At 39.7% G+C, this 144,179-nt stretch overlaps 1 protein-coding gene across 2 annotated transcripts; it reads right to left on the bottom strand.

Moving 5' to 3' along the window:
• Nucleotides 1-3,094: 3,094 nt before the first annotated feature.
• Nucleotides 3,095-100,913, bottom strand: slc38a10 (solute carrier family 38 member 10). Of its 2 annotated transcripts, XM_078401264.1 has the most exons (17): nucleotides 99,825-100,913; nucleotides 89,250-89,367; nucleotides 85,894-85,939; nucleotides 81,245-81,338; nucleotides 80,315-80,458; nucleotides 77,288-77,412; nucleotides 75,427-75,529; nucleotides 73,319-73,504; nucleotides 72,219-72,330; nucleotides 60,099-60,205; nucleotides 49,794-49,947; nucleotides 17,287-17,442; nucleotides 15,718-15,792; nucleotides 15,325-15,573; nucleotides 12,892-13,020; nucleotides 9,040-9,207; nucleotides 3,095-7,182 (listed from the first exon to the last, which is right to left on the bottom strand). In XM_078401264.1, exons 1-17 carry the CDS (start codon nucleotides 99,912-99,914, stop codon nucleotides 6,005-6,007), a joined length of 3,234 nt encoding a protein of 1,077 aa, XP_078257390.1. In that variant the 5' UTR covers nucleotides 99,915-100,913; the 3' UTR covers nucleotides 3,095-6,004. The 2 variants fall into 2 exon arrangements, with proteins under 2 accessions (XP_078257390.1, XP_078257389.1); XM_078401263.1 differs by having other exon boundaries at nucleotides 15,325-15,792.
• Between the last annotated feature and the right edge of the window lie 43,266 nt (nucleotides 100,914-144,179).

Here is a 144,179-nt window from a genome sequence, read left to right on the forward strand (position 1 = left end):
GATGAGAGGGGATCTTATTGAAACATATAAGATTATTAAGGGGTTGGACATGTTAGAGGCAGGAAACATGTTCCCAATGTTGGGGGAGTCCAGAACCAGGGGCCACAGTTTAAGAGTAAGGGGTAGGCCATTTAGAACAGAGATGAGGAAAAACGTTTTCAGTCAGAGAGTTGTAAATCTGTGGAATTCTCTGCCTCAGAAAGCAGTGGAGGCCAGTTCTCTGAATACTTTCAAGAGAGAGCTAGATAGAGCTCTTAAGGATAGCGGAGTCAGGGGATATGGGGAGAAGGCAGGAAGGGGGTACTGATTGAGAATGATCAGCCATGATCACATTGAATGGTGGTGCTGGCTTGAAGGGCCTACTCCTGCACCTATTGTCTAATAAATATTACTTTTGTTTTCAATTTGTACATTTGCCCAAGGAGGTTAAAACAATTTGCACTGGTTTTGGATATACATTTGCCAATTCCGTCATCTAGACATCACAGCTGAAAGACACTCCTGTGACACTGCACTCACGTTTCTGTACCAGGTTATCCACTTTGGCGGCAAGAACAGGAAAGCAGAGTATTACCTGAATGGTGACCGATTGGGAGAAGGGGAGATGCAACGTGACCTGGGTGTCATGGTGCACCAGTCATTGAAAGCAAGCATGCAGGTGCAGCAGGCAGTGAAGAAAGCGAATGGTATGTTGGCATTCATAGCAAGAGGATTTGAGTTTAGGAGCAGGGAGGTTCTGCTGCAGTTGTACAGGGCCTTGGTGAGACCGCACCTGGAGTATTGTGTGCAGTTTTGGTCTCCTAATCTGAGGAAAGACGTACTTGCCTTAGAGGGAGTACAGAGAAGGTTCACCAGATTAATCCCTGGGATGGCGGGACTTGCATATGAGGAAAGACTGGATAGACTGGGCTTGTACTCGCTGGAATTTAGAAGACTGAGGGGGGATCTTATAGAAACATATAAAATTCTTAAGGGGTTGGAGAGGCTAGATGCGGGAAGATTGTTCCCGATGTTGGGGGAGTCCAGAACCAGGGGTCACAGCTTAAGGATAAGGGGGAAGTCTTTTAGGACCGAGATGAGAAAACATTTCTTCACACAGAGAGTGGTGAGTCTGTGGAATTCTCTGCCACAGAAGGTAGTTGAGGCCAGTTCATTGGCTATATTTAAGAGGGAGTTAGATGTGGCCCTTTTTGCTAAAGGGATCAGGGGGTATGGAGAGAAGGCAGGTACAGGCTACTGAGCTGGATGATCAGCCATGATCATATTGAAATGCGGTGCAGGCTCGAAGGGCCGAATGGCCTACTCCTCCACCTATTTTCTATGTTTCTATGTCTATGTAGGCAGATTCTGTCTGATTGACCTTTGATCTGTGTGAAGATGGGATTAGCTTTTCCATTTTTTGGTCATATTTGCATCTCATGTAGAGATTTGATAAATTGTTGGAATTAGATGGAAATAGTGATGTAGAGTTGTTGCCTTACAGCGCCAGAGACCGGGTTTAATCCATACTTTGGGGGAGACTGGGGGGGTTGCGCGTGCACGTGTGCCGCCAGAGGATCAGGGGACCAGGCAAATTCCAGAGTATAGCTGACAACGTGCATTGGTCTATCTGACCCCACAAGTGTGCATATGTCTGACAGGACTAGCGTAAGTGCTCACTAATACATGAGCATTCAGTCAAGTCTCATTTTCCGTTGCCATTGCATGAAGACCCACATCTGCAAATCCCATCTGGCCGCGGATATACAATGGCTCCCCCATACTTGAAGAAGCTGGTTGAAGGCCATTTCAACTCCACAATGCGGTTTCGGATCTAGTGGATAATCCAACATTTTGGTCCCTACCTGCCCATCAATGGAAAGTCTGTAATTTTAGATTCATTTCAGTAGCCAAAACTGAATTGGGATCAAATCATCCTCAATCCTGAGGAACTAATGAAGGCTTTTATATTGCCTTATCCTGCCTGTGGTTCTGGAGGTGCCGTCAGAATGGTACAGGCAGGTAACTTTAATGTATATATGAAAACCAACCAAACTTGCCTTTTTTTTCTCTTAACCTTCATGTTGGGAATCCCCTCACAAATGGAGATTCAGACCCTATGCTTAGCCTCAGTGGCATTGCATCACAATGACAGATTTTCCCATACAGAGGAACCCCATCATATGTAGAAACTGCAGATGCTGGTTTAACCTGATAGACAAAATGTTGGAGCAACTCAGCGGGACAGGCAGCATCTCTGGAGAGAAGGAATGGGTGATGTTTTGGGTCGAGAGCCTTCTAGGGAACCCCATCATGATTGGGCTGGTGATTATATTGAAAGATTAAGCTTTGGCATATGTCACTCACTCATCACAGGCTCAGTTGGGACCACTGAAATATTAAGCATTGTTGCCCTGAGTGGCTGAATGCTAGTTCTCTTCACAATCACTCGCCACTGCTAACTCAACCTGGCCCACACATTCTCTACCCGAGATGTGAATGTTGTCATTTTAATCTGTGCAGGTCAAAGAAGGTAAAACTACATGATACAATATTACAATTCTATGTGTAGGTTCACAGAAATTGTCACAATTTTCTGAACTTTACAATTAAAACTTAGACCCATGGAACAAATTTGGAATGAAAACAACCAAAATTTATATTTATAACATTTTCCTATCTGTTGATATTGTTCTCCAAGATTTGTTTATAATAATTCACCAGCAAATTGCCAAACTTTACAATCTAATTGAAAAACAGTTAATTTAATTTACAATTTAATTGAAAGACAATTTAATACAGCGCGGGAACAGGCCCTTCGGCCCACTGAGTCCGTGCTGACCAACGATCACCCCGTACACCAGCACTATCCTACACACCAGGGACAATTTTATTATTTTTTAAAACTTTTTAAAAAAAAATCAATTAAGTTGTAAAGTTTGGCAATTTGCGAGATAATTGCTAGAAACGAATATTGGAGAATAATATCAGCACAGATAGGAAAATGTGATTGTTATAAATATATGTTGACCGCGAAATGAACTTTTACTAACTGTACATTTAGTTGCAACGTTTGCAGGAACTACAGTAAATACAACTCAATACCATGGTTTGTTAATCGCACTTTATTGATAAGCCAACCATTTTACATTATAACAATGCATCTGCATGTTCCATTTCCTTCTCCATCTGTAGTTAATATTCATTTGGAATGTTATCTTGGACTCGTATCAGTGACGTTTTCTAACGTTAAATTGACAATGATTTAGTTCAACCACTTTCAGCCAGTCTCATTTTGTTGGTTTCTGTACTTAAACGTAATCCATCCCTTATTTCAAATGTGAAGGCTAACTTCCAAAGGATAATCCTGAATTTACTGATCAACAGCACTTCAAACATTAGCAAAAATGATTATCGGATTTCACATAAGATTTGACCACAAGTATTGGGGAAATATTTAAATACAGCACATAAGTTACTCAATATACAAAACCTGGATTGGATGAAAATGTCAAAATAAAAGATCACATTTAAGTAACTTCCAAGAGGAATGTGAAACCTTCACTTTCATCTCAACTTTACAAAATGCAGATGCAGTAATACACAGGAAAATTGATCCAACGTTTTAAAGCTTTTCTACCTGATCAGTGTTTGCCATCATTTTGTTTTACTACAGGCAGCATTTAGATGACAACAGATCTATTAAAGTAGAAAGTATGATAAATAGCAAGATTTTAAAAATTGTTACATTTGGAAATCAGATTCAAATATATCCAGCAAGAAAAATGTGCTTATTAAAAGCTACAAGAAGCCATATGGTTTGCACTCCCTATGTGATGGTTCATAGATTAACAACACCTCGAGAGAAGGCACCAAGTGGAATGCAGGCACTTATCTACAAGAAATAATGAACTCGGATGGCGACAATAAACTTTTCCGCTCGTTTTCCAACAGGGAGCTTCAGAACCAGTAAGCCAAGGTCGGTTACAGACTATCTATCCTCTTTGCTGAGACGTTGCACAATGTATATATTTTTTACACGTAAACTAACTGGTAAACATACTATTTGTATGAAGGTAACACAAGTTCTAGTTTGTAACATTGATAAAGAAATGCATGCATCAATTTAAATCACATCAAAAAAGAAAAATCGCCATAGTTGTCGGGACATTGATGATTTCAACCTTTGATTCCTTGTAGCATTGGTAATGAACAGATCTCAATGAAAATAAATGAATGAGTAATAAATATTTTCCAAGAAATATTTATGCAATTATATTTGTAATTTAGTGACTGACTGGAAAGTTGACATTGGAAGATTTTTGTGGCTTAAAAAATAATTTCAAAAATCATCACTATATTTAGGCCACATTACTTCAGACAATTATAAATAGCCTGTTTCTCTGCCCTGATCGGTTTCCATAAATAAAACTGATATTCTAAAATGATTTGGAAATTAAAAATTCCCTATTTTGAACTGCCTAGAATCTATTTTACCATATGCTTTATTTAGAAGTGTGCCGAGTTTATTCAACTTTGAACATAGGATATTTCTGATTTACTTTAGAGATTGTGAAAAGTCTCTAAGAAGGGAACAAGTTTGTGTTAGTGCCAGCATGGTATTTTTTGAAGTCCACCTAATTAAACACAAACAATTTCAAGGAGTTGTATTCCTGTGGATTACATCTGAAAATTATTTGTATTTGTACTTTTAATAAATTTATCTCCCAGCTCTATAAGAATAAAGAAACGGAATCAGCTATCTTTAAGGCATTTCTATACACACTATGTTCCAAAAGTGACTAACTCGTGAAATGATACCTGTTGCAATTGGGAATGAAGATACAAGTGAAATCATGTGGACAGACTGAATTGAGAAACTAATGGTTAAACTCTTAATTAGTTTGGCAACCAGACAACAATTCCATAATGATTGAATTTTAAAAAGTTAATTCTTCATGAAAAGTGTTTTTTATATAAATAATGCATTATTTGGGAATCTATTCTGGATTATTCATCTGAAATATACATTTCAATTTTCTGGGCATAAGTGCTGACCGAAACTTTTTTAAAAAAAAAGGTATGTCGTGCAAGAATGAATTAAATGGCCACAATTAAATATTGCACCTTCTGCCGAACAAATTACACAATTCAAAGCACTCTGGTAGAAAGAACTCTTAAAATAATATAATCTTTTTAGAATGCAAATATTATAAGGTAGCCATTCAATGCACATTGGATTAATGTAGAATTGAACACATTTAAGGAATAAAATGTGATCCGATTTAGTTTAGCAGGAAAAGGACAGGTGTCAAATCAAACACTGATATTTCAGCCACAATAAAGTTCGTATCGTAGAGTTTGGACGGCAATTTTCTCGTGGACACATGTAAAAAAAATAGGCGTTAATTGCAAAAATCTTTGTATTATTAAAATATACAATCAACTGCCCTAATGAATACCCATTTAGAAATATCCCATAAGAAAAGCTAGCTGTTTTCATTGATGCATGTTGTCCCTGAGAGGAAATTGAAGATACCTAGTTGATGGGTAGTCGCATTTCTGGGGTTTGAAAGTGCCCTCCGTACGATCAATGGTACATTTAGTTGTCACAAACCCAACAGGTTGCAGAGTTTATTTTTATTCATTCTTGGTAGCTTCTAGTAATAGATGCACAACAGGACTGAATTCTTCTACAATTCAGATGCTTCTTTCAGAATTTCTTGATATTTTCCATGTATAAGCTGATAGTGGACGATCAAGTGATCCAGAGACAGTCATTTAGTAACCTCCTTGGTGCACAGTTGATTCATCAGGTAACTAAATTCCAATAACTTTTTCTGGATTACTTTAAAAATCTTTTCAAAGTCCTACCGATTTGTTGCAAGTGGTCCTCATTCACACAATGCAATGCAGACGAGACACTGCAAAAGCTGCACATGGCACACAAAGGAATCCTAGTACCAACCGAGAAATATTTTATTTTTAACCTCAAAAAACCTCTGGAAAATGGACACGATCGGAGTCATGTATCGGCTTCAGTACTGGTCACTTGCTTCATCTTTCGGCTTTGAACTATCTGGAATGATCCTCCTGCCACCTGTTTTAGCTGGTTCTCCAGTGCACTTCGGAGGTCGTTGGTTTTGAAGTTTGGCACCGGATCAAGGTTGATGATCACTTTATCTCCATCGTCCTGAAGGCTTTCATCCACTTGTGACCTTAGGTCTCTCTTTCTTCTACGCAGATCCCCACCTCCGTCAACTTTCAGGTCTTTGTATGGTTCACCATTTTTCTGGTCTGGATTCTTCTCCTTGTGTTGTGGCACAATGTTTGGGTCTGGCCCCAGATGGTCATCCAAAACTTTTTTACGACTTTTCAATGAATCGTCTTCAACGTTTCTGTTGTCAATTTCCTGTGCTCTGCTGTTGAGATTAGCCTCTGGATTTCTTTGAATTTTTGGATTCACTGGCCCTTTGATTTTATCCATCCCTTCCTCCCTTCTCTCAAATACCTCCTTAGCTACAACCTTCACTTTTTCAATGTTATCACCCTCGGGTTTTTCTATTAAAGGATTGCGTTCGATTTTCAATTCAAAATCATGAATTTCATTTTTTAGCTTTGCTTCAACATTGAGACCGTCAAACAACTTTGGATCATTGGCTCCGATATCTGGCAACTTCGGATTGCCAATCCAAGCTTCAGCCTCTTTTCTTTGAACTCTCACCCCATTATCCAAGGGAACGTTTGGATGTTTAAGTCCACGTTCATGGCCAGGTCCTGCTTCAGGTATACCAATTTGTTGAGATATCTTTGGAACTTCAGCATCATTCTGTAGCATCATCTTTCCACCATCTTTGCTTTTCAAGTGATGTTCTGGAGCCCCAATGTTTTGGTCAAGTTCTTTAAATCCATCTTTCAGCTGAGGGGCCATCTTGTTAGCTTCGACATCTCGTTTGGAATCATGAACTTGATCCTGATTTTCGAGGGCACTTTGCTGAGCTTTGTGCAAAATATTTTTATGTTCCGCATTATCCTTTTTGTGATCAGCTGCAGGCAGACCTTGAGCGAAGTTAAAAGAATCACCCTGCAAATTAGCATTAATTACATGAGGAATCTCTGCCTTCTGCCCATTCACAGCCTCAACATTTTTTATTTGATCTTCATTTCCTTGATCTATTTTTTCTTTCACAGGATACTCATTGTCTACAGAAATACAAAAAAGATAAAAAGAGATACAACACTATTAGAACAGTACAATAAGCAAAGGCATGAAAAATGGTCACACTTTTTATGCTCATACTTGGATATTCCTGTTTTGTCCCCCACAGCTTTGCACTTAAGCAAGGATCTGCTAAGCTCATTCAACAAATTGAGTATTCAGGGCGATCATTTACAACATAAATTAATTTACATTTTGGTCACTCAACTGCAAATCTCCTCCCTAGTTTCTTACAAACAACTTCGTAATACCCATTTCATTTATCATCTTCACCTTCAAATCTACTTCTTTCAATAATAAACTGAAACAAAACATCTCTGTGCTGCATGACTATCTCCAGAAGTCTTTCTCCAGCAGAACAATTTTTATTATGAATTGCTCTTTAATTATCTTGTGGATTTTTCAATGCCAACAGAGCAAAAATTAACTGCAATTTAGCAACTTCTGACAATTTTAGTTTTCACAGAAGCAGGTCACTGTGTTACAGGTACAATATACAACTCTGAAAAAAATAAAATCCTCATTCATTAATACACTGGAGATTCTAAAAGACAAGCCTCTTCCATAAATATTTTATAACTTTACCCAACTATTTAAATGGAAAATATATTGCAAACAAAAAACGTTCACATAAAAAGATTAATGTAACAGATTCAACTCGTAGAAAAATATGCAATTTTGATCTCAATTTCCAATCCAGAGGTCAGCACCATGTTCAGAACCACTTTGCAGCATTAAATTCCTTTGCCAGTTGCATCATGCCAAAAAGAAACTATTGACTGTTTTCAATTAATCTAGTCTCTCATGTTAAATACATCAGTGGTGCAGTCAGGCAGCACAGTCGTGCAGCTGGTAGAGCTGCTGCCTCACAGCGCCATGGAGCCAGTTTTTGATCTTGACCTCTGATGCAGCCTGTGTGGAGTTTGAATGTTCTCCCTATGAGCGCCTGGGTTTTCCCTGGGGGCTACGGTTTCTTCCCGCATCCCAAAGACATACGGATTTATGGGTTAGAGTCAGAGTGATACAGTGTGGAAACTGGCCCTTCGGCCCAGCTTGCCCACACCGGCCATCATGTCCCAGCTACACCAGTCCCACCTGCATGCATTTGGTCCATATCCCTCCAAACCTGTCCTATCCATGTACCTGTCTAACTGTTTCTTAAATGTTGGGATTGTCCCTGCCTCAACAACCTCCTCATGCAGCTTGTTCCATACACCCACCACCCTTTGTGTGAAAAAGGTATCCTTTAGATTCCTGTTAAATCATTTCGCCTTCACCTTAAACCTAATTAGCCTCTGTAAATTATCGCCAGCGTGTAGGGAGTATTTGCAAAAATAACATAGATCTCGTGTGAATGAGAGAGCAATGGTCAGCGTGGACTTGGTGGGCTTATGGGCCTGTTTCCATGCTGCATCTCTTAACTCTAAATATTAGTAAAAATTACCTAAACTGAAGAATGCTGGAAGAATTTACCTCTCAAAGTGTTTCGTTTAGTTCAGAGATACAGTGCGGAAACAGGCCCTTCGGCCCACCGAGTTCATGGCGATCAGCGATCCCAGCACACGAACACTATCCTGCACACACTATTTATAATTTCACCAAGCCAATTAGCCTATGAACCTGTATGTCTTTGGAGTGTGGGAGGAAATTCGAACACCCAGAGAAAATGCACGCAGGTCACGGGCAGAACGTACAAACTCCATGCAGACAGCACCTGTGGTCAGGATTGAACCCGGGTCTCTGGCGCTGTCAGGCAGCAACCCAACCACTGCGCCATCGTGCTGCCCCAGTGTTAGTAAAGCACTGCCTAACTTTATTCTGTTCTTTGCAATGATTCTTACCCAGCTGTCCTTTGTCCTCATCGTCAGCCTTTTGCTGGTGAATCTCCTTGTGTTGTTCCTGAATGACGGCCAAAAGTTTCTCCTGCTGGTCCAATAGACGCTTCTGCTGTTCCTGCTGCTCTTTGATCACATTCAGTAAAACTGCATGGTCCAGAAGTTTTTCTTCACCTGCATCAGAAAGAAAAAAAATTAAATCAAATATTTCTCAGCAAAATCACCCTGCTCTAAATGTTTGACCCACACAACTCCAATCTTTGGATTAATTTTAAGAACAAGAGTATCCCTTTCAGTCATTCAGAGCATGACTGGTCAGCAGCTAAACTTCACTTTGTCCTCTTATGATACCTTTACTAAACAAAAGCTATCTAACAGCTTGAAACTTCCATTGTTCTGTCTTTTGTAGTTTTTCCTGGGGAGATGTTCTAGATTTTCAACAGGCGCAGAGAAATTCATCCATTCCTTTTCACGTTTTGAACACCTTCATCCGTTCGTATAAGAAAATAACTGAAGATGCTGGTACAAATCGAAGGTATTTATTCACAAAATGCTGGAGTAACTCAGCAGTTCAGGCAGCACCTCGGGAGAGAAGGAATGGGCGACGTTTCAGGTCGAGACCCTTCTTCATCAGTTCAGTCTTCAATGGGCGGCACGGTAGCGCAGCGGTAGAGTTGCTGCTTTACAGCGAATGCAGCGCCGGAGACTCAGGTTCGATCCTGACTACGGGTGCTGCACTGTAAGGAGTTTGTACGTTCTCCCCGTGACCTGCGTGGGTTTTCTCCGAGATCTTCGGTTTCCTCCCACACTCCAAAGACGTACAGGTATGTAGGTTAATTGGCTGGGTAAATGTAAAAATTGTCCCTAGTGGGTGTAGGATAGTGTTAATGTACGGGGATCACTGGGCGGCACGGACTTGGAGGGCCGAAAAGGCCTGTTTCCGGCTGTATATATATGATATGATATGATATGATCTAAACTCAAGGGACTGTGAGACAAGTTTAAGTAACTTATACTCTTAATTTAGTATTCTAAACCCCAATATTATTCTCGTCTTCCTGGAATTCTCAACAATAGACCTTTCCTGAGACAAGACACTTAAACTGGGGCTTGACCAAAATTCCATACGAAGTGCAAAATCCTCTCTTTTATTTAATTTACAGATTACCACAATGGCACTTTTGTTAAGCAATATTTTTGAGAATTGCACAGTAGTTGGGGGTTCAATAGTGGAGAAAAAAACAGTACGTTGATACAAGGGCAGAGTTTTAATTCAAGGTCCATAAAAATAATAAGGATCCAATCAAAATTTCAGTTTCCAAAGTGTGGTAAAAGGTGTGGTTGTGTTTATGATTCTCCATTTGCACATGAGCGAACTAACTACTGATGTTTGTCCACGAGCTCGAAAGAAATGTCATCCAACTGCTTATAGTTTTCAATATTTTACAAGCATGAAGTGGGGATCGAAAACTAAAATAATTTAAAATATGAATTAAATATTCAAATTCTGTCGAGTACAACTTTCAGACTACAAACTTTGTTTTATTTCTTAATCTGCTCTGTTGAGTTATGAATCATGAAAGGAGACAGTTAGGTGCTACATAAATCACCTTTGGGCATTCCGTTTACTGGGCAGGTAAAAATCAATAAACGGCAGCATTTAAAATAAAAAGTCACTCAATTTTTTTTGCAGCCCCGAACAAGCAATTTATGATTTTACGAGAGGTTTTAGCAGAAGAGGAACAAAGCTCCATATTAATTCTATAGAAAGTTAAAATGAAATAGGTAAATAGGGAAAGGAGGTAGTGATAGGGATAAAGATGATGGAGGATATGCAGAGGATAAATGGGGAAAAAAATATTGTATTTCTATAATAGAACATTTCAAAAACCTTAAAACAATGGTTGTGTAGACATGAATTTTAATTATGTTGAGGACATTCCCTAATGAAATGCTTAGAAATACTTAAAATAGCATCTGTTTTGAAACCAAGAACTTTCCAACAGCTTTATAGCTCAGATATAAAGTCAATATAATGGAAAATCCCAAGAGATTCCACAGGTATATTAAGGTACATTAAGAACAAATGGGTAAGGGAAAGAATAGGCCTCTTTTAGATCTTCTGTATGTCGAGCCACAGGCGATGGGCCAGGTGTTAAATGAATACTCTCATCTGTATTTTCTGAGGAATTGTGATATGTTGGACCATATCTCAAATTCAAAAGAAGTGCCTGTGGTACTGAAGAGTATCAATGTGGATAAATCCACAGTTTAGTATATCTTAGGAAATTTGGGGAAGTTATAGAAGAAACTGCTGGGACATTTTCACACGGAGGGCCTATGACCAAGTGCAAGGTGAAGTACTTTGATAAATCAAACCAGGGCAGGCCTTGCACAGTAAATAGTAGGGTCGTGGTGAGTGTTATAGAGCAGAGCGCCCAAGGAGTATGGGTGCATAGTTCCCTGAAAGTGGCGACACTGGAGACGAAGATAGATTTTGGCACGTTTGCACTCATCGATGTGTATCAAGTACTGGAATATCATTTTATTGCTGAACAAGATTTTGGCGAGACCACATTTGGATAACGCAGGCAGTTCTTGTCACCCTGCTAAAGGAATTATGTCATTAGGCAGGGTGCATTAAAGATTTACTAGGATGTTACTAGGACTCGACTTAAGCTGTAAGCAACAGCTGAGAGTTATTTCCCTGGAGGTCGAGGGGTGTTCTTATAAAAGTATCCAAAATCATGAGAGGCAAAGATAAGGTGAAGTGTCATAGACTTTTTCCCCCAGGGTAAAGGAGCCTTGAACCAGAGGGCATAGGTTTAAGATGAGAAGGGAAAGATTTTGAAGTGACCCAAGGGGCAATGGTTTTGCAGAGGGTGGTGGGTATACGGAACAAGCCAGAGAGGCGCAGCTAATAGAACTGCTGCCTTACAGCGCCAAAGAGCTGGGTTTGATCCTGACCTCAGGTGCTGTCTGTGTGGAATATGCACGTTCTCCCTGTGACTGCATGGGTTTCTTCCGGGTGCTCCGGTTTTCTCCAAAGACGTGTAGGTTTCTGGTTCAATTGGCCTCTAAATTGTGCCTTATGTGCAGGGAGTGGATGGGGAAAGTGGGAATAACATAGATCTAGTACGAACAGGTGATCGATGGTCAGCGTGGGCCCTGTGGTCCGAAGTTCAATCTACAGATGGGTACAATGGCAATACTTAAATGATATTTAGACAGGTACATGGAGAGGAAGTGTTTAGAGTGGGTAGATACAAAATGCTGGAGTAACTCAGTGGGACAGGCAGCATCTCTGGAGAGAAGGAATGGGTAATGTTTCAGGTCGAGACACTTCTTCAGACTGATGTCAGGGGAGTGGGCGGGACAGAGATAGAATGTAGTCGGAGACAGTAAGACTGGTGGGAGAACTGGGAAGCGATGGGGATGGAGAGAGAGGGAAAGCAAGGGCTATTTGAAGTTAGAGAAGTCAATGTTCATACCGCTGGGGTGTAAGCTACCCAAGCAAAATATGAGGTGCTGTTCCTCTAATTTGAGCTGGGCCTCACTCTGACAATGGAGGAGGCCCAAGGCACAAAGGTCAGATTAGGTGGGGGGGAGAGTTAAAGTGTTGAGCAACCAGGAGATCAGGTAGGTTAAGGCGGACTGAGCGGAGGTGTTCAGCGAAATGATCGCCGAACCTGCGCTTGGTCTCGCCGATGTACAGGAGTGTTTAGAGTGATTTGTTTCAAATGCAAGCAGATCAGACTTGCTCGATTATATAACCAGGTTAACCAGACGAGCTGGGCAAAATGACCTGTTTCTGTGGTATACAACTCTATAACGAGTATACTTCTTGTCACGACTCACCTTCTACTGCTTCTCCATCTTGCTTGCCTTCCACAATTGCATTTTGACTGTCTCTCTCATCTCGGATGTGTAGCTGGGACTCTCCAGCAGCATCAATCTTTTCCAAAGATGGCAAGTCCTTCTTATTGCCTTTACAGGAAAGTTGGTGTAAGTGTGGGAAGAGAAAAAAAAAATCTTTATAACTAAATTACATGTAAATGTCAACCAATTTAGTTTAAAAAGCACATAGAATTGCCTACTGGCAAGAATTTCCTTTACCACCTAGCTATTCATAGTAGATGTTGAACAGCATGGCATCATAGGTACCAAGTTAGACACAGTACTGGAGTAACTAAATAGTCAGGCAGCAATAATGCTTGGTGACACTAGAGGGCAGAAATGCCCTTTATAAATTCAATGCCACTCAATGGAAATGAAACTTAACCCAATCTGCATGTTTTAATAGTGCATCACATTGAGCCTGTAGTTTTTAGTTTGTTGTCAGTAGACAGCCTTCCAATAAATATTAGTGACTGTCCCGCAATGTTTTCACAAGAGCTAGGTATGGCACCGAGCCTTTTTACAAAAAGCTGAAATACACTTAAAATTTCAGTGGAAAATAAATGGAAATGTAGAAATGTCTTTGGGATATTTGACCAGTAAATTAATAAAAGTAATAAATGAACAACAAACTCAACAGATGACATGATGCAGCTCTACAGAACCTTGGTTAGCCTGCATTTGGAGTATTACGTGCAGTTCTGGTGGCCCCATTATGGGAAAGATGTGAAGGCTTCAGAGATTATGCAGAGATAGTTTACCAGAATGTTGCCTGGCTTAGAGGCTTTCAGCTACAGAGGAAGGTTGGATAGACAAGAAGAGTTTTCTCTGGAATGGAGGTTGAGGGGAGACATGGTGAAAGTGTATAAAATTGTGAGGCATAGATAGGGTAGAGAGCCAGAACCTTTCTTTCCCCATGGTGGAAATATCCAATACTAGAGGGCATAGCTATAAGGTGAGAGGAGGAAGGTTTAATGGAGGTGTGTGGGGCAAGTTTTTACAGGCACGAACACCCGCATGCATGCACAGGAATGCATTGTGAGGGGCGGTGGTGGAGGCAGATACGATAGTGGCGTTTAAGAAGCTAACAGGTACATGGAAGTGCAGGGTATAGAGGGATATGGATCAAGTACAGGCAATGAGATCAGTTTAACTCGGCATCATGTTCGGCACAAGCATTGAGGGCCGAAGAGTCTGTTCCTGTGCTGTATTGTTCTATTTTCTATGACAGGCTCAAAATATTTAAGTAATGCAAAAGAATATTTCAGAAGCAACAAGACTGTCGTGCATCATTAAAATGGCAGCAATATTGCTGTCACATCTGTTAACAGATTATTAGCACAGGAGCTGGCTAAATCGGATATCTATATCCTCAACTTTATTTCAGGTTCTGCCCTGACCAATTGGGCCTTAATGGGTGCAGCTTTGCTGATGATAGCCGTGTAGAAACAAAAATGAAGTCAGCAAATTAAAATGCAAAACCATTTTTGTTAACATGCCAAATGATACGAAAAACACTTTTGGCCAAAATAAGCGTCAGCAGTCATTGAGGAAATGTCCAATTTCTGCAGGAAACAATTAGATGAATGGATTAATTCAATTGAACCGTCCAAACAGGAAAACTGAAGCTCAACAAATAGACTGCTGCAATTTTTTTTTTACATTGCTCAATCTCTCCCAGTTTTTCAAAAATTGGTGTTAATATCATATCCAAAATTCAGATCATGCAGAATTATTTGCTAGGCAAATAAATAGAGCATGGCAGTGAAGAGAAAGGCGTTGGAAACAGCACAACCATAGCTAAATCCCTACAACTTAAACTGGAAACACAAGGAACTGCATATGCTTGAATCTTGTGCGAAACACAAAGTGCCGGAGGAACTCAGCGGGTCAGGCAGCATCTGGAAAGGGAATGGACAGGGGGTCGTGACCCAAAATATTGCCTGTCTATTCCCTCTCCAGTTGCTGCCTCACTCAAAGCATTTTGTGTTTTAAATTAATTCTGGAATTGGGTAGGCAGGATGAGAGGAGAGAAAGGTCACGAGTAATCAGAAGTCAACTGAACTGGACAAACCAAATGGATCTTCATGCTAAAGAAACAGTGCAGATGTTACACTCTTTTGGATAAGAAGCTCACCACTCAACCATTCCAACTCTATGCAACAGGTTTGCCTGCAAATCTGCATGACTTAGAAATGCTCAGTACTTCACTGGCGGGTTGGTTGTAAACATTGCCAGGAACACCTCAAAGTAGATCGCTTTATCAACCCCTCTGCAAATTAACTTGTAATGTACTCTACCACTTCCCTTTACTAGTCACAATTTACATCATCTGTAGGAAATAATACAGCAACCTGCCACGGTTTGAGATGGATCTGACCAGATGCAACTTACCATTTTTAAGATCTCTGTTGTTTATGTTTTCCACAATTCCTTCTTGATTATGAATCACTGAGTCATCTTTTCCAGGAATGTTGCCATGTTTATCCATCATTTGTAGTTCTACACCTGCTTGAGGCTCTGCACCTCTTGCATTCATTTCCTCTTCCACATCGGATCGCTGTTCCTTTTGTTCTGGTTTAACTTCTGGAGCATTTCCAGGATTGTTGATTTCATTTCCAATTCTTCCATCCTCTTCTTTTACTGCAAAATTAATTTTGGCTTCATTGTTTGATTCTTTTACCTCTTTTTCCTTAATATTTATTTTAGCTTCCTGATTTACACCATCTGCCTGCACAGTTTTCATTCTCAGTAGTTTCTTTTCATTTGAGTCATCACCATCCATACCTTCATCTACAATAACTTCATCGTGTGGGTTTGGTGGTTCATGTCGATGAGCCTCTCCGACGGGATGAGCAACTCCTGCAAAGGAAAAAAAGAAAAAAGCTGGATGCAAGCCGAACAAATTTTTCAGAAATCCACACTATCACCTGGGAATTTGTTTTTAACATAGATCTCGGTTGTCACTTCAAAAAAAATCATTTTGGATGTTTTGGATTTATTTTCAAGTTTCTAAACTTCATTTAGTTTAGTTTAGTTAAGAGATGTAGCGTGGAAACAGGCCCTTCGGCCCACCAAGTCCACACCGATGAGCGATAATCCATGCACACCTTCTATCAAACACACTAGAGACAATTTACAGAAGCCAAAAAACCCCCATGCGGTCATAAGGAAAATGCACAAATTCCATACAGATAGCACCCGTAGTTAGGATTGAATCCAGGTATCTGGTGCTGTAAGGCAGCAACTCTACCGCTGCGCCACTGTGCCGCCCTAAATGTTTCTCATCTAATTACAAATTATGTGTTACAAGAAAGCAGATCAAGGTCTATTTAAGTATTCACATTATGTTTCTGCTTCCTATCATTATTGCCAATGTGGGCTGAAGAACTGCAGTCTAGTTAATTTTCTGTATCGTTTTTATGATGGCATGCACCATTATCGCTTACTGATATCTCTAAAATGTTAAACGTCATATCATTTTCCGGCCATGTGATACACATGTTTATTAATCTTGTGTCTCGGCACCTTTCTCCCTCTACAAAAAAAAGCACTGCTTTTATACAACAATATTTATCTTGCAGCTCAGAATAAATCTTGCCGGCATGGTTTTCTATCTTACGCTGATATTTGAAACTAACCGATCCCAAAATGTTGCTCAGTAAATTAGAGGTAAAATAGCAGATGGGCTAAACTTTTATCTCCTAAAGTTTTTGGTTGCTCTCTACATTCAAATAGAAATATTTTGTGGTTAAAAAACATGCAGAAATCACTTCAGGACTTGTGTCTGTGCTTGTTTGTTTCAATGACATCAAACTCCAGTTGCTGTTACTTTTAATGAGGTACTTTTTAATACGAGTAAAAAGGTTTTTCTCCTGAAAAGGTTAGTTTCTGAATTGTGTAGTAAATATTAGTCAAAAAGCTTTGGGATAAGCAAGACATTCTCTTGCATAAGGTTATAAACTTTCTTCTCAAGCAGTACCCTAAAGTTGGTCTAATTTTATATCATGAGTGCAATATTGCAATCGCTCCAGAGCCTGCAAAATTTGTCATTTCCCTATATTGAGGAGGAAAGCTGGTGGGGAGTTAAGCTATGTTTTGCAAATTTCCATAGGTTAACCTATGCAACAGAGAAAAACAAATATAAAAATTGCCTTGCAAAAAAAAAGCATAGAAATTATTTCCCCTCCGATTTTCCTCTTTGATATGGGAAAATAAGGTTTTAGCACAACAGTGAGAACAAAAATCACACCAAACAAAAATTTGTTTGTCAGAGGTCAGATCCAAATTACCAGTCGATAAATAAAATCAATTCCCATTCTAAGTCAATTTGCACAGAGCAACCTCTTGCAGTACCTTGGTCAGGACGATCCAGCTGGACCTCTTCGCCCTTGTCATCTCTATCTTCCTGTGGTTCTATTGGGACCTTTATCTGTGGTTGCTCTACAACATCTTTCTCTAATTTTGGACGGTCTCTATCATCATTCGCTTCGTTGATCACACCGTTTTCAGCTAAAAATACAGAAATCCAAAAATAAGCCATTATTCAACTTTGACAAATTATCACTGATTTGAACAATTATTGTGAAATATTTCGGCAATGCTTTGGCATCATCTTGATTCAACCTCCTTTATGTCCCCAGTAGCACAACTACATTCAATGTAATTGAGCTTTTAACTTGTTCGGACTGTCCACGATGACAAAGCCCCTGCCCCGCTTCTTTAAAATTTCACGACCGAACTGCTTGTTCTAAACCTATTAGTTTTCGACAGTTTGGCTAAATCTGTTTGTAAACCTAACCCCCCCCCCACCCCCTCCCGTGTAAGGATATCAAGAACCATGGGTTTAAGGTTAGGTGGGAACGATTGAATTTGAACCTAAAGGGCAAGATTTTCCACACATGGGGTGGTGGAAATGAGCTGCCAGAGGAGGTAGTTGAGGTATGTACTATAACAACATCTAAAAGACATTTGGACAGGTAAATGGATAGGAAAGGTTTATAGAGGTATGAGCCAAATGTTGGCGGACGTATAGATGGGACATCGTGGTCAGAATGGCAAGTTCAACTGAAGGGGCTGCTTCCTTGCTGTTTGACTATGACTCTATAAATTAATATTAACATATGTGAATTTCTTTCAGCTTTCTTTACAAAATTTTGGTTCAATTATAAAATACTATTAGTGCTCCATGTGTCACCAGTTTTCAGGAAAGTTATTCAAGTCAAGTTTGAAATCATTATTGAGCTGAGCAACAAAGTCCTAACATGGTGTCATAACGTTAAGACACTGGGTCTGAAATTGTTCACATGAATATTTTTGGAAAAAAATGCTTACAAACGATAGCATACATGATTGCACAATGAAAATTTTATTTTTGAACAATCAAAATATTTAATTAACACATGAGTAACTAGAAAATTTAATTCAGCCTCTCAGCTAAATTTACTTTATGAAAGAACAGTCCCTAAAATGAACTCTAGGTGGTATTGTTCGCTACTACAAGAGTGGGAATGCAATAGAAGTCCCTGACATTTAACATCTGATTCAGGTTCAGATTAGTTTGTCATGAACACCAGGCTGCAATGAAATTCTTTGCTCACGTGAAGCTCAGAGTAAACAGCAAACTTACAATAATGAGAGATACAACCATAAATACAGGCACAAAACAGCAGAATGGTGCACAAATGAATTGCAAAATTGGAGTGGTGCCAAAAGAATATTAAAGGAAAATACAATACTAACTCTGTCGTACTTCATTGGAATATTAAACACTTTGTGCAGTTCAAAATGCGCTCAAGATTGTTTCATGAATTTCTACGCCTAAACATTTAAAAGAGTTAAGTGTTCAAATCTAATAAATTTATTCTAAATTTGTACATCTTTGTGTACCTTTCGTGGGACGGATGATGGTTTTTTTCCCCCAAACCTTTTTTGTGTTGGCTTGATTTTTGAAACACATATTCCAATATGACTTTGTTTGGTTGGCAATCATAAATTGGAAGGCAAACGGACTTCTATTTTCTGATGGCTTCCCACATTAGCATTACAGACCACACGTGTAGAAACAGGCTAATGGACCATAGCACAAGCTGTCACTCGGGAATTCATTCCACTTCTGACAGTTTCAGAGACAAGTTCAGTTTTTTGTTATAAGTTTGCTTTTGCACATGCAGCCAAGATTTTGTGGGTCCAAGGTTGGAAATGATCAAGACCTTATCTACCGTGACCATCCTACGACCTGTTGACGTTAGCACACTGAGGAAATAAACAAGTTTCAGTTTATTCTCAAAATACTGCGCTGCTGCTGATTTCTAATGTCGTACATTGTTCTGCTCTGCAAGAAAATCACTTGTTATCAGGATAATGTTATCCTTTAACCAGCTGCCAGGAAGGACTTTCCTGTAGCTCCCTCTTGCTGACAAGCTGATTTAATCACAGGAAGGCCACTTTTGAAGAATCATGGCACAGACCTGCATCATAGCTTGTGATCTGGCCAGTTATAACTTTGCTATCCAAATCCACTTTCCAAGTTCTAGAAAATTACTTCTCTAGGAAGATTTATACAAGAACAAAATACAACATTAGATAAAGCACTTAAAAAAAAAAAAGATTTACAACAAACTTAAACACTAAAATTTCAGCCCATTTCCCAACATGCCAGTCTTGTCTAACGGTATGTGCAAAGGCACTGGTTTATTGCAAAATAACGTTTTTTGGACAATTAATCATCCATTCTTTTACAAGACACAAACCCACCATTTCAGAAATACTGATACAAGCTCTTTATAGTAATGGGCAAACTAAAATGTAAACAATTGCAAGTCCTGCCCTATACAACAATTAATTTCATAAAAGTATCACATGGATCCTTAAGAATCAACATATCACTCACTATGCGCTTGGAACAATTTAAATTCATATTTTTTTACATGCATGATATCCAGGAATTTCTAACCTGGAACAAACAACCTTGTGGTTAAAGCAGTCAGTGATTATTCTTGTGCTTTCAATAGTCCTTCAGTTAATTCTAATGCAGAACGTGCATTAAAATATATTATTCAATCTTGCTGGTTCGAGAACAACATTCTAAACTCACTGAAAGTTTAAACATTCCCATTGCTGCTGGCCTGGCCAAATTAATATCATGAGTGAATTAATCCAAGGAGTTTAATGCAGAAAATGTATTAAAGCCAAAATTACATAGAGAAAATAAAAGATGTTCCAAAAAATCTTTCTAAAATCTTTTCTTATTTTACTATATTTTTATTAGACTGGTACTTTATAATTTAACGACCAGCACATTAAAAAAAATGTATTGCTGAAAGATTCAGTATTTGCTAAATTTGTGGAAGAACATCACACCTACTTCAAGACTGGCAATTTCAATGTTTGCATCAAAGTAGTGTGGGGACAGTTGAAACTGTTATCAACTTCCGTGAACACCAGAACAAAGTAGAACATGGTGATTCATATATCATGAGTTTACTTCATTTCAGTCACTTTGGACCTTGACATCCAATCACCATAACACAAATTAATGATGACAGGGTCTCCACATCTCGGCATGAATGTTAAATTTATAGCATGAATATGCTGTTACTTGCCACAGAATAACAGAGCGTGCTTGCGTAATAAATCAATATAATTGTAACTTTTTAAAGGTAAATGTTATAAGACACATGAAAGGAAAGGTGATATGGGACGTTTGGGATAAGACATTTGGACAGGCTGATGGCTAGGAAACGTTTAGAGGCAGATGGGACTAGCTACAATGGGGCATTTTGGTCAGCATGGACACATTGGGCCAAAAACCCTCTTTCTATGCTGCATGACTAAAAGAATTTCATTGTTTCGTTCTTGGTGCATATGATAATTAAACACTCCCTATTCTTGAAGTAAAGTTGTCACATAAAGCATTTGTAATTGAGAAGGGGCCATGAAACAAGAGGTGTTGCAAACCCCCCACCGCTGCTAACCAGTTATCAACATTTTCCATGGAATAAGTAACCTGCTAATTTACCAAATTATTGGCATGGAATCCAAATTCCAGAGAGGACCACCACCAATTTTCACATTTGGTTAATCATGACTGAGATCCCAATCTACACTAATCCCACTTCCCTTCATTTGGCCAATATCCCTCTTCTTTTCGTGTTCATGTAACTGAACAAATGCTTTTTCAATACTGTGCCTCCGGCAGGTTGTCCACATGCCCTCCACCCTCTGTGGGGTAAAACCTGTCCCTTAGATCTCATTTAAACTTTCCCCCTCACCTTAGACCTATATCCTATAATTTTAGATTCCCTGAACCTTGAAAAAAGTCCAGTTATCTACTCTGTCTATGCCCCTCAATTTTATAAACACTAGAAATTCGAAGGGATTTACAGAAAGCACTGCCTAAGAAAGCAGCTAATATCAAAGGCACTCACCACCCTCATCTCACTGCTACAATTGGGAAGATGATGCAGGAGCCCGAGGATCATTGGCTCCTAGTTCAAGAACAGCTTCTCCTCACCAACAGCTTTTAAACTACCCTGAACAACTGTATGGAGACACAAGACGCTGGAGGAACTCAGCGGGACAGGCAGCATCTCTGGAGAAAAGGGACCCATTCCTTCTCTCCAGAGATGCTGCCTGTCCTGCTGAGTTCCTCCAGCATCTTGTCTATTTTCGGTTTAAACCAGCATCTGCAGTTCCTTCCTATGCATTTCACCTGAACAACTGTACTACAGCTCTACATCATCACTGAACCACTGCACACTTTGCACAACAATGATTTCTCTACGTAGTTTGGTTTAGAATAACTGATAATTTATTATCTATTCACTTTGTTATTGTTGTGTTTAATGTGCCTATAAAGCTGAAGTAAAACCTGAATTGTTCTAGTTTGTACCCTGTGTATTCAACAAATACACTTTTGAGTGCAAGGTCGATCATCTTATGTGTCAGTGAATAAAGCAATGATTGTCGGTGAATTTTCATGTGGATTTCATTTATGTAGGTACACTGGACATTATCTTCATTGTGTTTCAAGCAAAATACAGAGAAAATCACCATGGTTTTGTTCAAATTCACTAGCCTTCAACTTCAACAATTGCAAGTTTCATCATCATTTTATGTTTGCATTATAACAGGGCTACAACTGAGACAACCCTGAGAAAGCCTATATTAAAAAAAAATACATCTGAGAATTGACACTTCTTATTTTTTTATTTCAGCAATGTTGCATCTCATGTCTAATAAACACCCCTTGGAAGTGCAGTTGGTTTTCAGAACTAACGGGAAACAGTTCAACCTACGGCTATTGCACTCCAGAACACTGATTATTGCAACATCAGTAGTGAATCTGTCGAATGCCTTCTACTGAGCTGAGCTCCAAGCCTACACACATGTATTCATTTCAGTTACCAATACAAGCATAGAACATAGGACAGCACCCAGGAACAGGCCCTTCGGCCCACATGTCTGTGCCGAACATAATGACAAGATCAACCTTTATCTGCTTGCACATAATCTAAATCTCTCCAATTCCCTGAATATCCATCTGCTTATCCAAAAGTCTTTGAAATGCCACAATTGTATCTGCCTCCACCACTACCCCTGGCAACATGTACCAGGCATTCACCACCGTCTGTGTAAAGAAATTGCCATGCACAAGTTCTTTAAACTTTACTCCTGTCATCTTAAAGCTATGCCCTTTAGTATTTGATTTCTCCATTCTGGGAAATGGGTTCTGACTGTTTACCCTATCTATGCTACTCATAATTTGATATACTTCTATCAGGCCTCCCCACAACATCCAGCAATCCAGAGAAAACAATTCCAATCTGTCCTACCTCCTTGTAGTTAAAAACCCCAATCCAGACATCCCTCAATTTAACACAACCATTTATAACCTTTATGTTAAGAGTGGAGTGGATGATGAGCCTTATTTAGTCTGAGGAAATCCAAAATGACATGAAGTTTAATTTGCACAGTTTTGCAAAACGAAGGAGCTGGTCATCGACTTCATTAAGTTGGGTGGAGCACAAAGCCCAGTCTTTAGCAATAGAATTGAAGCGGAGATGGTTGACAGCTGCAATTTCCTAGTATAAATATCTTAGTTTAAAGCACATTGACACCATGGCTAAGAAAGCACACCAATGCCTCCATTTCCGCAGAAGACTCTGGAAATCCAGCATGTTTCCAAAGACTCCTACCAATTCGTACAGATGCACCATAGAAAGCATCCTATCCTGATACATGACAGCTTGGTAGGGAAAGAGTTATGAATAAACTCCCGTCAATCACACATTCCAGATTCCCTGCCATTGACTCCATCTACACTGCATGCTGTCTCAGGAAAGCAGTCAATATAATCAAGGACCACACACACCGCTCTTCTCTCCTTTCCCATCCGGCAGAAAATACCAAAGCTTGAAAGCACATACCACCAGACTCAGGAACAGCTTCTTCCCTGCTGTTGTCACTCTGGAACAGACCTCGTGTGCTAGGGATGAATTTCCCAATCCTCCAATCTACCTCTTCACGGTCCTTGCACTTTTCTATCTGCAATTTCTCTGCAGCTGTAAGACTACATTCTGTACTCTGTTTTTCGTTACCTGATGTACGTCACGATTTGCCCGGATAACAGTTAAACAGGTAAGTTTTTCACTAACTCATACACATGACAAGAATAAGCCAATCCCAATGCTCTTTAGAGGGCTGCAAAATTTTACTATGTGTAACTATGAGGATTAATTTGTTAGCAACTTGATCTTTTAAAAAAACTTATTTCAAGCCAGCCAGCTGCCCAGATTACTGCAATGTAATAAAAATACTTACTTTCTTAAAAATCAATTCCTTATTTTTGTGGAGACAGTTAACACCCATGTCTTATTGTAACAATGAAGCTTTGATGTGGCACGGTAATGGATAACAATTTTTTTATAAAACAGCATTTTTCCAAGGGAATTTCAATTGCACTCCAAAAATTTACTACGTTCATTTTCCTGTATAATTTTCCAATCATCATTTTTTTTCCCCCCTTGCAAACATTGCAGGCATTGAGGGCCGCAGGGCCTGTTCCTGTACTGTACTGTCCTATGTTCCACGAATCACTGGGAACTGAAATGAATATTTGTGTGTAAAAAAATGTGTTCTTTCTGTTGCCAAACTCTTCTGAGAATTCAGTAACTTAAAACTTTAACGATGGCACCATTGTCATTTTTTTTTCTTTTTACAAAGATGTTTGCTTCCGGTACCAGGGATTATATGTGCATTTCATTACCAAATGCAATAATGCAAAACCGCTTGGAGTACATAAAATGCACACCAACAAATTAAAAAAGGCCAAAGTGTGGCAGATGGACCAGCGCATGTTCTTTGTCCCTCACAACCCTGTTAGAGATCTGGAAACAGGAGACTCAGAATGCAACAATACAAAAGGCCAGCAATTTGCTCATGGTATCCTGTTAATTCTAGAACCAGGCTCTGAATCAGGCTCATTTCCCATTGCTTTGCAGTTGTTTGCACTCATGTTAAACATACAATTTTTTTAAAGTATGAGAAAAGTGGGTTCAGTTTAATGCTTCATTTAAAATGCAGGATCTCCAAAAATGCAGCATTGCATCAGTTCTGCAAATGAACAGTCACCCAAGATAAAGCACTCAAATTAGAGGAGCAGCACAGATTGCTGCATCAAGATAAGAATAAACTAATTTAAATATAATAGACTGAAGTACTGGACTTCCAAAAATTCAATTTAATTGATTCAACGATATATGATATATAGATATATATATATATATTGGGATAGAGGAGAGGACTAAATAAAATAACACATCCACTGTGGTTTCTATTGATGTATACCCCTCCAAAAATGCCCATATCAACCTTAGACCTTTCAAGATGGTCCCATGGAAAAATTGAAGTACTAAAAAGTTGTTACCATGTGGACTTTTCATTGTGAAAGGTAATCAGGATTATACTATCAGTGCTGTCACTGTTTCTTAGCAAGTTTGTTGGTGAAGTAATAGGAAAGGATATGCTATTTTAGTACGCTTTCCAGAAAAATGTTAAGAACATATAGTGCACAAAGGGTTAAATGTTAACAGAAAATGAATTAAAATGCTAAGTCTTCAAATGAATTGACGTAGACAGATTTCAGGGAACTTCAATATGCGCAAAGCTTTAAACAGTATGAACCATACACTGTTCTAAATCTTAGCCACACACAAAGAGGAACTTCCTGACCAGTCAACCTTTGACCTTTTCATCAGTGACATACATTCAGAATGACATATAGGGCTTTCATGCACATTCTAACAAGGCCCCCACACTGAAAAAGGGCAGGAATCTACACAAAACCAGAACCCTTTATGCATTACAAAACAGAAAGGCTTATTAGAACCGGGAAAATCCTTCACTGTGGTGCATGGCTCAAGGGGTGCAGCCTCAACGCACATCTATGCACAAAAGATTTCCAAGAACAGATAAGCTGCTCTTATGTGACATGAAAGTTAGATTTTAATAATCTTGAAGAAAACACAATATGGGGCTGCCCTCAACTCACATATTCCAATACTCCCATTATAATTTTTCTATATTTCCAATGCAAATACATTTTCCAAAATGTAGTATTGGCAAGCTGCTTTTATCACATTCTTCCAACAATGCTTTCCCCAGAAGGAAGTAGGTCCATTGACAAGGCCTCCCAAAGTAATTTTTACTCAATTTTGTTTTACCCTTCCTAAACCACAGTTGTGTGATTGCAGTAATTATTTTTTTCAGAATTGATGCAGGCATATGCTGATTTTATCCTGTACTACTGAAAACTATTAGTTGGTTTACGTCAGCCAGTTCAGATTTATCCTTCCCAGAATCTTGGATCTCCTGTCTGTGCCCTTTCAAGGCATTTAGGCATCAACATTAACCCCAAGTCAGATTTTGTTAGCTTCAAACTTGGTCACAGGCTGCACATAGATAGATTCTGTCCCCCAAATTAAGCTTCGGATCAGTTGAATCTAAATCCCATATTCAGCCAAAGACTTTATGTGCACCAGTTATTTAAAAGCAGCAAGTTTTTGCGATCTGTTAACAATTTAGGAAATATATCGAATATGAATAGTCCTCAAAATATTGAAGAGCTGTTAAATCTGCAAGTTTTGTAAAAGGGTTTCACTCCTTAAAGCCAACATATTTTAAATTAAAGTATTAAGAGTTACTTGATAGGTCAGGTGGTTTTGTATTTGACATCCAACTGGCAATGAAAAGCTCGAGTTCAAAGAGAAACATTACCCAAACTCAGATAATCTGATATAAGCAAGCACCACACTGCAGGTAAGCTTTCCACTGTAAGTACAGCTCAAGCTGTGGATTCCTGCATCCTTCTGAGACAGAAGAACCAAAAGCTGAGAACTTATCAACCCAATTGGAATGGCATACCAGCTGCCGAAGTCCCTGCATGCTGCAGTTTTTTTTAGTTTTGGTGCAACTCAGAGCCGAGAACTGTAATGCCAAGCAAATATGGTTTCTTACCAAACGTTGCAAATAATTTGAAATAAACTATTTTGCTTACTATTTGTACTTTAAGAGGCACAAGTGCATAACACACATGCAAGTCAATGTTTATTCCCTCTCACAAGCTGTCCATAACTTTTTATGATCAGTTGTGATACTGAAGTTATAAATAGCCCGCAGATTAGATCTATTTAAGGTGAATTCAGGAATATTGTCCGTTCAAATCACGACATATTTTTGGTAATGAAAGGGTAAGCAAGGTCCTATTGTAATAACTTTGTTAGAATAATGAAGCGTAGGAGGCAATTTGTTTTCTAAATGGTTACTAAATCTAGGTGATTCTGCAGAATTCTATTTGACATTGTTCAGATTCAATTATCTATATCTGACTCATGCATCTTAGATCAAACAAAAACACAGACTACTTTAGATGAAATTCCACTGATGGTGTAAATTAGAAAAACAAGACTAAGTATTTGGGCGATATCTTTACATACCACAAAATATGCTGGCAGCACTCAAGCAGAATCCGATTCAAAATGAAATTATTGATAGCCTCATCAACATAAGATTAACTGTCAAGTCTATTGCTGGGCGTCAAATTTGAAGGATGCTGATAAGTGTATTTTTTTTAAACTAACAGGCAAAGCAAGATATGCACCCAGTGAAGGTGAACTGAAGAGTAATAAATTATATTCAAATCAAGTTGGGCATAACCAAACAGCTGAAACGCTCTCTTTTCCCCTCTTATTTTCTGTCCCAACCCTTTATTTTCATTGAAAGCAAAATAATATGCATTTCTCACCTTGTACATCATGGAAACTTGCAACCTCATATATTCTTACCATGCAATAAGTACACACATATAACCTTGTAAGTGTTCTCAAAAATACAAGAAAATCTATAAGAGTGGGAATAATCAAAGAAATGGTCATAAAGATGCAAAGAACTTCACGGGTGATAACATTTCCTCTGTTTAAAAAGGTTAGCAGAGCTGCTGCAATGACTTCCTGTTTAAGAGGCTTTGGCCACTCAGTAAATTTTAAAGAGCTGCATTAGCATAAATGAGCTTCTATGTATTACCACAGTATGTATTCAGGGGTGATTTGACTGAAGTCTCAATTAATGAAAGAATGAGACAGGTTGGGTAGGATCAGAAGCACAGTATACAAGGGATGTAACATCTTAGACAATAGTTTAGGTTACCAAGGTAGAGTGAAAAGCTTTTGTTGCATGCTAACCAGTCAGCAGAAAGACAATACATGATTACAATCAAGCAATCCACAGTGTACAGAAACAGGGTAAAGGGAATTATATTTAGTGCAAGATAAAGTCCACTAAAGTTCGATTAAAGATTGTCCGAGGGTCTCCAATGAGGTAGATAGCAGCTCAGAGAGAGACACAAAAAGCTGGAGTAACTCATCGGGACAGGCAGCATCTCTGGAGAGAAAGAATGGGCGATGTTTCAGGTCAAGCCTCTTCTTCAGACTCAGTAGCACAGGTTTGCTCTCTAGTTGTGGGTAAGATGGTTCAGTTGCCTGATAGCAAAGGGGAAAAACTGTCCCTTCACACTTCCATACCCCTTGCCTGATGGGAGAAGCGACACTCAGCAAGGCAACCATAAACCTGTGGCACAGATTGACACTTGTGCAGTATGTACTAGTTCATCTTCGACAGGTACTCCTGCTCTTAGAAAGTCACAATGCTATACAGCATGGATACAGGCCCTTCGGCCTACCTTGTTCCTGCCGATCAAGTTGGCACACCCGGTGATATCCCACGTCTACAATTGGCCAATGGACTTCTACATCCATCCTACTCATATCTGTTCAAATAACTCATAATTCAAAATAATATCCACTTCAATAGCTTCCTCCTTATTTGATACAATCTTCAACCAACCAAGCAGTCATGGTAAATGTTGGTGTTATTAACTTCAATCTAAAAGGGATTTTCTAGTTTTTGTCCTGTTAATTGACCAACACACAGTGCTAAGGAACTCCTGAGGCACATGTTCTTCACTGACAATTATTTTCTCCTTGTTTAAAGTAGGATTCCAGTTATTTGATGTGCACTGACTTTAGATTTACCAGGGCCTCTGTCAAATGTTACTTTGGTGACAAAGAATCACTCTCATGTCACCCCTGGAATTCTGCTCTTTGGTCTGTGCATGAATGTTTGAAATCAAGTGATGTACAAGGCATCAGTGGGGTAGTTAGTGAAATCTGTAACCCATCACAAGAAACCAGACAAATCCTTCGTTCCAAATACTGTAAAACAATATTGTGGAAAAATCCAGTAATGTTTAATAACTTACATTTTAGATTGCAGTAGATTTTTATTTCAAAGAAAATTCCGAAAGGCACTTCAAAGCTATTGTTATGCAAGGCTATTAACCACGACTTTAAAATATTTTACAAACGGGTAAACTACATTGTGACCACACATGATTCTCCCAAGCTAGCCATTTCCATAGCAATATATATAATTAAAGAGAGTAAGAAGATGGAAGTTAACATGTTCTTAGAGTTAAATGATCATCAAGGAGCTATATTCATCTCATAAGAAACAATCCAAGTTAGAATACACAATTATCACAATAATCTAAAAATCACCCTGGAGGTTGTTTTGTATAATGCTGGCAAAACAGCGCGGCACTTAAGACTTTATGAGTGTGTCTGCTTTTACAAGCTGCGTGAGTTGGACTATAAAACCTGCTTTCTCCTGGAATTACAATCAACAAATTCTTACAGGCTAAGCAAAATCCTGGAGCAGTGTCGTACACAACTAGAAGGCTGCTCCATTATTGCTCATCTTATCTGATGATCTCAAAAATTAATAACATTTACCAACATTAAAAAAATCAGGGAAGCATTCTTTTGAACAAAATGCTTTATATTCATCAGAAGGCTATCTTCATGAAATCTGACAATATCCAACAGTAAATATTAACATTACCTTTGAAAATGTGAAACTTGCATATTTAGAAAGCTATAAAGTGATTAGGTCTCGAAAGTAACTCCCTTTTGAATAATCTTGAGGTAGTAAGGTTCTTATTGGAATAAGCACAACACAGTAATAAAAACGGAATTAGAAGTGGAACAGCTACCTCTGGTGGAGCTGCAGCAAAGCTGGAGCAGAACAATATCATATTATCCATCCAAAGCCAAACTTCAATTTTGTTTTAAATCTGTTTACATAAGATAACACTGGCAATAGGATTATGAACATGCTGCAAACATAGATTTAAAGTCAGGTATTTGTCAAAATCTAAAGCTGATTTTGAAAATTCAAAGCAGTTAAGGGTAAAACAGTAATTTGAAGAGATTATTTTTTCAATTACGTTTTTTTTATTGTAAATTGTTTTTAAACTGTAGATAAATTAAAAGATTTTTGACCTTTATATTTGTAAAAAGACTCCTTTTTCTAGTTCAGATATAAAGCGTGGAAACAGGTCCTTCAGCCCATTGTGTCCATGCTGACCATTAATCACCCGTACACTAGTTCTATGTTCTAAGTGCTCAGGGCAATTTGCAGAAACCAATTAACCGACAAACTCTGCACAGATAGCACCTGTAGTCAGGATCGAACCCGGTTGCTGGCGCTGTGAGCAAGAGTTTTACTCGTATATGCATTAACAAAGCTCAAACATGAATAATAGGTAATACTGCTTTTTTCTGTTTATGTAATTAAAACCCTTTGTTTTTGCCTTGTGCAGATATAGATTATCCTTAAATTTTTTTGAAGCATGACCTGCATCACTAACTGTAGCTGCACAGGTCTGTGCTCGCATCGAGCAGGGGCGAACACAAGGCTACATTCCAATTGATAGCGCCTTTTCCAGATATTTGTAATAACTTCCATTTAATGCATTTTGGCCAAGTGCTTTCCAATGCAGTTCAGCTGAGTATCATTTTACTCCTTGTGATGGAAGACTGCCAAACTTTACCACCAATTTCCTCTAACTACTAAATAGTATTTAACCTAATCCTCTTATTTCATTCATGTAGATTTAAAACTTGCTCCTCCGAACTCCTTGTGAAAATATACTGTGTAAGGGTGTTTCCGTAAATAAGGGTACAAACCCTGTGACATGGGTGGCCAAATTTGAAAGTTATTAAATCATAATGAAATACCATAGCATTAAAAATGGGCATACCTATGATTCTTTTGAGCTAATTTGTGATCAAAATCAACCAAAATTGAATACTTTCAAAATTTGGGGGGAAAAGGGCTTTAAAAAAAAAAAGAAGACATATGGGACACTTACTGATTTCTAAGCTCCTTAGCAAAATGTCGGCACCTAACCCACCAAGAGGCCCGTAGTTCACGCCAGGGTCATTATAATCACATTATTTGATTTTTTTTTTTTAAATTGCGATGAGTGCAAAAAAAACACCCCCATTATAGCATTGACAACATTACTCAACGGGAGGGACTACAGAATGAGACATCGCTAAAATAGGTGAGCAAACTAGATTTTTATTTCATGATTTTAAGTTCTACTCATTATTAAGTATTTCAGTGGAAGCTTAAACACAAAATATAAACAATAAAAAAAGAACCAATAAATATAAAAACGGTTACTCTGCTTTTAATTCACACAATTCACACATGACCAAATGGACACCGCTACTCACGTTCTGCTGCAAAAACTTGGGGCATCAGGAAACCATCTTATTGGGTGATAAATGATAAAAATCATAAGCATAATCAAGATTTGGCTTATATAAAGTTATTTAATTGCAAAATTAATGTAATCATGTTGGTATAAATTAGCCTAAGGATTTGATGAAATCCTGCTTGAAAAATGTAACAAAAAAGGCAAGAAAACACAGGGACATGTCTGATATTTTTCTTTGTAAAAACAGATTTATTTTTGCTTCATCTAATTATTTTGGCTGTACACCATGATCCATACTACTTAAAATACAGGATATGAAACAATGGGAATATTATGTAATAAACAGGAAAATAACCTGGAAGTTTGGAAACCTTCAGTTTCACTACTGAGTGCTGTATTTACGGAAACACTCATAAGCATAAAACATCATTAGAACATGCATGACGATCCTTGGTAAGTTTAGTCGTGCCATGGATCCTCCATGAATAAGCCAAAGATCTAAAAAATGTTGCACTGTTTTAATCAGTGGATCTTAAACTATGGGTTGCAAACATCCTCCTAATGGATTGCTGATTTGAGAATGGATTATCCTACACTGACCGTTCTCTTAACTTAGTTGACCCGGATCTACACTAAAGAATCCTGCCCAAAATAAACTCTGCATGCCCGATGGACATGTAGATCCGGGAGAGTGGTTTCCCTCCCCAGTTCCTGCCGGTCCATGGTGTCTGCAGGTATTCATTTTGATAGAGTCCATACCAAGCAGAATGCTGAACAGAATTATACCCAAAAGTTAAGAGCAGAAAGCTGTATAATTGATCACATCAGTTCAAATAATGTTAATTAAGTCACTGAATAAATTTATTGCACTAATTTATTTTAAGTTACTTTAAGCATGAATATCTTGGCAATATTACATCCACCTGTGGATATACAATTCATGCAGATTTTGCTTCAATAGAATATACTCAAACCAAGTTAGCAAGAACTAAATTGTAAAATATGGTATCGTATTTGAAATAAATCCTAACCTTGAAAACAAATTAAAGATTAAAAAAACTTGCAACTCTGAAACAAAAATGTTGAAAATACTCAGCAGATCAAGAAGTAAATGTAAAAAAGGTTTGTGTCATACAGATCTTTTGGTAAAATGGAAAATTAAGAAAGCAGGCACACTTTAAGCTGCAGAGAAGGGGAAGAAAGACAAACAAAGTGAATTGACTGATATAGGCGAGATGCGAGGAGAAAAGATGTGCTAATTATGGCAGCTAATCTTTCTGGAGGTGTAAATAGAGGGAGAAATTACTCAAAAATCTGAAAATTGGAAAAACAGTGCTTGAGGTAGTATATCAAATCATTGACATCCCACCATCATCGATTCCCTACTTCCCTCATTTATTTATCATTGAACAGAAAGCTACACTTATCATCCAATTAAATGTAATGGGCCATTAAGTACAGAAACAAATGGTGAACAATGCCTCTAACTGGACTGATAAAATGCAATTTCTCACTTAGTGGACAATTATTTTGGGGAAACCAAACTCGTCTGGCAGGTAATGTCATGGAACCCAAAGGCATATATTCAATTGCCACAGTATATTTGAATAATAACTGCAACAGACATTGCATTTTACACAAGCACCAAAACTCTACATGAATAGAGTCAGCAGAAATAGAAAAATCCAAAGTTCATAATAAGTGATAGGAGCAGAATTAGGCCATTTGACCCATCAAGTCTACTACACCAATCAATCATGGCTGATCTATCTTTCCCTCTCAACTCCATTCTTCTCCCCACAACCCCTGACACCTGTACTAATCAAAGTGAACCCAAATACCAGCAGAGTGAAAAGGACAAGGAATATCAACAGTATGGTAGGCTTTGTGGCATAGCCTGGAGACAGCAGTTAAATTCCTCGACAGTGGCAAGAACAAATTAACTTCCAATACAGCACAAACATACATCAATAATGGCAGCAGAGATTTATTCAAATTGAAAAATTTGAATGGTTTTAATCATGTAATATTATATCTAGATTTAGATTTTTGAGACCCTTTTTCAGACTGATAGATCCCCGCATGAAATGTCACCTGTCCACATTCCCCCCACAGGTGCTGCCTGACCTACTGAGTTCCTCTAGCACTTTGCATTGCTCAAAACACCTGCAGTCTCCTGTGGAATCCAGTGGAAGCTGATTGTAAGGAATAATTGTCCTCAAAATGCCCAATGGAGGTGGGGAGTTGGAAGGTGTCTCTCCGAGATAACCCTTCTCCTACTCTGAACCCGAAATCCCTTCATTTCGCAAAGTGATGGCGGAAGGTGATAACCTTTAAAATGATAGGGATATCACAATATTATCCATGATAGAAATGAAATAGGATTTGGCATTTTACTTCCTCACCCCACCAAGTAATTCACATATACTGTTGCCACAATGAAACACTTATACTAGTAATTGCTGATAAATTTAGTTTTCCTGATGCAAGGAACACTTGTTCATTGTGGACTGAATAGATTGAATTGGGGCACAACAGTAGAAATTCGTTTGTTGGAAAGCAAGATGTCAAATTTATGACATGTCATAAATGGAGTTGGTGTGGTTTCACGTCAAAGTCGTGCATGGCCGGATTTATTTTTCATGAATGACCCTGATGTCAGATTAGTCTCCAATGTGGTCTCAGAACTACTTGTTATTATACAGTATCAATTTTAATTCACACAATTATAGAGACTTGAACCAAAGTGTTGCAATATATCTTTGCAAACTCTCTAAAAAAGTAGATGATCTAAACAATATACGGGAGCACTTAGCAGGGATAGTGGTTTTCCCTCTGTCTTCATGCAAATTTTCCATAAAGCAGTGCCAAACACTTCTGGCCAGGATGACGGCTTTCATTTTTATTCTTCATTAACAAAACATTAACCAATTCCACCAACTCGCTTATTAATTAAAAATCAATCCACAAAGCAAAAACAAGGTACTTGTTCAAAGTAAAAACACATGTTAATATAAAACAAGCTTGTGTAAATTGAATGGGAAACAGATGTTTATTGATTAAGGGGCACAGGTGATGGAAAGGCTCTGCTGGTTTAGAGTGCACTCGCTGTTAACCAGAATGGAGATGTTTCCCAGATTCTTGAGCATAGCTGCAATTTCAAGTTGGGAGAGATCCGATTGTGGTTTAACTTATCCAGGCTGTTAGCCCTTTGGCTACTTTAATACTTTTCCTCAGCAGACCAACACTCTAAAGTACCAGCACAGTGCCTGGACAATGATATTACAAGTTTAAATAATTTAAAAAAGATTTTCCTCGTGTGGAAAAACCCCCCAAAATATTCCGGTTTTCATTGTATAAACACAATGCAATAAGATCACAAGTTAAAAAATGCTCCCATATAACTCAACTGTGCAAATGTAGTACAGAACTTTCAATGTTCTTTAAAATCTATATACTAAAATTCTCATCTTGTTGGTATGTCAGTTTTTTTTGTTCCTGAACTACAGCCAAAACGGTACATGATAGCACGACAACTTTAGGCCCACGTTCCTCACTATCGTCCAGTGGGGCTATGGATGAAGTTTCATTCAAATTGGTGTTATATATTTAAAGTTATTCACATTTTAAAGTTTAAAAAACCGCACATGCACAGTTGGGGCCCCGTTGATCTAGTACTTACGCAAGGTGGCCGCCGCATCTGTGCGTGCGCAGAACAAACGTGTCCGTGCCTGCGTAGTTGGGGCCCATTGATCTCGGGTACGAGCAGGGCTCGACCGCCTGTATCGTGGGGGCGGGTTTGTCTGCTCCGTAACGGCGGGAGAGCCAGGCCTGGTGCCGGGGGAAGCAGCCGGAGCCTGGGCGTGACCGGGTAACCGCGAGTCTGAGGTGGGCCAATGGGAAAGGCGGCAGCAGGGAGGGGGGGGGGGAGGGAGGGAGGAGAAGGGTGCTGCACCAATGCAGGAGAGGTTTGGGCCCAATGGGTCCACTTAGTCTAGTTAATCCTAAAAATTGCTGACCTACTGAAATTCGTTTTCCACTTCTTCCACCCATATAATGTGCCAGAATTAACATCAACTACACCACGGTTTTGTATGATGTACAGTAAATACCCATTGAACGGCTCAATAATATGGATCTATAGTTATCACAGAAGAACCTTTCATACCATTTCTTTTAACTGGCTTCCACTGTGTCAGCTGTTCAATGGTATTTTATTGGATCTTTGTTTTATTCCAATTAATGCTTAATTAAGGCAAAAAGAACTTGAACTCCAAATTTTAATACACTTCCTTTTATGAGTAGTTTAAATATAGTCAATCAAAATGAGCCTTTGATATAATTATTTTGTCTGCAGGCTACAATAAAGATTCACGATTCCCCTAAACATACAAAAGTTAGCCAAATCATCACTCGATGGGAATTAAATTTGTCACTTTTTCCCCCAAGCAAATACCACCTCATCTTTAAAATTGCTGTGTTTTACATTCTGAATTTTTTTGAATTACTGTGACGAAGTACTACAAAAACCAAACCTGATTTACCAGAACCAAGCTCATTTTATTTCATCTAACTGCCAGCAAGAAAATATTGTTCTGTGAAACAAAATTTCACTTTTAAAAGCCCTCTGCTGTATTTGTAACACTTAGCTCAGATGCATCTATGCTGAGCATAACTACCTAGGGGTTATCATATCATATATATACAGCCGGAAACAGGCCTTTTCGGCCCTCCAAGTCCGTGCGTTATGCATTTGTAGCCAAGGTTTGCCATCCACTGCCCTGTAAAGTTGTCTTGGAGGGCACAATTAAATGCAAGATATTAAACATGCTTGCGAATTCTTTATAAAATAAAGCCTCAAGGATGTGGCTGGGAAATGGACTTCAAATTTTACTACGTCAGCGCTTTCTCTTCCCATAGCTGCACGCTAATGAACAGAGAACATCACCGTATTACCATTAATATTCACATTTAGTGGATTTTATTATTCACTCCCTTGAGATCAACTCAACTTGTACTACATTTGTTTACTGCTTATTTTTTGTTTCCAGTTGCGCTATTTCTTCTGCAAATTAACTTTCCCTCAATTACAGAAAATGTTAGAATTCTTGTAGCTCTTGTAGGGCTAGATTGTATTTCTCAATATTCTCTAGTACTCATATCATCTGATTTCAGCACTTATGCATTCAAATGCTGGGCCAGGTAATCCCCCAATCCAATTGATGAACAGACTGAGCAGAGCGGCCAAATGGACTCCAATCCAGCTCCTCAGCACCAAAGCAGCACATCCTTCACTGTTTTGTTAGGCTCAGCAACACTTTTCAAACAAACACGTGCACATAAGTGGTTACTTACATCATCTTAGTTTTTAATTTTCATTTAATACTTTAACTTGCTTTAATTTGTAATAGAGTTTTATCCACCAAACAGTTCCTAACTAACTGGAGTACATTAGTGTTACTTTAGTGCTATTATAAATATACAGACTTCAGCTATCTGAAAATACATAGGGATATTAAAAATGCTTATGATCAATTTGGGAAGCATTCTAAAAAATGAATCCAGGACCATCAATGGGTGGTTTTGGGAACATCCTCAAATCTATTACTTTGTGCTTGTATTAATCTTTCCCCATGATACGGAGCTTGGAATAAATTGTCTAATTAAAGTTAGACAGAGCAGACCAGTAATGGGTGCTGTCTCAATAGGAAAGATCAAGCACAGTATAAATTAAAAGAGCAAAGTTGCAAGACAGAGTACCATACAGAAGAGAGCAAAAGTTAAGTTTTCTCTTAAAGGTATGATAAATAGGAATAATAATATAAATCAAAAGGGGAGGATAATGGAAAACGACAACCAAATAAAAGACTTTAACACAAATTGAAGTATAAACCAAAAGGAGTTACGAGATCACGGTTATGCTTTAGAAGCAAGTACCATTAAAGAGTAGATTGAAAGCTGAAGGAAATACCCAAGTACATGTGCGAGCAACTAATGGAGATAAACTTTTAAAGAATGATATTAAACAATCCCTTTGGCTATGGTTTTAGATCAAGATGATCTGGAATCAGTTGGAAGGGAGTAATTGACCACTGAATTGTACCAAAAGGAAGTGAACTAAGACAAATGTATTCATGTTTAAAAACCTGCAAAATAATAATTGTGCCCACAAACCTCTGGTAAAAGTAAGACGAAATTACATTACTAAACATTTAGGATGACAGGAGATAATTAAGAACAGTCAGTATTGATCCAAAAACAGATCATGATTACTCAATGAAATGACATTTTAAGATGATCAGATGATCACAAATGAAAAAGGTGGTTGATATTTATAAATGGCATATAATTAGATACAAAAATTAATTAGATTTTAAAAATTACAACAACTACTATTGAAGATAATATTGTTCTGTGGAGGGTTAAGAATGGACGAAAGAGAGGCAGCATTATTAAATAGGAGGTAGAAACAAAATGCTGGAATAACTCAGCGGGACAGGCAGCATCTCCGGAGAGAAGGAATGGGTGACGTTTCGGGTCGAGACCCTTCTTCAGTCTGAAGATGATCAGACTTCTTCAGTCTGAAGAAGGGTCTCGACCTGAAACGTCACCCATTCCTTTTCTCCAGAGATATTGCCTGTCCTGCTGAGTTACTCCAGCATTTTGTCTACCTTCGATTTAAACCAGCATCTGCAGTTCTTTCCTTCAGCATAATTAAATATCTATTTTTCAGATTGTATTCATGTGGATAGCTGCATCTACAGGCATTTGATTTTCATTTCTATTAAAGATTCAAATATAGGCATGTTGAATTGCACTGAAACTAGGAAAATTACAATCTATCTACAAAAACAAGGAAGTTTTGCAAGAGGACATTGACAGGTTAATGAAGTAGTTAGATAAATGGCAAATACAAATCAATGTAAGAAAATGTGAAATAATGCACTTAAGGAAAAACAGCAAAGGTATGTACAGCATAAATGGTAAAATGAGATAGCATAAAGGTGCAGAGATCAAGGGCGGCGTATGGAGAGATCTTTAAAAGGTTGCAATGAAACTAGAGACAGCTGCAAAAATGTAATGGAATTATGGGATTTTAATAATAGGGGCATTATAGGGTCTTAATAATAGGGACATTACAGGATTTTAATAATGAGGTACTTAATAATAGGTCAAAGAAGTGACACTGAATTTGTAAAAATAATACTTAGATAACATTCAGAGTATTGTGTCTAGCTTCAGGCAAGATATTAGAGCCATGCAGTGGGTATAGTGAATAATTTACTAAAATAACACCAGCACAATAAATTATTATTAAAAGAGCCTTTTGAAAAGCAATTTCTCACTGAAGCATAGACAGAACAAAGGACCAAATAAAAATATTTAAAAGGGGCAGAAAATAGATCAACACAGGAAGGTGGAGTGATTTAAGCTCAGGATTGTCAGAATAAAAAAGGTAGTTAAAGAGTTTTCTTATCATGGTAACACCATCACATTTATGTATTTAAACAAAATTTACACCTCACGTTGCCTCGGCAAGGCCAGCAGCATAATCAAGGACGAGTCGCACCCTGGCCACTCCCTCTTCTCCCCTCTCCCATCACACAAAGGGTATAGAAGTGTGAAAACGCACACCACCAGATTCAGGCAGTTTCTTCCCAGCTGTTATCAGGCAACTGAATCATCCTACCAACAACCAGGGAGCAGTGCAGAACTACTATCTATATCTATCTCTTGATGACCCTCAGACTATCCTTGATCGGACTTTGCTGTCTTTACCTTGCACTAAACTTTATTCCCTTATGTATCTATACACTGTAAATGGATCAAATGTGATCATGCATTGTCTTTCTGTTGACTGATTAACACGCAACAAAAGCTTTTCACTATACCTCGGTACGCGTGACAATAAACTAAACTGAAAATACCAAATTAGAGGTGATCTATGTAAGCAAAAAACAAAGAAAAGGGAGAGATAGGGACATTGAATGAGCTGGCAGCTGCACATGCAAATTGCACCCTTCAATTATTTGATTAACCATTCCCCTCAATTGCATTGTAACTGGAATGTAACAGTGTAAATAACGAGTCATCATAGTGATTTTCCAGGTACAGCTCAAACAGTTGAGTTCGATAATATATAAAGCTAGTCATAGGAAGAACTTTTTGTTTTGCACAATGTCATTCATGTACAGTTTCTTTAGCAATTCTATGTCTGCACTTCCCCATAAACAAAAGCTAGTTCTGGTATTTTCTGACCCGTTGAACTTGGAGATTTTAAGCAAATTATCTCGATTTGCACAGAGTCTTATACAAAAGAAATAAGAAGCTTGGGATATGCCTGTCAAAAATGATTCTATCAGACCTTCGTTAAGTGGCTGCTTTGGCAGATAGTCAACATTCCAGATCTATCTTGTGCTATATTTTTAATCAAAATATGTAATTCTTTTGACTGTCATTCATCACTAATTGTTCAACATTGAGATTTCTCCAAATTTTAAAATGTTTCCATGGTGCTGGACGATTACTGCAGCTTTTCAGCCTTCTGAACACAATAGGCTCATTGTATCTAATTATTTTTTTATTACATATCAATAATGTATTTTTCAAAAATAATAGAAGCATTCCTATTCCTTGAGAAACCTGTAAAGTATTCTACCGACCGATCAAATTCCAGTTTTAAAAGATACTCTCCTCTGCCAACATTCTCACTGTCTTTTTAAATGTAGCTGTGCGGTAGCATTGGGAGCTAGAATGAGCTCTGGTGCAGTGCCAACAATTTTGCCTGAGGTCAATTCTAGATAACTGTAACAAAGGCCAACACCCAACCTCTGAATACAGAAATAACATCCAATGAGAAATAGAAACACTTATTCAACGGAAAGAATGGCAAGCCCTCTTTCAATGCATCACGTTTATTCAACTAGATGGGAATTAAGCATCAGGCTGGCTACCTGTCCTCCCAAGATATGCAAAACGACTAGATTATGATACGCTGCTTGTAAAAGCAGTGGAATGAATGAGATCCACTGAAAGTAATCGTGAGCGGCACGGTGGTGCAGCGGCAGAGTTGCTGCCTTACATCACCAGAGACCTGGGTTCGATCCCGACTACGGGTGTTGTCTGTAAGATGGTACGTTCTCTCCGTGACCTGCGTGGGTTATCTCCGGGATCTCCGATTTCCCCCCACACTCTAAAGGCCTTTAGGTTTGGTGGTTAATTGGCTTTGCATAATTGTAAATTGTCCAGAGTGTGTGTGAGATAGTGCAAGCGGGCAGGTATCGCTGGTCGGCGGGACTCAGTGGGTCGAAAGGACTGTTTCCGTGCTGTATCTCTAAACTAAACTAGAAACTATTGCTCTTTCTTGATGTTCGATAGTGATCAAGGTTATTTAACATGTCCATTGACCGAAGAACAATACCAATTGCGATATGATGGTGCTACCTCTGAATATGTTGCGGGTTTACGGGGCTGACTGGGTGTTGCCAATTCCATTGAAGGCTTTCACTGACAAACCTCTCATAGGTGACAGAGGACCATCTTGTAAATTCTTAATATGCAAGAACACTGACAATTGAACAGTTAATTGGACTTTATACTGTTCCCAAAACCATTTTAAACATAGCCATGTAACACTCTGAAGGAAACTAAAAGATCAAAAATCCCAAAACATGTCAAGAGCTCTGCCGTTTGCAAAGTAATTTAACAAATGATAACTTGTATCCATATAATTAGCTCATCACATTGCTCAGAAATAACTGACAATAGCTTAAATACAATTAATTACTTTGAAGCGCAGTATCTTGTACAGGGTAGTACAGTACAATGGTTACTACAGTACAGTAACCATTTTTGCACACATTAAACTTCCAAATATAAAATACTATGAAACCTTAGAATTACGTTTTAGCAGAATTGCTAAGAGAGATCTATGAAAGAAAGCTGCTTAGATCAATATCATGTACACATGCTCCACTTGAGGCAAGCGAGCAAGCATACACAGCTTTAATGTTTCATTTGAAGGAAGTGCTATGTGCAATTTAAGCAAAAGTAGTTGAAACTTCCAATCAAAAGAGCGCCGTGGAAAATGATGCATGAGGTTTTTGTGAAGGTAATGTACATTTGTTTCACACTTTTGGACTCTCTTTACAAAATGAGTAAACTATGGGTCAGTATTCGTTATGGGAAATTATTTCTTCTCCTGACAACTTTTCAATGGTTATTGTTTGTGCAAACAAGCAAATACAACACAATAATGACAAAAGCACTAGTCAAAGATATTTTTATATGAATATTATATGAATATGAACTGATTAAGATTCAATCTGAAGAGCAGTCCCAACCCGAAACGTCGCCTGTTTATGTTCTTCTGAGATGCTGCCTGACTTGCTGAGTTTTTCCAACCCTGTCCTTTTTAAACCAGCATCTGCAGTTCCTGGTTTCTGAATATTAAGATATTGGGCTTGTTTAAGCAGATTTTATATGTGATACATACAAAGGACAGACGTGTAAAAGTTCTGGATTAAAGCAACTGAACACAGCAAAATTAGTGGCACAGTGGGTCGTGCTGCTACCTTACATGTCTAGAGGGATACAATCCTGACCTCTGGTGCGGTCTGCATTTTCTCCTAGTGACTACATGATTTCTGCTGGATGTTCCAGTTTCTTCACAATTCCAAAAGTCTTGCTGATCAGTAAGTTAACTGGTTACTGTAAAATTACATCTGACGTATGTGAGTGGCAAGAGATTGAGATAGACTTGAACGGAATGAGTCACTGCCATACAGCACAGATACCGTTCCTTCGGCCCAACTTGCCCAAGCTGACCAAGCTGCCCCATCCACACTAGTCCCACCTGCCCAAATGTCTGTTTGGATGCAACAGAAAATAGGTTGTTGGGAACTAAGGGAGGAAAATTGCAATTGTTCAAAGCTGGCATAGATTCAGAGGGCTGAATGGTTCAAATCTAAAGAAGTGAGAAATAGGAACAGGAATAGGCCATATGGCTCATTGTGCCTGCTCTGAAATTTAACAAGATTATAGAAACATAGAAAATAGGTGCAGGAGGAGGCCATTTGGCCCTTCAAGCCAGCACCGCCATTCATTGTGATCATGGCTGATTATCCACAATCAGTAACCTGTGCCTGCCTTCTCCCCAAATCCCCTGATTCCACTAGCCCCAAGAGCTCTATCTAACTCTTTTAAATTCATCCAGTGAATTGGTCTCCACTGCCATTTGTGGCAGAGAATTCCACAAATTCACAACTCTCTGGGTGAAAAAGTTTTTTCCGATGAGGATCTTATGTCTCGTATTCTACCGCAAACATCATTTTGCTACACTAGATCCCTTGATTCTCACAATCAGATATTAACAATCCGAGTTTTGAATGCATACAGTGACTGAACTACTTCCAGCCTCCAGCATACAGAATTCCAAAGATTCATCATCAGCGAATTAACTTACTTCACATTGTTTGCCAACTTATCAAAACCTTTCTTAAATTTCAAATGTGCCACATGTATTAATTCCTTCTTATCTATTCTACAAAATTCATTATCTAGGAACTCCACAAAATTACTGAAACACGATTTCCCTTTCAAAAATGTTGATGACTCTGCTCAATTACATTATTATTTTGTACCTTCCTGACAACACATCATTATAAATTGGAGCATTTACCAACTACTGATATCACACTAAAAGGTTCACGGTTCCCTTTTAATTTTCTTTCCTTGTTTCCTTCAGCATTGGGGTCACATTTGCTACCTTCTAATCAATAGGAACCAGTTGAGAATCTAAGGTGGTAACTTTGAGAAGATAATTTGAGAAGATATCTAGATCTTCCATATCCTCATAACCACTTCTCGCAAAACTCTTGAATCCTTGAGACATATGTTTTCAGGGACATTTCTCTATCACAAAAGGGATCTCTTCTTCTCAAAGCAAAGAACATTTAAATTTTTAAAAATCACATCCTCTTACAAGTGCAATTACAGAAAATATTTCAGTTTCAACATCAATTATAGTGGTAGTGTGGTAGCTGGGGGAATTGCTGTTAAAGTCACAGCTGTTAAGAATTTAGAAGATGGGATGGTTCATTCTATTCCAAGTTGTGCAATAAATATTATTTTGCTAGAAGCTTTAAAATGAATGTGTTTGGTTAATTGTGCAATATAGGTCATATTTTTAATATTTGTATTTTTATAAACTGGAACACAGAAATCCAAATTTAAAGCAGTTTATCCGTCTGCGGTAGCTTAATACTCTTACCTTTTAAACAAATGAGATCGTATTCTCAGCTGTGTGTGGGTTTTTTTTCCTCTTTTGGGTTTTAAAATTGGTCATTCCAGCCACAAGGGTAATTGAATTTGCATACAAATTCTATCTTTACCATTTACATCAAAAAATTATTTGAGTAGAAATGTGTTTTGATTTCTTTTTAAATGGCACCCATAGTAAACTCATAAGAATGAATAGTAGTCCTTGACTGATTCTTGCGACAGTATGGAAGTACTTATGGTTAAATAGAAAGATTCAAAGCACCTTATCCATCACATTATGTAGGGGACAAAGGTATGGAAATTATTGAAAAGCAGAAATTACTACAAACTTCCATATCAAAATCAGTATTAACTCAAGTACTTTTTGGCTCTTCTCTTAGAAAAACATGAAAGTCAGGATAAGCCATGTGATAGGATTTGGATAATTAACATACTGACAATTACTGCCACAGCTCATACAATTATCACATTAAACATTACCATCATTATGTTAAAGATAATCAATATTTTGTCTCATCAGGACTGGTTAATTTGGTAATCAATTATTGTGAAAGCCCCAATATTAGGATAATCCGCAGGATGCATGTTTTACATTTGCTCTTTTGAATGAGAATTTGAGTATTTTTACATCAGGAAAAAACAGGACATAGATGGTGAAGGTCAAGGCTGGGTCACATAGCACCTGCTTATAAAGACCTTGCTGACAAGCTTTTGTTGAAGCAAGTGCCCTAGACCTAGGTCTATTTTGTAGATACTGTTCTTTTGAGTAAATTCTGAATAATTAAGATCTCCAAACCTGGAATAATCCAGCACCTCCAATTTGCAATGGGTGATGGAACATCAAAAGAATTCAGATGCACAGTAATAGCTAAAAACGTTCATGTGTTTCCTGAAGATTTCAAACAAAATTCAGTGACAATTGCAGTATTTCAATCTGCCATTTCTTTGATACTGACAGTGAAATGATAAACTGAGTGAAATAGTAAGGATGGTTAAATTTGAACTATCCAAACAGAAACACCAGAGTTTGTTTTGGGATGGGATACAGAATTTGCTAATTACATGTTGAGTGATTTAGCAGGTTCAAGTGTCATCACAGCTTCAAACCCTGCATTGACAAGATGAAGTAATACCTGAACAGTGGGTGTTCTAAAAAGCTTACATTATCCCAATCAAGATTTTGGAATTGCCAGATGCTGCCACACCTTTTAAAAAAAAAAAAGTGTCCATCACCCAAAATGGTAAAGGTTTGCTCAAAAATAGCAAAGGCAAAAGCTGCATTGGGATCCACTCTCATCATGAATGCAACAATTTCACCTTTGAGAGGATCTAACAGTGAATTGACTAATGCTCATGTTTAGAAAGGAATTTCCCATCATTCACCACATGTGCACCCCTGCCACTGTTTGCTGCAGAAAATTAAAGCTAAAGTGTTAGAGAGAATGCATGGGAGATAGCAATAAAGCATTTTATCTTTCACATATGTCAATATCAAGTTCATCATTTTAATACAACTAGCCCAAAGAAATAAGAAATATACACTCCACCTGGGAATGATAACTAGACCACCTTCAAGGAGAGAAGTAAAGGTGATCCAACATTTTTGTTGTGTTCTAGTTATCTCAAAATAATTCTTTGCATTTAAATTAAGCTACTAACACCTAAAACTGTGTGGTAAATATGTTTAAAGCTGATGCACTGATCTTTTATTGCTGCACAAACTAACAATTTATGCAGATTGCAGCACATAAGTTTCATCTTACGTTTTACGATCCAAATACTTCGGAAACAAAAATTGACAATTAAATTAGGTAGATTTGGACAAAGTCTGGGTATTGCAGCCAACAACTTTCAAAGATATTCACTAAAACTCAAGACACAAATAGGTGGAGTAATAGAAAAAAGGTAGAGAAGGCCATTGGGCCCTTTGAGCCAGCACCGCCATTCAATATGATCATGGCTGATCATCCAGAATCAGTACCCCGTTCCTGCTTTGTCCCCATATCCCTTGATTCCGAATATGTTATGCAGAGGTATATTGATAACCTGAAAGTAGTTATTGATTTACTTATTACATTAAATCTCTACACTACTTTATTTTGTTCCGACGAAGCTCAAACTTCTGGAACAACAGTCAATCTTTCTGCAAATCACAATGCAACCTTCCAAGCTCAACGAGTTTAACAATTTCCGAATCATAAGCATAGAAACAGTCCCTTACACTAATGACCAACAAATGTCTGCTCCATCCACAGATCAGGATTGAATGCAGATTGCTGAAGTTGCGAGGCAGCAGCTCCACTGGCATAAATGATTTCAGATGATTTGGATATTCTTATTTATAAATAACTCCACTTTTATCATTAGGAAAATTTGATTACAATTTAGACAACTGATTACTGTATTTGATAGTCACGGGCATAATTTTTGCAACAAATGCTGAAAATCAGAATGCTGACATTTTCTCAATTGTGTTATCAGGTATCAAACATATAGTTCGGTCGGTGTCAGAGCACAAAGTTGCAACAACTCTCCAGCGCTTAAACTACAGACGCTGCTTAAGCAAGCCATGCTAGGTTCCATATCCATTCAGTGGCGAGGAATTGCTGCAATGGAAGAGGCAAGTATGACATTTACTTCTCTTGACTTAAATTTAGTTATGTTTATTTTAATTGTTTAAGCATTAGGAGTTTAAAATGTTTTCATTTTGGTTATTAATTAATTTGTAGTAGGTTGCTTTTTAATATTTCTAAATATCAAAGATTGCCTACACTGTTAATCTCTTCATGGCTTAACAACTCACTAAGGATTTGGACGCCTTCATCCAACAAATTATAACCTGATGCAAATTAGGTAACTAGTTCTTGGCGTGTGGATTAGTTGCGATTTGGCTTGCAATTGACTAGAAAATTTAGACCATAAATTAAGAGAAACTGGCAAACAGAAAAGCAAACTTCTAATTAGCAGTGCAGATCTTAACGCTGGTTTTGATTTGCATACACTTGCACATGCACCAGCCCAGCATTGCCAATTTGAAGATGCAATATTATTCAGTCTGTGAATTCAATTTCAAGAATTACTAATTTTAAATCCTTGTATCAAACTGTTCAAGAATGTTTTCAAATGCTTGGAATTGATGTCATTAGATTGTGCTTAGTTACATTAAATGCATTCTCTTATGATTTTAAGTAATAACACTTACCATTCCTGGACATTGCAGGGTTTTCTTTCTGTAGCTAAAACCATTCTTTCAAATAATACACAATTCATTACAGCACTTTCCCCCCCTTGCTTTATGTTTCTAACTTTGCCTCATTTGTGATTTCACTTAAATTAACTAAAATCTAAAAAATATCTATCTAAATAGAATACAATATATCTTTATTGTCATTGTACAGGGGTAGAACGAGATTGGGAATGCGCCTCCCATACGATACAATAATTTAATTAGCTAGTCAGTATTAATTTAAACAACCCAATGAAACAAATTGTAACAGTTTTAAAACAGAATAAAGTGCAAGTAGATCTGTGCCGGATCACTGTGCGATGTGACCATCTGGCTCAGCAGGACCGGTTCATAGCAGCTATGGCCCTGGGGATGAAGCTGTTCCTGAGTCTGGAGGTGCGGGCATAGAAGGCCTTGTATCGTCTGCCCGAAGGTAGAAGTTCGAACAGACTGTTGCAAGGGCGTGAAGAGTCTTTGTGGATGCTGGTGGCTTTTCTGAGGCATCGTGTGTTGTAGATGCCCTCCAAGGCTGGTAGCTGTGTTCCGTTGGTCCTCTGAGCTCTATGGACTACCCGCTGAAGAGCTTTCCTCTCTGCCTCCGTGCAGCTGAGGTACCACACAGGGATGCCATGTGTTAGGATACTCTCTATGGTGCAGCAGTAGAATGTCGTCTGCAGCTGTTGGGGTAGACCAGACTTCTTCAGTGTTCTTAGGTAGAACTGTCGATGCTGTGCCTTCTTGACCAGCGCAGCAGTGTTATTGGACCATGTGAGGTCCTCCGAAATGTGAGTGCCCAGAAACTTGAAGCTGGACACTCTCTCCACACTGTCCCCGTTGAGAAAGATCGGAGCGTATTCCCCGTTGTGTGACCTACGGAAGTTGATGCTCCTTGGTCTTGGTAGTATTTAGGGACAGGTTGTTATCAGAGCACCAGTCCACCAGGTTCTGCACCTCCGCTCTGTATTTAACTAAAACTCCGTGTCGATGTGAGAGATCTTGTTTGGCGGAGATTAGCTATTTGTTTGGCTGAGGTTAGTTGTTTGTTTGGTAACTGTATTTGTGCCCCTGTCACACGTAGCGTGACAATTTTGGGACCACCTTACTCACCTTTGCACTGGGGGCCCTGTCATCCAAGTTTCATTCAAATTGGTCTTATATTTTTTAAGTTAGAGATTTTAAAGTTAAAACATTTGCTTATATTAAACAGAAGCTTGGCAAGGTTCAGCGTGTGAGACGTCACAATGGGGGAGGGGGCGGGACCCGGCAGAGTGACGGACGTGGCGGACAATGAGGGGGGAGTAGAATTTTCTCATTTAAAAAAAGTTTTGCTTAGAGGAAAAAAAAGTTTAGTTTATTTCATTCTTTTTAAAAAAGTTGTTCAATAGCACGGGAGGGCCGCCTATTTTCAAAAATAACATCCTTCCATTCAGCTCGACGCCTGATTCGTCCGGGTCCCACATGGAGGGGGGGGGGGGGTGTGAGGGGGTGAAAAGGGGGTTGAGGAGGATGGAGTGGGTGAGTGGGGGGGAAGAGGATAGGGGGAGTTGGGGAGGGGAAGGGGGGGAGTTGGGGAGGGGAGGGTGCTACATCACTGCATGAGAGCTTTGGGCCCAATGGATGGCCATCAGATCCGCACGTGCGCGGTTGGGGGAGGGTTGCCCTTTTGTATTCAGCTCTGGCGCGTCCGCAATTGGGGGAGGGTTGCCATGTTGTCTTCAGCTCCGGCACGTGCGCAGTTGGGGGAGGGTTGCCATTTTGTGTTCAGCTCCGACCACTCGCTCGACACCCGATTGGTGCGGGTCCGACGTGGGGGGAGCACCGGTGCTCCTCGCTCTGATTGGTCGCCAGCGCATCCTGATTTGCTCCTGCCGCTCACCCCCACGTGGGGTCCATTGATTGGCTCCGACCTCCCGCTCGATGCCCGATTGGTCCGGCACCCACGTAGGGGAAACGCCGACTCTCCCCACTCCGATTGGTCGCCGGCATGTCCTGATTTGCTCCTGCCGCTCACCCCAACGTGCAGTCCATTGATTGGCTACAACCTTCTGCTCGACGCCTGATTGGCCCAAGTCCCCACGTCCGGTCGATTGATTGGCTCCGACCTCCCGCTCGACGCCCGATTGGTCCAGGTCCCACGTGGGGGGGGGAGCGGTTTCTTCCCGCTTAAAGCAACTGCCGTCGCAGCCGTGCTGACGCTACTGCTGATTGAGGGCACAGTCTCGAGGATCTCCAAGACAGTGTTTTAACCATAAAAAGCGAAAACATTCCAGATGAGATTTATTTTATTTTAAAGAAAAAAATGCCATTTATTTTGAAGAACAAACGTGATTTTCCCATGCCATGATGAGAACCCAACGAGGAATGGGCCCAACGGGTCCACTTGGTCTAGTATATATTTAATACTTTATACAATGTTCACAAATCCAGAGTGTTGCAACATAGAATGAAATTATATTTAATCCTGAAAATTGGAAGTATCAACCTATCAAAGTATTCTCAGGTCACATGCAGAAATTGCTAATAAATATTTTAAAGAATATATTGTACATAGAATTGTAACAAACTCTTATTTAAATTGAAACACTGCTCAGTGCAGACTGATTAAAATGGTGGAAATCTAGAATTAATTCTGGAAGATGAAAATTGCAGTTGGAAATTTATTACCAGAATAATTTCAGTAACTTTAATATAGCAGGCAATACCTACCACGTCAGGAAAACATATTTACAATTTTTTCTTGTGTTAATTGGATCCGTTTTCAGTCAGTGCACATATAAGCTATTTCACCCTGCCCTTTGTCCATACTTGCATACTCCTACTTTCTTCTGTCTCATCCCAAACATTGAATGTTATTAAATAATTTACATTTTAACGACTAATGCCCATGGTTGGTTTATCAAATAATCACTTTGGGATAGGAGTGAAGAAACCTGTGAACAATGAGTGTCAGTTTTTAAAAATTCTTTAATTTAGTATCAAAGTACGCAGACATCCTTGTCAGTAATGTTGCATTCAATACAAGAGCTTTCAGACACCTTTTTCAAAATCCCACTAATTTTCTTTTACAGTCTTGCTTTTACACAGTATATTTAATTTTCTGGCCCAAATAAATTGTGTTCAATTTAAGTGCAACACCCATCAAATAAATTGTTCATTTTTTCCTAAACATAAACTGATCACAAAGGGTTTAGCACTTCAGAACACCAAGGTCTCCCCTTCTCTCCAACTTACCTGAAATTTTCTGCTGCACTTTAATGTCATTTTGAAGCTTCTCGTGGTCAATGTCCTGAGGTGGATTTTCAGGTACCACCAGCTGGTCATTCGTTGCAGTCAGAGTAAAAAATGTGCTGATCACCAGAATAATGAGTCCAATCCAGAGAATAATCTGAAATATTGCAAACGAACGTGTATCAAACTTGACATTTGTATATTTAAAACATCAACAATAGGTAATTCAATAGGTAACGATGACTCGTAACTATGTATTCACAAAATGCTGGAGTAACTCAGCAGGTCAGGCAGCATCTCAGGAGAGAAGGAATGGGTGACGTTTCGGGTCGAGACCCTTCTTCAGGCTGATGTCAGGGGGGCGGGACAAAGGAAGGATATAGGTGGAGACAGGAAGATAGAGGGAGATCTGGGAAGGAGGAGGGGAAGAGAGGGACAGAGGAACTATCTAAAGTTGGAGAAGTCGATGTTCATACCACTGGGCTGCAAGCTGCCCAGGCTCCCACTCGTAACTATGTAATGGAAGCTTTCTGGTGAGAAACATTTTTCATTTGAATAGCAGCGAAAATCAACTTCAGGAACATGAAAATATGACCAACACCCAAGTTGATGCAAATTTTTTACTTAGCGAAAGGGATAATCCCATTTCCCAAGTGAAACTGGGTCCCCGTCTTTGCAGGACCTCTTGCATTCTGTACCCCAGCTCATATTCTGAACTAATGAGTGAACCAAATGCAAGATCACAGGGATTTATGAATAAATAGGGTCAGACCAGAGTTTTAACAGTATTTATGTCTTCAGCGATGCATTAGCATTAGGCGGCATTTATACTTTAACTACCTACCCGATTGAATAATTCTGAATTAACCTCTTAAAATTAGCACATACATGTGTTTTTTTAACCAAATGAAAATCAAAACAATCCTGCAAATTATGAAAACGTAAGATAAAACAGAAATGCTGGACATACCCGGATCAGACCGCAATTGGTTCTGATGGACAATAGACAATAGGTGCAGCAGTAGGCCATTCGGCCCTTCGAGCCAGCACCACCATTCAACGTGATCATGGCTGATCATTCTCAATCAGTACCCCGTTCCTGCCTTCTCCCCATACCCCCTGACTCCGCTATCCTTAAGAGCTCTATCTAGCTCTTAAGGAGGGTAGTGGTGACTGGTGGGACTAGTGTAGCTGGGACATTTTGGACAGTGTGGGCACGTTGGGTCGAAGGGCCTGTTTCCACACTGGATCACTCTATGACATTATGTTAAGAGTACGTTCAGCTCTGGAGTGAATGAGATTGCACTGAAACTGGCTCCAGGGAGAAAGGAAAGAGATTTGCTACTATTTCAAAGTGGAAGAGACCATACTGCAATCACTTAGTAAATGCAAATCAGCACTGTATTCAAATTCATTTGATAATCAAATTATATTTTCAATAATTAAAGACAGATTGATATATATAAAACCAGCAATTTTTAATCTAATCCTCTGTAGATTTAATCCAGTGAAAAAGAGCTACCGCACTGAAGTGTGAGCCTTGGCAATGTGCTGGAAAATATACAGAGTTTGATATTTATTATAAGCTTTATCAGCATGGACATCAATGCCAATTGGGTGGTGAATTCCGAGAGTTTGAGGTGTGCAGGTACAATTTGAGCCCAATCCTTTATGTAAGCAATCGTTCAACAGAAGTCATTCAACAGCAGAAACATAGCTGTGTCAGCTTTGGAACATTTGTCGTCTCCCATCACCAACAAATCAGTAGAGTGTGGGTTCAGACATATAACCTAGCTTGAACTTCGGTTCAATATTAAATCAGCACTACCCTGATAAATGCACTGTTCTTTCGTGATGGACGATGAAGCCTCCAATTAACATCAAACGGACAGAAGAAAATCCATGATGTAAAATGAACCGCCAGTGTATTTGCCAAAACCAAGGCGAGGGGGCCATAACTGCAAGCAATGCTCCAAATGCAGCTTAACCAAAGTCTTATAAAGCTGCATCATGACTTCATGATTCTTACACCTAACCTATGAAAGGAAACATACCATATGCCTTTTTTGCTACTCTATCTACTTGTGTTGCCACTTTCAATAGGATACCGAGAGGCAACCTTTTCACTCAAAGGATATCTGGAATTGGACACAAAAAGCTGGAGTAACTCAGTGGGACAGGCAGCATCGCTGGAGAAGGAATGGGTGATGTTCTAGGTCAAGACCCTTCTTCAGACTGGGTCTCGACCCGAAACGTCACCCAATCCTTCTCTCCAGAGATGCTTCCTGTCCCGCTGAGTTACTCCAGCTTTTTTAATCTATCTTCGGTTTAAACCAGCATCTGCAATTCCTTCCTACACACGGATATCTGGAATAGAAGCAAATACAATAATGACTTTCAAAAGACATTTGGACAGATATATGGATAGTGAGGACTCAGAGGTATATGTGCCAAATGCGGGTAAAAGTCATTAACCCAGAATGCCAACTTGATTGGCATGGATAAGGTGGGCAGAAGGGTCTGCTTCCACACTCTACAGCTCTATAACTATATATCCAATTCTTCAGCTGGGCATGACTTGATTCTTCTCTCAGATTTGAAGTTGTTTACAGCAAAGGGAAAAGTGAGTTGAATGTCCCAGATCACCTCAAGTATGTTTGTGACTTGCACTGTTGCTGCAAACACAGAAGTAGACATGCACTGGCCCATACAGAATACCATTCTGGTAGTTCTTTAACGAACCACAGGTAAAAGTAAATATTGGCTCCGTAAAAATATGATACCTTCCCCCAATACCTCCTTCGGCTAATTTCTTTAGTCTTTTGCCCTCAAACTTCACTGATTAAGACTATTGTGTTAGTTTGTGCTTATTATATCAACAATTGCATTTCTTGGGTATTGCCGTAACACACATTTGGTACTTCAGTGACCGTTTAATACAACATTCAACCATGTAAATCAAGATGGTACAAGACTTAATTTGTACTGATTTATTAAAAGGTTACCAGGTCCTAGTAGAGCTGTTAGTTCTCAGCTTTGTACTAATCCAAAAGTTTGACACTCTAATGATTAGACTTGGAGTAAGAATGAGCCCATTTATTTGAATGGTTAATAATGAGAAAAGGGCAAGTATAAGATAATTGGCTTGAGTTTAAAAAAACACTAAATGCATTTAAGTTAAGTGTTCAAATGTTATATTTTCTAAAAAACAGAAGAATATATTTAACTTTTATTTGGATGCTAGATTCATTAACAATGACACAACTTCTTAGCCAGCTGGTTCTCACTTTGCTGAGAGTTGCACCAGCAACAGCTGTAGAAGCTCATGCATGAGTGAGAATTCTTGTTGTGCCTGCTACATACGAAGGTGCACAACAGTGTATGCACTTTGCTCTACCTGCAGGTTGTGTTCCACCTGTAAGCAGTGTTCTGCACTTTGCGAAGTTTAAACATGATCTCGATCCTCCCATGATGGTTGTCCATGTTGATATCTAACATCTTAAAGTGCTTATTTTAGATGTCAATTGTGTGCACCCAAATGGTCTTTTCCCAAGGACTATTCTTCATAAACAAATTCTTTAGGAAATCCCATTGTTCTTTGTGAACAAACCCAAGCGCTCAAGGTTTGCAACACTCTCCTTATAAACTATGTTCAGAGTATATTTCAGGCGTTACATATGAAAGCAATTTAATTCCATTTCTTGATGGAAGTACAGAGTTCAGGTTTCAATGTCATACTGTAGAGTGCCAACCATGAAGGCTTTATGCCCAACCTTTCTTAACATAGCCTGGGACCTAACCAACTGTTAAATCCATTCTATGGCCAGGACTTGACATTTACAATGGGAAGAGGTCATTGATTAGCCTGAAGCCAGTTTAATTAAGGAAACAACAAGCACCTCAGCAGATATTACATTCTTACATGTTTGCATTCTTTCCCCCCCCCCCCAGTCAAATGAAAAGTCAAAGTTTACAGAAGATATGGCTCCATCTACCCATGTTAAAATATCCTAGCAATACTTACATCCAGCTTGACAGATAGAGTGCTGAAGTGTTGCTGATACGCATATAAAAGATACATAAGCACTTTTTGGGATTCCAAAGAAAGAGCAAAGAGCAAATGATTTTCTATTATTAATTAAATTAATTTTATAAAATAGCAACATTTTCCATCTTCAACTTTCAGGTTTATAACAGAAAATTGAAGATTTTTGCTATACCTATATTGTTCTTATAATCCAGAGGTTTATCTGACATCATAAAACAATAAATTATCACAAAAGGTAAAGCTTAGAAACAATTTGTAGTAAAATAATAATTACAGTAATTCCTTGAAATGTGTTAGTACCCAATCAATCTTGAGTTGAGATTCACAAAATGCTCCAACTTTGGTCTTAAGGAAATATCAGAAACTCATCAGAAATATTACTGGCCATTAACAATACTTTTACCCATAAACCACAATTTGCTTCTGCAATTCATCTGCCAAAATGGATTGGTTTATAGCCTGAATTTCCTTCCTCAACTGTTTGAAATACATGCTCATTTTTTAATCAAATTTTTTAATAAGATTGACAATTGCCAGATTTTTAAAAAATCCTTCTAGCTATTTAAGTATCCCTTGAACAAAATCATAATTTAAAATTGCAATAGTAGGTGGATTTAAGGCAAAAATCTCATTACTCTTTTAAGTGGACTGAACAGTCCACCAGTTGGATTTTCCCCCAAAGCAACATCTTAATACATGTGTCAATGTATTTTGCATGTTTTGCATGGATGCCACTTCCATGTTGGAAAATGAAACAAAAGGCTGGAACTCAGCTGTCACAAAAACAGTTGACTGCTTTCTGGCAGAAATACAGCAGTTGCTAAGCCAAGAGAAACATCTGGATTTCAAGGCAGGAAACAGAAAATCACAGTAAATAATATGTCATAAAGCCATAGTTTTCTTTTAACAATTCCTTTATAAATTGTAACATGATATATTTCAATTTATAGCTTTAAGCATTGCCAATTTTCATAAATATAATGCACTTTAAATTCCCATAAATTTAATAGCCTAGTTTAGCCACACCCAAGATTGACTTAAGAGAAAATAAATGGCTTTCAGAAGTGCGGGTTAGGTGAAATCCCAACCTGGATTCAAGGAATCTTAACTGGCAATAAAACCATACTTTCTTCACAGTGTACTTTAAAAAGAAATCAGAGTAATTTTAGTTGGAAAGATTGCTCTGTTAGCTAATTGTTACATGCAGTTGGCTTTCTAAATCAGTTTGCTACAAGCCTCTGAATGTTCCAGTGCTACTCGTTTCCAAATCCTCCTGCCAATTTAGGAAATGTCTAATGAGAAAGTCATGAAAATTATGCCAAAATAGTTGATAATTCGGCATTGATGAAAGCAAGTTTGTAATCATAGCATTATTATAAAGCACATCTATTTAGTAATGTGGGATTAATATAGATGTGCGTTAATATTTGGGCATTAGCACTTCCCAAACACAAACGTTCCCATTTAAACCAGATGTGAAAATATCTGAATTTCACTCGTGTATTTGGCACTCTCAACCAACATTCTAAAAGCAATTCATCCTTAAACACCAGCTGTAATATCAATTGTCGCAGCAGGATGAGTGATAAATACTTCAATTTAACATTCACTGAGAATTAAATGTAATACGAGCAAGGTGCCACCAGCATGCGGAGATACAGACCAAAGAAAAACAAATAAGGTGAGAGCAATGGTCTATGTACAACGGCGTGCCAGTGGATTAATATAATTTCTTCCTTATGCACAAAAAATGCAGTTGCAGAATGGGATTTATAGGGGAAAATAGAATATGAATACTGCATCCACAATGCAGAAATTTCAGTTCCAAGTTATCCTGATTATAGATCAAAGTGCATAATTTGTCTGTATCAAACAACCTAAACCCTCAAAGCATTGTATGGTATGGTAATAATAAGCATAAATTGTATCATTATGACCACAGATCTTCAAACTGAGGAATTCAAATAAGGAAAGACTATTTTTAAAATATGCTTTCCAAACTATAAAGAGCTAGAGGTGCTCCAATCTGGCATAAGTAGTACTCCCAGGATGTTAATATCTAGCAGTTCCCAGCACACAACAGTAAACTTCCAACATGCTCTCTGCTTCTCTTATTAGTGGGTTAAGTTGCAGCATCGAATGTCAAATGTACAAATCAAATGGCAAATCAAAATTTGATATTATTGAACCAGTTTATTGACTCAACTTTCCTCTACGGTACGGCGAAACCTCAAGAAATGGGTTACATAATTGTGAGAGGATACACTTTCAATTTATCACCAACAATATCAATCAGAAAATAGAAGATAGAACAGTAGAGCACAGGAACAGGCCCTTTGGCCCACTATGTCTATGCTGAACATGATGTCACGACTAACTCTAATCTGCCTCCACATAATCAATGTCCCTCCATTTCTTGCCCATATATGTTCCCGTCCAAAATTCTCTTAAATGCCACGATGGTACCTGCCTCCACCACAACCCCCAGCAGCATATTCCATACACTCGCCAGCCTCTGTGTAAAAAAAAAATTTGACCCACACATCTCCTTTAAACTTTGCCCCTCTCACCTTATAGCTATGCCCTATAGTATGTGGTATTACCATCCTGGGAAAAAGGTTCCAACTGTCTATGCCTCTCATAATTTCTATCAGGTCTCCTATTAACATCCGACATTCTAGAGAAATCAATCCGTCCGTCCAACCTCTCCCAATAGCTAATCACCCCAAATCCAGGTCTCATTTTGGTAAACATCCTCCACGTCCTTTCCAAAGCCTTCACATCCTCCCTGTATAGGGACAACCAGAACTGTATGCAATACTCAAAATTCGGTCTTAAAGTCCTATAAAGCTGCATCGTGTCACCTTGACTCTTGTACTGAATGCCCTAACCAATGAAGGCAAGCATATCATCTGCTTTCTTTATCACTCTATTTGTGTTGTCACTTTCAGGGGGTTTTGGACTTGGACCCCAAGATCCCTATGTACATCAACGTTATTGAGGGTCTTGCATTAATTGTATGCTTACCCCTTACATTTGTCCTCGCAGAGTGTAACTCCTCACACTTGCTTGAATTAAACTTCATCTGCCGTTTCTCTGTGCATTTCTGTAGCTGATCTATATCCCGCTGCACTTTGCCAGCCTTCCAGAGTATATATATATATATATATATATATATATATATATATATATAACAAATAACAGCGGACCGAGCACTGATTCGTGCCAGAGCTCCAGCCTGAATATCATCCTTCCACCACAATCCTGTCTTCTATCAGTAAATTGGTTATTAATCCATACCACCAATCATTGTTCAGCTTCCCATGGGGGACTTTATCAAATGCCTCACAAATCAAATAAATTAACCCTTCAGGAGATTTTGCACTTTCACATATATAGCCTGTTCATTAATTGTTTCTTATATATAGGAATCCTTGTTTAATGTATCAGATACTTTCTATGATACTACCTATTTTAGTGTCATTTCAGACTTACTAACCATGCCTTGTATATTCTACGTCCATTATTTGGATGAAATAACAAAATAACAATGAGCCCAACCGTAATGCAGACTATCCCCAAGATATTCTCATTAACTTTCTCAAGTTCCCTATTCTGTGTCTTTCTCCACAGTAAAAACAGAGGAGAAATATTAATTGAGGACCAAGCCCATCTCCTGCAGCCACACACACGTCCACTTTAGTCACTGAGGACCCCTAATCTATCCAGCGTTACCAGTTTTCCTTTAGATACTTAAAATTTCATTGATTTCTCCTTAACCTTCTCTGTCTGAGCTATCTTTTTCCCATCATGATTTTCTTCTGAAGTAGTCTCCTGCATATCCTGTCCTCTCAAAGGGATTCACTTGATCCCAGCTGCCTTTACTGACCCATATCTTAATTTTTCAGACACGAGCCTCAATATCTTTTCGGCCAGAGTGCAAGCATGTCTCTGCACTGTGTTAGGCAAAATGAACATTGCAATAAACTGTGCACACAAGCAGATGCAAACGGATGCAGTTAAAAGCAAAAAGTTACAAGCAACAGACAACATTTTCATCAGTTCTCTTTAGGTTTAGGTTTATTACTGCAGTTGTATAGTGAAAAGCATGCTACTGAATACTGCGTAATTGAGTAGGCAGACTAGTATTCTGATAACATTCATTCTTATGTTTTGCTCTATCTATCTATCTATCTATCTATCTATCTATCTATCTATCTATCTATCTATCTATCTATCTATCTATCTATCTATCTATCTATCTATCTATCTATCTATCTATCTATCTATCTATCTTATCGTTTAATTTAAACAGTCTAAACCCTACCTCAAAGGGATGAGAAAATCTCTTTTGTAATTATAAATACCAAGTTCAAATTCTTGAATCCTACTTGACAAGAATTTCAAAACTACCTTTTTGATATTACATATTAAAATGCAAGCAAGTATTTCTAAAAGCTGTAAATCTCATTTGGTCCTCACAGTTTTTTGACTGTGCCATTTAAGACAACAAAACAAGTAGCCTAGGGAGAGTTTCATGTCAGGGGATAATTAAACCAGAAAGATTATATGGGAATAAATTTATTGACATTGATATAATTCAAGTTATTACAAATGGAATAAAAATACAAGTTTTCTTACATGGTCCATTCCGTCCTCTTGAATAAAATTGCCTCAAGCAACTACAATAGTGTTTACTGGTAATAAAACTGCACAGTATTTTTGAGGTTTAAATCTATTCAGCTCCTGGTCTCTCCCATTGCAAAAGATCCTCAGTTTTAGAACGCTATGCCATTCCAAAATAAGTGAACAGAAAGGGTACTTTTTCAGTGGAGGGATATACTCAATTTCCCTTCTGCCATCAGGAACACAATTCTGCTTGGGTTAAAGGACATGGCTCAGCAGGATTTGGAAAAACTTGTCCATGCATTTATCTTCAGTAGACTGGACTACTGTAATGCTGTCTTTACAGGTGTCCCTAAAAAAATGATTAGACAGCTGCAGTTGATTCAGAACACTGCGGCTCGAGTCTCACTAAAACCAAGAAAGTGGATCACATCACTCCAGTTCCGAGGTCTTTACACTGGCTTCCAGTCTGTCAAAGAATTGATTTCAAATTCCTACTGTTGGTTTATAAAGCACTGAATGGTTTAGGGCCAAAATACATTTCTGATCTTCTGCTACATTATGAACCATCCAGACCTCTCAGGTCATGTGGGACAGGTCTGCTTTCTGTCCCCAGAGTCAGAACTAAACATGGAGAAGCAGCGATTAGTTTTAATGCACCACATTTCTGGAACAAACTCCCAGAAAACTGCAGGTCCGCTGCAACTCTCAGTTCTTTTAAACCGAGGCTGAAGACTTTTCTGTTTGACGCTGCCTTTCATTAAATCAAATAATTATTAATTCCTTACATTGCACCTTTTATTCTTGTATTTTATACCAGTCTTATTTTATTTTAGCTTGTTTTTATTTTCTATTCTCTTTAATGACTGTTTTTTTAATTGCTTTTAACTGCTCTTTAATGTTTTATGTAAAGCACTTTGAATTGCCATGTTACTGAAATGTGGTATATAAATAAACTTGCCTTGCCTTACAGAATCCCCTTGTGCATAGAAGTGACTTACCTGCTCCAATGAAAGATCTAGAAATGAACTTTTCCTCATCAGACCAAGATTTCAATGATTTAATATATGCAGAACTGTGTGTGTACTCAGAAACTAACACCAACTGGAAGCAACATATTTTAGAATATAAACTTTCAAAGGAACAGCTAGAAAAGGAAGCAACAATATTGATTGTTGCCTCCAAAGGAGTGAAATCGGAAAGTATGGAAAGACAACTGGATGCAATTCCAGAAATTGTGTAAAACACTGATATTATTCACACAAGTGAGGTACTTTATTTTACAAGCTGAAATTTCCAATACCAGCATAATTAATAATTATGAGAGAGATCTTTTCTGGAAGACTGGTAATGTAGTATTATATAATACGTTCATTTATGAGTGATATTTCACAAATCATATGATGCAAAGCCAGAATGAAGATTTCAAAACGCTGTAGCTATATGGCAAAGTTCATTATACTCTCCGGTATAGTGTTCAGAAATTAAACCCTGACAGTAACTATCATAGGATGTTAAAGTAGGAATTTACATAATTGAAATTGTAGGCAAAGCTAAAGCAGTTATCTATCGAATGGAAAGATACAGAGTAAAAGTAAAACTGTGCCAATTTCATCCGTAGTTAAGAAACTAACCTGTGCAGAGAAACCATCTTTCTGAATTTTTCTGTAGATAAGGGCTGGGCAAATGAAACAGATAAGACTCCCCATGGTGGCACCCGTCAATCCAAGGATAGTTTCCACTAGCAAGAAAAAAGTGTAACATAAAAACGGGTTATTCTTTGTTCTAATGAAGTATAATAATAAATTGAGCTTGTCTTTTTGTGTTCATATATTCTGTTACTGAAATAAATAACTTTGTATCTTTAACTAAAAGCATTAAACTGTCCAGCAGACATGCACCCCATATACCCCAATCCATAGTTCATTTGGACAGATATACAAATTATCCTGATAAGCTAGCCAAAATTGACAAACATCTGTAACAAAATGTATAACAGATTTACCAATGCATTAATACAAGTTTAACCAAGTTGATCAGTTTTCATGACATTTATTGGCGGGAATGTGGCACAATCTGAGCATTCAATACCAGTAACCAGCTTTTCACAAAATGCAATGCATGTTCCCCCTTGTCAATCATTCTCTGCATCAATGCAACGTGCAAAATACATGCAACGTCTTCACACATAAATTATTGGTATCACGCAAAAATCTTGCTTTTGGAAAAAAGAATCCAAATGTCGTAGGATAATGTGCACTTTTAAAGAACCCTTAGATTTCTATTAGCCTTTGAAGTGTCAGATATCTACTTCCCACATAATCCATAGATGCATTGTACAAGACAAAAAATTGCACTCAGTTATAAGGACTACAGGACATCCCCAAGCACTTCATCGATAATAAAGTATATTTGGTCGCAGAAGGAACTTGACAGCAATTTCAGTACACAAGTCACAGAAAAAGCAAAGCGATAACAACTGTACAATCCATGTTTTTCCCCCAAAAATTATGATTAAAGGTTGGCCGAAGCATCATCTGATTCAAAAGGTGAAAATCCATATGCCAACCTATTGCTGAGTGGACTGTCATAATGGGCTGAATTGTGTTGTACAATTCACAATCTGTATTGGCAAGAAGCGTCAAGTACATTTCACATTGATCCAAGAAAAGATTCAGATGGTGACAATTACAGTTTCAGACAGAGAAAGATGATAATAGGAAGGAATTTCAGGATCAGGGAAAAACTTAAGTAATGGCAGAGTAATGAGTCAGGAGAATGTGGGTAGGATAGGTTTTGTTCAGTTCACTTGGAAGACGGGAGAATAGCCAGGAGAGAATGAGACTTGACTTTTTCCAAAGGAACGGGTAAGGATTTCAGGATGTCTGAAGGCGGAGGTGGGGCAGTCAGGCTATGTTACAGAATTGGAAGCTGACTGTTTCTACATTGACGAGGTAAAAAGGTTGGAATTTCTGGATGAAGCCAACAAAAAGGAAGCTGTCAATCAGACAAAGAGAGTGGTGAGGGGTGCTCATTGTTTTAGTAACAGGATAGAATGATGATGATGAAATTAAAATAATAAGATTGTGGAAACAATCAGGTCAGATTGCATCTGTGGAAAGAGAAACTGTTAATGTTTCAGTTCCAAGTTCCCCTCATTGGAACAAATCACAGAAACTTTAGCCTTAACGAACATTTTATAGAAAAATTGTGATTTGTCCTAGTCTGCTCATCAGACAAATAATTGGATAAGCATTGAAAGGTGGAGCAGAGGCCGAGATGGCATTTTCGCACACTAAGAAGCAGACTTGCAAATAATGCAACTATGGTGAAACATGCAAAAGTAGGAACCAATATTGTTTTTTGAGATTTGACAGTGAACAACAAAATTCAAATATACAATGCAGCCGCCAACACTGATTAATTAGTTCAGGCATACATTTGTTTCTTCAGTATTATTTCCTACCATTTTGATGATAGTACTTTTAATTCAATATTAACATTAAACAAACTGAAAACTAGACATTAAAATTATTCATACAGGTATTGAAAATTAAACTGTCCCCACTGTGCATAGTTGCTGACATTTTCCAAGAAGTTAACAGTTGTGCTATATATTTGAATTTATTTTGGCAAAACTCAAAATGCATTGCAATTCAAGGAATTGCCATTTTGGCAAAAGATTAGAGTACTGTGTAACAATATATTCTATTGAGGTAAAGTTTGTAACTAAACCTCAAACTAAAATCAATAAGTATGTACAGTATGGGCAATTCTTAATAATATGGTCAATATTTTTGGAGAGTAGCTCTTTGTATACTGGTAAAGATATAAATTGTTTCGTTCATTTGTAAATTGACACATGCTCATAGATCCTATACTTCCCAAAATATCAAGGAGAAAAAACAGAAAATAACTGTCCTACTTAGAAATGATTCCATATATGCAACATGTTAATGAACTAAAAAGATTAAAAGGATTAGAAAAGAAGAAACAAGAACAGGCCAATTAACCTCTTGAGCCTTCACCCTATTCAATTTCATAGCTGATGCAATCTTGGCTTAACATGACTTTCTACTCCTCTTACCATCTGATTCCCTTCTAGTTCAAATATCTGATTCTCAGCCTTGAATATATTTAAAAATTCAGTCTCCACAGCTGTGTGGGATAAACAATTCCAAAATTTCACCTTAAAAATTCATCTCCTCCTTAATTAGACAATACCTCATTCTGAAATGATGCCACCTAGTTCTCAATATCCACACAAGGATAATCATCCTCTCAGCAGCCACTGTCAATCCATATTAGAATGTCACATGCTTCAAATAAAATCACCTTGCATTCTGCTAACCCTTAATGAATATAGGATAAACCTGCCAAACCTTTTTTCATACTTACAAGCCTTTACTTCTGAACCTTCTTTGTATTGCCTCCAACGCAAGTATAACCATTCCCTGGAAACCCAATCTGTATGCAGTATGCCAGGTGTAGTCATGCCAGCATCCTGAAAGTTCCATCAAAACTCTACTTTTATACGCCACACTACAATAAAGGCTGACATTCCATTAACCTTCCTAATTACTTGCTCTACACGCATCGTAACTGTTTCATATACTAGGAAACCTAGACTGGTACATGGATAGGACAGGTTTAGAGGGATATGGGCCAAATACAGGCAGATGGGTCTAATGTAAATGGAATATTGTTGGCTGGAGTGGGCAGATTGGGCCTGTTTCCACGTTGTAAGACTGACCTAGATTTGTTTATATCACATTAAATCATAATTTGTTTTTCAATCTTTCACAAGATATGAAAAGTTAAAAACCCTTCCAAAAAGGTTACACACTCTTCATAGAGCTGCAAAAATTGCAAGTACACCCTGCCGCACAACAACTTGATAAAATAAATCTAATTTCAGAGCCATTTATATGAACACAGAAGCATTTGAATTCCCAAAAAGGTTCACACCACCAAAATTCTGACTGCAGTCAGAAGTCGTTGTCCTCTGCGTGACAGAAAAACATACTCCATTTTCCCTGCAACTAAGCTACAAAATCTGCCCACTAAAGATTCAGCAACTCATTTTAATAGAGGGGGACAGTTCCATGGGATAAAGGCATATTCCAAGTAATTTACGTTTTTTAATTGAATTAATCTAAATGTAATTGTTTAAGTGTTTTCTAGAGATTTAGTTTGTCAAAAACTAATTGAAATCCTTAAATGTTTTAAAAGCATGATTAATTTTTAATAGAATATTTTTCAATGTTTGTTAATGTCACGCATTAGTGCATATTCAATGTCTTTTGTCAGCTTTAACAGGCTGTCAAAACATTTCTAGGGGTGCATTTGCAAATTACAGCAGGAAGGATAGGTGACTCATTTGTAGCTGCAGGTAGGGAAGTTGTGAGCCGTTCACCAAGGCAGGAAGCAGGACACGGTCTCACTGTGGACACAAGGAACTGCAGATGCTAGACTATTGCGCAAATAAAGTGCTGGAGTAATTCAGTCGGTTGGGCACCACCTATGGAGGGAAAGGATAGCCGGTGTTTCAGATTGGGACCTGACCCAAAATGGTGCTTAACCATTCCCTCTACAGATGCTGCCCAACTCGTTGAGTTACTTCAGCACTTTGCGTTTTACTCAACATCGCATTGTATTACTCCAAAATAACGACTGAGCACTATTTCTTAAGTAATACTTTTACAAGAATGAAATAAATCCCTGCCATTTTTCAATATTCTTCCAACTGCTAGTAATTCTGATTTAATGTAGTATTTCAGTTACACGGCTAAACCACCTCACAAACTGGTAATTCCTGCCACAGACTTAACCAAATTTCCAAGAAATTACCTCATTATTTGGGAAACATTGAAATTATTGAGGTCACATGTTAAAGTTTATAGGTCAGAAAAAGCAAAAGTACTCTCTCAGCCAAAACATTATGATATGAAGAGCCAAAACCTGCCTAATATGCTGTTGATCCTCCATGTGCAGCCCCATACGCAGCAGGATGCGATGCACTGTATATTGTGACATTCCTCCCGTGACCACCATTAAGATTTTCTGTGACTTGTGCCACAGTAGACCTTCCATCGGTTCGGACCAGACGGGATAGCCTTCGTTGCCCTCGCGCATCAATGAGCCTTGAGCGCCCAACACCCTGTCTGTTGCCGGTTTGTGGTTTGTCCCTCCTCGGACCACTGACAGTAGGTACTCACCACTGCTGACCAGGAGCACCCTACAAGCCTTGCCGTTTCAGAGATGCTCTGACCCAGTCGTCTGGCCATAACAATTTGACCCTTGTCTCAGGTCTTTACTCCTGCTCATTTCTCCTGCATCCAACACATCAACTTCAAGAACTGACTGTTCACTTGCTGCCTAATATATCCCACCCCTTGACAGGTGCCATTGTAACCAATGTTATTCACTTTGATAATCAATGTTATTCACTTTGCCAGTCAGTGGTCATAATGTTTTGGCTGATCGGTGTATTTCATGCATTGTAACAAGTCTGAGAAAAACGCTCATGACAAATTGCTTCAAGAAATAAGTGTATGCAAAAACAAAAAATCACTTCAAGATGGGTATAGCAGCAAAATAATAGATCGGCAGACTGTTGGAAGAACCTTCATTATTGTGCCTAGCCTCTAGGAGAAGCAAAACCAATGTGGCAACAAAGCTACTGAAAAATGTAATGCAATGATGGATTTCAGCAAGACTATTGCACCAGTTTACAAGGTAGTTGCTGCAAGGAAGGACAGCATCACATCAAGTAACTGTGATGAACATTACGGCAAAACTCGATGATCACCAGTGTCTCCAGGAAAAACAATGTTATGACTATTATGGTAAACTGCTGAATGAATCAAGGAGGAAATAAAACGGGACACAGTGGAAAGCAAGACATTAATATTAAGAAAAATTGTGGTGTGGCGATTAATGCTGACCTATACAAGCAGAACATGAATCATTTCCAAGAGTTTTGGGGCATTTGCATTGTCTCGGTATGAGAAATGAACACGTCAGATTTGTTGGAAGTTTTATGTCCGTCCTGAAGCAGCTCCGAGTAAGAGAATTGAACTCATAGCAAACATGAAAAGTCTGTCATCTCCAATCACTACAAAGTAGACTATTCATGGCACCAAGAAATAAAATAACCAGTTTCCATCCATCAGCTTTTGAATGGTCATAAAGAGGAGCTGCTCACTCGACAGTGAAATTTAAGTTTTGATTCCCAGCCTTTGGACAGATGAAAATTACACTTATTGCCTTAAAATACCCCAGTTACTGAGAAAGAGAATTTTTTAAAAGAGATTTTTTTTCCCCCAGAAACAAACTCTGAAGAGGTATTGGAAATAAGGACATCATAACAATTTCAATGCGGTAGATCAAAGAGGACTAGAGTTATGGATTAAAATCATGCAAGAACAAAAACTAGTTTAGACAGCAGAACGTCTGTTTTCCAGAGACAGTGGACCTGTGGACCAAGCTGGCTGTTTGACATTCATTGATAATTCTGTATGCAATGCAGGTGCTGCCACACATCCTGAAAATTACAGGGATTGTTTATCTCAGATTCACTGCATAGCATCCAAATAGGTGGATAACTTTATGGTAACTAGAGATCACATCATACAACAGCAGGGAGGAATAATGATATAAAAATAAGCCTATGATAGTCTGCTCAATTAGCTTTATTCACCCAGAGAAAAGAATTTTACAGAATTTTTTCTCCTTACATTTACTACAAATTTTGTGCTTGTTTATTAGGCACTTCCTTGTGATTACAATTGCAAGTAAAAGCTGTTACAAATGTTTAGGACAATTACCATCTTAAATGATTCCATCCTTAAAGTTAGATCTGTTTCCAGACATTCACATAATTTAGATGAAATGAGAAACATGGCATAGAATTTGCCAGGCAAAAATTCAATAAGATTCTAAGATGAATAATCAACATAATCCCCGATTCTAATCGTCAAAGAAACATGATACATTAAAACACTTGTCTGAATTACAAAGTATTGGGCTACACTCTGGAAATGCCAACAATTCCACAAGACTTCTGATTGTAGGCACCACCACAATTCATGTCCAATCCAAAACCCTGGACTTGCTAACTTCTCTTAGTGGCAATTCCAAGACAGCTTTGTTATAAATAAACCCGTGGCTCAAAAATACGTTCCAAAAGTAACCTGCATCAAGATGCATGGACAGCAATTCGTTTATTTTTAAATAGATCGGAATGGTTGCGAGAGACAATGCAATTATGTGGCAAAATAAACTTTGAATGAATTGATTTTATTCAAATGTTAATTGTTAAAAAAGCTTTGAAGCCCAGTTTACTCCTTTCATTGAATTGTCAGCAGTCAAAAATCCTCAATAGATTTTACATTTTCCAATGGAATGAAGTTGAGGCTTGGCCAGCTATCAAAGTTTTTTGTTGTGTTGTACAGTTTATTCAGGACAACAAACATTACTGTTACATTGTGTAAAGGCCTGGAACCACGGAGAGTCTAGAGATTATTCTAGGTTAGGACTACTCTGGACAGCAACTCAACCATGGCCAATTGAAACTTACAGTATAGGTCAGTCAAGGCTGCCATCAGCTCATTCTGCGTTAAGTTCTAGCCCATAATTAAGTGGAAACCAAGCTATTCCATTAAATTTCATGTTTTGCAGTTACATTTGATACTTTTTATGAATGGTCATCAAGTTCATATTTTGGGCAAGACCACTTTTTCCACTACATTTTTGTAAAGCCTTTGGACTTTCACATTCAAGATACTACATAAACAAGGAACCCATAATAAATAATATCAATGGCATCACAAAACACAAAGAACAATGCCTCAGAAGTCTGTACAACCATTAGGAAGTTAATTCATCATCACAACCAACACCACATTGGATTATCTGCTCATATCACATTGTGGGATCTTATAATGAGCAAATAGTTAATACATTTTCTTCTGCAGTTCAAAGTGACCAATTTAGTTGTGAAAGACTTTGGGATATTCCGAAGATTGGAAATGCACTGAATTGGTGCATTCTCTTTTCAAAGTGTTTTATTCACTATTGATATTTTTGTCTGCTTTCAGTGGAAGTCAGTTTCATAAAATCTTGCAACAGGGATGACCATTCCATCAACTGAATCTTTTAAAGACAATACAATTAGTATTACTTATTGCATCATTCCCTGTAGCTCTAGTATATATCCAGTTTTCTTTTGAAAGTCACCGTTTAATCAGCTCCCACCGGCACGGACTATGGGTGCTGTCTGTACAGTTGGTACATTCTCCCCGTGACCTGTGTGGGTTTTCTCCAGGAGCGCCGGTTTCCTCCCACACTACAAAGACACAGGTTTAGAGGTTAATTGGCTTGATAAAATTGTAAATTGTCCCTAGTGTGCACTGTGTGCTAGTCCACAGGGATTGCTGGTTGGCGTGGACTCCGTGGGCCTTAGGGCCTGTTTCCATGCTGTATCTCTAAACAAAATTATAACTAAACTAAACAGTGCCCCATACAAGCAGTGCAATCCAAAACAACTCCACTCATAAAATTCTTTTAGGGTTTTGTTCAGCTGTGACTTTTTTTTAAACTCCCTCACAAATGTACTTTCCATTTTCCTTGCACTGAAGAGTTTCCCTTGGTTCCTGATGCTGCTCCATCTATGTTTTCCTATAAAGCATTTATCTTCTACTCGCCAAATGGCCAGCAACTTTAACAAGTGCATTATTCCTCTTATTCAACCTGAAATATACTAGGACACAAAACAAAAATCCCTTATTACACTAAACGGTAGAGTTGCTGCTTTACAGCGAATGCAGCGCCGGAGACTCAGGTTCGATCCTGACTACGGGTGCTGCACTGTAAGGAGTTTGTACGTTCTCCCCGTGACCTGCGTGGGTTTTCTCCGAGATCTTCGGTTTCCTCCCACACTCCAAAGACGTACAGGTATGTAGGTTAATTGGCTGGGTAAATGTAAAAATTGTCCCTAGTGGGTGTAGGATAGTGTTAATGTACGGGGATCACTGGGCGGCACGGACTTGGAGGGCCGAAAAGGCCTGTTTCCGGCTGTATATATATGATATGATAACCATTCTTCAGTTATGTAACTTTAACTGTTCTATAAATTGGTGCAAAAACTAATTTTTACAAAAAAAAGTCAGCCAAAAAAGAAAATTTTCACTACACTGAATTCTGTTTAACAATTAACAATTCTAAATGTCCAATATCAAATGAGTTCTAAACCTTTGCAGAATGAATTCGTTTTCTGTTTAAAAAATAATCATTTTCAAAGAGTACATCATATACATGAACTGAGTGAAAGCTGACAACTAAAAGCATTGTGATGAAATTAAATGATTGAATTACATCCTTTTGTGGTAATTCCGCTTTACTGATTGCCTGATGAATTAATTTTTCAGGTGGTTTGTACTTAATGACACAGATAATCCGTGTTCTGCAATCCCATTCAAGATGGTGAGATGTCGTCCCCTGCATCCTGCAAGAAAACCCCAGACTGAGCGGATATCATGATATTCCACTTGACACGTGCCGCCAGCCTGACGTTAACGCAGGAAGAGTGCACATTTGTTCGTAATAAACCTATCGGAGAGGCTCAGTATTCAAAACTGCAATGTTAATATTTAGCAACATGGAAGCTGTGATTCCATATGACCGTAATGTGTATTCCTGATGGACTTCTGCGGAATAGGTAAAATACTTCTTCCACAATTCTATGCATCCTTAATGGTTATCAAATGGGATTGTTGGCTGATTAGAGGCAAAACTACATTTTGTGGAATATACTTCCAAAAGTGTTTTCTCCTTAATTTTGTTTTAAAGGCAAACAACATAATTGCTTCATTCAGTGGGGAAAAGTCATCAAGCAAGCCACAACGCCTTCAGAAATGGCAAAAATATGCTCAATTATGAGGTGTTCCCATAAAAAGAGGTAGTGTGCTGAAAGTTGTGCAAATTCTGTTCAATTCTAATTAATTGATTTGAGCAACTTTAAAGAAATTGTTTATTTGACAGGTTCAATAACTAATGGTCAAAAAAGTGAAAAGTCTTTAAAACAATGTATTTTTATACAAGCACATCAATAAGCCGTTGTGTTGCTCTCACTATAAGGTAAAACCAGGAACAGATACAAGAAATAAATATGTACTAATACTGATTACTAATAGATATTATTATTATTAGATATTGATTAGTACGGGTGTCAGAGGTTATGGGGAGAAGGCAGAATGGGGTTAGAAGGATCAGCCATGAGTGAATGGTGTAGACTTAATGGGCTGAATGGCCTAATTCTGCTCCTATGACTTATGATCTTATGATATTTGGTCTTGTAATCAGGATACAAATAATAGTATAAACTTAGAAACCAAGATAAATCTGCCTATATTTTTATTGTAGTTTTCATCTCAATTACCAATTGAACATCTTGTCATATTTGTAGGAACACCCTATAATTTTCCCACAGCATCTTTAAATAAAATGTGTACTATAACCAATGTTTGAATCTTGTTTGTTTCGTTAGTTAACCAAATTTTATTTTGTTACAATGCAAAAAATCAAAATACATCTTGATAGACAGCAAAATTTACATTGATTCTCAAATAGAAATGCTACTGGTCATTCAGTAAGATGATTATTTCAAATGAGACTTTTTGCTGTCAGACTTATCCCTACATACACGCCTACACAGCAACACTCGGTACATGGTCTTGTAATTTCCTCAGCCAGTGACACATAACAAACGAGAACTATGCCTCAGTGTCAGTACAAGAGAAATTGTGGTAATGTCAAGTAGATTGGAAGATCTTTGTATTGAAGTAGCAAATAAACCATGTAAAGATATTTAAATAACCGCTAAAAGTGCTTCACATTGTTTACCGAGGACAAACAATCATTTTTCCATTTTGTTTAAATGAAAAATGTTTTCAGTTATTAACATACAATACATACCTTAATGGCTTTTTAAGAGGTTATGTGAAAAACCCAGACCAGTCAATTGTTTTTTATTCTACTTATCGCTGATCTTTCATGTCAGGACCATTCTTCAGACTGATTATGGTGGAGGGGGCATGGAGGTGGGGGGATGGAAGTTGGGGGAGGGGAAGAAAGCTGGAAGAGAGGAGAAGCAGGACAAGCCTGCCTAGTGACAGGTAGACACAGGTGAGAGGGAGGACAAGGGCCAGAGATGCAAAGGTAAGGGTGAGATAAGAATTGAAGAGTTGCAAATTGTGAGGCTAGGGGAAGGAATGTAGGTGGAAAGGGAGGGGAGAAATAGGTGCAAGTTCATGTGGGGCCCAGTGAAGGGGGGAGTTTTGGCTATATACCACAACTTAAGAATTCAATGGTCATACCGTCGGGTTGTATGCCACCCAAGGTGCTGTTCCTCCAGTTTGCACGTGACCTCACTCTGGCAATGGACGCGGCCCAGGACAGAAAGGTCAGTATGGAAATGGGAAGAGGAGTAAAAATGGTTTGCAACAAGGAGATCCAGTAGGCCTTGGTGGACTGAGCACAGGTGTTTGGTGAAAAGGTGGCAGGGTCTATTCTTGGTTTCACTGATGTATGGAGTCCACATCGAGTGCACCAGATGCAGTAGAAAAGGTTAGAGGATCTATCTCACCTGGAGGGACTTCTGGGGTCTCTGGATAGATGCGAGGGAGGTAGTATAGGGACGGCCGTTTGCAGGGGAAAGTACCTAGGGAGAGGGTGGGCTTGGGTGGGAAGGATGTTTAGATGAGGGGATCGAAGGCTCTGCGGCCAAGTTTGCAGATGATACGAAAATAGGTGGAGAGGCAGGTAATGTAGCGAAAGCAGGGTCTCTGCCGAAGGACTTGGACAGAGTTGGGAGAGTGGGCAGAGAAGGGCAGATGGAATATAGTGTAGCAAAGTGTGGAGTCATGCATTTTGGTAGTAGAAATAAAGGCATAGACTATTTTCTAAATGGGGAGAGAAAACAGAAATCGGAGGTGCAAAGGGACATGGGAGTGCTGCTGCAGGATTCCCAAAAAGTTAATTTGCAAGTCAAATCGGTAGCAAGGAATGCAAATGCAATGCTAATTTGCAAGTCAAATCGGTAGCAAGGAATGCAAACGCAATGCTAGCATTTATTTCAAGAGGGCTAGAATACAAAAACAGGGATGTAATGCTGAGGCTTTATCATGTGCCGGTCAGGCCACACTTGGGTGTATTGGGAACAATGTTGGGCCCCATATCTGAGGGAGGAAGTGCTGGCTCTGGAGAGGGTCCAGAGGAGGTTTACAAGAATGATCCCAGGAACGAGTGGGTTAACATACGAAGAGCTTTTGACAGCACTGGTCCTGTGCTACTCGCTGTCCAGAAGGATGAGGGGGGACCTCAAACTTACCGAATAGTGAAAGGCTTGGATAGAGTGGATGTGGAGAGGATGTTTCCACTAATGGGAGAGTCTGGGACTGAAGGCCTCAGAATTAAAGGACTTTCCTTTAGGAATCAGATGAGGAGGAATTCTTTTAGTCAGAGGCTGGTGAATTTGTGGAAAGGCGTGGGGATGGAAAGATGTGACGAGGTGGGATCACGGAGGTGGCAGAAATGTCGGAGAATTGTGTGTTGGATGAAAGGCGATTTTTTTTTTTCCTTTATAAATTTATCAGGGAGGGAAGAATGAGAAAGAGTATTCTCCCACAGCCAGGAGCGAGGAGAGCTTCAACATTACTATTTAAAGCACAGCATTTCTGCAAACACAATCTTACCATTAGGAATGAGAATTCCACCCAACATGGTGCCAAACACTATAGCAGCAGTAATGAGCTTAAACCGCAACGGTGGCATGTACCCTCCTGCAGCAAAAGTGCCATCTTTCTGCTGAAAAATCAATGGTGAATTATTTTATACCCCTCAAGCAAAATAAAAAGCTTCAAAATCGATGTACAAAAGTTACACTTTGCAGTCAACTTTAAGATTCAAAATTAACCAAAGCTTGACACAAGTTTTTAAAAACTTGTGTTTGGCAAAACACTGAACACAATCCTGCACTCTGTACCGAGTGTGATCAATTTTAAACAACCTGTCCATTTGGCATTTAGGAAGAAATAGATCTGTGAATTATCTCCTGTCCAAAAGATCACCTGACGACATTTCAACCATAGGATGCAACACCCTATTAGAACATTTCCAATCTAAACTAATCCTTTTCACCTTCCCATGGTTCACGTCCCTTTGTTAGCTGCCTGATCATATGTCTAAAAGCCCGACTCGGCGCTATTGTATCTGTTTCTACCAAGTCCCCTGGCAGTCCATTTCACGCATCTATCACTCTATACAAAATCTCCTTTAAGTACCCCTCCCCACTATTTACCTTAGCCCTATGCCCTCTGGTATCTGACATTTCAACCCTGGGGAAAAGGGCAAAAAAATCTACCCATCCATGTCTCTATCCAATTCTATCAAAATGTGCAACTAAGGAACAAAATAAGACATGTTGCACCGATAAAACTATTAATGCTCATGGAAGTTATACATTACTCCCCCATAGTGTACTTCACTTACAATATGGATTCAATTTTTTGCTAAGCTCCATTATCATACCAGCTATTGCAATAATCTTACTTGGTGGCCTGGAATGATTCGATTGTGACGTTGTTAATAAGCAGAAAAATAAGCTTACATGGCAAAGCCAATGTCCCCACGCAGTGGAGCAAACCAGGCAAACTCGATGTGAAACAATGAGTTTCAAAATTAAAGTAGCTTAAAAACATGTGCATTAATATCCTCACTCAAGTCAATCTTATCCCGTCCATTCCATTTGAGCATAATCTTTTAAGACTGCTGTATTTGTGTGCTGTACATTTACCTGCAATTGTTCAAAGAGAAAAGTGTTCAGAGCTTGTCTACAAGGAAGAATCATCATTGGAAACCCTACGGCAACAGACATCATAAATCCCACACGAATGATCCCCGTGACCAAGTTGGAGGGAAAGTTCATCATAACATTGCCAGCGATATTATCAGTAAAGCTGATATAACCAAAAGATCCAACCTGTAGGAGAACAAAATGTTTAGAGGATGCCACAGTTGTTTTACTGTTAACATTCAATTATTAAATTATATACACCTTTGATTGTAATCTATGAAGATGCAACCAGTGTAAAACACTGCAGGCTTAGAAATACTGACAGAGCTGCTTTATTACAAGTAAAGATATTTTTGGATTATCAAAGAGCTATAGGTCCCCTCCATCTTATGACCACCTGATTTATGTGCGCCTGTACATAATAAATGCTGGGGATACCAGCGGAATGGATGAGCAGGACAGCAGGCATCACCTACCATGTGTGAACTCTGTTTGCGTCCACATTTAATACTTTTGAATTGTCCTGTTTATCAACTGTTCACAGGAACAGAACCCTGCTATAGCCCTGGGGAGGACATGTACTCAATTTGGAGAATTGCCTACTTTAAAGGAATATCTGAGAGAATTATATCAATCGTTACTGAAAAACAAATTGTCTTCAAAATTCAAAGTAAAAAGAACAATAATTCTGTTTAAGATTATAATGTAAAAGCAGCATTATAAAAATGATTTCATGCCATGCAGGATTTCCAAGTTCTTTTTAAACTAACATTTAGTTTTTAACTGAAAATTTAAGGTAATTTTTTTTCCCCTCAAAATTATATACCTTGCTCTATTATTCATATTGAACTTATTTATTTGTACTTTTAAGAGATTCTGTGGATCACCCTACATTTACACTCGGGTAAATGTTCATTTCTCATTTGGAAGGAAGATTTGGCATTAAAATTGGTCGATAAAAATCTCACATGTAGTTTGCTTTTATATGAAACAAACATGTCCATGTTACATCATAAACACTAGCAAGGTTAGCACTAATTGTCCATTCCTATTGTCTTGTTGGACCATTTTAGAAGACAAAGGATCAATCACATCCATGGGTTTGTATTTGCATGTGGACCAGACCAGGTAAAATGACAGATTTCATTTACCAAAGGACATTACTGAATTAGGTGGGATGGCATAAGCTGTCAGGTATCTCTGCAGTCACTATTACCAAGGCGTAACATTTTAATAACAGATTTATTTGATTATTTGAATTTACATCTTTGACCTCTCTCGTAGAATTCAAACTCGGGTCTGCAGAAAAGTTGCACAAGCTTCTTGCGTATAATTGAGAAACTTAACCACAATGTTGCGGTACTGTGCCAGAGTTTGCATTATCATTATGTAAACCAGCCCCCTCTTCTCTACATTAATTCCATGCATTTAAAGAACAATTCTGTTCTATTCCCAACATAGCTCATTGCAGAGATACAAGAAGAGATTTATTGATTGAAAGATACAACATGGAAACACGGCCTACAGCCCACATCGACCATGGGTCACCACTTCACACTATCACATTATCATACTTTCTCATACACTAGGGGCAATTTACAGAGGCCAATTAACCTCCAAACCTGCACGTCTTTAGGATGTGGGAGGAAACCAGAAGACTTGGAGGAACATGAAAACTCCACACAGAAAGCTGCCAAAGTCAGGATCGAATCCAGTTCTCTGGCACAACAACACTACCATTTGTGCAACCGTGCTGCCCGTTTATGTTACAGCAAAGTTATTAAACCATTAAAACAATTCTTCCAGGAGTTACCAAAAAGATTTCCATCACATTTAACATTTCAACTATCCTTTTATTGTTGAAAGTGAAAATATCCAGTTTTCCTACATTACTCTTAGATCTGTGTTTAATGCTTGTAGTAACCATACAGGTAAATTGACAAATTCATGCTCATTTTTGAACTATATTTGATTTAGTTTTTTATTTCAATTGCTGGCATTGCCATTGCTTAGGCTATTTGCTAATATAAAATGTTATATTACATGTTATATAATTCATTCTTAATGGAAAATATTTCTATTACACATACTCAAAACAAAAGACTTACAGTCACGTAAAAGGTATTAACCACATTTAGGGCTGATGAGAAGATAGTACTCATTCTTTTCACAGAAGGTTCATCCAAACTGTCATATGTCGGCAATACTTGGCTATGAAGGAAAAAGTGAAAATAAATCTAGATCTCCCAACATATAAAAGAAGGAACTAACACAGTCCACCACTTTATCTTTAATATACCTCATTACATCCTAAATCCAGGTACCGACACTGTGTCACATTTTATTTCATTGGATAAGTAGTCAGTGCTATGAATACTATCATGCCCAAAGCTTGGCAAGTACCTTTTGATAAAAAAAGTTTAACCACAACACTATGCAGACATAACTGAAAAGACAAGATTACATTTAAATTGCCAAATGACCAGAATGTTAATTTCAGAGAATGTTTTAGGTTCCTGTGATACTGCTGGCTAAATTCCTCACTTATTATGTATTAGGAGGAGGTTTGTGTCCCAATTAATAAAATGTATGGAACTCTCCTGATATCATGCAGCTACAAAAGTTAAAAAAGTAATCAATCTTTCCTTACAGGATTATGATTTGCAAAGCATGATTTGTATTTGCCTACATAACAATTAAAATAATTCGGAGTATAAAATATTCAAGAATCGGGATTTTTTAAAACATGTTTTTTTATAATGACAACTCACTTTACAGGAAATGTTGAATCTGAATTTAGGGCAAAACTTTCAATTTATGTAATGTCTTTCACCTTATTCATCTGTCACTATATTGTTAACAGCAAATGAAAAACCTTACAACTTGTTGTAATGTAGGATAAACAATTTGTAGATAGAAAGCTCCAACAAATAATAATTAGGCAATCAGGTAATTGGTTTGTGATGTTGATTGAGCAATAAATATTAGCCGAGACTGGGGAAAACTTGCTTGTTCTACAATGAAATTCTGGCTGTAGGATCTTGATTCTACACAAGGCAGTTGTTAGGACTTAAGTTTAACATCCTAATTTGACGACATAATGCTTTTTGGAAGAGTCAGCTTTAAGCCTTACTATAGAGACCCATATCCACAAGCTTCAAAATTAGATTGGAGAATTATTCCAAATGATCCTTAGTCAAGAGTCAAGTGTACAGAAGTGTACCATAATCACACAAGATTCCATCTTTGTTTTCAGCCAAAGTTTTATTTTGTCTTTTCAACAAATTTCAGATAAACTGCATTCATAAACAAGCTGGCATGCAATAGTTTCAAAAAGCAATCTTATAATTTAAAAACATTTTAGTAAAGATTTTGGGTGATGAGAACTACTGCAGACATTGACCCAGCCATTTTGATTAATTAAAGCAGAATAAAATGAATATAGATTGGAAGCATTTTGGTTACTGTGGACATGACGGAGTGTAGTTAAAACAATATTTTAATAGGATGCATCACATTGTTAACAAGCAAATTTAATACATATTTTATAAACAAGTACATTGATAAGTGGATCTGAATTTTATACAAGCACAAGATTTTATCTTGGTGGATATTAGTTCAGCAAAATGTGTTTTTAAAAAAGGGAGGAATACTATAGATGGAGGTGTGGAAACATCTTCCTCTGTTTCCAATTTCAAATTCTCACCTTCATTTAAATCCCTGCGATCTCACCCATCACTATATTTTTTTCACTCGGCCATTCCAACAACAGATTTTTCCACTCCGCTTTAAGCATCCCTCTGTTCTTTGATAATCAAGCTTTCGCGCACAAGCTCAATACATGAATTTCCTCAACACTAAAATCCTCCACCGTCTCCATCCACCCGACATTCCCGTCTTAAATTCTGTCTCTGGCCAAGTGTTTGGTTACTCTTCAATGAACAAAGATTGAGAAAACAGAGTACTTACGATTGACAGGCAAATGACATGCCATAGATGGGGATGCATCGAAAAATACCTTCCCAGCGAACGTAACTGACTCGTTTCAGCCACTGACCACTAAAGAGCCCATGTTTAAATGAAGACAGCACAATCTGTGGTGGGAGAGCAACACCAAAATTAGCAGCTAATGGACTAAAGTTTAGAGCGTTGTTTTTTTTGCAAACATATGATCTTGATCATCAGAAAATTATAAACAAGGATAGATATTGGGCCCATCTTAATTTATCCATCTGAAGATCATTGTTTAAAAATGACTCCTGTTTCACCTCAATAATACTTGGGAACCTATTCTGTGGGTTGACTATTTATCAATCCTGACATATTTCCTCCATCTGACTGAACAATTTGAGCCTCAGACACATTGAAAGTGAAAAGAGTTTAATAGGGAAATATCCTTCTTACACTACCTAAAACATTCGTAAGGGCACCACTGATGATTTTTTGAAGCTTAACTTCCAGTAATTACTAACTCAAATATTTCTTGTGGCTGGTCTTTGCATTGTCCAATTCTTATCAATGCATTACATTGAGTTTGAACACTTAGCATATTTTAGCATTGCACTATAAAGTTTGTGAATTGAGCCTACTGCCTTTCAGCTATTTCAAAATGTGTCCACTTTTTCCATCCACGCAGATTAAGCAGCTGTAAACTAAACATAAACCACATCCAATAGATTTAAAATATTATGCAATTGTATCCCAACATTAGCTGGATATATTTCATAAGTGCACTCCATCTCACTATAACAGTCATAATTTGAAGCATTATAATAATTCATTCTATCCACAAGGAGACCACTGATTACTATAAAGTATTAAATGTATTGCAGATCAATGCAGGAACTTTGAAGCACATGGCGATATATTGCATTAAGTTTAAAAGCTAACCCTCAACAGGATTGAAAGAATTGAAGGCCATCTAGGAAAATATCTTGGGATTTCATATGGGGCAACTGAAGTTGATCGCTCGAGCAGGTCATTTCTTTTGGTAGATGGAAAATCATGGAAGAAAAATCTTATGCTTTTTATACCTATATTTATACGGCCCGAAAGGAGAATGATTCAAAATGTTACGAAAATATTTTAAAGGTTACTTCTAGTTTTAAATCTATACTGCCAAACAAATCAATCTGAAATTTGCCTGCAGTCATTCAAACATCATACCAAATTCACAAATGCAAATTGTTATCAAAACAGGTACAATTTAAAGCCAGACTGACAAAATCTTAACCTGTAGGTAGACCTGACAATATCCAATATAAACTGCTATTTTCTCTCGTTTCATTACAGCATAGATTCCTCATCCAAAGTAATTATATGGACTAAGAGTGAAATTCAAGCATTATGAAATTACCATTAAGGACATTTGTTGCAAATTCACCAAGAAGTAGTTTTCACACCTTTGAAGATTAAATACCTACATTCTCTCAAGGGAGTGAGATTTTCTGAAAAATTTAATTATATAACAGTTTAAAATAATGGAAATGTTTAGAATACATGCAGTCCAGCTGGATGAATTATCATCAGAATTGGGGGAAAATATACAAAGTTTTAAGATTCTGAAATGGGGTACCGAAGGAGGGAGAACGTAGATGATGTGTGGAAGGACGGAAGACAGGTATGCTTAAATGGCAAAATGCCAAAAGTGAGTGGGAATGGGTAATTCCATTATAGACTCCTCCTACACTTCACATCGCCTCAGGAAAGCATTCAACATAGCTTTTTTCACCCGTCATCCCCTCTCCCGTCAGGAAGAACATACAAAAGCTCGAAGGCACCTAACACTAGTTTCAGGGACAGCTTCCTCCCTAATGTTATCAGCTACTGAACAGTCCTCCCAATCTTCCAACCTACATCATCGTGGAACTTGGACATTTTCTCTGTGACTGTAACACTATAATGCTGTAACATTGTGACCTGCACTCTGGCATTTTTCTTTTTGCACTACCTGTTATATATAGCTTGATTAATGACTAATGTGCATTCCCTTCAGTTCCTGACTAATGTGCATTCCCTTCAGTTTCTCCCTCCCACTAGATCCTGCGTCTCCAAGTATTTCTGGGACATTGGTTCTGTCTTTTTTAGTGAAGACAGAACCAAAGTACTCGTTTACCTATAATATAAGAAAATAACTGCAGATGCTGGTACAAATCGATTTATTCACAAAATGCTGGAGTAACTCAGCAGGTCAGGCAGCATCTCGGGAGAGAAGGAATGGGTGACGTTTCGGGTCAAGACCCTACTTCAGACTGTTTTACTCGTTTACCTGTTCTGCCATTTCCTTGTTTCCCATCATAAATTCACCTGTCTCTGATTGTACAGGACCTACATTTGTCTTCACTAATCTTCTCAAGAGAGAGCTGGATAGAGCTCTTAAGGATAGCGGAGTGAGGGGGTATGGGGAGAAGGCAGGAACGGGGTACTGATTGAGAGTGATCAGCCATGATCGCATTGAATGGCGGTGCTGGCTCGAAGGGCTGAATGGCCTACTCCTGCACCTATTGTCTATTGTCTATTCTCCTTTTTACATATCTAAAGCTTTTACAGTCAGTTTTTATATTCCCCACAAGCTTTCTTTCATGCTCTTTTATCCCCCTCTTAATTAACCCCTTTGTCCTCCTGTCTTTTCCTTCTTTTCTTATTTTGCTATTGAGACAATTTAGTACTTATTTTTCAAAAGTGTGTCAAATCTTTATTTGTAGGTTTTTATTGTAAAGACGCGAGTATTCAAATACTATTCAGCTGCTGGCCTGGGAATAACCTAACATGGCTATGGTAATCAAACATATTTAAAATACATTAATATATTTATTTAACATTCAACTTTCTGAATATATGGATAATATTTTAGAAATTAACTGTCCAAAATTGCCTTCGAAAGTTCAAAGCTAGCTCCATTCACAAGCTGCACATTGAATTGCTGTGCCCAGACATAAATGAGAATTAAAAATACCTCTGAGAACTGGACATCAGAACATAAATGAGGAGACTTACCACAAACATGAAGAGCGTGTAGAATATTAAAGCCATGGCACTGAAGGACTGGATAGAAGCCATCATGTTCCTCTGCAAACTCAGAGGCAACACAATAATTACAGAAACAGCAAACAGAAAGAATGCACGGAATCCCTGTGTTATCTAAAACAACAAAAAAACAGCAAAGTTAGAAAGTTAATCTCTTCTTATCCATAGTCTACAAGTGGATTTCTCAAGATATTTTCCGATAGTAAACAGATGAAAACAATTCTGAAAATGCATTTGAAACAAAACTGGTTGGCATAATTATAATTTACTCAGATAAAACACCAAACAAAGTGAATCTGAAATGTTTTTTGGTTGTTACTTGAAATACAAAATTACATTCTATTTATTCTTTTCATTAAATAAATGTTCAATAATGTCCGTTAAGTGCAGCATGAAAAGTATAATAAATTAAAACTTGGACCTTTGTAAAAAATAAAGTTTACTTAACCATAGAAAGTTCAATCTAGCTCATGCCCTAGAGCAGAAACAAAAAAGTAGGCAGCAAATTCCATGGCTTAAATGAGTTCATGGGCAGTGAAGCTCAGTTTTTGACGATCATTTGAAGTTTAAAAATTGAACTTGTGTCATGCAATATAAATCAAATGGCATATGCGCAACATGACTTTAGCGTTCTTTAAAGTGTGAAAAGAACCTCTAGTCGCAAAGAAAACTGTAATGAAAAAATGTGTAGATCTTCTGAGGCTTTATTGTATAGAGCACACATTTAAGCTGATTGCAGGGACTTCCTTATCCAGTGCTGGTTCTGCTTGGCACTGTTTAATAAGTCTAGTACGTCAGCGCTAATTGATCTACTGAATTTGATCCAATTGCCTGGAATGTATGCACCTCTCACAAAATAAAGTCTTTCTAGTTAATATGCTACAGAAAAAGACTGCTTACCTGAAGACCAAGCAACTGAGCAAAGAAATTGGATCCCAAATCAGCGATTACAACATAAAAAGCAATGCACGTTCCCAACATCAAGCCAATCAAGCTACAAGGTAAACAGAGCAAATTGCAATCAATGTCCCACCAATAAAAAACAGCTTCATGCCCTGTAAGCAATTGTACATTCTGCATCACCTTGTGTAATATGAAATGAATGATATTTGACTGGATAGCAGGCAAAAAAAATTTTTTAAACTGTATCTAGGTACACGTGACAGTAATAAACCAATACCAATACTATGGCATCTTCAATGTGTGAACTGGCATCTATCCATGTAATTTTCTGATTCTTCAGTTTCTCGCTCATAATTACTTTAAGGATAAATTTAAAATTCAGAGCATTAGCCATCATGCTTCCCCAGATGGAGTGTCATTTGCCACATTTGTGACCGTCTGACCAGTCAGTAATATTTTCTTGTAGCACAGAACTTTCTTCCTCACTATACCAATTTTAGTATCATGAATTAAATATGGCTAGGTGAGATAGAAAAATAGACAGATATGGGCAACAGAAACAGACTAGGGTCTTGAAATTAAACTCAGAATTGTTTGTAAAATATAGTTGAGATGAGGAAGAAAAAAGAAAATGTGAAAGATAAAATGACTAAATAAAAATGAATATGTTGGTGCCAAATCTGGCATCAGCAATTGGGTCATAGCCAGTCTGTCAAGCTTTTATAATTAACATTGAGAGATGAATTATTGCTCAATTTGAAAATAAAATATTTGCTCTACAAGTTCAATCACATCACTAACAAACAAGCTGAAATCAAATTAACCCCTTAATCAAATGATACAGCATCATTTGCATATTTCTGGTGCATCCTTGAATCATATGGCACAATTATGGATCCCCCATGGCATTTAATACTAGTTGCAGATTCCAAAATACAGGAATTCATGCAACATTTTTAACATCAAAATAAGTGCCAGAAAATTCAGAAGACTATTCAGTTGTCTGCAATCTTCAGTTATTGACAAGGCTGATCAATTTCAGCAGATACTAGAGTAGTGTCATTCATTGCCTGTGCCTAACGCAATCCGTTTTCACAAGAACAGAGGAAAAAAATCTGGAAAATACTATTTATTATAAAATAAATAGGATATCTCGCCTGAAACCGTCAAATAGTAATGTAATAAACAACTTTTTTTATAAACGTAGATTGCAATGCATAAGCCAATGTTGCAACCTGTCCATAATTGAGTTTTAAACCAGAGTAGCAAAATATTTGAACCTTTTTCAGCTTTCTTCTCCCACTACATACAATCAGTCTGAAAGATCTTGACCCAAAACATCACCAATCTATGTTCTCCAGAGATGCTCCCTGACCTGCTTAGTTACTCTAGCACTTTGTGTCCTTTCGTGGAAAAAGATAAGTTCTATACAAGTCAATTTGTTTCCTATACTCAGTGTGTATTAGAATGGCATCAACATTTATTTTCCTTAATTTTGAAACATTCCAGATTGCCTGGACATTTTTTTGACACAGTTTCCATCAGCCACGGGTTACACTCCATCAGTGTAAAGCTGGATTGTGAAACGTCACCAACTAGAACCAAATATCAATGAGCCAAAATACACCCAAGTCAGCATTTTAAACTTCAAGTTATACTATTTTACCTCAATGGAATCGTGGAATATAACAGCAGCCCGAGACAATTCCAAAATACTTTGCTACAATTTTACAAAGCTGTATTTCAACTGAAGATGTAAAAAAGATGTCAAGCAGTAGAGACCTGTCCTTTCAGCCCGAGGCAATTACACTCTAATTACTGAAGAAAGGAAGTCTATAATTAGCAAAGAACAGTGCTCTACAATTATTAAGCTGCATAGATTAGATGTCAAGACTGAAATATTACTTTTTAAATTGTAAACGACCTCTGGAGTAATGTGATCAGAGTTTTAATAGGTTGCAATTGTTAACCATTATCAGTTGAAAATCAAAGCTTGTTTGATTTTGTGAGCCTTCTATCTCATATTCCTTTATTCCGCTCTGAATACATCACAACAAAAGTTTTTAAAAGCTGCACATTGCATGTTTCTGCTTTTCACCAAGTAAGCATATTGCACTTCTTCCAGGATTTTAATAAAAACATATGCAAACAAACTGGTCCATGAAACTTGCACTATAATAGTATTATGTACCTTCTATAGTAGCTCCCAGGGAAAAATAAAGAGGCAAACAGCTCTGGCCAACATAGGAAAAATATTCTGAAGAATTCTCTGCAATTATGAGGCAATTAAGATCTATAGCAACTGAGAAGCACATCCCACAATAACAAACCTGCCTTGTGCAGTTTTATCCTCTCAATTACTACTCCAATGGTCTTCTTGACAGTTTTCCTAACTTCACTCCAAGTTGAAACTTAATCAAAAGTCTGCATGTCATATCATAACCATCACCAAAGCCCACTTTTCATCAACCTTGACCTGCTCTGCCTTCTGGTCATATGAACTGCCAACTTAAAATGTTCCATCTTTGTGCTTAAATCTCTTCATTATTCATCACTTCCATATATCTAACCTCCTCAACCTAATATCAACTTGTAGGCAAGGAAAGACTGAATTTTAATTGGCACTCCTAGTGCCATATAACGCATGCTAAACAAAGTCTGCATGTGAAGCAAACAAAAAACAAGACCTGATAGTCAGCAAAAAGATTTTGAATGTCTGATATTCAAAAACCATTAAAAAACAGCAATTAAATAATTAAAATATTAAAAACCAACAAAAATTAAACCAACCACTTTAAACACTTCCATAGTAAACATGAAGGCAACCAATTTAAACTGTGGATTACTTTATTAAACACATTCCTCTCCATTCAAATGAATAAACTGCGTTCCTGCACCAGATCCAACTGCAAATTCAGCGTGATTGCTGGGGAATTCAGCAAGTTCTTACTCTGCTTCTGGGTGTCTTATAGAGTTCAATGTCAAGCCACAGCTGGTAAACCTCCTGAAGAACCAGGTCAACATGTTCAGGACTTCCATATTTACAAGAAGTTCTGAACTTGTTAACAATAGTGGGGACAATGCAGCTTTAATTCCCACCTTGACAATCAAGCCCCCATATCCTACATTAGTACAGTTTTGTCCAGACTATATATCTAAACACCATATTTTAATTTTGCAATAGCCTTGTGGTATTGACCAAGGAGCGTACAAGAGCCAAACATTGCAATACCCAGGTCATTATTCAAACACAGATGGTTTCACTTTTTAATATCCCTATTCAATATGGTGAACCGCTAACATTGACAACCCACTATCTCTGAGAATGCAACTCGTTTCACTCATACCAAGATCTGTGTATTCATTCCACAGGAGTCAATCTTGTTCATATACATTCTACTTCAGAACATTTAAGACTGGAACATAATGCTAATATATTTTATTTTAAATCTTAAGCTATCCTTAAAATTAAGGATGAGATCTCAGCCAGAACAGTGAATATAGTCGTTTTTAAATTGCATTACATCTGCAGCAGCTTATCAAAATCATACATTTTCAAACTTAGATGGCTCAATGATCAGATTTTTTTCTGGTATATCCATAACAGTAGCACAATACAGTCAGTTATACCATCTGCAAACAAAAGTTAAATAAGAGTACGTCATTTTATGAAGAATACATTATTTAAGTACACAAGAAGCCACAAATAACATGTCTACTTCTCTGGAGGAAAATAATGCAGTCTATTTATCTTTAGGAAGAAATTGAAAAGAATTGGCTGAAATTTACCTTTTAAAATGCTGGATTGAGCCATGCCTATTTTGATCATTTCTGACCGTCAATGAAATAGTGGAATAATGTTTAAAATCCAGGAAAAAAGGATCAAACACTATTTTTTCTAAACAATTATTCTTTCCCCAAAAGTCTTTATCTGTGGGATATGAAGCTTTCCCACTTCAGGAATATAGTATCAAAAGGAAACATTGCCAAACAAGTTCCCGACTGGTGAAATGTGATAGCTTTCCCTCAATGTTCCCCGACACTTTGCCCCAATCTCAATAGAACACCAGGGCCAAACTAGTAACATTTTCAAATAAGTGTGGCAAATGTTATCCTTAGCTTAAGCTGTGCAATCCATAACCAGAAAGAACAACGTTATGCCTAATTCATTTATGCACAATGGACCATTGCAGTCAATCCTAGTCTGATTTTGTCCCAGGTTTCAGAGGTTAAAGGCCAATGAGCTAATTCACAATGGTATTGGGTTGTACAGATGACATTTTTACCAAGAATAACCAATTAGTCTTTTCATATAAGGGGGATTATCCAAACCAAAAGTGTGTTTCAGCTGGTCCCTTTCCTCCAACATAAAATGAATTGAGATACTTGACATGACATAAATGAGACACTTCAGAACTAGGTTTTTTTCATGCATTTTGAGTCCCTCAGACATGTCACATATTTGTAATATTGTTTTAATCTGGAATAATAAGCCTTACTTAAAAGGAAAACATTTTAGAGTGAGGGGTGGTCTGACTGTCAGCTATTTAATACATTATGTAATTCACTTCCGACTGAGAAAATGCAGCACATCACGTTACCTAGTAAACTTAACCAAAGGATATAATAGTTAAAATGAAGTTTACCTTGTTTCCACCAGCATTTTGCCTGCTTTTCCATAGGCATGGAAAGCTAAAAGTTTAAAAAGCATTTGTTAGAAAGTATGTACCATTAAATTTCAGCACTTCCATTAAATTTTAAAAATGAATTACATTTCAGGAAGCAATCTTTCACCCTAACTATACTGAAGGAAATGTAATTTAAAAACACACACTTCCCTGGTATAGCTTTGTCATGTTCACTATTGGAGAGTCAAAAATCAGACTTCTACAATTGCAAAATACCATTTAAGTAAGTCAATTTTGTAAGGTAAGTAAATAAGGTAAATCAGCTGACAAGTTAACCATTATTGATCTCAAATTATACATTTGGAAAAAAACTATTTCAAGAGGAGGAAATGTATTGACGAATATCCATAATCTTATAATATTCCTCTTTGGAATACCCTTTTCTCCAAAGAAGACACTTTATAAAACCCAAAACAACAAAAGCCCCTTTAAATAGAATTAGATGTTAGACCCAAATCAATGAATTCTAATAAATGTGCAGTCTCAGCCATTTTAAGTACATTGGCAATAGTGAAAGTTGCCATATGATATCATCAGGACACCCAATACTTCAGCAAAGTATTCAAACAGGCTTTAATTAACTCCATTCTGCTTTGCATCTGGGAGAACAAAAGTAAAACTCTGGTTAGAAGTCACCTTCAGCACTTTAAATGGTGCTGGATGGGCAGATTTCTTGTGCAATTAGATAGTACTCCTGTTAATACCAGTACATTTTAATTCACATTATTACATTTTCTAGTGAACCCAGTGAATTGAAAGTGAATGTAAGGAATGGGTCCCAGTGAGCCAAATACTGTACCGCTGATTTATGAACAGATATCGGATTATCAATTTTACTGTCGCAAATGTAAAACACTGATTTTGTGAATTCATAGGTTACTGCTTAAAAAAAATAAAGCAGCAAAGGAGGGAAATTGTCTGTTGAACTATCTAAAGGCTTTAACGTTCTCAAAAGCTCAGCAAGTGATACCACCTACTGTTATATGATTATTTTTAAATACTAAAGACACAGGTTCAGCAAACAAGCCAACAGGAGGCAATTCAGCCAACAAAAGATATCACCACCACTATTACCTAAGTGATAAAATTCTCAATCATGTACAGCAACAGGATTTAAATGGCTAGTTAAGAAGAAAATAACAAACATTAAGTTTATGGGTAAATATTAATTAGTGATATGTCCCCGTTGTTTTCTTCAATTAAATATGTACACTGATCTTTAGACAGGGTTACAGGCTAAAAAGTTAAAAGTAGCACACAGAATATTAGTTTATATAATCATACAAAACTGTTGGCTTGATCAAAACCCATACAAATCATCGCAGGTCACAATGAAATGTGTTAAATTCTCACCCCTACGGCCTCCTTTAAAAACTCCAGTCTCTCTTAGCCCAATTATAGTTTCTTCATTAAGTATTATTTGTATTTTTTACCTCAGCAATTCCCTATGCAATGTGATTTAATACTTTACCTGAACTTTAGCCTTTTCCATTTACTCAGGTTTTGGTTATTTTCCTCACATTACATTATCTTTGGCATAAACTGCCCAAGGACAAGCTATTCCCAACTTCTGTTCTTTAAAGAAATGTTCTCTCATTACCAGAAATCCCCGCACATTTTTATTCCCATTTTTAAACCATTTGTCCTTAATTAAAATACAGCTCAATTGCATGACCTGGTACCACACCCAACCCCTTCTCCAATCATCAACCACCCACTTTTCCCCTGACAATTTTCCAAATACACACTGCCTTTTCCTTGTACCAGTGCTCATTATCACTCAGTGCAAACAGAGGCTGGATCACACCCTTCAAAACAATTATCAATCATCCCATGTCAATTAATATTACATACTTTCCAACAACCATAATCACTTTATCTCAGCTGTCTTTCCTCTTTGGAATGCTTTAATAAATTAGGTTTGATTGCACTGATAACTCCACGGAAAAGCGAAAAGCAAACAGCAGGGCACATATCAGTCCGCTCCAGACGCCTGTGCCTCCACATTGCATAATAGAGTACTAGCAGCCAGGTGCCCCTCAGCTCTCATTCACTGTATTCATCATCGTCCAGGTTTGGTCCTGAACATTTTGAGCAAATACGCTGTACTTGATTCCTCCGCTTTACACAAACTCTAATTGTAGAATCGATACTAGACCTGTTCATTCAAATAAATTTGAAATATGTTACCCTTTTAGTTCCTAAACTTTATAGAAGTGCAATTTCAATAAATATATTTTATTTAAATGTAATCTCAATTATTTCTATACGTCTTGGATCAGAAGGGATATTTACAGAATGTGGAAAAGTGTATCAGGGTAGTCCTAAGGAGGACAAGAAGCTTAATGAGCATGGATTTCTCAGTCTCAATGTATTTGAAGACAAGGCCTCCAGAACAGTGGGAGGGGTGTTTCCACCAGAGGTACACGTGAGGTAAATACAAAGCACTTATTGGCCTTGCACATGATCTAGCCCACAATCAACCTCAAAAATCTCTTGGCCAGAGATACAGGTGATTATGGAAAACATGTTTTCATTTTCACAGCACAATGTGGTTTAGCCCCGTGACATTAACTGTAAAGTTCACAAGAGTGCTTCTTCATTTCCAGCCAATTAAAATGTTCCATGTGATAAATAGCATCTAGGATGATAAATCAGAAAGAGCTGCAGAGAAAGTAAACCATAGTTGTAGCAAGGGCAAGAGCACATAATTTTGAAGGTAAAAGAAATTAATGATATAATAGGAAACAGCTTGACCCTCGGGCTCCTCAATGCCCAATGAAAAGGAACAGCACTTAATTCAAGTGCAAAGAAATTCTAACATTTTAATTCAACAATGCATTGTTAAAAACACTATACAGCCTCAGTTGTTTGGTTGTCTGCTCTCTTAACTTTCTGCAGGTTACAGAAGAAAAAGGAAACGATTGGAGCCGCTTTTACTCCCAACACCACCCTAAAAGCCCAATCCGCTCTCATGGATTCCTTCCACAATTTCTAATCTGATAGGATTTAGATGTCTTGAGAGTAATCCAGTTAATCTGAATGAAATCAGACTGAAGAAGGGTCTCGACCCGAAACGTCACCCATTCCTTTTCTCCTGAGATGCTGCCTAACCTGCTGTGTTACTCCAGCATTTTGTGAATAAATACCTTCAAATGTTATTTCAAAATGCTTTCTAAGAAGTACGCAATTAGCGTTCATTTCACTCACTTGAACACCAAAGACACAATACTTCAAGTTGCTTTCTATGTGCTGTAATGGCGTCAAGATCAGATTTAAAAATGAAACCTCAGTACTGTTCAAACATGACTTACCAAGGCCTGCATAAGTTCTTCGCTTACTAGTATTTGCTGCCTTCACCAGGAACATACAGGACTGGTGAGTCATCCACGAGCAGAAGAGGAGCAGGATGACACCCAATGCAATACCACACTGTAGGGTTAAAAAAAACATAAATTTTAGTAAGAACAAGCCACCAGCATGCTTATGAACCACAAAAGAATTGATCCAAACAGAAAATGCATTAACAATTTTAGAGCAGTTATCAATAATTTAGTTCAGTAGAGCTGGTGTCTGCCTTGTGCTGAAATTATTTTGAACGTGACCTAAACATCAAATAGTAGAATGTTACAGGCTTCAGACCATCAGACATTTAAACACGAATTTCAAAGTAATTCCTGAAAAAATGAAATCAAGCAAAACCAGTTCTATAAATCCTTTTTTTTTGGAGTAATTTCCTATTTACTATTATAAAAGCGCTGTTTAAGTCCAAGACACTGGCTTTTCTGCCCTTTATAATAATAATAATAATAATAATAATATTCATTTATTGTCATTGCAACGAGTACAACGAAATTAAAAAATAGCCAATCCTGACGGTGCGTACAAACATATATGCAATAAATGCAAAAACAAATAAATACAATTATATTAAGTACAAGATTTTTTAACGGTGTTGCCTAGTGCAAAGGTAGTGTTCAGTTCTCGTATGGCCCTGGGGTAAAAACTGTTCTTAAGTCTGTTTGTTCGGGATTTGATCGACCTGAAACGTCGACCAGAGGGCAGATGAACAAACAGACGGTGGCCGGGGTGGGATGGATCTTTTATTATTTTGCCTGCTCTACTGAGGCAGCGTAGGCTGAACAGGTGCTCCAGGGAGGGCAGTGAGCAGCCGATGATCTTCTGGGCCGTCGTGATGACCCTCTGAAGGGCCTTCCTGTCCTTTTCTGAGCAGTCACGGGTGAGTCAGATGCAATGGTAAGAAAGAAAGAAAAACAGGAAAAATGTTCCCGATGTTGGGGGAGTCCAGAACCAGTGGTCACAGTTTAAGAATGAGGGGTAGGCCATTTAGGACTGAGATGAGGAAAAACGTCTTCATCCGGAGACTTGTGAATCTGTGCAATTCTCTGCCACAGAAGGCAGTGGAGGCAAATTCACTGGATGTTTTCAAGAGAGAGTTAGATTTAGCTCTTAGGGCTAAAGGAATCAAGGGATATGGAGAAAAAGTAGGAACGGGGTACTGATTTTAGATGATCACCCATAATCATACTGGATGGTGGTGCTGGCTCAAAGGGCCGAATGGCCTACTCCTGCACCTATTTTTCAATGTTTCGATGTTTCATTTTAAAAAAATTAAAAGAAACTGCATTCATGAATCAAAGAAAAAAATAATGTTTCAGCTCAATACACTTTCATCAGACACTCACTCCTGAATGAACAAGGAAAACAGAACAAACTGAAGATCATAAATGGCACAAATGGAAATCCTGTCAAAGAGCACAATTTTAAGGTACACATTCCAAAAGTCAGTAGTTCTGACTATTAAAAAGTTCTATTAAATTCTATTAAAAAGACTATTAAATAGTTCTGAAGACTATTAAAAAGACTGGATAATGGAAATCCAAAATAAAAACAGAAAATACTAGAAAATGTCATGCTTGGCAGATAAATTCTAAGACATCTCAACTGCTTGATGAGGATCCTTATTTTCAGGGGTTTACTGACAGAATGGGGCATGACAAAAACCTATTACAGAGATGCAAGGTGAAGATTTAAAGTACAAGGGAGTTCTACTGTCCCAAACTTGCAGCTATGTGGTATTAAGATGCAGCAGTATCCATAACAGTTCATGAGATTTGCCTCTAGATTTGCTAACTTTTTTCCTGTCTAAGACACGGCACAGAACAGCACATTTTAAATTCATTTTTCAATGGCTTGGCACCCATTTCTCTTCCCCCCACCTCTCCTGTCACCTGCAACCCACATTCCTTCCTCTGGTTTCACAATTCACACCTCTTCTAACCTTAAAGGTCTCGCACTTTTTGTCTTTTCATCTCTGGCCTTTGTCCAATCATCTGCCTATCAACCCCCCCCCCCCCCCCCCCCTCCCCTATATCCACCTTTCACTGGGTAGGAGAGAACTGCAGATGCTGGTTTAAATCGAAGGTAGACAAAATGCTGGAGTAACTCAGCGGGCGGGACAGGCATCTCTGGAGAGAAGGAATGGGTGACTGAAGGGTCTTGAACCAAAACGTCACCCATTCCTTCTCTCCAGAGATGCTGCCTGTCCTGCTGAGTTACTCCAGCATTTTGTGTCTACGTTCCACCTATCACTGGCCAGGCTTTGTCCTCCCCCCCCCCCCACCTCTCTCCCAGCTTTCTCCCCCACCATAATCAATCTGAAGAAGAGTCCCACCCAAAAGTCACCTATCTGTGTTCTCCGGAGATGCTGCCTGACCCATTGAGTTAATCCAGCATTTTGTGTCAACATCCAAGTATATATTCATGCAGACTTCATAGATTACCATCTGCATTCCCATTCTAACATTACAGGTCTGGCACAGCCAAATGACAAGAACCTCACCTGACCCTTTCCATCTACATGGGAGAAAAATTGTGAAGTAAACAAGTCTCGGAGTTTTATGTTTAATAATAAATGCGCAACTGCAGATGCAAGTGTAGAACTAGGCCAACCATCAGGCTGGGCTCTAGATTTATGCAGGTTTAACTCAAAGGTTGAAGTGACGATGGAGCGTGAAGACCAGATATGCCTAACAAAGCAGCGCGACAATCCAAGCAGCAATCGGGAATTCCAAATGTGCTGTGGATAATTTAGTCTGTTTTTGGGTCAATCCTGGCGTACAGAATCGGCTGACCTCAAAATAATTGCTCAAACCGCACCCCACACACCCTTCAATCTTCCCGCCTGCTGAAGTTTAAAATAAGATCCACAATGATACATCATGCTATTTCTTACTCAAATATAACATTAGTCAACAGGGCACAACGGAAAAAGGTGGCCACAGATGCCAAAATCTTTCTCTTATTTAGAATCTTCTAAAAGAGTCACTAAAATTGTCTACATTGGGGAAGGCTTGTTTTGCTCATGGGCTTAAAAGGCAAATAGAAACCATGCTGGAATGGATTAGAGATGAAAATGCAATTCTCTTGAATACCAAGGAACTTATGTTTAACAAAACAGAAACTCGTTGGTACCACACTTTTCAGTAGAATTACCCTTTCTATGGATACAAAAGAACACAGATTAGTTTTCAGTAAAATACTCTTTTTGTCATGCGAGCTGAAGCCAGATGGCAAGACAAAGTCTGTGAAATACCAGCGAGGCAATATACAACCCTAATGGCAACTGCATCAACAATAAAAAAGATGGCTGAGATAGTGGAATGAAATTTTATCCGTCTAGAAACCATGAAAGGAGTTTACGTTACTGATACACCTTGATTATATTCCCAGAGCACTTTTACTTAAAAAACTTTATAAAATAAGGAGGAAAATTATGTGTATAGCAAGTTTAAATTATTTGAAACATTTGAGGGTCAGGGACTATATCTTTACTAAAATTTGGAATAAAAGCCATCATAAGGAAATACCTGTGGCATGGACAGTTCACAGCCATACTGGCAACATTATGATACCAGGGAATCGCTCCAAAGTTACAAAAAGGTCAAACAATGCCATTTAGAATGAATGGCACCACGGATTATTTTCTTGAAAAACTATTTCAAAACAAACTGTTAGATAAACTCAGCAGGTCAGGCAGCAACTGTGGAAGAAAATGGAGACACACCATTTCATGTCGGGATCTTTCTTCAGACTAAAGAATCTTTTTCAAGAATCCAGCATTCTTGTGTCTCCATTTCAAGTGGACAAATTTCAAAATAATTATAGACATCAGATGATTGGAAGGGTATAAACTAATCTCATCGGCACGGTAGCGCAGCGGTAGAGTTGCTGCTTTACAGCGAATGCAGCGCCAGAGACACAGGTTCGATCCTGACTACGGGTGCTGCACTGTAAGGAGTTTGTACGTTCTCCCCGTGACCTGCGTGGGTTTTCTCCGAGATCTTCGGTTTCCTCCCACACTCCAAAGACGTACAGGTATGTAGGTTAATTGGCTGGGTAAATGTAAAAATTGTCCCTAGTGGGTGTAGGATAGTGTTAATGTACGGGGATCACTGGGCGGCACGGACTTGGAGGGCCGAAAAGGCCTGTTTCCGGCTGTAGATATATGATATGATATGATATGCAAGAAAAAGGAATGTATTTTTACATACTGTTTATTGCGCATCTCAGAAATCTCCCAAAAAGTTCTCATATAATAAGTTACTTTTATGTGCAGTTACCACACCAGGAGACCATAAGATCATTGTTTATGCAAAGCAATGCATAAAATAACCAAATAATGTGGTGCTTGCAAAAGAGAGAATATCAGCCAAAACACAGAACTTCCTCATCTAATTAGTACCACGATTTCTACAAAATTTAAATCAAATACAGAAGCAGGAAAATATTCAATTAGAAAGACACACTTTCAGCACAATATTTGCTGGGGATCTTGAACCCAAGGACTGACTTACCATACAGAACGCTACAAAGTGAAATAACCCAACAAATAAATTGCTCAAAAGCATAAAATGAAACTTTTCAGCGGGCATTAACTCTTCCAGGTTCAAAACTTCTCAAGGCTTGCAGCACTCGCATTATCACTAATGTACCAAGTTTTCTCATCCAAGCCCTTTTTGTGTGAACAAGCTGAAAAATATTGACGTTTGAACCAGAACCCCTTGCAATTTGTGGTCATTTAACTCAAAGCACTTCCTGAACATACTTTATCGACTTCTCCAACTTTAGATAGTTCCTCTGTCCCTCTCTTCCCCTCCTCCTTCCCAGATCTCCCTCTATCTTCCTGTCTCCACCTATATCCTTCCTTTGCCCCACCCCCCCTGACATCAGTCTGAAGGGTCTCGACCCGAAACGTCACCCATTCTTTCTCTCCCGAGATGCTGCCTGACCTGCTGAGTTACTCCAGCATTTTGTGAATAAATACCTTCGATTTGTACCAGCATCTGCAGTTATTTTCTTATACTTTATCCAAGTTGTTAACTATACTGTATTGTGACCTTCATTCGCCCTTCTCTCCTAACCTGGAGCCCATTTCCCCATTCTTTCCCCTTCCCACACTACCTTATAGCAATAGGTACATATCCTTCTTTGCTGCTTTAAGCTTTCTGCACACACAAATTAAGAATGCAACTGGCTTCAAAAACACAGATTGGATTTAAATCTTACAGACGTTTAGCTGAATTATTTTTTTGCTATTTAATGCTGCTCCACCGCCACTGGACCACAGTGGGTTGTAAGCAAATTCTACAATTTCTTACATTCCCTCTTGCAGTTCCTGACCACTTACCAGTCATAATCATAGAAACATAGAAAATAGGTGCAGGAGATCATTTGGCCCTTTGAGCCAGCACCACCATTCATTGTGATCATGGCTGATCATCCACAATCAGTAACCTGTGCCTGCCTTCTCCCCGTACCCCTTGATCCCATTAGCACCTAGAGCTCTAACTCTCTTTTGAATTCATCCAGTGAATTGGCCTCCACTGCCTTCTGTGACAGAGAATTCCACAAATTCACAACTCTCCGAGTGAAAAAGTTTCTTCTCACCTCAGTTTTAAATGGCCTCCCCTTTATTCTTAGACTGTGGCCCCTGGTTCTGGATTACCCCAACATTGGGAACATTTCTCCTGCATCTAGCTTGTCCAGTCCTTTAATAACTTTATACGTCTCTATAAGATCCCCTCTTATCCTTCTAAACTCCAGTGAATACAAGCCCAGTGTTTCCTCATATGACAGTCCCACCATCCCAGGGATTAACCTAGTGAACCTGGTCTGCACTGCCTCAATAGCAAGGACATCCTTCCTCAAATTAGGAGACCAAAACTGCACACAATACTCCAGATATGGTCTCACCAGGGCCCTATACAACTGCAGAAGAACCTCTTTACTCCCATACTCAAATCCTCTCGTTATGAAGGCTAACATACCATTAGCTTTCTTCACTGTCTGCTGTACCTGCACGCTTACTTTCAGTGACTGGTGTACAAGGACACCCAGGTCTTGTTGCACTTCCCCTTTACCTAATGTGACACCATTGAGATAATAATCTGCCTCCTTGTTTTTGCCACCAAAGTGGATAACCACACATTTATCTATATTATACTGCATCTGCCATGCATCTGGCCACTCATTGGTCCAAGTCACCCTGCAACCTCCTAACATCCTCTTTGCAGTTCTCACTACCGCCCAGCTTTGTGTCATCTGCAAACTTGCTAGTGTTACTTCTAATCCCATCATCCAAATCATTTATATTGTAAATAGTTGCGGCCCCAGCACCGAGCCTTGCAGCACTCCACTCGCCACTGCCTGCCATTCTGAAAAGGACCCGTTTATTCCTACTCCTTGCTTCCTGTCTGCCAACCAATTCTCTATCCATGTCAATACCCTACCCCCAATACCATGCTCTAATTTTGCTCACAAATCTCCCGTGTGGGACCTTATCACAGGCTTTCTGAAAGTCTAGATACATTACATCCACTGGCTCTCCTTCATCAATTTTACTTGTCACATCCTCAAAAAATTCCAGAAGATTAGTCAAGCAGGATTTCCCCTTCATAAATCCCTGCTGACTTGGACCAATCCTTTTACTGCTATCCAAATGCACCGCTGTTACCTCTTTAACAATTGACTCCAACAATCCCCACCACCGATGCCAGGCTCACCGGTCTATAATTACCCGTTTTTTTCTCTTGTTCCTTTCTTGAAAAGTGGGATAACATTAGCCACCCTCCAATCCACAGGAACTGATCCTGAATCTATAGAACATTGGAAAATGATCACCAATGCGTCTGATTTCTACAGGCATGTGAGCGAGGTAAAAAGAAAGAGAGGAAAAGAGCCGAGCGCTTGCACGAGGCATACAGCGGGGGTCAAAAAGTTGGAAGATTTACACACAAAATTACCAGTTTCAAGCCTCTTTTAGTGCATTTCAAAGTAAAAACAGACATTACAAAATAATGTGAATATGTCACCCTATACTAATAACGTTTTGAAGTAAATTCGCACATTAATTGATGATCACCCCAAAAAGGTGGCAATTGGCTTTTCTGCTGTGTTTTATATTTTAACCCCATCTTAATTAATTTAGTTACATAACCTTGCATTTAAATGTAATATTTACTCATTACAGTTCCATCACTGATTTTCTGGCATTCTTGGTTCTAGAGCTTTGCTGGTTTATCGAGCCGGCCAAAGAAGCCGGCTATGGGGATAGATTTGCTGGCTCCAGCTGGGCTGGAGTTCCAGAGCCCCGGCCACAGATTACAAAGTCAACCCACCGATCGGCCGTGGAAGTTCCGATGAGGTCGAGATTCGCTGCCTTGCCCAGCCTAGGTGCCACATTTCCAGGGAGACTTCCAGGGCACGGGGGATTTCTCGCAGAACCCCTAGCGACCTCTAGCAGCTGAATTGACAAATTGGCCATGGAAGTCCCGATGAGGTCGAGATTGGCTGCCTTGCCCAGCCTAGGTGCCACATTTTCGGGGAGACTTTCAGGGCGCAGGGGATTTCTCGCGGAACCCCTAGCGGAATCCTAGTGCTCATTACAAGTCTATACATCGTTTCTTTTCTTTCCGATCAGATTTCTCCATTGGTAAAGCAATTTTGGCAAAGTGAAAAACGCGGAAATCACGCAAAAAGCGCGGAAGATTGATTTTAAAAACGCGGAAATCCGCGGAAAATTCACATGCCTGTTTCTGGAGCCACCTCCTCGAGTACCCTGGGATGCAGACCATCAGGCCCTGTGGATGTATCAGGTTTCAGTCCCATCAGTCTACTATTAGAAAGTTTCTTTTAAATGGAATTAAAGTATTGGCCTCAACTATCTCCTCTGGCAGCTCATTCCATGTAGCACCTTCCCTCTGTGTGAAAATTTGCCCCTCAGGTTTGTAGGTTAATCGGCCTCTGTAAATTGTTCCAAGTACGTAGGGAGTTGATGCAGAAGTGGGAAACAGAGTTAGTGTGAAGAGATGATCGATAATCAGCATGGACATGGTGGGCCAAAAGGCCTGCTTCCATGTTGTATCTTTCACTCAATCATGCCTGGGTCAATTACTAAAGTTAACTCAGGTTAAAAAAATAGCAATTCATTCACTTTTACAAGAATGGATAAAAGGAAAGTGCAATCATTGATAAAATACTGTTGGAGTGACTGGCAATTTTAAGTTGAAGCAGCCACCGATAAAAACCATATTGTTTTTAGAAACTAACATCCTTGTTAACAATAAACACGGATTTCTATTATGTAACTTCAACAATTCCAAAATTTCACGTTTACAGTAACAATACAAAGCAACGAATAAAAACTGTTATTAATTATATGTGTTGCACAATTTATACAATCTTTCAGGGTCCTTCATTATTCAACAATGGGGCACAGGGAAATGTTGAGACGAGGCTGCCATGTGATAGATGGAAAGAAGATTTGTGTGGGTGCATGAAGGCCTATTGACCTCTTCTGATCCTCACCATATAAAGGCAAATCATCTACAAATCATGTGTACAAAGCAACTGCAATTGCTGGTTTAGACCGAAGATAGACAAAAAATGTTGGAGTAACTCAACAGGCCAGTCAACATCTGTGGAGAAAAGAATTTGGTGACGTTTCGTGTCGAGACCAGTCGAGTCTGAAGAATGATCTCGACCTGAAATGTCACCTATTCCTTTTTTCCAGATACGCTGTCTGACCCTCAGAAATAGTGGATGCATTAGTGATAATTTTTCAAAACTCTTTAGATTCTGGAGTAGTTCCTGAGGACTGGAGGGTAGCTAATGTAACCCCACTTTTTAAAAAGGGAGGGAGAGAAAACGGGGAATTATAGACCAGTTAGCCTAACATCGGTAGTGGGGAAAATGCTAGAGTCAGTTATTAAAGATGTGATAGCATTACATTTGGAAAGTGGTGATATCATCGGACAAAGTCAGCATGGATTTACCAAAGGCAAATCATGTCTGACGAATCTTATAGAATTTTTCGAGGATGTAACTAGTAGAGTGGATAAGGGAGAACCAGTCGATGTGTTATATCTGGACTTTCAGAAGGCCTTCGACAAGGTCCCACATAGGAGATTGGTGTACAAACTTAAAGCACACGGTATTGAGGGTTCAGTGTTGAGGTGGATAGAAAATTGGTTGGCGGACAGGAAGCAAAGAGTAGGAATAAACGGGTCCTTTTCGGAATGGCAGGCAGTGACTAGTGGGGTACCGCAAGGCTCAGTGCTGGGACCCCAGTTATTTACAGTGTATATTAATGATTTGGACGAGGGAATTGAATGCAACATCTCTAAGTTTGCGGATGACACGAAGCTGGGTGGCAGTGTTAGCTGCGAGGAGGATGCTAGGAGGCTGCAGAGTGACTTGGATAGATTAGGCAAGTGGGCAAATGCATGGCAGATGCAATATAATGTGGATAAATGTGAGGTTATCCACTTTGGCGGCAAGAACAGGAAAGCAGAGTATTACCTGAATGGTGACCGATTGGGAGAAGGGGAGATGCAACGTGACCTGGGTGTTATGGTGCACCAGTCATTGAAAGCAAGCATGCAGGTGCAGCAGGCAGTGAAGAAAGCGAATGGTATGTTGGCATTCATAGCAAGAGGATTTGAGTTTAGGAGCAGGGAGGTTCTGCTGCAGTTGTACAGGGCCTTGGTGAGACCGCACCTGGAGTATTGTGTGCAGTTTTGGTCTCCTAACCTGAGGAAAGACGTTCTTGCCTTAGAGGGAGTACAGAGAAGGTTCACCAGATTGATCCCTGGGATGGCGGGACTTACGTATGAGGAAAGACTGGATAGACTGGGCTTGTACTCGCTGGAATTTAGAAGACTGAGGGGGGGATCTTATAGAAACATATAAAATTCTTAAGGGGTTGGAGAGGCTAGATGCGGGAAGATTGTTCCCGATGTTGGGGGAGTCCAGAACCAGGGGTCACAGCTTAAGGATAAGGGGGAAGTCTTTTAGGACCGAGATGAGAAAACATTTCTTCACACAGAGAGTGGTGAGTCTGTGGAATTCTCTGCCACAGAAGGTAGTTGAGGCCAGTTCATTGGCTATATTTAAGAGGGAGTTAGATGTGGCCCTTTTTGCTAAAGGGATCAGGGGGTATGGAGAGAAGGCAGGTACAGGCTACTGAGCTGGATGATCAGCCATGATCATATTGAATGGCGATGCAGGCTCGAAGGGCCGAATGGCCTACTCCTCCACCTATTTTCTATGTTTCTATGTTTCTATGAATTACTCCAGCAATGTGTGTCTATCTTTGGTGTAAACCAGCATCTGCAGTTCCTTCCAGCACAATGCTTAAGTATTACAGTGAGGTGTCTATCTACAAAACCAACTTGAAACCTTAGCCTTCTGACTGAAACGTATTTCCTATCATATACAATTAAAATATGAATGGTTTGTCACATTTTATTAATATTCAACATACTAAAGGAATAATATCTGCTGGAACAGAACACGTCACCACTCACCTGTTTAAAGCAGAATGGCATGGTGAGTACGCTGACTCCCACAATACTGTTCACAACGTTCATGATGAGGCCCCAGTTTGACGCTGTCATGTTTAATTCGTTTTGTGGAGGGAAGATACCACAAGATCTCAATTTTTTTGTAAAAAGCTGACCCGCTGTGGATTATTCCTCCCTTTACTGGCAAAACTATTCGTGTTGAGCTTCAGTAAGTGTCAAAGGGGAAAGAACAGCCTATCATGTTCATATTGAAATACTAATTGTAAAATTGGGATACAAAATATTCTAGTGTCGAAACTATAAGTTGCACTAATTACAACTTGTACAGCTCTCAAAAAAAACTTACTGAGACGTAAAGAAAAAATCTACTTGGCATGCAAGGGAAATAAATGATGGTACTCCACCCAAAAACCTCACTTAGAACAGCATCGGCACCGTGACATCAAATCCTGCAGCTTTGGCCTTTTACACAAACAGTAAAAGTGGTTTTCTAGTCAAAACATGTTGGAAATAACGTGGCAGATACCAAATAATCCAATCGTGGGTAATGGTGCTCAAACAGAGATTAAAATAAAGGCTGCGAATTTCGCCAAAGGGGAAAAAAATCTAATTTACTTTCCTCTAAGCAAATTAGAAAATCAAAAGTACGCAAAATAAACGCAAATGTGGAGCAGGAAAAGGGTGTGGAGGGACAGCAGGCAGGCAGGGTTTTCCGTGACGTGGCGATAGCTCAGCGTAGACTCGGCCACTGCAGCTCGGCTCTGTGTTTACAAACAGCCGCTCAGCTCTGCCCGGCCTGGCCCGGTCTGGTCCGGTCTGGTCTGGCTCAGCTCCCCAGTGACAGCGCCTGTCGCCGCCGGTACCGCCGCCTGGCCCAACCGTCACCTGCCCCGGGCGCCTCGGTAACACCGGACAGCTCTCACTCAAACGCGCCGCTCCGATTCCACGCCCCACAATGGCCCTGCTCTCTCCGGCACCAGGAGACTTCTGCCCGCCACCGCCGCCGCCGAGTTGCCGCCTAATGTCCTCCGCCGCCGCCGAGTTGCCGCCTAATGTCCTCCACCGCCGCCGGCCCCCCTCCCGTCTCCAGGAAGTCCCCGACTGACAACAAGCATGGGATGGGATGGGATGGCATGGCATGGGATGCCCCCAGCTCCAGCACCTGCAATGCCGCCCTAGTGGACGGGAGGACTCGTGACGCAGACTGATGGTCCCACCCAAACATCAACGAATGAATGATACTTTATTGTCACTTGAAGATATTTATTCACAAAATGCTGGGTCTTCTCCTGAGATGCTGCCCGACCCATTCACAAAATGCTGGAGTAACTCAGCAGGTCAGGCAGCATCTCGGGAGAGAAGGAATGGGTGACGTTTCAGGTCGAGACCCTTCTTCAGTCCAAAATTAAGGCGAACAGTATCCACGGTGTTAGATAGGATTCAAAACTGGCTTGGTCACATAAGACAGAGGGTAGTGGTGAGGGTTATTATTCAGCATGAAGGTCCGTGATCAATAATGTTCTGCCGACATCAATATTTAGAGCTCTGTTGATATATATAAATGAATGAGATGAAAATGTAGGTGGGCTGATTAGTAAATTTGCAGACAACATAAAATTAAACTCCATCCACCATTCCTCTGCCCAGATTTTCAACAGGTCCCAGCAGAGGTCCTTGTAGGGCACCACTGGTCACAGATCTCCAGTCAAAGAAACACTCCACCGCCACTACTCCTGTCTTCTATGGCCAAGCCAATTTTGTAACTAACTTAACTCACTGTGGATCCTATGCAACGTAACCTGTGGCAGCCTACCTGTTGAGCCTTGCAAGTATTTAACTAAAGTTCATGTAGACGATGTCCGCTGCCCTATGATTCTCAATCATCTTTGTTACTTCCACAAAATACTCAATCTTATTTAGTTTTCCCATTATCGGAAGGATGTGGAGGCTTTGGAGAGGGTGCAGAAAAGATCTGCCTTGATTAGAGGGTATTTGCTATGAGGAGAGGTCGGACAAACTTGGATTATTTTCTCTGGAGTATCAGTGGCCGTGCCAAGTTTTTCATCCGAAAAAGTGGTGGGTGCCTGGAGTGGTGGTGGAATCTGATATAATCGTTACGTTTAAGAAGCTTTTAGATAGGAACATGAATTTGTGGAGAATTGTGGTATATGGATCACGTGCAGGCAGAGGAGGTTAGTTTACATCACAATCTGGTTTGGGAACAGCTCTGCCCAGGACAGGAAGGCTCTGCGGAGAGTAGTGCGTGCGGCTGAACGCACTATGGGAACTACACTCGCCCCCCTACAGGACCTATACATCAGGAGGTGCAGATCCAGAGCCAGCAACATTATGGGAGACCCCGACATCCCCAGCAACCGTTCCAGCTGCTACGGTCAGGCAAACGCCTCTGCTGTCACGCTGTGAAAACAGCGAGGATGAGACGGAGTTTCTTCCCACAGGTCATTAGGACTGTTAACTCTCATATCACCAGGGACTAATTTAATTTACTATATTGATTTATTTTTTGTGTTAAAAAAAAATGTTCTATTCTGTTTTGTAGTTTAGCACAATCCGCAGGCATTGCCACTTTCATTTCACTGCACATCTTGTATATGTATGTGACAAATTAACTTGACTTGACTTGACTTGTCAGGGTCGGCGTAGGCATTGTGGGTTGAAAGGCCTGTTCCTTTGTTGTACTGTTCTATGTTGTTATGTTGTGAGACCGAACTTCCCCCGCACAAAGCCATGCTGACTTTCCCTAATAATGTCATGCTCTGCCCAATACAAATAAATCCTGCCCCTAAGAATCTTCTCCAATAATGGCCATGCCAGTGGGTGAAAAATCAATCATGTTTTTCAAAAAGTAGCTCATATCGAGCAGGTTAAGGGGCTGCTCCTTCTTTTATTCTGTATTCTTACACATCTCCCAGTAACAAAGTAGGTGTGAATGAGATATGATTTCTCTAAAGTACTACATGGTTATCGTTCATGCACGACTTCAGTGCCAAATGTCTCATTTCTGTAAGATATTGAACGAATCCCTTTCACCCATGGAGTCAGTTGCCTCCTTCTCAACGCTAATTTTCCCTATAATTTATTCTCCCCACATTCCCATCAACGCGCTGCCTCCAGACTCAGATTCTACCATTCAGTGACACAACTGAGACAACTTAAAGAAGTCAATCAACCGACTAACCTGCAGGTCTTTGGAATGTGAGAGGAAACCGGAGCACCCAGAGGAAACCCACGCCGTCACAAGGAGAATTTGCAAATTCCTCATAGGCGGCACTGGAGATCAGGATTGCACTGAGATTGATGGAGTTGTGAGGCAGCATTACCGTTAGATGTGCCACTGTGTGGCCGATATTCTTCATTGTTTGCAAAGTTCTTTTGCAGCTCTTGAAGTAACTCAGCAGCATGAAAGCACCATATAAATGTAAATTTGTCCTTTCCTTTGAGGGGTTTGAGCAAAAGCAAACTTATGGTGAACATTAGATCAGACATTTCTAATCCTCATTTTTTTTACTATGAATCAATCTTTCTGTAGAATTGACTGGAGTTTTAAAATTATTTATCAAATGTTGACTCTAATTGATTTAATTCCTAAACAAATCCCAGTCTTCGCAACAGGCAAATGAAATAGTATAATTTCATAATTTAACTATATTCTGCTCATAAAGCCAGCTCTTTCAAAGCTCTAGCGAACAATTTCGGTAAAGCCCGGGAGAATCGTGAGTATTTAGAAAATCAATAAGTACATTAACACAATGACAAAGTGCCCTCACTAATCAGCCTTCCCCAATACGCTGGAATGCACATAAACAAAGTATAATAAATACTGATTACGTTTGCCTACTAAAGCTGTATAATATTTATAAGTGGAGTGTAATGCAGCCAAACAAATAATGTTAAATGACATGGCTAAGTATAACCAATCATGGTTTTTATTCTATCAGTTAGCTAGTGAACTTAAATGAGAATGATCCACTTACTATACCTCGTATTTTATTTCTTTAAAATGATGGCATCTAAAAACAGTTGCGAGAACTGGAAATTGTCATTTAACAGAATTAAAAATGTTTGAACTGGTGTTTAGTCTATAAAATATTCATGTTTTTAGAGGTCGTAGACAATACTTGCATAATTGCAATGTTTCTCTCTAACAATCAATCGGAATGTCCCTTACCTTTCTTAGATCATTACTCCTTTCTTAAACAATTTTCTACTCTAAATTCCGAAAAAAAAAAAATTGTCGGCACGAACATTGACATCTTTCACCTGTTCACTTTTGATACCTGTTAAATGTGTCACAGCATAATAAACATATAATTGTGTTACAAATTAGAACTAACATATGCAATCTTGCTCGCGACTCATTTACCTGAACCGCACAACTTCTACCTTCCGTGATCTCGCCATTCCTTAAGTCTAAAGTGTCATCAAATCCTTTACAAAGTTGGCGGCATTCCCATTCCCAAGACCGTCACCTATCATATCTCTCCTATGTGAGAATGAAATGCTTAAAACATTTCTTATGCTGTTGATGTTTTTTTTGCACTTGGAATATAAAAATGCTGGAGGTTTCAAGTTAGCTTCAAACAGGCTTTTGAAATGAATGCAAGGCTGACTTTTATCATTTTGTAAACATTTGTACTAAGCCCGACTTTAAAACATCAATATCTTGTACGATTTGTACGTGCACATGATTGGTACTTTTCAAAGTAAAATTTATTAGAACATGTGAATGTTATTGTGCCTGTGAATGTTATTGTGCATACAATCTCCCATGCATAAAAATGTTTGTCTAAAGGAACAGCTAAGATCAAAGATATAGCCCAAGGGGCATGAAGTGCTAAACAAAGCAAGACTTGCATTTATATAGTGTCTTTCATGGCCTCGGGTCATCCCATAGTACATTACAGTCAATGGAGAATTTTCTGAAGTCAGTGTTGCATGTTTAAAAACCAGTCCAGACCATAGATCCAGCCCTAAAGGCATAATAACCTACAAGGTATTGAAAATTTCATCAGGCACACAATCAATGCAGGCCTAACATATTCCCTTACTCCTTTGGTCTGGACCTGAACATAGGTATGTTCCAAGGTTCATTTCAATGTGCAGGAAATTACAGCAAATGGAACAGTGAAGGTTAAGGCACTTTGAAAATAGAGAGTTCAGAAAAAACAGCTATAATTTCTATTATGCGGGAGGTTTTTACGTACTATGTGATAGATTTGAATGTGATTGGCATAGCTTTCTTTGTGTGTGACATGATTACTGTGTAATTGTGTACTGAACCTCTGGAATTATGGCACTTAAACAGACAACTGCTTGCACATTGTACACCTTCGAAAATCTATGCTCAATGGCGCCAAAAGAAAAAAAAACGGGGTCGACTGTGCAGTCATTTTGGCGTATGCCATTCTTTGGGTTGCAGAATTTCTAGGCCCTTAGTAGGTCCAATTATTTGCTGAAGTTACGTTGTGATTTAAAAAAAAATCTTTGTCATCGTAAAATGATTGGCATAATTAACATTCCCTCCACAGTTTGGAACTGTGCAAGGAACACGACACAGCTCAACCATTTTACTAAATGTATACAATAATTACAAAAGCAGCTCGGATGCAGAGGAAACTCAATGCCAGTAACGTTATGGGGAAGCACAGAAATGCACTAAACAATATAATCTCTTTCTTTCTCTGTAGAATTTAATTCTTCACAGCTTGTTGCTCTTCTTTCTCCTGCCCAGTTTCTTCTCACATACATCAACTATATGTGTAGGAAGGAACTGCAGAAGCTGTTTTTTACCAAAGATAGTCGTAAAATGCTGGAGTTACTCAGCGGGTCAGGTAGCATCTCTGGAGAAAAATAATTATTTTTCTCCAGAGATGCTGCCAGACCCGCTGATTTACTTAGGCATTTTGTGTCTATGTTCAAAATACATCTGATGCCCTCCACCTCTTTCCGGTTTCCTGTTGCCTCATTCTAAGTGGTTAATTTTCACCATAAATGGAGGTAGAGGCAGAGAGGAAAGCTCTTCAGCGGGTAGTCCATAGAGCTCAGAGGACCACCGGAACACAGCTACCAGCCTTGGAGGGCATCAACAGCACACGATGCCTCAGAAAAGCCACCAGCATCCACAAAGACTCTTCACACCCCTGCAACAGTCTGTTCGAACTTCTAACATCGGGCAGACGATACAAGGCCTTCTACGCCCGCACCTCCAGACTCAGGAACAGCTTCATCCCCAGGGCCATAGCTGCTATTAACCGGTCCTGGTGAGTCGGATGGTCACATCGCACAGTGAACGGGCACAGATCTACTTGCACTTTATTCTGTTTTAAAACTGTTCCAATTTGTTTTATTGGGTTGCTTAAATTAATACTGACTAGCTAATTCATTTATTGCATCATATGGGAGGAGCATTCCCAATCTCGTTGTACCCCTGTACAATGACAATAAAGATATATTGTATTGTATTGTATTGTAATGTTCAACTTTTCTACAACCCCATCCCATGCCAGGGTGATCTGAGGAACCTTTAATTGTTTCTTAGTGGACACCCAACTAAACTGAACTGAACTGAACAAATTTCCTTCACCACCATACCCATTCACTTGTCTCAATGAACAGCTTGACTTTTAATTCATTTTACTTCTTCCAATAAAAAGCCGAGAAACTACGGATCCAAGCTATGTCTGTTTCTATGGGGTAAGTGGAGCATCTTCTGGATTATTCCCAGAAATACCTGCCATTGCTGATCCATCGTCATCCCTGCTCGGGTCCCTTTCCAGTCAACTTTGGCCAGCTCCTCCCTCATGCCTCCATAGTCCCCTTTGTTCAACTGCAATACTGACACTTCTGATTTTACCTTCTCCCTCTCAAATTGCAGATTAAAATTTATCATATTATGGCCACTACCACCTAATGATCCCTTTACCTTGAGTTTCCTTAACAAATCTGGTTCATTACACAACACTAAATCCAAAATTGCCTTCTCCCTGGTAGGCTCCAGTACAAACTGCTCTAAGAATCCATCTCAGAGGCAGTCAACAAAGTCCCTTTCTTGGGGTCCAGTACCAACCTGATTTTCCCCATCTACCTGCATGTTGAAATCTCCCATAACCACCGTAGCATTACCTTTGTTACATGCTAATTTTAACTCCTGATGCAACTTGCACCCTATCTCCAGGCTACTGTTTGGGGGCCTGTAGATAACTCCCATTAGGGTCTTTTTACCCTTAATATTTCTCAGTTCTATCCACAATGATTCTACATCTTCTGATTCTATATCACCCCTTGCAAGGGACCAAATTTCATTCCTTACCAACAGAGCCACCCCACCCTATCTGCCCACCTGTCTGTCTTTTCGATAGGACGTATACCCCTGAATATTCAGCTCACAGCTCTGATCCTCTTGCAGCCATGTTTCTGTAATTCCCACAACACCATACTTACTAATTTCTAACTGAGCCTCAAGCTCATCCACTTTATTTCTTATACTTCGTGCATTCATATATAACACTTTTAATTCGGTATTCAACTCCTCTCTCACACCGGTTCCTATTTCACCTGACCTAACTCTCTTATCCCTACTTGAAATTTCTGTCCCATTAATTTGGGTGTCTTTCGTAACTTTTCCTGTACTCTCTTCCCCTTTAACTCCATCCTTATACTCCCAATTTGTCAACCCCTCTCCCCCGCTATTTAGTTTAAACCCACCCATGTAGCACTAGCAAACCTGCCTGCCAGAATGTTGGTCCCCCTCCAGTTAAGGTGTAACCCGTCCTTTATGTACAGGTCACCCCTTCCCCAGAAGAAATCCCAGTGATCTTTAAATCTAAATCCTTGTTCCCTGCACCAACCCATCAGCCACACATTCAGATCCCCTATCACCCTGTTCCTGCCCTCACCAGCACGAGATACTGGAAGCAATCCAGAGATAACCACCTGAGAAGTCCTGTTTTTCAGCCTTCTTCCTAACTCTCTAAACTCATGTTGCAGAACCTCCTTCCTCTTCTTCCCAACGTCGTTTGTGCCTACATGCATAACCATTTCCAGCTACTCGCCTTCCCTCTCGAGGATATTCTGAAGTCGGTTGGAAACATCTTGAACCCTGGCACCAGGGAGGCAACACACCATTCGTGTGTCTCGCCTGCCCCCAAAGAATCTCCTGTCTGCACCTCGGACAATGGAGTCACCCACCACTATGGCTCTGCCCGACGTTGGTCTCGCCGGTCGAGTCTCATTGCTGGGATTGGAGCCACCGACCTGTCCGCTGCTCGGACTGGAAGCGTCTTCTGCCCCGACAGCTCCCAGGAGGGTGTACCTGTTTTCATTAGGTACAGCCTGAGGCTTGTAATATGCAGGGCTGTGCGGAGACCCATGCTGCAATTGCTGTAGAAGGTTAGAAGTGACCGAGAAGAACAAACTTCCCTGTATCCACATGCCATACTGCTCATATCTACGTACCATGTAGCATGCAGCATTAACTGTTACCATACGTTATTTTATGTAGAAAGCAACGGTTGCACCAGGCCATCCATCTGGCTTGTAGTTCAAATAGTCTCCTGCACTCCACGTTTACTCCTCTTTCTCACAGTCACCCACCTTCACTCTTCCTGTAACCTTAGTGTGACAAACTCACTGTAGGTCCTGTCCAGGAAACTCTCGTTTTCCCGGATGGCCCTGAGGTCATCCAGCTGCTGCTCCAGTTCCCCAACACGTTCATTCAGGAGCTGCACCTGGACACAATTTCTGCAGGTGTAGTTGTCAGAAGCACCATCAGTGTCCTTGACTTCCCACATCCTGCAGGAAACACACTGCACCAACTTGTCTGCCACCCTCTGTGTAAAAAACATGTCCAGCACATTCTCTTTAAACATTGTCCCTCTCACCTTAAAGCTATGCCCTCTAGTCTTTTGTCATTTCCAGCAGGCATTCAGATTGAGCATTCCATATTCCAACCACCCTCTTGCCCTGCTGCTTTGGGGAAAGGTTTGTCCTATTTTTTAATATAGAACAATGCAGCACAAGAATGGGTCCTTTGGCCCACCACGTCCGTATTGACCATATGCGAATGTTAACTTATCCCATCTGATTGCCCATTGTCCATATCCTTCCATTCCCTCCCTGTTATGCACAAGCACAGCACTAGCACAGAAGGGAGCTCCGCCCTAGACCCTGCCCAGCTGCCAGCACGGAGCTGACCAGGGCCGGTAAACAGTCCGGCTCTGGGAGGGAGTGCATTGCCTCAACGGTGGAGTGGGCCGCTGCTGGCCCTGCAACTGCCTGGGGCTCGGCTGGACCGGGGGGCTGCTCCAAGATGCCGAGCACGTGGACCGGGCGCGGCCTACAGCGGTGGAGCAGAGGCGGAGGACACCAACGGCTATGCTTGGCCAGGCCAACCCTGAAAGTCCACCACAACAACTGGGACTTGAAAATGGCGCCAAACTGGCGACTCTGTATACTGTCTCAGAGTACTGCTACTATACACTTGTACTGTATCTGAGATGCTTATCTAATGTGTATTTAAGTGCTTATGTACAGTGATACATGTACTGAACTGTATACAAAAATGAATTGCTCTGTACCTTGGTTCATGTAATAAATAAAGCATCATACCATACCATCAGTTGAAATTCCTCTTAAATATTGTGACCCTATCTGCTTCCACCACCAGCAGCACATTCCGAACACCTGGCACTCTTTTCATAAAAAGAAACTTATCATGCACATCTCCTGTAAAATCTTTGACATTTCTACTCTGGGGAAAATCTCTAACTATCTATTCTACACTCTTAATTCTACATAATTCTATCTTAGCCACTGAGGCTCCTGGGAAAACAATTCAAGTTTGCCCAAACCTTTCCTGATAGCTAATACTCTCGAATCCAAACAGCATTCTGGTGAGCTTCTTCTGCACCCTCTCCAAAGCCTCCACATTATTCCTGTAAAGTGCCAATCCGAACCATACAGTATACTCCAAATGTTGCCTGAACTAAGTTTTATACAGCTGCAACATGACTTGCCAACTGTTATGCTCAATGCACCAGCCGATAAAGGCAAGCGCGCCACATGCCTTCTTTGCTTCCCTCTCTACTGGTGTTGCTACTTTCAGGGAGCAATGAACTTGTACCCCAAGGTTCTTTTGTACTTCAAACCCTCCTAAGGGTTTTTCATTAACTGTATACTTTTTTCTTGGATTTGACTTCCCAACATGCATAACTTCAAACATGTCCAGATTAAACTCCATCCGCCATGTCTCTGCCCAAACTTCCAACTGTTTCACTCCCATCTCCATTAATACCTTCTCACCTTTTCACCATACCTTGCAACAGCCCTTTTGCATCTTCATTCCCTTCCTTCCAGTGACCCAAATTATTTTACTTTCATTCATATGAAGCAGCAATTTGCTTCCGCATCTTGCCATTTTAGTTTATTGCATTCAATGCACAATATAGTCTCATCTACATTGGAGAAACCAAAAACAGATGGGGGGGGAATGCTTTGCAGGGCATCTCTGTTCAGTTGCGTAGGCAGAAAATTGTAATTGCATGTCCTGGGTTTTGCAAAAGCTACTGTTTTTTTTATCCCGTCTGGAAACACATAAATTACTTTGAGATACACCCAGCAAGGTCATCTTGTCATGGTGGTTGTGTGAATACATCTCGCTCACGGTGATCCTGCAACCATCTTCTCTATCATTGTGAAATCAGTAGCTACATAAAGTAAGATAAAAGGAACTTCCAAAAAGCCTACTACTGCCATTCTCATTGCTGCTCAAAAAAGATACATATCGTTGCAAGATGAATAGATGTAGATACTTCTCTGATTGATATCAGGCCGCTATTTATTTCAAAATTTGTTTTTAATTAACCAGCCCAAGGCTCTACTTAGTATCACTAAATCCACAACTAATAAAGCAACAAGGTCATGAGCCGCCACTGTGCTTACAAATCTCTTACAATTCATACAGTTCATTAAAATTGTACAATTCCTAACTGCTTGCTTGCAAAAAATAAGCGATGCTTCTAAAGCATATGATGCTTGTTCCTTTTCATGCATTATAAAATGTGTTAATTTGCTAAACTGCTAAATTTCCCAAATTAAAGAGATACTCTGGGCTGCAGTAACAATTTTGATGGAACATGGACAAACTAGAACTGAATCTTATTCAAATAATCTTAAAATGCAGCCCTTTATGTTGAGATTATTTAAAAAAGCTTTCTAAATTTGTTAATTTTCAAAGCATTTTGCTGGTCCAATTGTAAAATGGTTTTCTGTCATGCTTTAGTTCAGTGTAGAACAAAATGCTGTTAAACCTTATTTATTTAACATTTTTAAGTAGAACATGGTCTCTTGATTGAACATAATAAATGACGTTTCAGATTTTTTTGTTGACCCATTGTTTCTCTCTTCCCAAGGTATGAAGCATTTTCATAAATGCCCACTCACATTTATATTTTATGACGAATATTGACATTTTGATTGTACCACACACATGGGAGGATACATTTAGGATTATTGGCAGGACGCCTTGCACTGAGAGTAATGTGAGTCAAAGAGTCATGGCAATGTTAAATTCTTGGATTTATTTTGAGCTGGGGAAAGTGTGAAAGTGAACAGAGTAGATAGAGGCAGAACTTAGTTATGACTGTACCATTTTCCAACAAAGAGATAGGCATAGCTCAGACTTGTAGTACGTTGTAGCGGGAGCAATTGGTTCAGCCCGAAATAAGGCTGGATGCCAGGTTAGTCCAGAAGGGATGGCTTTATTAACACAGCAAGCTGCCAGCACACATGTTCACTCTCCTCTCTCTCCACAACCCCTGCTGGAGAAACCCCATGGACTGGTCAGTGCCCAGACCCTGTCAGTCTCAGTGCCGAGGGTTAGCCCAAGGATTTTTTTTAGATTTAGATTTAGAGATACAGCGCGGAAACAGGCCCTTCGGCCCACCGAGTCCGCGCCGCCCAGCGATTCCCGCACATTAACACTATCCTACACACACTAGGGACAATTTTTACATTTTACCCAGCCAATTAACCTACATACCTGTACGTCTTTGGAGTGTGGGAGGAAACCAAAGATCTCGGAGAAAACCCACGCAGGTCACGGGGAGAACGTACAAACTCCGTGCAGACGGCGCCCGTAGTCAGGATCGAACCTGAGTCTCCGGTGCTGCATTCGCTGTAAGGCAGCAACTCTACCGCTGCACTAACGCCCAGGAGTCGCCACAACGTAGACATTTCATTCAGAAGGAGTGAACAAAACTATAGAAGTTGTTCAAAATGAGAACATGTTCAGCCAAGTGAATGAATGGCCAGGTTGGTGATGAGCTGAGTAGGGAGTGGGTGCTCCATGAGATGGGAGAAGTGGAGAGATTGGGGAATATTTCCAACGTAAGATTGAAGGGAACACCTAATGAGATTCTAAGAAGACATTGGTATTTCTCTGGTTCCCGAAAAAATTCAGCAAGGAAAATGAATGCACAGCTCTCAAATTTTAGAATTTATTTTGCAAATAATGTATTGATTTTAGCCACAAAGATCACAAAAACCACAAAGATCACATAACATATAAAAGTTGAGTTACTGAGTGTGGTGTTATTGCAATGTGCCTTTAAGACTACACAGGTCTTTTGGTAGAGGGGTCATCAGGGGGCGACAGAGACAGAGAGGGAGAAGCCCGGCGGGAGCAGATGTGCGGTTGAATAAACACTCACGTAAAAACACAGTCGGACTCACTGTATCTTTTTCGGCACCACCACCATGCCTGAACACCAGTCAGTAGGCTCTTCAACCCTGGTGATCATCCCCAGGCCTTCCATGCGGGACAGTTCTCGCTCGACTTTACCCATCAGCGGCAACGGAATCCTTCTGGGTGTCTTCAATGAGAACGGTTGGGCCCCTGGTTTCAGCTTGATGGCATACTGCTGTCGTACCTCCCCGAGACCGCTGCATAGCTTCGGGTAGCTAGTCTTAAGTGTCTCTATGGTGATGCTGTCTAGCCGAACCACAAGCTCCAGCTTGCCGATAGCAGGCCTCCCCAGCAATGCAGTGTGCAGGTGTCGTGTGACCTACACATCCTCCATCACCCTTTTCTCTCCTTTCACCAGGAACAGCCCAGCGACGCCCACAACTTCTAGTGGACTCCTCCCGGGTCCCAGCAGTGGCTTGGTTGCTTTACGTAGGGTAGGTGGATTGCTGTCTCTATAGATCTCTTTAAACACGGTGTGGGGTAGGACTGTAACATCGGCGCCGGTGTCAATTTTGAATGACACGTTTTTATTATTTATGTCGATGTTTACCATCCATGGCTCTCCATCGGCTGTGACGCTGCCTAGGAACATAACATCCTCGTCCTCTTCAACTTCCTGCACGGTTTTGGGTGATCTACATACATGCTTGTAGTGTCCCTTTTTTCCACATAAATGGCATTTTGCATCCTTTGCCGGGCAATCCTGCCTTGGATGGGACGGAGAGCTGCCACATTTATGGCACTGTACACTTTTCCCCCTGCTGTGTTGGGCGCTGTGTGTTTTGAGTTGGTGGCCATAAGCCTGGTGAGGTTTGATTTTGGCACCTTTACTACTGCTCTTATACACTCTGTCCACAGATTTAGCATCACTTATCTCTGTCCTGGTGTCATCTCGCAGAGAAGATTGTTGCCGTTTCACCTCCTCACTCAGCCCCACCAAGTCGACAGATGTAATCCACCACCTCAAATCAATGTTTGCACGTCACGGCATTCCGGAGACATTGGTCACAGATAATGGGCCTCAGTTTACCGGAAACGCCTTTGCTGCGTTTGCAAAGTCGTATGATTTCCGCCATGTCACAAGCAGCCCGAGATATCCTCAGAGTAACGGGGAGGCCGAACGTGCAGTCAAGACAGTGAAGGGTCTCCTGAAGAAAGCGGCAGATCCCTACCTCGCTTTACTTGCATATAGAGCGACCCCACTGCAAAACGGGTACAGCCCAGCCCAACTCCTTATGGGGAGAAGGCTTCGCACTACGGTACCAACACTTCCAGCCCTGCTGAATCCTGCTCTTCCCGACAATGAAGTGGTTGCGTGGAAGGAAAAGGAGAAGAGAATCAGAGATGCACAACGGTACAACCTGCGGCATCGTGCACGGAGTCTCGACAGGCTCTTTCCCGGACAAGAAGTGTGGGTCACGGATCAAGGCGAAGCTGGAGCTGTGATCGGCAGCCACACAGCCCCCCGCTCTTACATCGTGGAGGGACCTCACGGGACGGTCAGGCGAAACCGTCGCCATCTAATTCCCATGAAACCCTTGCCGGACCAGAGTGGGGGTGGTATGAAAGAGCAACTCCCGGGTTGCATTCCAGAGCAGAGCTCAGCAGAACCACCAAAAGAGAACATTCCAGAGCAGAGCTCAGCAGAGCCACCAAAGGAGAACATTCCAGAACTGCCATCCACTCCCAGAACCAGGTTTGGGAGAAGAGTCGTGAGACCAGATAGGTTGAACTATAAGTGGAAAAAAAAGAGAGTTTCACTAAGACAATGTGTTTACATGTACTTATGTTGAATTAATTTAGTTCAGATAGGAACTGACCTTCCAGCTAAAGAGGCAGAATAATCCTCTAAGGTCTGGTGAATCAACCGCAGTCTACCGATTGATTCTAGAAAGGGGAGATGTGGTGTTATTGCAATGTGCCTTTAAGACTACACAGGTCTTTTGGTAGAGGGGTCATCAGGGGGCGACAGAGACAGAGAGGGAGAAGCCCGGCGGAGCAGATGTGCGGTTGAATAAACACTCACGTAAAAACACAGTCGGACTCACTGTATCTTTTTAAAGAACACAACACTGAGGATCAGCAATCTGATCTTCTTATCGAGTCCACATCGCAAGATTAGAAATTGTCCAGCCACTGAACACACTTCTCGACATCTGCCTACAATGGCGGCTTGTGCTTCTTATGCTTCTTGTGCGTGGTGGTGGAAAGGTTGGTGGAAACAGGGCCGCGGCGTGAAAGCTCTTTCGTTGACCCCAGCAATCTGATAATTAAGCTTGTTCCTTTTTACCTCTCCAGCTATTTAGCACATTGCTGCCTTCATTCATTCCCAGATATAGGATCCCCTTCTGCAATATAGTGGATATTCGCTGGAATAGGTCACCACCCAGATAAATCATGACCTGCACAAATCAGCACATTGGAATGGAAAGCAAATTAATGATATCTTATTGTTAACCCTAATCTTCATGGCAAAGTACAATATTAATCCTCTGTTCTTTCTGTTTTAAAATCTTTTCAGCTGTGACCTGACCTAGCATTTTGTACTTAACACACCGTAGTTGCTCCTTCCTCATCTAATCGCTTCATTCCAATAACAGCAATTTGCACTAGCACAACTTTAATGTAATGATTATCCAAGATTTCTCACAGGGGCTTGCGACGAGATTATTTTTTCAGATGAGGTTCCATTGGGAACTACCATCTCTCTTTTGCTCGCTCTTTAGCTTATCTCTGACTTCCACGTCTGGCCACTGAACCACAGAGGTGGAGGAAACAAGCTGGAGGTTGGACATCGGTGCATCTGACCATTTGGTCTAATGCTACACTCACCACTGAGCAAGGGAAGAACACTGACATCCTAAACCGAGACGATGAATACACCTTATTCCAGCCCTTCGGCTTTATGCCGGAGATAGCTGGTGTAAGATGCTGACCCTGAGTAAAGATGTAAGTGCACACAAGTTAAAGGTTAATTTATTCCACTTTATATTAATGCTTTTAACTAATTTCCCATCGTCTATGAAATATACAAATTATTTCCATTTTGAAGTTTTAAACGTCTCTGAAGGGACGAGAGTCAGGAAGGGCTGCCATGGCATCCTGGAGGCAAGGCCTCAAGGATATGCCACCAGAGGGCTTGTTGGTACATGTGACGTGCTCTGCTTCACAGGAATTGAAGGTCGGCTCTGTCAAAGATCTACATCCATTACAGGTTAGTATAAGCAGGCAGACTCTGTTTGCAGTAAGTTCAGGCAATGAGCCAGATCCAATAAAATCTGGTCAAACTAATCATACATAATTTACACGCGACATATTAGGGGAGATGATCAAGAGTTTGGTCAAAGAGGTAGGAAAGTCTTAAGCATTATCACAAAGGAAGAGTGTGAAAGAAAGATTTATTGAAGGAAAGATTAGCGGTAGGACAGTTGAAGGTACAGTCTGGGGCAGTGGTGTGGTTAAAATCAAAACAGAATAAGAGGCCAGAATGGGAGAAGAACTGAGATCTGAAGAGGTTACAGGGACAGGGATGGCAAGGGAATAGTTGCATTTAAATAAGCCATGAAAATTTTTAAATTGGGACATTGCCAGACCAGAAACCTAAAGTATATCTGCAAGAAAGAGCGCATGGTGAGCAGCATCACATACTAGTTTAGAAACAAGCTGTATGGTTTTAGATGAGCTTAAATTATTGGTGTCTCAAGAATGGATGGACAGTGAGGAGAGTGATAGAAGCAGAATTGCAACGGTGGATGAATCTTGACTGATGATGGGGGAAGGCAGAGGTGCAAGCAGTCTCAATGGTGGTGTGATTATGTTGGAAGTTTGGAAGATTAGGCTGGAAGCTCTTCCCAGAATCAAAACGACAAGGTAGTTTAGTTTAGTTTAGTTTAGAGATACAGCGCGGAAACAGGCCCTTCGGCCCACCGGGTCCGCGCCGATCAGCGATCCCCACACATTAACACTATCCTAACCCACTAGGGACAATTTTTACATTTACCAAGCCAATTAGCCTATGTACGTCTTTGGAATGAACAGATCAATATAATAACAAAGGAATGGGATGGCGTCACTGACTCGGAAATACATATTTGGGATGGTGTCACTGACTCAGAAATACATATTTGGGGGTTGGAGAGAGAGGAGGTTAAAGACAAAGTCATAATGCTTCGTCAGAGGTGTTCAGTCTATATTGGGACACCTGAGATACAACTTAACAAGAATCCCATTCGAGGAACAATGATGCTTTAGAATGGTTGTTATCAGTGTATATGTGGATATGTCACTAAGAGTAGCATAACGACAGGGAATATTGGGGAGCCAAGGATACATCCTTTAGGTAAGGGAATTATGCTGGAGCAGAGGGGGGAAACAGATCATGTGATTCTTTGACCAAAATAGAACAGAAAAAGGATAGAGATTGTCATAATTCCACCCGAGCAGAAGATGGATTGAGCCTTTGGTGTGCTAAAGAATGCAAACAGGTCAAAACAAATGAGATGTAATAGATTATCATAGTTAAAGTCAAGTCACTTTTTTCATAAAATGATTTGAATGTACTTTTTAATCAATGAAGATCAATGAAAGAAGCAATGACAAATACAATACAATACAATATATCTTTATTGTCATTGTACAGGAGTACGAGATTGGGAATGAGCCTTCCATACGGTGCAATAAATTAATTAGCTAAATTTATACAACCCAGTGAAACAAAATTAGAAACAGTTTTAAAACAGTATAAAATTCAAGTAGGTCTGTGTCCGTTCACTGTGCGATGTGACCATCCGGCTCAGCAGGACCGGTTCATAGCAGCTATGGCCCTGGGGATGAAGCTGTTCCTGAGTCTGGAGGTGCGGGTATAGAAGGCCTTGTAGCGTCTGCCCGATGGTAGAATTTCGAATAGACTGTTGCAGTGGTGTGAGGAGTCTTTGTGAATGCTGGTGGCTTTTCTGAGGCATCGTGTGTTGTAGATGCCCTCCAAGGCTGGTAGCTGTGTTCCGATAGTCTTCTGAGCTCATTGGATTACCCGCTGAAGAGCTCTCCTCTCTGAAAAAGCCAGGTGCTTACAATGGACCTCAAATACGTGCCCCCCTTTCTCCTTCTTCTTGCTGAGTTTTAATTTCAGATTTCTTGTAATCAACCATTTCCTTTATCGTTCATAAATAACATGTGAATTGATCATTATGATTATTATAATTATGTTCTGAATGGCAGTACTTAATGGCATAATCCTATTTTGTTTTATTGCACTCACTGTTATCCTGCTGAAATCCCAACAGCTTTCAGGCTAAGCTAATGTCCTGAGATCCAGGCTATGCCAAATCCATTTATTGCGGAATCTTGACATGAATCAAATTGTACTATTTTTACAATTTAGTACTGAGCCAAAGTTAAAAGCTACCAGATTGTAATGGATTTTCTGTAACATTTTACTTAGTCCCATATGACAGCCTTGGATGTTAAAACAGCAAAAAGCCGTTGATGTGAAAATCTTGAACATAACTTTAAAAAAAAAATTCCCATGATTTTGTTCCTTTCTGAGTAAAAATGTAATCTTTATATATAGATCATAGACCCTTTGTTTTCCTTCAAAAGGGAGTTCCGTTGATGATGATTATATTTCAGGCTGTTTTAGTTTTAAGGCATATAATTAATGCAAATATCTTCAAAATTAAGATATTATTTAATTTATATTTAACTTTGATACTGAGGCCTCTATTTCAATGACGGAATATTAAACCAGGTGCAAGTAATTTGGCCGAGCAGGTTTTGGTCAGAGGACAGTGAAGATTTGTCCTTTTGTAAGGGCCATTGTCAGGTGTTATGGGGTGTCAGGGGTTATGGGAGAAGGCAGGAGAATGGGTTTGAGAGGGAAAGGTAGATCAGCCATGATTGAATGGTGAAGTAGACTTGATGGGCCGAATGGCCTAATTCTGCTCCTATAACTTATTAATTTATGAACTTAGGAACAATGGGAGCATCTTCTGAGGTACTAATCCAACATCTTCACTAGAATACTTTCTGGCGAGAGTTTTTGGCTTCTTTAGTTATCACGTGGACACGATAAGAAGAAGAAGTTCACATCACCAACCAGTGCCTCAGCTTCTTCCGATTGTCACAAAGGTCTTATGTAGTGGTTGACACTGCTCCCTGTATTTCTCATCGCATTATGCAGTGAAAGCTGTGTAATCCAAGTTCTCTGTCTGCTTTGCCATTTTGATCCTCAAATGCACATTCGGTCAGAACATCACAGGCTCCACTGCCACACTGAAGCTATTGGTGAATTCCATCGGCGTGCCCTTGGACATGGAAAGTGGTCCACCCTGTCTCAGCGTAGACCTTTATTGTTAGCAGGAAGGCAGGTTGGTAGGGAACATTGTTTTTGATGTTAAGTGTATGACTCATTATTCTGCAAGCTTCAATGAACAGGTTAACAATGACTTGGGAGTTCAGTCTCTGAACATGTACATATGTCCGTGCACTCTGTGTACAATTGCTCAATAACTAAGGTTGGAGAGATCATAATTCTGGAGTAGAGACAACATAGGTTGAACAATTTTCCATTTGTCTGGGAGTTCTGGTTTCCTCCCACATTCCAAAGACGTACAGGTTTAATTGGGTAAAAAAAAGTTAATTATCCGTAGTGTGCAGGACAGTGTTAGTGTGCTGGTTGACACGGACTTGGTGGGCCGAAGGGCCTGTTTCCATGCTACATCTCTAACCTAACCTAATAGCTTTATCCCAGTGGGAAACGTGAATGTGAGGTGGTGTGTCCTGAAGGGTCAAAGATGGATCACTTTTCATGTTTAAAGAGACGCCGATGAAATTCACCAATATCTTCAGTGTGGCAGCAGAGCCTTTGACATTCTGAGCAAGTGTGTGTTTGAAGATCAAGATGGCAATGCTGACACAGAGAACTTGGTTTACCAGGTAACAGTGATCCCTAGCCTCTTACATGTTTCTGAAAATGGACCACCCACAATAAATTGAAGCAATCTAAAGGTATCAATGACACCGTTTCCACAAAATCCTCAAAATCGTTGACGTGAGCAAACGACAGCCAATATCCCAGCATTAAGGTTCTAACCCTACACTCAGCTAGAATTATCATCTGTCCATCCGATAATCTCCTGTCATGAGGAAGATTGGAATGTAAACAAAGTGACCGGCCCATGTGCTGACTGAGTGTACTTGGAGATTTATTGCTGGAAACATTGGTTGTGAGAGAACACTGACATTGGTTCACTTATCCTGTCAGTGGACCTACAGGATTTTGCAGAGCCAGCAATGATGGTTCCTCTCTCCTGTTTTTTCACTGCATTTTGTTAGAAATCCATGACTCAGGGACCTAAGGAGGTCAGCATTCACTGCTGCATTATTGACCATGAGATTAGTGCCCCGTCTGACGTCTTGCTCTTGGCACCTTTTCTCCTCAGATGGCAAAAGACTCGGTCACTGCACAGAAGGTGAGGGTGAATTCACGATCACTGAGATGCAACTCCTTGTGGATCTTCAGAACATGTACACACAATTATTATAACAACAGAGCAACAAAGATTCCTTTCCTGTGTAAGCCCTCGACATAAAAGTGTAATTGTTTATCTCTTGTGCAGCTATCTATCACTGTAGTGCATTTTGATTAACTCTGATATATTGGTTCCAGAATGTCTGCTAAGATAAATATAGCAGGGGAACCTCCTGAATACCGAGGTGTCTGTCAATGGGAATATTAATATTATATTAGTGTCATTTTATGGATATGACTCTGTCCTCACCTTTCGTGTTGTAACAATTAAATCTACTCGTTGTAGATGTCCCCAGGGTGTTAACCTGGTGACTGAAGTAAAAACCCCTCTGAGAAATTATTGATTTGTTGCTGCCCTTTGATCAACCTGTGAATACAAGAAATGTACATGTGTAAGGATAGCAAGGACACAACTGAATAATAATGACACCTGACTCAACAGGATATTGACATATTTAACTACCTTTCATCCCATGGGAATATTCTACATACACAGAAAAATATTTTTTACATTCTGGATCATAATACACCTTCACTCCTCCAGCTGCATTAGTGATGCATGCTTCAATCTACAAGAAAGAATGCATTGAATAATACAGATGCATTAGTTGTTTCATACCTTGCCATGTTCCGTCATTAGTTTCAATATTTTAATCAACTTGGTAGATTGTTGCTAAATTCCCTTCCCTGTTATTGAAACAGACACCTAATTTTCCAAACGAGTTCTGATCATGTTTTGCATGATAGCAGTAAAATTTCCCTGCTTTATTTTATGTTTCTTCTGATGAAGCCCAGTACGCTATTAACATTAGTAACTGCTTCTTGAATCTGTGAGGCGGTTTTTAATTGCTGTGCATGCACCTGCACTCCCAGCCTCCCCAGTTGCTTCACTACTTGGAATATGTGCAATCTGTATGATAACTTATTGACATGAAAATGCATCAGCTAGAACAACTGCCCATCTGACTCAAGTGATATCTTTTGGTAATTTTCTGCCCACTTTACAGCTTGCTTTGAGATGTGTGTTTTCAACATGGGCACCACTCTGCAAATTTGAATCATCACAACTTATTGTTGAATCCACTTAATTGAAATAAAAAATAAAACTTTGAGATTCATTATCAGTTGCTGAATGGATGTATTCATCTTTCATGTAGGCACATGGAAGTGCAGGGAGTAGAGGGACATAGATCGTATACAGGTAGAGGAGGTCATTTTAACTTGGCATCATGTTTGGCACAAACATTGTGGGCTAAAAATCCCATTCCTATTCTATGTTATATCACTGCAAACCAACAATTTATATGCATCTGCACTCAATCACCTCACTAATTTCTGATGTTAGTTTAGTTTAGTTTAGTTTAGTTTAGAGATAAGCACGGAAACATGCCCTTCGGCCTACCGGGTGGGCGTGGACCAGCGATCCCCAAACACCAGCACAACCCTACACATTAAGGACAATTTACAATTTTTACTGAAGCCAATTAAGCTACAAACATGCACGTCTTTGGAGTGTGGGAGGACACCCGGGGTACCCAGAGAAAACCTACGCGGCCACGGGGAGAACGTACAAACACCGTACAGACAGCACCCGCAGTCAGGATCAAACCCAGGACTCTGGCGCTGTAGGGCAGCAACTCTACCGTTGCACCACAGTGCCGTACCGCCCTTAATCAATTGATCAATACCTGTTTTGATGCATGTTCATTGACCCCAAATGTTAACTCTTTTTCTTCCTTCCATTGATGCTGCCTGCTCTGCTGAACATTTCCTGCAATTTCTGCTTTTACTTCAATTCCCCAACTAGTCAGGAGATGGCGCCTAATTCTATTGGAATGATCTTTACTGCATCCGAAAATTGGAGATGGAGAAGTGCTCTGAATATCATGGGACTAAACGTGGTGAATATATTTATCTATCAGCATTTCTATTGGGACGATGGGTCAAAGGGGCTGTTCCTGTATTGTACTGCTCTATGTTTACAAAGAATGCTGTCCCAATGGCCAAGCAAAAAAAAAAAGTTTAGTTTAGAGATACAACGCGAAACAAGCCCTTCGGCCCATTGAGTCTGCACTAACCGACAATCTCCGTAAACTAACACTATCCTACACACTAGGGACAATTTACAAATTTTACCGAAGCCAACTTGTACGTCTTTGGAGTGTGGAAGGAAACTGGAGCACCCAGGGAAAACCCATGTGGTCATGGAGAGAATGTACAAACTCCCTACAGACAGCACCAGCAGTCCGAATCGAACCCGGGTCTCTGGTGCTGTAGGGCAGGAACTCTACCACTGCGCCACCGTGCCCCCCCTAGAAATTGAAGTGATGGCATAGTCATAGTGATTCCGTGTGGAAAAAGGCCCTTTGGCCCAACTTGCCCACACCGGCCAACATGTCCCAGCTACACTCGTTCCACCTGCCTGCGCTGGGTCCATATGCCTCCAAACTTGTCCTATCCATGTACCCGTCTAACTGTTTCTTAAACATTGGGAGAGTCCCAGGCTCAACTACCTCCTCTGGCACCTTGTTCCATACACCCACCACCCTTTGTGTGAAAAAGCTACCTCTCAGATTCCAATGAAATCTTTTCCCCTTCACCTTGAACCTCGATTCCCCTACTCTGGGCAAGAGACTCTGTGCATCTACCCAATCTATTCCTCTCATGATCTTGTACACCTCTATAAGATCACTCCTCATCCTCCTGCGCTGGCATATTTCTTGATGCAGGTTATCTTTAGACATAACATCTAAGATACTCTGTTATCAAAAGTATAAAAAAGTCTAAATATTTAAAAAAAATCATTGAACATTTCTCACAAACATTAACACTGGAGAAAAAAAATTACATGACTTCAATCAACTTTTTAGACATTTTACAGAGTGAAATTAAAAAAAAATTGGTAAGAGTTCAGTTCATAAAACACCGTAGAAAACAAATACATAATTTCAAAGTAGTTTTAATTATCATTTTAAACAGGTACAAATTTCAGTCATTATGAGAAAATAATAATCCATAGATAAAATCATTCATTTTAGAGCTGAAGAAGCTTTTATCTATTATTAATGGCATAGTAAAGTATTAACACTTCACATCTCATACATCAAAGTTTTTCTAATGAGAATGATTTATCAATACATAGGGTTATAGAGTTGTGCAGAGCAGAAATAGGTCCTTTAGCCCAGCACGTAATGCCGATTTCTTAAGCAAATCTACACTGATCACATTTGCTCGCACCATCTATATCTTTCTGTCTTGCCCTCTTAGACATAGCAATGATATCTGACTCCACCACCTTCTCAAGCAATGACTTCGAGATATCTACCAATTTCTGTGTAAAAATCTTCCCCCCCTAAATCCCCTTTCAAGCTCATTTCTCTCACCCTAAACCTCTGTCCTCTTGTTTTTGGGGAAAAAGATTCAGACAATCTATCTTTTTAATGCCTCCTATAATTTCATATGCCTTCATCAAGTCAACCTTTCAACCGACTTCAATTCAGGGAAAGCATAACAGCCGATCCAATCTCCCCCCATAACTCAATTACTCAAAACCTGGCAACAGTGTTTGCCTGGACTGGAGGAATTTAGTTATGTGGAGAGAATGAGTCTGAAGTAGATTGTCTAATTCCCTCCACAGGTGTTGCCTTGCCTGCTCAGTAACTCCAGCACATTGTTTTTTTGTTCATCATCAAGGTTAACATTCTCTGAACTCTCTCTTGCACAACCACATCCTTCCTATAGTGTGGAACTGAAAACTGTATACAATGCTCCAAATGTGATACGCAAGTGTTTTGTAAAGTTGCAACAAACTCGCAGGACTTGAGTCAGCACTCATCTCTGCAACTGGATCCTCGACTTCCTGACCACCAGACCCAAATCAGTGAAGACAGGGGACAAATCATCCTCTATGATAATCTTCAACACTGGTGCTCCACAAGGATGTGTTCCCAGCCCCCATCTTTGCTCCTTGTGCACCCATGACTACGCAGCAAATGTACAAATCTAATTCAATTTACAAATTCGCAGATGACACCACCATTGTGGGCCGGATATCAAATAATGATAGGTCGGAGTGCAAGAGGGAGACTGAGAACCTTGTGTCCTGGTGTCGAGACAACAACCTTTCTCTCCATGTCAGCAAGACAAAGGTGATAGTGATCGACTTCAGGAAGTGAAGTGGTACACATGCCCCAGTTTACATTGATGACACCGAAGTAGAGATAATGGAAAACTTCCAATTCTTAGTAGTTGGTACATGTGACAATAAACTGACCTTGAAACCTTGAGTAAATACCACTAACGACTTCTCCTGGACCTCCCACATTGACCCTTCACCCCACTCCTGTCGCATAGAAGCTTGAGAGCACGCACCACCAGACTCAGGAACGGCTTCTTCCCCTGTGTTATCATGGTTTTGTCACAGTCTAGTTTATTATCACGTGTACCGAGGTACAGTGAAAAGCTTTTGTTGCGTGCTATCCAGTCAACAGAAAGACAATACATGATTACAATCGAGCCATTTACAGTGCATAAGAGAATAATGTTTAGTGAAAGGTAAAGCCAGCAAAGTCCAATCAAGGATAGTCCTCGGGTCACCAAAGAGGTAATAGTTCAGTACTGCCCCACAAGCTAGGGTAATATCTGGTTCATCTCTGCCCCTTATGGACATTGAAATTTGTCTATGGAACTGATGCACTACAATGCTGAGAGCTGCATCTGCACTCTGTAATGTACCCTTTGCTCTACCAATTATACTTGAGATGGCTTGAATGTATTTTTGTATACTATTATCTGATCTGATTCAATAGCAGTTCAGATAACATCTGAAGCTTTTCACTGTACCTTGGTACATGTGACAATAATAAACCTAAACCTATAAGGAATTTCCTGATAGTCACTAAACAACATAATCAATAATCAGGAAGGGGATAGACACAAAGTGCTGGAGTAACTCAGCGGATCAGGCAGCATCTCTGGAGAAAAGGAATAGGTGATGTTTCGTGTCGAGATCCTTCTTCAGACTCACTGAAGATAGATACAAAATGCTGGAGTAACTCAGCAGGACAGGCAGCATCTCTGGAGAGAAGGAATGGGTGACGTTTCGGGTCAAAACCTTTCTTCAGACTGATGAAGGGTCTCGACCCGAAACGTCACCTATTCCTTTTCTCCAGAGATGCTGCCTGACCCACTGAGTTATTCCAGCATTTTGTGTCTGTAATCATTTGTAATCCATGTTGATAATTTCTGTCAGTCATACAGCACGGAAACAGGCCCTTCGGCCCAACTTCCCCATGCCGACCAAAATGCCCCATCTAAGCTAGTCCTACTGTGTTTGCTCCACATCCCTCTAAACCCTATTGATGTATCTGTCCAAATATTGTTAAGGTACCTGCCTCAACTACCTCCTCTGGCAGCTCATTCCATTTCCCACAATCCTCTGTGTAAAAACGTTATCCCTCTTAGAGACCTTTTCAAACCCTTCAGGAAGGGGAGCCCAAATGACATAACATAAAGTCTATATATGTGTAGGAAAGAACTGCAGATGCTTGTTTAAACCAAAGATAGGCACAAAAAGCTGGAGTAACTCCAGAGATAAGGGATGGTTGACTTTTCGGGTCGAGACCCTTCTTGCTGCTTTTCAGATCCATCTGCATCAATTGCATTTACCTACATCAATTGCATCTAATATATAGAAAAAGGAACATTTGATCATTAAATCTGTTCTTCCAATTTAATATGTTCACGGTAGAACATCCACATTCAGTACCCTTTTCGAGATTTTTCCCATATTTCCGGATTCCTCTAGCCTCACAAGAACAATATAAAACTCCTTCTTGAATATATTCAATGATTTGGCTTCAGTTGCTTTCTGTGGTAGAGAACTATAAAGCATTAATAAATTGATTTATTATCCAAGAACTGAAATGGCTTGTATTCAGTAATACAACTTAAATACTGTGCATAAATAATGCTATACATGTTCACTGATACTACACCTGGAAAACTTCTCCTTTTTGCCATACTGGTGCAAAAAAATTAAACAAACAAGTGATTGGTACATGGATGAAGCTTGACTGATGGCAACCACACATCGTGGCTACCTTTTTATGAGTGAAAAGTAACAGCGTTTTTCTTAGAAAGTCCCAATGTTGAGAAAACATTCAACTGATTTTGTGGTTTGATCCAAGTATTTTACCCACCATGGCTCTGGACGTGCCAAAACCATTTCACATCATAATCATCTTTATTTAAGGCATCAACATTAAAATCCAATTGCCATTCAGGCAATGATACAATGTGAGGAAAAGTAAAATTGGCTGAAATAAATCTCCATAGTTTTCATGGTTACTGTTAATTGTTCTCAGAATACTTTTGGCACAAACAACGAAACGGTCTGTACAGTATCATTTTGGTGATCTGACTATTTACAGCAGCTTTGTGAGAAGTTAAACAAGCGCCTGGCTTCATTAATTGGTGGAAGATATGCAAATATCTTATTTGGCACAATTTCAAACCAAACACATCATTTAGATTTTTTTTATAAACACATAAGAAGTTAAAATCAAGTATGAGTTCCAAAGATGAAAACAGCTGAGATCAAATCATCTTACCACATATTGGAACGTTTTGAAAAGAAATTGTACCACAAATATTATGGCTAGTTATGTTCTCACGCAACATAACACATTGGGAATGAGTCTCCAAGTGTTTGGTCTGCTAAAGGGCTTACTTATCCTATGGTACAATGTAAGCATGAAAATGCAGGAAAATCATATTTCTGATCACAGGAAATGACTGATTATCACGGTTGACAAACTTCATATCTTCAAATACACCCTTTAAATCCTTTTGAAAACAAAATCTTTTGTTCGTCCAAATGCATTAACCAAATACTTCAGCAGAGAAAGGTGAAAGGAATCCAAATTGAACTTAGTTGTGTAAGAAGGAACTGCAGATGGTGGACACGAGGACACGAAGATAGATACAACTTAGTAGTAATTGTTCTGTCAGTGGTTTGGCGAGTAATGTGTTTCAGCATTTGGATGGTAAATGATATTTAAAACAGGTGAGGGGAAAATTGAAAGCATGTGCACTCCTTGTGCCCTAGAGCATGGAAACAGGCCCCTCGGCTCACCAAGACTGTGCTGACCATCAAACACCCAATTATTGCAAACCCATTTTTCTATTCCTCCGATATTTATATGAAGTCCCACCACCTTCTCGCACTCAATCACTTACCCACTCACCCAATATACAACAACCAAAGGACCTGCCAATTTGCATGTCTTTGGGGTGTGGAAGGAGACTGCAAAATGCAAAGGAAGGAAACCCATGTCATCCCAGGGAGAGCTTGCAAACTCCACAGAGCCAACAACAGTAGGTCAGGGATGAACCCAGGTGAGGCAGCAGCTCTATCAGCTGTGCTGGTGTGCTACTCTTCTGCTCAAGTAGCAAAAGATGAAGCTGAAATAGATCAGTCTTGACAACGCACTAATTCACTAATAGCAACATCATAGAGTGAAAAACATAAATGCTGAAAATGCTAACAAGCCAGGCAACATTGTGGAGAGAGTGACAAAGCTATAAATTTGAGGTCAATGTCCATTCTTCAGAAAGGAATAATGTCGGACTACAAAGCTAAAATATTAGAAATTAGAAGGGCAGCACGGTGGCGCAGCGATAGTTGCTGCCCGCAGCACAAGAGACCCGGGTTTGACCGTGACTTGTACGGAGATTCTATTCTCTCTGTGACCACGTGAGTTTTCTCTGGGTGCTCCAGTTTCCCCCCACACTCCAAAGACGTGCAGGTTTGTAGGTTAATTGGCTTCTGTAATTTGTCCCTAGTGTGTAGGATATAACTAGTGTATGGGTGATCGATGGTCAGCATGGACTCAGTGGGCCAAAGGGCCTGTTTCCACGCTGTATCTATAAACTAAACTAAACTGCAGGAGATTATATGTGTCCGTGTTACTGCTGCAGGCAATGTTTCATTGTACCTGTGGTTTAGTTTAGTTTAGAGATACAGCGCGGAAACAGGCCCTTTGGCCCACAGGGTTCACACCGACCAGCGATCCCTGCTCACTCACACTATCCTACACACACTAGGGATGATTTTTACATTTATCAAGCCAATTTACCTACATACCTGTACGTCTTTGGAGTGTGGGAGGAATCCGAAGATCTCGGAGAAAACCCACGCAGGTCACGGGGAGACCGTACAAACTCCGTACAGACAGCACCCGTAGTCGGGATCGAACCTGGGTGTCCGGCGCTGCATTGGCTGCAAGGCAGCAACTCTACCGCTGCGCTGTAGTCACTGTGTTGGTGCAAATGGCAATAAACTCAATTTAAATTTGAACATTGATAGGTGACGTTTCGGGTTGGGACCTTCTTCAGACAGATTGCAGAGGTGGGGATGCCAGAAAGCTAGAAGAGAGGTGGGGCACGATAAAGTATGGCAGGTAATAGGTGATCTCACCTAAGGAGGGAGGGGCAGGGTGTTGATAGGCAGATGGTTGGATAAAGGCCAGAGATTTCTTTTCAAACTGTGAGACAAAAGGATTGAAGATTTGCGAACTGTGAAGCCAGAGAAAGGAAAGTAGGTGGAGTGTAGGTGGAGGGGAAAAAGTCCAGGAGGGATGTGGGGGGGGGGGGGGGGGGGGGGGGGGGGAGGGTGTAGGGGAGAAAGTGGATGGGAGGGTATTGTTAGAGGAAACCTAAAATTGGAGAGTTCATATTGTAGTGTTATAAGATATCCAAGCGGAATATGAGGTGCTGTTCCTCCAGTTTGTGTGTGGCCTCACTGACAATGGAGGAGGTCCAGGACAGAAAGATCCATATGGAAATGGGAAATGGTTAGCAACCAAGAGATCCGGCAGCTTCGATTGATACTTGTTGCAACCAACATAAGCACTGTAGTAGTAGAATTCCCTGGGACCGATTGCCATGTGAGGACTCAGATCTGCCTGTTTGCGTAAAAGAGACAAAAAGATTTGAAAGATTGACTGGATGGGAGCATTGCATCTGCCCCCCTTGCAATGTATGTAGTAAGTAGGTTTGTCAAAGTGAAGATTCAGGCGAAGATGGGGTACCTATCTTACCCCATTCATTGTGGTTACAATAAAGGTCCCAAGATGTGAAGGAACTAAAGTAATGGATCTCATCTTTCAGTTTTTGGGGATTTTTTTTCCATACATTTGCATTTCTAGCGCTACCATATCCCATGCCTGAGGTGCAGGCTGACACCAATAAACTGAGCTGGGCAGCTCTGCTGTGCTTCTCCGCACTGAAGGAGTTCAAGACTGAAATATTTTACGAACAAATTCCTAGGATAAGCGGAGAATAATATTGCAGTCTGAAGTCTTCCACCAATGCATTTGGCCACCTTGTTCATGCTTGCCAAACCTCTCTGTCAATATCTGCAATGTTCCTGCATCAAAGCCATTTTCTTGGTGTGAGGTTGATTTTCAATCACAAATGATAGTAAAAAAAAAGAATAACTTGATAATTATGGACAATTACTTCCAGACAATGTTTAAAAGCTTCCGGGGATGAAGAGATCACCCAGCAAATCCAGCATTTATAGCCCATCCTTTAGAAGGCAGTGGGAACTTGGAGGTTGAACTGCTGCAGTCCACCTGGCAATGTTATTCCCATGGTGATGTTAGATAGGGGGCTCTGGGATTTTGACAGTGATGATCAAGGAGACGCAAAAAAATTCCAAATCAGGATACTGTCCAACTTGAAGGGAAACTAGAATATGTTGCTGCCATGGTGCATCTGCTTCCCTTATAATTACATCATGCCACAATTCGGAATAAGTATAAACTGGATTGTCCTTGACACACTACAGTTCAACAAACATTTGCAATAAACCAACTGGCCCTCTCTGGTAGAATTGCCTGAGCCAACACGTGTGAAAAATTGTACCATTTTTTAGAGCATTTGTAACATAGAAGTCCCTTTTGTCAGTAGTGTCAGGGCAAATCGACAGGGAACAATTTTACATAGAATATAGAAAAGTACAGGAACAGGCCCTTCGGCCCACAATCTAGGTCTCTAGATCTCTCTCTTCTAAACATCATGTATGCCTTTTTTTGCACTTTACCGGCTCTAAGGATCTGTGGACTGATCTGTGGAGACTTCTTCTGTCCTTCCTAGCCACTCAATGTCTTCCAATTTACCGTGTAGTCTCTTGCCTTATTGCATCTCCCCAATTCAGGTGGCTTTTTTAGCTTAGTTTAGAGATACAGCACGGATAAAGGCCCTTCGGCCCACCGAGCCCACCTGTACGTCTTTGGAATGTGGGAGGAAACCGAAGATCTCGGAGAAAACACACACGCAGGTCACGGGGAGAACGTACAAACTCTGTACAGACAAGCATCCGTAGTCAGGATTGAACCCGGGTCTCTGGCGCTGTAAGGCAGTGGCTTACAAGGAAATGGGGAACAAGGAAATGGCAGAAGTGTTGAACCGGTACTTTGGATCTGTCTTCACTGAGGAGGATACAAACAATCTCCCAGATGTTCTAGTGGCCAGAGATCCTAGGGTGACAGAGGAACTGGAGGAAATCCACATTAGGCAGGAGAAAGTTTTGGGTAGACTGATGGGACTCAAGGCTGATAAATCCCCAGGGCCTGATGGTCTGCATCCCAGGGTGCTTAAGGAGGTGGCTCTAGAAATTGTGGACGCATTAGTAATTATTTTCCAATGTTCTATAGATTCCGGGTCAGTTCCTGTGGATTGGAGGGTAGCTAATGTTATCCCACTTTTCAAGAAAGGAGGGAGAGAGAAAACGGGAAATTATAGACCAGTTAGTCTGACATCAGTGGTGGGGAAGATGCTGGAGTCAATTATAAAAGACGAAATTGCGGAGCATTTGGATCGCAGTAACAGGATCGTTCCGAGTCAGCATGGATTTATGAAGGGGAAATCGTGCTTGACTAATCTACTGGAATTTTTTGAGGATGTAATTAGGAAAATTGACAGGGGAGAGCCGGTGGATGTGGTGTACCTCGACTTTCAGAAAGGCTTCGACAAGGTCCCACATAGGAGATTGGTGGGCAAAATTAGAGCACATGGTATTGGAGGTAGGGTATTGACATGGATAGAAAGTTGGTTGACAGACAGAAAGCAAAGAGTGGGGATAAGTGGGTCCCTTTCAGAATGGCAGGCAGTGACTAATGGGGTACCGCAAGGCTTGGTGTTGGGACCGCAGCTATTTACAATATACATCAATGACTTGGATGAAGGGATTAAAAGTACCATTAGCATATTTGCCGCTGATACAAAGCTAGGTGGCAGTGTGAACTGTGAGGAAGATGCTATGAGGTTGCAGGGTGACTTGGACAGGTTGTGTGAGTGGGCGGATGCATGGCAGATGCAGTTTAATGTGGATAAGTGTGAGGTTATCCACTTTGGTGGTAAGAATAGGAAGGCAGATTATTATTTGAATGGTGTCAAGTTAGGAAAAGGGGACGTACAACGTGATCTGGGTGTCTTAGTGCATCAGTCACTGAAAGGAAGCATGCACGTACAGCAGGCAGTGAAGAAAACCAATGGAATGTTGGCCTTCATAACAAGAGGAGTTGAGTATAGGAGCAAAGAGGTCCTTCTGCAGGTGTACAGGGCCCTAGTGAGTCCGCACCTGGAGTACTGTGTGCAGTTTTGGTCTCCAAATTTGAGGAAGGATATTCTTGCTATTGAGGGCGTGCAGAGTAGGTTTACTAGGTTAATTCCCGGAATGGCGGGACTGTCATATGTTGAAAGACTGGAGCGACTAGGTTTGTATACACTGGAATTTAGAAGGATGAGAGGGGATCTTATCGAAACGTATAAGATTATTAAGGGGTTGGACATGTTAGAGGCAGGATACATGTTCCCAATGTTGGGGGAGTCCAGAACCAGGGGCCACAGTTTAAGAATAAAGGGTAGGCCATTTAGAACAGAGATGAGGAAAAACTTTTTTAGTCAGAGAGTTGTGAATCTGTGGAATTCTCTGCCTCAGAGGGCAGTGGAGGCCAATTCTTTGAATACATTCAAGAGAGAGCTAGATAGAGCTCTTAAGGATAGCGGAGTCAGGGGGTATGGGGAGAAGGCAGGAACGGGGTACTGATTGAGAATGATCAGCCATGATCACATTGAATGGCGGTGCTGGCTCGAAGGGCCGAATGGCCTACTCCTGCACCTATTGTCTATTGTCTATTGTCTATTGTCTATTGTCTATTGTCTATTGGCTCTACTTCTAAGACCAGCGTGGCTCATAGACTGAGGCGCACAAAATCCTTGAATTTGACATTGGAAGTCCTGTTGGAAGAGGTCCAGATGAGGAGGAATAAGCTCTATTTGGAGAGAAAAAAATGATGTTACTCTGTCCTCCTGTCCCTCTTGCTGGTGAGTACTGATGCAGCTCTGTCTAGACTTTTGTCCATTTTCTTTGTCCTTCTGCAGACGAAGAGAACTCCTGGCAAGATGCTAATCCTGAAGAAGGGTCTCGACCCGAAACGTCACCCATTCCTTCTCTCCCGAGATGCTGCCTGACCTGCTGAGTTACTCCAGCATTTTGTGAATAAATCGAGCTAATCCTCTATGATGATCCCCAACACAGGTGCCCTGCAAGGATGTGTTCTCAGCCCTCTACGATACTCCTCATGCACTCATGCTGGTGCAGCCAAATACCAATCCAACTCAATTTACATGTTCGCAGATGACACCACAGCAGTGTGTTCGATATCATATAACGATGAGACGGAGTACAGGGAGGAGATTGAGAACCTGGTAATCTGGTGCTAAAACAATAACGTCTCCCTCAATGTCAGCAAGAAAAAGGAGATTGAGATTGACTGACACCCCGTATACATTGATAGCACCTGAAGTAGAGATGGCTCTGCCCTGGGGACAGAGTTGGATTTATGGGAGGTGGTCTTGGAGGGGAGGATGCTCCTCAAACTTGGACAATACAGCTCACTCTCTCCATGACACACTGGTCAACCTGAGGAGTACCTTCAGCAAGAGACTGGTTCCACCAAGATGCAGGACAGAAATCCACAGGACATCCTTCTTCCCTGGGGCCATCAAACTGTACAACACCAACTGTCGTGGGGTAGACTGACACCCCCCCCCCCCCAAATCTTTGCAGATTCCCAATCCTTTCTACTCGTCACTTTAATTTCATGTTTCATGTATCTTATGTTTTATGACTGTTGGCAGATCAATTTCCCTCCTGGGATAAATATAATTGTATTGTATCGTGTCAAAAGCTTCAAGTTCTCAGGAATTAGTATCACCAGCAAATTGTCTTGGACCAGTTAAATTGAAGCAATGACTAAGAAAGCACACCAACTTCCTTAGAAGGCTTAGGATATTCGGCATGTCCCCAAGAAACCTCTCCAACTTGTACAGATGTGCCGAAGAAAGCATTTTATTGGGATGCATTGCAGCATAGTTTGCGAACAGTTCCATCCAAGATTCCAAGAAATTGCAAAGTTGTGGATGTAGCCCAGACCATCATCCCTTCCATTGGCTTCATCTGCTTCACACTGCCTTGGCAAGGCCACCAGCATATTCAAGGACCAGTCTCACCCCGATCACTTCCTCTTCTCCCGTCTCCCATTAGGCAAGAGGTACAGAAGTTTGAAAACGCATACTTCAAGATTCTGGGATAGTTTCTTCCCAGTTGTTATCAGGCAACTGAACCGTCCTCTCACCAACTAGAGTGTGGTCCTGACCTACAATCTATCTAATCGGAGACCTTTGAGCTATCTTTAATATGACTTTATCTTGCACTAAATAATATACCCTTTATCCTGTATCTGTACACTGTGGACGGCTAGATTGTAATTGTATAATCATGTTGTTGACAGGGTAGTATGCAGCAAAGAAACATTTTCACTGTACCTTGGGACACATCACAATGGTAAACTAAACTATGAGGAACCATTCCCTCACTTTTGGTGACTTCTGTGAAGCAGTAAAGTCATCACTCATTGTTGGATCCTTTCAGATTTTGACCATGAATGTTGATGGAGCTTTGGTCAGAATGTCTTCCAATGTATTGTCCCCAATCCTAGTAGCTTTGAACATGAAGTAATGCGTACCCCACCCATTAAATAGTGCTTGAGTCTAACACCATCATATTTATTCCCAAGTGCTCAATTGATGTTAGGAGTATGAGGTGAGTTACAGCCACCAAAATGCCATTCAGCCTCTCTAGATTTCACCAGTAATCAGCTCTGTGATGATCCTTCAGGTGGCTGTTCAGACTGCTCCCCTCTATCAAGGAGATGTCCTGGACTAAACAGTCTAAATTGGAGTAGTGGCTTCAAGTTGGTTGGTCTCCTAAAATATTTGGTGAAAATCACCGTTATGCATTTACATGACATTCCCACATTTTAGCTAAATAACGGCATATTTTTCCATACTAAAAGAATGATTTTCCATTTAGAACTCTGGCTTACAGTAAAGTTCTCTACTTTAGCTGAATATTTCTGGTTCAATTCTGTAGCTTTAATGTTTCTCGCAAACATTTGGACCAAAGTTAGCATGCACTTTTGATGGCCTCGGTCATAGGTTTTGGCATTTATATAATTAAGGCAAAGGCCTTATTAATGGAATCTTAGTATAACATCGAAAGACATAAGAGCAGAATTAGGCCATTTGGCCCATCCGGTCTCCACTGCTATTCGATCTTGGCCGACTTTTTTTTCCCTCTCAACCCCATTTTCCTGTCTTTTCCCCATAACCTTTGACACCCTTACTAATCAATCTCCGCTTTAAAAATACCCAATGACTTGGCCTCCACAGCCATCTGATTCACCAAGCAATGCAAATGATATGAATGTACACGCAACACAAAATATAAAGCAGAAAGCAACAAAATATAAATCAATGCTGAAAATGTTTGGCATCATCTATTTGAGAGAGGATGTTTTTTTCCAAAGTATTTACTGAGTGTTTTTGTCAAATCGCTAAAGAAATAAATAAGTTGAAAGGCGGCATTGTCACATGTTCTCTACCTGCTGATGAAAACCATTTTTTATTTTCCGTGACAAAATTCGATAATTGTAAATCATTAAGTTCTCAGTTTGACTTTAATCTGTTAAATTTAAAACACATGATTCATTATACCAGAAATGTACCACCAGAATAATTGTTGTTTTAAAATGTTTTATCTGTCCTGACTTTAGATGTTTCTCACAGCTCTCTCTGGTCATCAGCTTTTCATTGCAACTCAGATCAAAGCTCACTGTCTTCCTCTAATTGTTGTGTGTTCTGAAACTTCCCAAGTACCAATCATTTGCAGACACTTCTGAGCGGTCGGGCCACGAGTGCTCTTTTCATTTTGAAATTTGATTTTTTTTTTTCCTTCTGCCTCTGGCTTCCAGCTTCAAACTGCTTCTAAAGCAGAGAAACCACATTCTGTTGAAGCAAATCGGTAAACACAAGGTCCTAAAGAAAAGCCGGGCTTGCAAATTTGCAGCAACTGTGTGTGCTGGCCGCAAGAATGTACACAACAAAGTCTTTGATGTCATCTGACTGTTGTGCCTACTTTCCCCTATGTTGTGCCACCTATATGGTTCACTCAATAGCTGAGGCTCACATTTGTTTTCATGATCCCAATTTTGGCATCTATCTTCTGACTAATTTCTTCATCCTAAGTATGACCAGAACCTAAGGGTGAAGTAAAAAATGAGGTTGGCCTTTCAGGGCAGCAATGATAAAATACTTCACTGTTAAAAGTGTTGTCTTTCAGAAAATGGATCGAATGCATCACTACTGAACTTGTGATGCATTCCAACACTAGAACAGGAGCTTGCTATGGCACTTTTCTGAGGGAACCTGCTCTCAGATCCTGCACTACGTCTGATCTGATGCAGATTTGCCGAGATCATTCATTTCCAAGGACAATTCATGATTGTGTAGGAAAGAACTGCAGGCGCTGGTTTAAACCAAAGATAGACATAAAAGCTGGAGTTCAGGTTCAAATCAAATCAAAGAGAAGAACAAAGACATTTCCATTTTTTACAAAACTGATTTAAGTTGGTGAGAATGTTTTGAATGATTTTTAGAAATGTTTTGGCTAATTTGCTGAAATTAATTAATTTTAATAATTATCAAAACAAATTTTTAATTTTTATTTATTAGTTGTTGAAGAAAGAATTAATTTGGGAAAAAAAATCATTTTATTCCAAGTAGAAAGTTCAAAGAGTTGGCTAAAAATTACACCTTTTTACTCTTGCTTCGCTTTCTGTGAGCAGAGAAATATAGTTGTATAGCATGGAAATAGACCATTCGGCCCAACTATCTTGACATGCTATCGAGGTGCTTATCTAAGCTAATCTCATTTTCCTGCATTTGGCCCTTATCCCTCTATTCCTTCACTATCGATTTAACTATTAAAATGCTTTTTAAATGCTGGGATTGTATCTGCCTCTACCGCCTTCTTTGGGAAACTTGTTCCACCACCCTCTGGGTGAAAAACATGCCCCACAGATCTCCTTCAAATATTTTACTCCTTTACTTAAACCTGTGTCTTTTAGTTTTAGACTCCGGTATCTTTGGAAAAGGTCTGAGACCATTTATGCTCATCATTTTTATATACACCCATAAGGTCACCACTCAGCTTCCTGTGCTACACTTAGAACAATCCCAGCCTATCCCGTTTCTCTTGCAACTCAACCCATCTATTCCAAGCCACCACCTGATGAATCTCTTCTGCACAATACCATTTTCTCTACACAGCATTCCAAGTGTGGCCTAACCAATGCCTCATACAGCTACAACATGATGTCCCAACTCTTATACTTAATACCCCTACTTATGAAGGCAATCAAGTTAAACATCTTGTTCACTTCTCTGTTGGGGGTCAAGGAAAGAGCGTTCACGTTGCACCCCTGTTTCCACCAATCGTTCCACCACTATGCACAAGAAGCACAAGGCTCTGGCTGAACAATTTCTAATCTTGTGATGTGGACTCGATAAGAAGACTATTCTGTCGATCTGTGTCACCGTTTTTAGGGAGCTATGAACTTGTACCACACGGTCTCTTTTTACACTTCTAAGGTCCTTTCCGTTTAATGTTTAATGTTTTTGTCCTAGATAACTCAAAATGCATTTGCCTCACACTTGTTTGGATTAAATACCACTCTGCCCAACTTTTCAACTAATCTACGTCCCTCTGTATCCTCAAGCAACCATCCCTGCTACTTGCGACCGCATCAACCTTACTTATCAGATCACCAACAATCTCATCCTAGTCATTATAAACATACGTCAAAGGACCCAGCAAAGAACCTTGCACTACGCCACTCATTATAGACACTCATTCGGGAAAATGACACCCTACCACAATCCTCTGCATCCTATCACCAAGCCAATTTTGGATGCAGTTAGCCAAATCACCTTGGATTCTATGTGCCCTAAATTTGTGGACAAGCCTGCCGTGTCAAAATCCTTACTAAAGTCCATGTATACCAATGCTTATTGGCTTGCCTTCATCAATTTTCTTAGTAACCTTCTCATATGCAGACAATGTCCTACCTTTCCAATAGTAAATCTTAACCCTGATAGTTTTTTTTACCATAAATGTAAGGCTCACTGGTCTGTAGCTTCCTAATTTATTCCTACCATCCTTCCTGAATATGGGAACAACATTAGCTAACCTCTGGAGAAACAAGGAACTGCAGATTCTGGTTTACAAAAAAAGACACAAAGTGCTGGGCAGACAGTACACAGCAGGTCAAGCAGTATCTCTGGAGAACATGGATAGGAGACATTGCGGGTTGGGACTCTACTTCAGACTGATGACTGGTCCTTTACCATTCTATCTACTTGTGCTGGCACTTTCAGGAACTGTAGCCTCACTCCTTATGACCCCTATGTAGATCAATGCTGTTAATGGTCTTGCATTAACTGTAAACTTTCCCATTATATTCAACCTCTCAAAGAGCAACACCTCACACTTGCTCAAATTAAACTCCATTTGCCATTTCTCCGAATAGTTCAGTAGCTGATCTACACCTAGTTGAATACTTTGACAGCCTTCCTCACTGTCGGCAACTCTACCAATGTTGCTGGCTACAAGTTTACTAACCAACCCATCTACATTTACGTCCAAGTTACTTATATGTATCACAACAATCGAAGTCCCAGCACAGATCCCTGCAAAATTCCACTGGTCACCCACCTCCATAACACCCTTCCACCACAACCCTGACTTCTATGACTAAACCAGTTCTGAATCCAAATGACCAAGTCATAAATCCCAGGCATCTTAATCTTCTTGATCAGCCTACCATGAGGAACTTTATCAAATGCCTTACTAAAATCCATGTAGTCACCATTCATCTCCCTACCCTCCTCATCAGCACGGTCACCTCATGAAAATAATCTATCGGGTTCTTAAGACATGACCTGCCGCGAACAAAGCCTTGCTGGCTGTCCATAACTAGCCCATTCTCTTTCAAATGCAAGTAAATTCTATCCTGAAGAATCATCCAGTTAAATGAATTCTGCCGGGCATGGAGATGTTTGAAGATTATGTGGGGATGTGGTCAGATTTGTCAGAACTATCCTTATGGTTAAATAATCTGTTGAAATTGTCAAAGGTCAAATGAATTCAGACGGCATGAGCAAGATAGAACGAAGAATGATTGATGCCAGAAAAGTACAAGTGAAATTTAAGTGCTTGTGTGGTTTATCAATCAATCAAGGGACCGTTAACCAAGATATTTGTATAGGGTTGACTTCAAAATGAATAAAAATGCCAAGAAATGTCAGTACTGTAATAATGTCTGAAAATCTTTGCTCATTACAGGAGAGCACGCTGTTGAAACTTAAGGCCAGCCATGGGATCCCTGATTTGGGCATGGTTTGTACCAATGTCTTTGTGTCCGAATCTCAGTACCAAAGAACTTCCTTTTGGTTTGCCCAGTGCTACTCTATTCCGATCCAGAAATTTATATGACATTTTTTAACAGGAGTTAATCGACAGTCTTAATTGCATTTGGCAGGGGTCTATTCCACATATCCACCCCTGGGGAATTCTTCTAATCTCTCGTCTTCCTTCAGGTTTGCTAATTTTGTCTTTTAGTTCTGAAATATATTTGCATTATCCATGCCGCGGGCGAATGATTTATTGCTCAAATCCCCTTAGAAACCAGTATTTTCACCTTCTCGGGGCTCTTTTTATGCAAAGTTACGGTGCTAAGGCAGTAAATTGCAAGACATGTCGTTAGTGTAAAAATTCATAGAATTTGTCACCGGATGTTCCCCTCTGCTAAATAATCTGCCCTGTGCATGTGTTTCAGTAATTCACTCATTTGTATCCAATGCTCTTCTATCGTGTACATGACTTTTCTTTCTCATTCAGTAACTTATTTAAGAATTATCTCCTCTCCTGTGCTCTATTTTCAGCAACACGCTTAAAACAGCGTATCCTATTTTTTAACATGGATTTACCAATTAATTTTTACACCATTACACCACTCAAGCAAATGTTCTGGAGATGTACGTCTTATTAGCATTGCTGATAACAGCTTCACACTTGATCGTAATTAGTTTACGATTCCACTGCCCAAGCCAAACCTTAACGTTCCTACATTTGATCATCATGCCTTACTATTCATGCCTGCAACACACAACTACTTCCAGCTACTTGCAGAGCAGTGCCCTGATCCGGGACAACATTGTGCATCAAGTATCCTGTGAGTGAACCATCCCTCAGATTCTTTGGACAGTTGGAATATTTCCCTTATGTAGAAAATCTCAAATGTAGATTTAATCACTACTTCCAGGACTGATGTGTAATCAAAGTATCAGGCAAACTGTGACAAATCTGTGTCTGTTCCTTCTAGTTTAAAGTGTTTCAGTTTTGCTACATGTGTGATGACAGCTAGGTTGAAACTAGTCAGATATCTCTCGTATGCAATTGGCACCTGCTGTGTCTTGTGGCTATACACCTTTTTTTTTTAATCCAGAAGACCAAAGTCTACAAATGTGCTGGATTTTCAGAAAATAATTCAGCATAGGTGGAATTGAATTTCTACAGTTTAACAAGGCTTAATGTAACCTTCAGAATAATCTGTTACAAACTGCTGGAGTAACTCAGCGGGTCATGCAGCATCTCTGGAGAATATGGACAGGTGACATTTCTGGTTGACACCCTCCTTCAGATTAAAGAAGTCTCCTGACTTGAAACGTCACCTATCCATGTTCTCCAGAGATGCTGCTTGAACCGTTGAGTTACTCCAGCACGTTGTGTCCTATTATGTGAACCAGCATCTGCAGTTTTTTGTTTCTTCAAAATAATCTGTTGTCTTCCAACACTACAGCAGATTGGAGACTTGAGTACTTTACAACTTTCTTGCCAGTTGACTCTTAAACGTCTCTCCAAATTTCTTTCAAGAGCAGTGGTCATTCCTAAAACTCCCTGCCTATCAGTTTTGTGGAATAACTTTCACAATTTTTTCTAAAGGTTGTCCAATGAACCTTTGGTAGCTCAGGATGGTTCTTTGGTAGTTGGCAACTGAACCATCCCATCAACAACTAGAGAGCGGTCCTGAGCTACTATCTACCTCATTGAAGACCCTTGGACTATCTTTAATTGGACTTCACTGGTGTTTATCTTGCACTAGACATTATTCCCTTTCTCGCGTGTCTTTACATTGTAGATTGCGCGATTGTAATCATGTATAGTCTTTCTGCTGACTGGTCAGCGCGCAACAAAAAGCTTTTCACTGTAGCTCGGTACACGTGAGCATAAACTAAACGAAACATTAAGCAATTCTAGATAAATGCCCAAACCACATCTCCACAACGTCTGAATGGGAAACAAACGCTCTGCCATCAATGCCAAGATTCCAAAAGTGAATGAAAACATGGCACTCAGTTTAATTTTTCTCATGCAAGCTGATTACATGAAAAAATAAATATTAAAGATAACCAGGGGGTGAATACTTGTAGCATTGGAATAAGAAGATAAAGCAGTCCACAAAACGGATAACCCCCTGCCTTTATTCTGCACAATTGTGTCATTTAAATCCTTGTTCAGAAATAATTCCTACAAGATTTAGCGGCACAGTGGCACAGAGGTAGAGCTGCTGCCTTACCGCACCTGAGACCCTAGTTTGATCCTGACTACGGGTGCTGTCTGTATGGAGTTTGTACATTCTCTCTGTGACCTGCATGGATTTTGTCCGAGTGCTTCGGTTTCCTCCCTCATTCCAAAGACGTGCAGGTTTGTAGGTTAATTGGCTTCTGTAAATTATCCCTCGTGTGTAAGATAGAACTAGTGTACAGGTATGGATGATCATTGGTCGCCGTGGACTTGGTGGGCCGATGGGCCTGTTTCCATGCTGTATCTCTAAACCTAAGAAAATGGTGGCAATCATTTGCCTGAATTGCTGATGTTGGGCTTTGTCCGAACGAATTATAAAATCATAAAGCATGGAAACAAACCATTCAGTCCCCAAATCCATGCTGACGAGAGGGGATCAATCTGGATTATTTCCATCTTCCAGCATGGCCCATAGCTCTCCAAGCCACGGCAATTTAAATTGACTAGAACCTCTTAAATGCTATCAGTGACTCTGCTTCCGTCACACTCTCTGGTCATGGGGGTGTCACTATGTGCGGAAAAGGTCCTCTGCAGCTCCTCTCTAAATCTCTTACCTCTTCCCCTAAATCTATGTCCTCTAGTTTTATTCACCTCTGATAGGAGGGAAGTTTGCGGCTGCCTGTCCTATCTGTACCTCTCATAGTTAAAACAAAATCTCAATCATGCCCTCTCTTAATCCCTGTTTCAAGTAAGACAGACTTAGCCTCTGAAGTTTCTCCTCATACCTGACACCAATATCCTGGTGAATCTCCTCTGCAACCTCTTCAGTGTTATGATATTTTATCTTTAGGCCTGCTTTTCCTAATAAACTGCACTGTTTCGTTCCTTGATCTGTTAGAATAGATTTCAATCTCTCCAAAATGAAAATTCTTCTATGTTATCCTTGTAGAGTACTGCCACTGTGTGCTTCAGTTATCTGTCTTCAAGTAGCTTGCTCGGCACCTTAAGAAATAATTAAAAATAAGCCTTGGCTTACATATAGACAGACTGGGTAACGTCGGTAATTTTTCTTTTTTCTAAAGGGCATTAGCAAGCTTTAAAATAGTCCATACCCACTTTTTATTAATACCAACATTTTATTGCCAATTTTTACCAAGCTGAATTCAATTTTCTTGACTTATCTCTTGACTCTTGTCTGGCGGGACAATTTAATGTCCCATTCTATTAGCAGACAAACTGTGTCAGAAACATATATTTACATTGGTTTAACCATCACAGAAGCTTCCTTCTAATTGCTTTAATGAAGGGGTTTTGTTTCTTAGGTATGTTAATAATACCTGTTCCTGTAACTATCCCAGTAATCCCCCACCTCTCTTCCAGCTTTCTCCCCCCACAATCAGTCTCAAAACGAGAATGATCCCAGAGATGATTGGGTTAATGTGTGATGAGCGTTTGATAGCTCTGGGTCTGTACTCACTGGAGTTTAGAAGGATGAGGGGCAGACCTCATTGAGACTTATCGAATAGTGAAAGGCCTGGATAGAGTGGATGTGGAGAGGACGTTTCCACTAGTGGGAGATTCTAGGACCAGAGGACACAGCCTCAGAATAAAAGGATGGATCTTTAGAAAGGAGACAAGAAGTAATGTATTTAGTCAGAGGATGGTGAATCTGTGGAATTCATTGTCACAGATGGCTGTGAAGGCCAAGTCAATGGGTATTTTTAAAGCAGAGATTTGACGTTCTTTATTAGTAAGGGTGTCAAGGGATATTGGGAGAAAGCCAGAGAATGGGGTTGAGGGAGAAAGATAAATCAGCCATGATTGAATGGTGGAATAGACGCGGTGTGCCGAATGGGCTAATTCTGCTCCCGTGACATGAATTTATGAAAAAGTCACCTCTCCATGTTCTCTAGAGATGCCACCTGACCCACTGAGTTACTCCAGCACTTTGTATCTTTTGTTGTAAACCTACATTTGCAATTCCTTTTTGCCTCTGTGCAGAGCAAACAATTCGCACACATTGTGGTCAGGATAACTTGTTGGAAGTGCAGGCTGACCTGCGTTTCTCAAAGAGACCACTAGGGGCCACCACCTCTAAGTTTTTAATGGATTCCCTTGACTTGGGTGCTAAAAACTGCTGTGCCTGTTTCCCCTTTCAGGACTTCTAATGAAGCAGCATATGAGGCAGGCAGTCAGTCTCAAACTGTAGGAGACAAGTTCCTTCTGGAGCAATGGCAGGTGCGAGTGGTTTGCCTAAACTATTAAATGAGGCCCAATTTTGTATGATGTCTATGCTGAATGCTTCTGATCCGTTAACTTTTCCTTTGCTTTAGAACAGCTGCCCACCAATTTATTAGTGGAGTTCAGAAATGAAGGGGCTGTATTGTGTTATCTTTATTAAATCAAAGATTTCAGCAGAGCTGTAGAGATTAGAATTGACCATACTTTGATCTTTAAGGGAGGAATGGAACTGCATGATAGGGTTTTTTTTGGTAGTTCACGGTCACCCTAGCCTTCATCTGGGTGTTTAGTTTATTCCCTATTTTTGTTTTCAAAATCTTGGTCCGTCCCTCTTTAGATGTTTATGTCAAATTGGGAATTAGCAGATGAGATTTAAAAGGTTATTGAAGAAGAAAAAATAATTACTGGTTCTCCTTGGGCAGAAAGCATCTTGTAAACTTCATGCAATAAGCTCACACATAGTTAAGGCATGCAAATATGCTGTAGGAAAAGGTTCATGGTGGAAATCTTTTGGGAATTTAAGAGGATCTGTAAAGTACATTGTGTTCATTAGAAATGTAATGGGATCATCTGCAGGACCAGATCCATTGAATTCCTGGGTTAGAAATTGGCTGATTTGTAGGTCCAGTGATTCTCTTTGCCAAAAACATGCATATTTATATCAACAATAAACACAAATATGGAAATAAATCTCAACTCAAATCCAACAGTAATCGTAACAATATTCAACATATTATTTAGTCTGCATAAATGTCTAATTTCTAAATCTCC

The sequence above is a fragment of the Rhinoraja longicauda genome, chromosome 6, assembly GCF_053455715.1.
Source record: "Rhinoraja longicauda isolate Sanriku21f chromosome 6, sRhiLon1.1, whole genome shotgun sequence".
Taxonomy (NCBI): domain Eukaryota; kingdom Metazoa; phylum Chordata; class Chondrichthyes; order Rajiformes; family Arhynchobatidae; genus Rhinoraja; species Rhinoraja longicauda.

What these genes read in the sequence shown, in the direction of transcription:
- slc38a10 (XM_078401263.1), bottom strand. Translation starts at nt 99,914, where the DNA reads ATGACAGCGTCAAACTGGGGCCTCATCATGAACGTTGTGAACAGTATT. An exon ending in TGGAATTCTCATTCCTAATG is followed by an intron (nt 60,206 to 72,218) that starts GTAAGATTGTGT and finishes TTTTCTTGCTAG; the next exon opens with TGGAAACTATCCTTGGATTG. An exon ending in AGATGGAGAAGCAGTAGAAG is followed by an intron (nt 9,208 to 12,891) that starts GTGAGTCGTGAC and finishes TTTCTGATGCAG; the next exon opens with GTGAAGAAAAACTTCTGGAC.